The sequence below is a fragment of the Acomys russatus genome, chromosome 10 (genome assembly GCF_903995435.1).
Source record: "Acomys russatus chromosome 10, mAcoRus1.1, whole genome shotgun sequence".
NCBI classification, from domain to species: Eukaryota; Metazoa; Chordata; class Mammalia; order Rodentia; family Muridae; genus Acomys; species Acomys russatus.
In genome coordinates, this window is record NC_067146.1 from 69743632 (window position 1) to 69887810 (window position 144179).

Here is a 144179-nt window from a genome sequence, read left to right on the forward strand (position 1 = left end):
TTGTTAACAAAATACAAGGTCAGACGCCCAAAAAGGGACTAGAGATGTCTGGCCTCATAGTCACATTGGTTCTCTAAGCTAACATTGACAAATGAAAGAACAAAAATCCACTATAAGCACTAGGTAAATTTTCTTTCTTTCTTTATTTCGTTCTTTCTTTATTATTTCTTTCTTTCTGTTTCAAGACAGGGTTTCTCTGTGTATGTAGCCTTGGCTGTCCTGGACTTGCTTTGTAGACCAGACTGGCCTCTGAACTCACAGCGACTCCACCTGCTCTACCTCCCGAGTTCTGGGATTAAAGGAGTGCATCACCATACCAGCTAAGTAGTCACATTAAAACAACACCACCACCAAAACAAACAACAAAAACCCAGACACTCCCTCTCCTAGCAGCCATCAAGGCCAACCGCTTCTTGGCTAAGGGCGCCCCTTCCTGCCTGTCTCCCGACTCCACGCTGGATTTTGTCTGGCTTGAAACTTGCAAAGACTTGTGCAGGCTGTCACAAATGCCAAGAGTCACATGTGCGACTGCCCTGCTGTGTCCTGAAAAACACTGTCTTTATCGTTATCTGCCATTTCTGGGCTTGCTGTTTGTTTGTTTGTTTCTTTGTTTGCTTTTCAAGACAGGGTTTCTCTGTGTAACAGCTCTGGCTGTCCTGGAACCGATCTGTAGACCAGGCAGCCTTGAACTCACAGAGATCCACCTGCCTCTGCCTCCCAAGTACTGGGATTAAAGGCATGCACCCACCACTTCTGGCTCTTAAATGTTTTCTGCCCTCCTCTTCTTTTCTTTTTTAATTCATTAAAATTAAAAAAAATTTTTTTTTTACATATACACTTCTATTATTACACATACCTACAATAAACTACCTATAGCAAGAAGAACCATGACACAATCAGGAATTACATAAATGTTACATTCTATGTTTTGGCTATTTGTATTTGGCAGCCTTGAAGAAAACAATCGCTTCTGTTTTGGTGTGTCTAAAATTCTGAATGTAAATCAACATCTATCATATCTCGTCATTATCAACTTAAAACATCTATTTAGACCTAAAAACATCTTAACCCCTAAACAACTAAGCTTAAGGGTAAAGCTAAACTATCTGATCTTCAGCCCCATCAGAGACTTGAGAAGGAATAAAATTGATTATCTGAGTATACCAGGAGTGCAGGTTAGTAGCTTTCCAAATGAGAAGATGACAGAAGTAGTTTGCTACCTGAATAGTCACTCTAGAACATTGGAGTATCATCTTCAGCCTTCTGGCTCAATGTACTTATAGACATACTTGTGAGGCAGGAACTACTGAGGACTTGCTTACCCTGTCTTGGTAGAGTTTGGCCATCAACTCTGCCTGCATCCAAGCTTGTCATTTTTTAGGTGGAATTCTGTCTGTGGTCGAAACAAAAACATTTTCCCCAGTGGCTTGTTTGCCACATTTGAAGCCATCTCCATATGAAGGTTGTTTAATGCTTTTCATCTTATTTGAGGTAGGCTGGGTGTTGCCAGGAGTTAACTTGTCTCACTGCCAGTGACTCTTTAAAATAATAAAAACATTTTAAAATGCCATATTCTGTAGGTCTCTGAGGTTTTTGAAGACCTTATCTGACTATTTTACCTTATCTTTTTATAGAATGATATCTATCTGTTGCAACTAAGATGTATATTCTTGTGATAAAAATAGACTAGTAATTGATATGACCATGATTTGATCAACTAACAATTAATTTGTATGACTTATTTATCTTAAATAGCCTGCAATAGGACTTTCAAAGTATTGAAGTAAACCTTGTATTATAATTGAGTTATATGGGTACAAATATGACATATTAGAGTAGAAATGTATCTAATGTGTGTGAAGAATAATCTGTTTTTTGTTTTTGTTTTTTCGAAACAGGGTTTCTCTGTGTAGCCTTGCTGTGAAGAATAATCTTACATTTGAATTCTATACCACTGTATCTAAAATTAAACTTATGCTGGGTGGTGGTGGTGCATACCTTTAATCCCAGCACTCTGGAAGCAGAGGGCAGGCAGATCTCTGTGAGTTCGAGGCTAGCTTGGTCTACAAACTAAGTCTAGGACAGCCAAGGCTATCGTAGAGCAACCCTGTCTCAAAAAAACAAAACAAAACAAAAAAAATGAAATTAAACTTATTTTGCATCTATACACAAAATTCTATACCAGTGGGCTCAGAGAACAATTTTCAGGAGTTTATTTTCTCCTCCAACTATGAGTTCCAGGGCTCAAACTCAAAACATCAGACTTTTTGTGGCAAGCACTTTTACCCACTGAGACATCTTGCTGGCTCCCTGTTTTGTTTGTTTTTTAGTTAGGGACTCTCTATGTAGCCCAGGCTAACTTTAGACTCTCAAGCATCCTGCCTCAGCTTTTTGAGTGCTGAGATTCAGGTGTGTGTCAAAGCATGGTGCCTAGTTATGAATTCCAGTACTAGTTACTAGCTATGTGATCTTGGACAAATTAATAACTCTCTATTCTCTAAGGGTCTCACCTTAAAACATAAAGAACTCAGATCTCTTCATACAGTGATTAAAAGATAATCCTAATTAATCCATATAAAGACTGCTCAAGAAATGATAGGTGTTGCTGGTGTTCGTCTTAGTCACTGTTCTATTGCTGTGAACAGACACCATGACCAAGACAACTCTTATAAAACTCTTATTGTTTAATTGGGGGGTTGCTTACACCTTTAGTGGGTCAGATCATGATCATCACGGCAGGTAGCGGACAACCAGGTGCTGGAGAGTAGGAGAGTAGTAGCTGAGAGCTTTACATCCTGATCCCCAGGCAGCAAGCAGAGAGAGAGAGAGAGAGAGAGAGAGAGAGAGAGAGAGAGAGAGAGAGAGGCAGACAGACAGACACAGACAGAGAGACAGAGAGAGAGAGACAGAGAGAGAGAGAGAGAGAGAGAGAGAAGAGAGACAGAGACAGAGACAGACAGAAAGAGAGAGAGACAGAGAGACAGAGACAGAGAGACAGAGAGAGAGAGAGAGGGAGAAGAGAGACAGAGACAGACAGAGAGAGAGAGACAGAGACAGAGTCAGAGACACACAGGGAGAAACTGGGCCTGGAACGGGCTTTTGAAACCTCAAAGCCCACCCTCAGTGACACATCTCCTAACCCAAGCATTCTGGGGGCCACTCTCATCCAAACCATCACAATGCTGTTACAAGACATTGATTGCTTTGCTTCTAGCAAGTGAGTCCTTAGGACATTGGGAAAACATAAATGCTACAGTGACATGCCTTTATACTTTGTAAATGAGATCAAATGCAATGGCCTCTAAGAGTTTTGTTACGCAACTAACAAAAGGAGCCATCTGAGGCCAGTCGTGGTGGCACACGCTTGTGATCCCAGCACTCGGGTGGGAGGCAGAGGCAGGCAGATCTCTGTTTGTTCAAGGACAGCCAGGTCTACAAGAGAAACCCTGTCTCAAAAATCAAAATCAAAAACAAAAGCAAAACAGTTATCTGAGAAGAGCTTCAGCCAATTAATGACTGTTTAAGAGGGAGAGTCAGTCTTCCCCAAGGACTAGCCTCCTAACTGATTATCCAGTTCAAACCGGTCATCCCTAAAGACATATGAGCACTACTAAATGAACCAGCAGGTTGTATGTATATACTTATATGTAACAATAATAAAGAAAAACCAATGAAGATAATATTTGAAAGTAGAAAAAGGGCCTGGAGGAAAAAGAACAGTGGGAAGGGGGCAGGATATAAAAATAGGGGGCTGAGGATGATCAGAGTGTACTATATACATATATGAAATATCAAAATGAAACCCATTATTTTGTATAATTAGTAAATGCTAATATAAAATGGAAGAAGAGAAATAACCTGAGGGGTAAATCCAAGGGCTCTAAATGTCAGTGTAAACAAGTTGAATTATCTTTTCAGGATCCTGACAATTTTTTTTTTTAAAGCTGCTGTTCGGCTGTATCAGGTCTGGGACTTGATGTTTTACGGCAGCCTCAAAAATATTGGAAAACCCACTGAAATGTTGTGAAGGTTCCAAATGACAAAGATTGGCAGGAAAAGATGCACCAAACCATGGCCACTATCAAGCCTAGAGGAAAAGATATTATCCACACAAAGAAGAAAAAGAAGAGAGAAGAAGAAGAAGAGAAGAAGAAGAAGAAGAAGAAGAAGAAGAAGAAGAAGAGAAGAAGAGAAGAAAGAAGGAAAAAAGAAAAAGGAAAAAAAAAAGAGAAAGAAATAGCATAGTCTCAGAATAAAGACAGTCCTTTCCCAGAAGTTTACTGATCTAGGGAAATAATTTCTTCAAAATGGATGAAATCTCCTTAAAGATAAGCAGCACTCTCTTGCCCAGCGTTTGGGATAAGAAAAGCCTGAGGTGGTACTCATCGTCTAGACAAGAGGAAACCCTGTCCTCTGACTGGGGCCTCACGTGTCCGGTGGCACCACTGTTTCCGATGTGAGAGGCAGCAGGGGCAACACAGGCACCTGCAGCTATCATGGTCACAAAAGGGAGAGCCTATCTGCTGGATTTCTGATCTGTTTCCCTGTCTTTTGACTTCATGCCATGAAGCAGGCATGTAATTCCAGTCCAGGTCTGTACAGGGAGAGACTGGGCTGACGTGAAAGTAAACCTGGCAGGTCAGTGAAATGGTTTCTGAGTATGGCTTTGCTTTCCACGTGGATTTATTATAGACCATAGAATGTGCTGATGATGCCCACACGTGGAAATCAAATATATTATGTAACCTCTATTTGGTGAGTTATTGAGGTTTCCTGTTCTTTTTAAAGTAACTTGGAGTTCATTAAAAAGAGATTTTTTTTCCATCTAAATTTAAACACACACATTGGTGGAGAAAAAGAGACCTTAGGAAAAGGGCAGTATCCAAGTGTGTGTGTGTGTGTGGGCTTCTGGGGAGACAGTGGCATTTGTCTCAGTAGTAGCTGTATAGACTTAAGAGTTGCTAGTGATGCCGCCCCCCCCCCCTTCTCTGTTTTCTTTCTCAGAGATAATCAGGTGGCTTTTGAGATGCACTGGACAGGAGTACAGGATGGCAAAATGAAACTCCTAGGTATTTAAATAGCCAATCTTCAAAGGAACAATGCCATATATACACTGTTCCATTTTCAAAGTCATGCATATTTACTAGTGATGCTTACAAGGGACACAAAGAATGACAATACAAATCAAGCCCACTTCCACCAGGTAGGCCAGCCTCCTAAAGTCTCTACAGTGTCTCACAATAACACCACCAGCTGGGCAACAGGTGTTCAAAATGTGCACCTGTTGGGGACATTTCATGTTCAAACATGAATGCATGGTGACAATATTAATTCAGTAACCTTGCAATTCATATTTACAAGGTTAGATAATTGTTAACCACACAGTCAAGGACTGGAAAATGAAACTAGATAACACATCGTTCCAGGTGTACTTGTTGCTAGGCTCCCTGCGATGACAGAGCAAGGAGAGATGTGTGTGTGCACTAACCTGTGTACATAAATAAACATAATAATATGAACTCAGATAAGCTCTCTACTTGGCCTTTAATTGAATTACCTTGTTAATGTTTTGTATTCCAAAATGTTTTTTAATATATTTTATTAATTTATTCATATTACATCTAAATTTTTATCCCATCCCCAAAATGTTTTTAAAATTGACTATGGGAAAGACTGGTGGTCATGCCTGTCCAGACTCACTTTTTTTTTTTTTTTGAGACAGAGTTTTTCTGTGTAGCCCAGGCTATCCAGGAACTCACTCTGTAGACCAGGCTGGCCTCAAACTCAGAGATCCACCTGCCTCTGCCTTCTGAGTGCTGGGATTAAAGGCATTCGCCACCAGTGCCCAGCATTTTAAAAAAAAATGATTATTTTTATTATGTGTATGAAAGGGTATATGCCCATGAAAGCAAGTGCTCACAGAGTTCAAAGGTGTCAGATTCCTCTGGAGCTGGGGTTAGAGGTTGTTGTAAGCCACCTGCTGTGGGTGCTGGGAATCAAACTCAAGTCCTCAGAAAGAGTAATATGTGCTCTCAACCACTGAGCCATCTCTCCAGGGCAATCCGCTCTTTTAGAAAAAAATTAAAAATGTGGAGAATGCTCTCCACTATATTTTTTATTATTTCTTTGGAGCTAAGTGTTGCTAAGTGACTGAGTTCTTGCAGGTGGGAAGAGAAAGAGTTTAAGATGCTATTGACAATGAGCACAAATCCGTGGGTACATCCTTACTCCTGCCATCTTTCTCTTTGTCTAGGGCAAGATGAAAAGCTGGAAACAGCACAGACAGCAAAATCAGATAGGACCAGAAACAAACTAGAGCTGATCTTGGAGTTTAATAACCTAAAACTGTCATACTGGAAATTGTCTACTGAAAAAAAAATTTTTTTTTGGTAGTGGTGTTAGTGAATGCGGGTCCTTGCACATGCTACCTACATACATGTATCATACATACTTGCACATGCTACCTACATACATGTATCATACATACTTGCACATGCTACCTACATACATGTATCATGCATACATATATACTTTACTACTGAGTTATACTTCCAGCCCAGGCTTCTTGTACGCATGGAGAAAAGCGAATTGCTGTCCTTCAGACCTTTGGATTCAACCAGCCAAACCTGATGTCAAGTTTATATATTTTTAAAAAGCGTCAGGTAACTGTAGGCATCCTTCCTTCTCCCTGGCTCCCAGCTCACTGCTGACACCTCCGCCCACAGCCTCACACTTATGAGGCAAGGGCCCCACCACTGAGCTAGCTGTACAACCATCTACTACAACGTCTTAGCCACACCAAACTAGTTTTGTGATACTTATTTGTCACCCAAGGGGTGTGTGTGTGTGTGGGACTTCTGGGGAGGTCACTTTCAAGTAAGTTCTGAAAGTTGGGAAGTAAAATTGTTGCAGAAAAAGGAAAAGAGGAAAGGAAGAAAAAAAAAAAAAGAGAGAGAGAGGGAGAGTTGGGGAACAGAGTGACGCGGGGCAAGGGGGCTGGTATTATTTACTGTGGAGCTATGTATGAGTATCACCTTAGGGATAGGAGAAAGGTTAGCTAGTTTGGTTTGTCAGACAAAGGCTTTCTCAGCTGGGCGGGATGGCGCACACCTTTAATCCCAGCAGAGGCAGGTGGATCTCTGTGAGTTCCGGGCCAGCTTGGTCTACAAAGCAAATCCAGGACAGCCAGGGTCACACAGAAAAACCCTGTCTCAAAAAACAAAACAAAACAAAACAAACAAACAAAAACAAAAGAAAGAAAAAAGAAAAGGCCTTTTTTCCCCCTTGTCAGATTCTGATGACAGGCACATTAAGTCATTTCTTATAGTTATACACGTTTCTAGCCTTTTCCCTCTCCCCATTCTCTGGCCTATTTCCTGTTTAGACTGGATGACTTTATGGTTCTATCCTCCAGCTCGCCAACTTCCTCCATTCTACTGTTATTTGTCTCTTACTGTTGCTCTTATTAACTGGGGTTTATAATTTCAATAACCACATTTCTAGTTCTAAAATTCCCATTTTTTCCCCTTGTGACTGTAGTCAGGGTTGGTTTGGCTCCAGCCCCCTGTGAAGCTTCCGCTGCACTTCCCCGGCCAGCAGGTGCTGGAATAGCTCTCTGTTGTGCCCCCTGAGCCTTCCTGATCCCTGGGCAGTGCTAAAAGGCCTGACTCTCTACTAGTCTCCCCTGACATGGTCCCAGCTCAGCAAGGTAGGGGAGACTCATTCCTCATTCCTCATTCAGCGGTCCTGAACCTGTGGGTCCTGACCCCTTTGGGGGCGTGCTATGATCCTTTCCCAGGGGTGTGTCACATGTCTGGTATCCTGCCTATCAGGTATTTACATTATGATTTATAACAGTAGCAAAATTACACTTACAAAGTAGCAACAAAAATAATTTGAGGGTTGGGGGTGGTCATCACAACATGAGGAACTTATTTAATGGGCCGCAGTGTTAGGAAGGTTGAGGACCACTGCTCTAAGGTAAGGGCAGAACTCTGGACTCCTTACCAAGGTCTTTGATGACATCAAGTGAGTGGGGAAACATGCTCATACTAAGGACTTTATTGTTGTCCATTGTTGACGATGGCAGACAGGCTCTGGGTATAGGGTTACTGTGGTATTAGAACATTTGGATGTTAGGTCTCACCATAGCATGGAGAGTGTGGTAGCCTAGGCTTCCCAATTGGGGTGTGTGTGTGTGTGTGTGTGTGTGTGTGTGTGTGTGTGTGTGTGTGTGTGTAATGTGTGATATGGTGTGTGTCTGTGTGTGGTAGGCATGTCTGTGTGTGATATGGTGTGTGTCTGTGTATGGTATGTGTGTCTCTATGTGATGTGTATGCATGTGGTGTGTAAGTGTATGTCTATGGTGTGTGTGTATGTGTGTATATTTAAAGTGTATGGACAGGCATGTTTGTGAGCATGTGTGTGTGTCTACAGCTGATGGTGAGTTATCTTCTACCTTAACATGCTTTCTGCCTTGCTAAGATGCCAATATCTCTTGCTTTTACAAAAAAAAAAAAAAAAAAAAAAAAAAAAAAAAAGGCTTTTTATTGAGCATTTTTTGTCTTGACTCTTGGTGTTTTCAGGGTTTTGGTTGTGGAGTCCTTGTTCAGTCTCAGGGGCATGGCCTACTATTGGCTTTGAGAGATTGAAGGAAAGACAAAGTCATAGGCACATGTATAGAAGCTGGGATCGGGTGGACTGGGCTCTTGGATGGATAAACCTCAGCACCCGAGAAGCTCAGTGTATTTGTTATATATAGTCAAGCAGAGAGGCAGGGCTATTGCATACAGCTCAACAAGGAGGCAGGGTGACTACACACAGCCCAACAAGGAGGCAGGGTGACTACACACAGCCCAACAAGGAGGCAGGGTGACTACACACAGCCCAACAAGGAGGCAGGGTGACTACACACAGCCCAACAAGGAGGCAGGGTGACTATATACAGCCCAACAAGGAGGCAGGGTGACTACACACAGCCCAACAAGGAGGCAGGGTGACTACACACAGCCCAACAAGGAGGCAGGGTGACTACATACAGCCCAACAAGGAGGCAGGGTGACTACACACAGCCCAACAAGGAGGCAGGGTGACTACACACAGCCCAACAAGGAGGCAGGGTGACTACACACAATAAATAAGGATGTAGGATTTATGGTATGCAGCTGGATCAAGGAGACAGATTTAGCTAATCTCTAATTTCATTAGGAGCAGACTCTGTGGGGTGCAGTCTTCAGGGCATAAATATCCAGGGGAGAAAGGTATAGTGGACATTTTTGGCACATACTATTAACATTCACAATTGGACCCCCAAGGAAGGGCTTGTCTTTTCCCTCTGGGTCTCACCCTGGGAAGGCTTTGCCACTCCCCTGGGGCTGAGGCCATGCGGGGCCCATGTAAGGAGAGAGGGGATGGGGAGGGAAGAGCAAGAAGCCAGGAGACCAAGAGGCAAAGAGGTAAAGGGACTGTGGAATCAAATGGCTGGCTTATGTAGTGAGGAACAGCTGGGGGATGGGCGGCCCAGCCCAGTCCTTGGGCTAGAGACTTTAAGGTAGAGGGCGGGGCATGCCAGCCAGGATGATTCTAAAGGACATTGGGAGATGCTGTGAGAACTTGACAGCCAGAGTCTGCTTTGGCATGTTCATAGGCACCTCACTACCTCACTTAGCCATTTGTCCCAGGTTAAGACCCAACAAGGGCTTCCTCTGCTTCTTTCTTTGTTGTTTGTCTGTCTGGTTTTTTTGTTTTTTGCTTTTGTTTTTGTTTTCCCCATACAGGGTTTCTCTGTGTAGTCTTGGCTGTCCTAGACTCGTTTTGTATACCCAGGCTAGCCTCTAACTCGGAGTGATCTGCCTGCCTCTGCCTCCCAAGTGCTGGGATTACAGGCGTGCACTACCACACCTGGCCCCTGCTTTTCGATTTTGGTTTCTCCAGCTCTCAGTCTGGTTCATAGTCATGGAATGGGCCACGTGTGGTGATGACCCTCTTTAATACCAACACCCAAGGGGCAGAGGCAGAGGCAGGTGGATCTCTATGAGTTCAAGGCCACCTTGGTTTACATAGCAAGCTTCCAATTCACCTGAGGGAAACCCTCTCTTAAATTCTTGGCCCCCTCTTTCCCTTTGAACTGTCTTTCAAATATAAGAATAGGGCATATTGTTAACAAAGTCACAATACTTATGAAAAGCCTCCTTTGGAAAAATCCTTTGTGAAACAATTCAGGGCTTCTGGGAGGAGACACTGGTCTACATGATATGGGAATAAGTTAAAATTGTGACTTATCCCTTTGTGCCATTGAAACAAAAAAAATCAAACTTTCAATGTTGTGAAAATTCTAAAGTCAGAGCAAAACCAACCCAATCATATAAGTAGAGCTCTGCTTGCTCTCCCACAGCCCCTTTCTCAGGAGGGATGGTGTTTATAAGAGTCAACCCTTTGCAAGAAATAACTCATTTTCAAGGAAAGAGCCCCATAAACAACCCAGAGAAACAAAAACAGTAGCCCACAATCAAAATGACAAAAGCAATCTGATTGGGTGTAAAATCTCAAGAGGACTGCGATATTAGCTCAGGGAGCCACAGAGATGAATTGATGTGTTGTCTTGTGTCGTAAACAGCTCTGCTGGAGGTGGGGCAGTGTAGCTGGAAAGCTGACTGCACTTCAGCAGTTAAACATAGAAACCTGCGGGGACACATTTATTGGATGTAGAAAATCCATTCCAGTTAAAACCTAAAGAAACCAGAATAGAGAGGCATGAAGTCTACCAGAAACCAATTAGTGCTCTTAGGGATGGAAACATCAAATCTCAGAGACTGCCCAAGAGCCAGATCTGAGCCTGGTGGTGGTATTGCATGCCTTTAATCCCAGCACTCCGGAGGCAGAGGCAGGTGGAGCTCTGTGAGTTCAAGGCAGCCTGCTCTACAAAGCGAGTCCAGGATAGCCAAGGCTACACAGAGAAACCCTGTCTTGAAAAACCAAACAACAACAACAACAAACAAACAAACAAAACAGATCTGTTTGTCTGTCTGTCTATCTATCTATCTATCACCTCCCCATCTATCAATGCTTTTTTGTTTATTTGTTTTAACTATCCCTTCACCTCTACCTTCTTTTCTGTTTTTAGGATGGGACAGAGGACTGTTTGGAAGGACAGCCAGCTAAGGGAATGGTTTTCCGGCTGGTTACTGATGGGCCTTGCACTCTGTATGGCTCCCTGGGAACAGTAACACCATGTCAGAGCCTGAAAGATATTCTCCCACCATCTTGAGTTTCTGTTTATCAATCAACTCCATAGGAAACTAGGAAGAGGTTTTTTTTGATTTTTCAAAGGTCAAACTCAAATGTCTTGGTTCTGCTGTTTAAGTTGGGTGAATGAAACACAAGGAAAATGAATTTAAGAAAAATGAACAGATTTGGACGGTGGGAGGTAGACGTCGTGGGATTCCTATTGTCGCCAAAGCCCACTCTTTCCACCTGGCCTGCTTTTCTTCGAAGGGTACAAGTCTTGTTTTGGTGTACTGAAGATGAAAATCCTTCCGTGGAAATAGGAAGCGGTTGCAATTATATGCAAGGAACAGAAATTCAAATATGTGTACCAAACATTCAAATAAGGACAAATCAGTAAAATATCTGCTTTTATAATACACATGTACTCTACCCTCTGAGTTTTAATGTACCATTAGATTTTAGTTTCAAAATGGAGGCAGGTTGTAGAATTTTTAAACACTAAAGACATATTTCTTGGAACTCAGTAAGTTCCTAGAAATTCTACTCTTCAGAGAGAACAATGTTATTAAATTCCTTTCCTACTATTTTTTTTTTCAAACATGATTGGAAAAACTGTCGAGTCATATATTACAAAGATATCAGTTATTACACACATGGTAGATTCTGTGATTGTTTCCACAGACACTGAAAATACATACATTAACTCTGGGAGATCCATGTATTTATTACTTAAGTTGAAAATGAGTCCCTATACTGGGAAACACGGAATTTCTGCTCTTTCTTTAAATACTACCTCAGCTGGGTGCTTGTCTGTGAGGAAGAAAACAGTTAACAGCCCTGTGAAGAGGCAGTTTTCAACTGTAGGTGCTCGGAGGAGGAGGTAAAGAGCAACAGCTACCGCCTCCTACACGCCCCTTGCGTTTGGGGTCATCAAAGGTTCTTCTACCCGGAGATTGCAACTCAGGCAGCAGGATACAAGGCAGGGCGTCTGTGGATCTGGGAGTCCTGATTGGCCCGATTCCTCCTCTCAGGCCACGCCTTGTAGACATCGTGCCCCGCCCCTCGATGGGCGGAGTCCACTCAGCGCAGCTAGGGCGCGTGCGCGAGCTGTGCTTGCTGTGGTGCGGGCCCGCCGGGCTGCGTACAGTCGCAGTCCCGCAGGCCGTGTGTGAGACGGCGAGAGGTCACGGCGCGGAAGGCGGGGCGCGGGCAGCATGGCAACCTCCTTGGGGTTCCGGGGAGCAGCCTCCGGCCTCTGGTACTGGAGCGGCCGGCTGCGGCCCGTGGCCAACCTTGCAGCGGGTAAGGACCTTCTGCGCGTCTTCCTCTGGTCATCCGAAGAGGGCTTTTCGCCCGAAGGGCTGCGGTTGGCTTGAAGGGGAAAAGCAACATCGTGATGGTCTCCAAGGCCTGCCCCCCCCCCCTCGCAACTGATCCCCGAGTGGTCAGCTTTCCCCTCCTGCCCTGTACCCTGCGTCAGATTGTTGAGCGTCCTCGGCGGGACCCTGGAACAGCTTGTGGTGAAGGGGGTGGGGGGAGTGTTTTGAGTGCCGGGCGTGCGCTTTGGGTTTGGGGCTCCTAGGATATTTGGAGGGCTCAGCTCCAGGGGTGACCGCCGCACCCACCTCGGGGACCCCTCGGACTGCAAGGCCTGCCCCGGTCGGTGACATGGCTGTATCCTAGCATTCCAGCAAAGTTTGTTACCCTTGATCGGCAAGTAGGGCTTTACCCTATTATGGGATGGAGCTGTGCCTTTTGTCAAATTATTAACCACAACTCTTTGAACGTCCTCAAAATTGTGACCTTAACCTATCCTATGCTCTGCTGTAAGTTATGGAAACTGACCAGGGACTTAGGAAGAGGCTGTGTTTAGAGTTAACATGCATGTCTGAGGAGCACTCATCCAGTAATTTGCACACGAGGAACTCCCGAGGCCTTAGAATTAAGTTATTTTGGGACATCTGCAACAAGGTCCAGGAAATAGCTCCTCGTTCTCTCTTATTCTATAGGGTTTTCCTAGGACACCGAGACGTCTCTTTAATTACAAGTTGCTTGATTTATGGGGTATACTGAAGGATTTTTTTTTAAAGTAAAAGTTTATTTTAACAGTGTGCTGTTTAGCACGATCCTATTCAGGATTTACAAACAAGCAACGCCAGGCCCTGGATTCAAGGTGCGAGTTTATTTGTTCTAATTTTTGTTGGCTGGGAATTGATTTCTGAGCAGCTCCCTCCCAGTCTTTCCCCTCAGGAAAACTATGGATTTTCTTTCTGCTTTGGAAGAGTATGTGTGTGATAAAGGGTAGCAGATGACAGATAAGGAGTTGTGGTAGCAAGATACAAACACATATGATTTTAGATGTGCTTTTATTTTTTTTAAATGACTTCTTCCATATGTCATGTACAACTCTTTCAGGTCTGATTGGCCAAGGGTGATGTATCTGCTGTTTAGGTTTTTACAAGGTGTTGTAAGGATAGTTTCATGAACCCTTGATGTGCCTTTTAAGGGTTAGGAAAGTTCTTACAGTCCCTGATAGGAGAGTCTGCGGCTGTAACTCCTTACTGACAGTAGAAGAGCTTATCTTCCACTGCAGAGTGCTGCCTTCACAAACCATCCTGGGCTTGGGCTGTTTTGTCCCAAAGGTATGCGTGTATGAACAATTTTAAGTAGTAGTTTTTTAGTGAAGTCTTTAAAACACTTGGAGTTGTTTTAAATGCCAGTGTTAATATAAAGTCATATTAGCCACAAATAGTAAACTATCTACAAAAGTGCTAACTTTTTTCGAGATTTATTATTAAAAATTGGGGGGAGGGAAACCCCATCTCCATGCAAATTTAAAGTCTGAGAAATGAAGAAAGGAATAATGTTCAATTACTAATATTTAGTGATTTGAATTCTGTGGAGGTATTTGCCTCCATCATATGTCTACCCTGTTTATAGTACATAGTTGATAATGTTATAAAGATCCATATACTTAAAAAAAAAATGAGACCTACAAGTTGTCAGTTTATGGTAACTTTAATACATTTTAATGCATCCCAGAAGAAGTAGATAATTATTTTCCTGCTCATAACTTACTTAAAAACAAAATTTTGTATTTTATTTTAAAAGATAATTTTATTTAGCTTTAGATTTATTTTTGTAAAGCAGGTATATATGTATACACACGTAGATATGTATTCACATACACATACATGTACACATACACTTCAACTCACTTTGTGGGACTCTTCAATATGTACATGGAATAATTGTATCAAGACATTTTTAAACACCCCCTGACCAAAGGAAAATTAAATAGTATTGTATATAAAATTGTAATACTAAGTTTAAAAAATTGCTAATGTCTTTTGCATATATGGATTATACTTTTTTGTATGTTTATATTTAATCTTTTCTTCACAGTTTCATACATAGATACAGCAAATTGTGATATATTCACCTCCTTTGCCTTCTATTATACCCTCTTTCTTTCCCTCTGAACCCCTTCTTTCCAGCCTGTTCCCCAGCGTCTATACCATTCACCAAGTGATAGCCTTTCCATGAACAACCATTAGCAGTCAGAAGTTCTTCGGGAAGGATGGGACCTCACGGAAATCTTCTCTCTTTACAATGGAATGTTGAAGGGTCCAGTCTGTGACAGGTGTCTTTTACTGCTGTCCTCCATGATTGTGACAGCTGTTACTGCTGTCCTCTATGAATGTGACAGCTGTGTAGTGTCTGGACGGTCATTTTGTGTGGCATTCCTCACCATCCTTTTCTGTTTGTTTGTTTGTTTTTGTTTTTGTTTTTCCAGACTGGATTTCTCTGTGTAGCCTTGGCTGTCCTGAACTCACTTTGTAGCCCAGGCTGGCCTCGAACTCACAGCAGTCTGCCTGCCTCTGCCTCCTGAGTGCTGGGATTAAAGGCATGCGCCACTACGCCCGGCCTATCCTTTTGTTCTTAACATCCTGTGTCATGTTCTATGATGTTCCCCAAGTCTTGTGGGAGGAGGAGTGATAATGGTTTTGTGGAAGGCACTTTCAAAGCTGTGTAACTGCTTTGTAAATCAAGCGTATAATGGTATTGTTTTCCATTTACATTAGCTCCACTTATATTGGCACATGCAGGTCTGAAAAATTACTTGTGGTTATGAGACTAAAGTTGACCTTAAACTTGTGAGATTACATACAAAGAATATTTATTACTGAAATAACATAAGGCCTTCCTAGTGTAAGTCATCATCCTTAGTTGAGAAACTTTTACTATTAAGGCAAACAGTGTTCATTCCATGTAACATAGGACACCATGTTGTGGATATAGTGGGTCCTTTCTTAGCCAGTTTTTCTTTCTTCACTTCCATCAGTTACCCACTGTTAAACAGAGTCTGAAAACACTACATGGAAAGATATTTTGGGACCGACCCACATTTGCATAACTTCAAAAAGTGTATTGTTAGAGTTGTTCTATATTGTGGTTATTATTTGTCTCTTACTGCGCCTAACTGATGCATTAAGCTTTACCATGGGGCATCTACATGCAGGAAGATATGTGCAGAGTTTAATATGGTCTGTAATTTCCGACATCCGAGTTGGAACTGTATCTCTTTTAGGTAAGAGATGAACAACAATGCAATCTCACAACACAAGGAGAAATCCACGCAGGCGCCTTAAGGGATTGTTCTTGTGTAATGAAGTAAACTTTTCCCTATGACTTTATGCTTATCATTATTATTATTTTTCAAGACAGGCTTCTTTGTGTAGCCTTGGCTGTCCTGGACACTCCGTGTAGACCAGGCTGGCCTTGAACTCATAAAGATCAGCATGCCTCTGCCTCCCGAGTGTTGGGATTAAAGGCGCGTGCTAGCATGCCCAGCTGACTTTATGCTTTGTTTATATCCTATATTTTACAATAAATGTGTTTCTTTGACTAGGTAGATTTTAGAAATGTAAAATATTCTTTTTACAGATTGTAGACTGGTTTCTGGGTAGCAGGTCAAGTTACGCGCACACACATGCACACACACTCACACACACACGCCCTTGCTCATATTACATTTGAGAGATCATAATCTGTAGATTTAAAAATGTTGCCAAATTTTCCAATCAGTTTCTTCACCAATCAGCCAGTATTACCTTTATGCTGACTGACTTTTTTCCCCCTCCAGCTTGATTTTATCTGTCATCAGACTTTGCTGTCTCCACATATTACTGTCAAGACTTGCTTAAAGGAAGATGCATTTCTGTTGTAGGTTTGAAGACTTTTTTTTTTTTTTTGAAGAGTCCCACTAAACTCCTTGGGATCCCTGTAGGTTTGGGAGCTAATTCAGTATGCCAAGTACTCCTTCAGAAGTCCTGTCTTCCTGGGAAGCTGTCCTTCCTTAAATGATCCCCGCTGTCTTTGATCTGCCTGTTCCTTCCCTACTAACCTACTAGGTTAAAAAAGCCATTTGGTGTAGGACTTGTTCCATGTGATGCCTCTTGACCCTTTTAATAAATATACTTACGGTTTACTTACTGTCCTGTCTTACATATCTTATTTCAAGTAATCTTTCCAGTATTCTGGTGCTGTAGGCTCTTCTGCTCATAAAAACATCTAGAGGAGTTAAGTAGCTCTGCCCTTCAAGGGCGTACAGCCATAGGTGGCTCCACGAGGGTCTCCTGAACGCAGAATTTAAGTTTGACCATAATTGATGAGTAGTTTCTCTTTGGACGATGCTTACTATACCTACTTCATACCATCCCTTTTCTTGTTTTGCCTCAATGATACACACATAGTTGGCCCGGATAGCACGGGCCTCCTTGTTCTTGGCTCCCAGCTCCTTAGCTTCTGCAGCAAAGGTCAGCACTGCCCTCCAGCTCTTAGATCCTGCCACTTGGAATGTCACAATAACTAGGCTTTTGGTAGATAGCATGCCCTCCGTGACTCTCGTTCTGCTTCTAGTTGCCTTGTTTACCTGTTTTATATCTGACCCTTTTGTTCACCCCACTAGGTAGATTTTTTTTTTTTTTTTTTTTTTGTTACTTCATTTCAGTAAGTACCTCCCTAGCTTTGATTGTAGCTACTCTGAAATTTATAAGCAGAAATTTGACTGATGCCTTTGTTGGTATTTTAATTTTTTTTTTTAATCTTTTGCTCAAATTCTGAATATTATCTATGGTCTATCCCTTCCCCTGGCTGCCACTTAGATAGTAGTATTGAGAGTTGTAGGAGTTCACTGTTACTTACAGTGCTTTCATTATTGCTGTGCTCATGCCTTACTGTATTTTCCACAGCTCTCCCAGGCTACTGACAGGCTTGGCAGCCCCTGGGCCAGACATTACATGAGTCTGGGATGAGAATGTTGGAGAGTTAACCAGTGTGTGTGTGCGGCGGCAGCAGCACAGCCCACGTTTGTGGAGTCCACTGTATCAGCACTTTTACTCTGTAGTTGCTTCAGAACTGCCTTATAGCCCCGTGTGCCCATTTAGTGAAACCACTCTAGTTAGAATTCATTCACATAGCATTTAACATCCACTGTTCCAATTCATTTATTTCTTTTTCTTACAAAAGTAGTTATAAAACTTAAATGCATATGGTAAAACCGAAAGGTTTTGAATAAAAAAAATCTTTAAAAAAAATTAGACCCATGACTCTTGGCACTTGAGCTGTGACTGCTGTTTTTCTTTTTTTCATATAGCCATACAAAATCCAGAAAAATAAGTCCCTCTGTTCTTTTTCTGTCTGCATTTTCTTGTATTAATGTTATGTCTTCCTGGTTTTCTTTGGGTTTTAGCCTGGAGGCTTTTCCTGTACCTTAGACAGGTATACCACAGTAGGATAGCGACACATATTCATGCTTTAATGCTCTGCATCTTGCTGTTTTTCACCTGGTAATTTATCCTGGAGGCTTTTCCTCTGCCTTAGACAGGTATGTAATGACAGGACAGGATAGACAGACCGACAATTAAGGAAATGTGAGAGGGGGAAGAATCTCCTTACTCTGGAGTCTGGTTCAAACTTCTTGACAGCTGAGTCAAGCTGGGGGAAATCTTGCAAGGCCTCACTCCTGCATGAAGAGCTACAGAAAACCATGGCTGCTAAGAGAGGGACCTAGCCTTCTCCAGGGTGAGCCCTCTGGTAGAGTATCTCTGGTAGGTTATCCAGTCCCAAGTGGTCAACTCTAACAGATGGGTGCACGTGTACATGTGGGCACGTGTGTGTGTGCATGCGTGCGTGAGTGTGTGTGTGTTTGTGTGTGTGTGTAATAATAGTTAAAGGAGGTCATGAGCTTGACTGAGTGGAGGGGGAACATGAGGAGCTGGAGATGGGGAGAGGAAGGGTAGACACAGTGTCAGTACAGTCCTCATGTATACAATTCTCAAAAAGTGAAAATGCAGCTGGGCACTGATGGTGCACACCTTTAACCTCAGCACTCAGAAGACAGAGGCAGGTGGATCGATGTGAGTTCAAGGCCACCCTGCTCTACAAAAGTAAGTCTAGGTCAGCCAAGGCTACACAGAGAAACTCTGTCTTGAAAAAAAAAAAAAAAGAAATCGAGCATAGGGGCTGGAGAGATGGCTTGGAGGCTAAGAGCGCTGGCTGCTCTTCCAAAGATCTTGAGTTCAATTCCCGGGAACCACATGGTGGCTCACAACCATCTATGAGTTCTTTTTTTGTTTCTTGTTTTTTGTTTTTTGTTTTTGAGAGACCGGGCTGGTCTCGAACTCACAGTGATCTGCCTGCCTCTGCCTCCCAAGTGCTGGGATTAAAGGCATGCACGACCATGCCCGCCACCTATGAGTTCTTATACCCTCTTCTGGCATACATGCAGGCACAACAATGTATACATAATAAATAAATAAATAAATCTGGAAAAAAAAAGAAATCAAGCATAATTAACCTTTTCAGTGATGTTACTTATAAGAGATAATATTCCTTTTATATTAAAATATTTCAAATAAGACTTAAAATGGCAGTCATGCTTAATGCCTAAACATACTAATAACCGTCATGTGTGGTGTTTCACCTTTTCCCAGTTTTCAAGGATTCATGAGAATTTGTGCTGACACTGTGCAGCTTTGTGACACAGGTTTTTCCCTTATCAGAGTTCAGTCCTGTTCAAGACACCTCCGGATCCACTCTATAACCTCGGTTATGGAAAAGAGGGAAAGGAGGAGGGATGCTAGCAACCCTTGAGATAGATGAAGGAGAGCCACCCAGGTCACACACGTGACAGCTGTGGCTGGGCATGTTTTATCTTTCTCCTAGTGCCTCTCCAATATCCCCTGTGCTGCGTGAATCTAAGTTACCATCTCTTAACAAGTCAAGAATCCTAGTCAGGCTTCACCCATTTGAGGGTTCTGAAAGGGACCAGGCCGCTGCAGGTGGGAGTGTGGAGCTGTGTCTCTTGCCCCACCCAACTCTCCACATTCCTTTCAACATAGTAATATTTCATTGTACTGGGTTAGTGCAAACTCTTGTGAGTTAAGTCCTCTACTAATATTTTATTAGTTATTTACATTTTCCCTCTGCAATCCACAGTGCTATAATAAACTATTTGTTTCTGTAGTTCAGAGTTTAGTATATAGCAGGACCCAGCACATGACGGTCCATATTTATTATCTGTTTTTAGAAATAAAACTGTAGTTGAGGGCTCAAGACATGGCTCAGTAGATAAGGCACTTGCCATGTAAGGCTGAGGACCCAAGTTTGGATTCCAAGCGCACACACAAAAGCTGCATGGGTAGCAAGCTCCGAGACTCCTCTCCATGCCCACGCTGTGTAGCTAGGCCAGCCTAATCAATAAGCTGAGAACTCAAGAGCTGCCTCTAGGCGGGGCAGTGGTGGCGCACGCCTTTAATCCCAGCACTCGGAAGGCAGAGGCAGGCAGATATCTGTGAGTTCAAGGCCAGCCTGGTCTACAAAGCGAGCCCAGGACGGCCAAGGCTACACAGAGAAACCCTGTCTTGGGGTTGGAGGGTGGGGAAAGAGCTGCCTCTAAATAAAGTGGAGAGGGCTCTAGGAAGACATCAGATGCCAACCTCTGCATCCATACATTTGTGAGTTCTGCACCAGCATTACTTTTCACATTTATCCATACCTGTCTTGTATTAATGTTTTATTGTGTTTATGTCCTCTTGGATTTTAAGGTTATTGCAAGGCAAGGGTTGTATCTCATTTGTGTGTGCAATGGCTAGGTCTAGTGGTGCATACCTATAATGCCAGCGCTTGGGAGACTGACCTCAGTCAGTCTCTCTCAGTACATAGAAGTAGCTACTATTGTGGGGCATGTGACTGAGCCCTTGCTCTCCCCTGTCATACTTGCTACCTGTTAGAGTAGTTGCGGCTAAACTAACTGCTTTAAAAACACAGTGTCCCTGTTTGTAATGGCCTTGGATTATTCAGTTGTACTTTCCCAACTTGAGCACAGCGGTCTGCTGTGACTAACAGTGTTCTATTTTCTCGTTTTGTTAATTTGCTTATGGGCATTAGAGCGCTTTTATAAAATGTACTTCTCATTCTTTGTAATTTTAAAATAAAATTTCAATTAGGTGTCACTCCTGTCATTGAACTTTTGTGGGCTATAGAGACAGAGGGCTCCTGTGTGAAGCTGCTGTAAGGAAAACTCTGCGGTGTGATGCAGCTCTAGGAGGGGCACGCGTGGTGGCGTCGTGCAGTCAGCTGTGAAGAGGAGCTAAGGAAGCTTCTAGCCTAGTATGAGCTTTACTTCTCAGGCACGGAGCTTCAGATAGTTTGCCCTTAGAACCACCTCACACTCACGTATGTTCATGGTGAGTGGAGCAATCATTTGAGAGGATTTGAAACTTTAAAAAAGGCTGCGATTGGTCATCCTACACAGTTCAAAAAGAACAAGGGAGAATAAAGCCTGTAAATGCAGAGGAAAGTAGAGTTGTTTCTTTCTCCTTTCAGTAGATAATAAACTTTCCAAGTGCAAGCACTGTGTCATGTGTCTTTCTAAACTCTACCATTATTTCATGCAGTGCACATTTAATGAATGATACCTGTCAAGTGTCATTGTGAATCTAATATTTCCAAGGTTAGGCATAGCTCTCTTATTCTCTGAGCCATTCGTTTATGGGGCTAAAACAAATGTGTATGAGTATTTTGCCTACATATGTTTACCACACAACTGCCTGGTACCCATGGAGTTCAGAAGAGGGTATCAGAACCCCTGGGACTGGAGTTAGAGATGATTGTGAGCTACCATGTGGGTGCTGGAACTGAACCTGGGTCCTTGGCAAGAAAAAAATACTCCTAATTGCTAAGCCATCTCTTGAACCCCTGTATTTTTTTGTTTTGTTTTGTTTTTTGTTTTTTGAAATAGGGTTTCTCTGTGTAGCCTTGGCTGTCCTGGACTCACTTTGTAGACCAGGCTGGCCCCGAACTCACAGAGATCTGCTTGCCTCTGCCTCCCGAGTGCTGGGACTAAAGGTGTGTGCCACCATGCCCAGCTGAGCCCTGTATTTTTTAAATTAATTAAATTGTGTGTGTGCGCACGCGCAAGCATGCAACCTCTTAAATGTGGCGATCAGAGGGCAGTCTCTTCTACATCATGGGTTCTGTGTATATAATTCACTGTATGTAGTAATTGTCAGAGCCTTTACTTGCTGACCTTTTCACTGACCCTGTTTGTTTTTGAACCAGTGTTCTGTGTAACTTTGCCTCCATTTCTAGAGCGCTGATAGTACAGGCGTGCTCTTCTGTGCCCAACTAAGCCATTGCTTTCAATTGTAGGCCCCTCATGGGATTTTAAAAGCATTACAAATTTATTTTTATATTTACAAATGTATTGAAATCAGTGTGTTCTAGGTCAATGGCTTCTAAGACTCCAGTTGGATTCATTGGACTGGGAAACATGGGAAATCCAATGGCGAAAAATCTCATGAAGCATGGCTATCCACTCATTCTCTATGATGTGTTCCCTGATGTGTGCAAAGAATTTAAAGAGGCTGGCGAGCAGGTAAGGCTGGTGTTGGCACTGGCTTAGACTTCGGTCCTTATGTTTTATTTTTCAAAGAAGCAAGTACTTCTCTTAGAAGCGCACCTAACAGAGCTATAAAACCTAATTGTTGCTAAGTGTGTTTCCTTTTGACTTTAACATCAATTCAACATTTAGATGCACATCAAAAGAGCATTTAGTGTAGCTGCTGGGAGGGGTCCATTTTCTGTTAGGTGACCTGGGCATTTCCTGTTTGGTCATTTCCTGAGATAATATCTTCACTGATTATGCTGTGAAGCAACTGTTTGGAAGTAGCCTCCTTGTGAGAGAAAGTCAGGGATGATTGTCTCAGGGCAGGAATCTACTCTGGGACTTAAAGCTTAGCCCAGATCAAGCACTTACATTTCTTCTTAATGGGGCAAGTTGTCCCCTCAGCTGGTTTCCACATCTGTAAAACGTGAGTGATGACTAACTACTTGTGTCATTAGATTATGAAGCTCAGATGAGGAAATATATATGAGTGTACTTTACAAATGTTGCATGACAGCACTTTGTGAGTCCATCATTAGTTACTGGCCATAAACCAGGAGACAACCTAAAGACACTGTGGGCTGTAACACAGAGCTGAGTTATGGCCAAACCGCAACCCATGCTTTTAGGCTACCGTTTATATTTTAAGAACTATGGTTCTAGAGTTGATCGTGTTTATGATAGCATCTGTTCTGTTTGGATTTGTCAAACCTTGTTAGTAACTCAGATGACAAGAGACCACTTTTCAGTCTCTGAATTTAATAGATTTGCCTTTTCTGTAGTATGAGGGAAATTTTGCACACGTGTAGAACGATAACTAAGGGCACGATATGATCCTGGAACGGGAAGAATACTAAAAGCTTCCCAAGAAACAGAAAACCGTGAGAACAAAATAAAGCAGAATAGCCGGGCGTGGTGGCGTATGCCTTTAGTCCCAGCACTTGGGAGGCAGAGGCAGAGGCAGATGGATTGCTGTGAGTTCGAGGCCAGCCTAGTCTACAAAGTGAGTCTAGGACAGCCAAGGCTACACAGAGAAACCCTATCTCAAAAAACCAAAATACATTAAAAAAAAAAAAAAAAGGCAGAACAATCAATATCCAAATTATTATTGAAAACAAACACTGAGAAATGCAACCCTGAGGTAGAAACTAGGTTTAGTGGCCTAGAAGCCATTTATAGAGCTGAGCACCCCATGTCTCTCCTGGCTGTGCTTTTGGTGCTGTCTGGCACTTTGGCACTGCACGGGAAGGCGATTGTGATCTTGGGGCTCCTCAGTGTCACACTGACGCTGCTCATGCCCACGTGGTCTATGGAGACTGACACTGCGCTCCTTGGTGACTTTGTTGGAAAGATTCCACGACTTACCTCACTAGAGAATGTGAAGACGTGACCTTTGTTATCTGCGGTACGGTAAGCATTCCAAGTTGGTTTGCTGTTTGCAGTTAATTAGTAGCTAATTGATTTAATTTGTCACTATACGGTGACATGTTTTTGCCAGTTCTACTTGATCTCTAAAATGAGGAAGTAACGTCTTAAGTTAAATACAGAATTTAGCCAGAAAGCAAGATAGAGGTTGAATGGAGAACCTACAGCTAGTGGCTTGGAAGTGAGGACTGGCGGGCAGACACTCAGGGCCTTTCAAGGCCCACACTGTCACTCCTCCTTCCATGCCTGCAGAACTTACAGCACTCTGTTTCTTTTCACTTTCCCCTGACTTCCAGAGCTTTCTTATGTTTTGCCTAAATTATTGTATTTTTCTGAAGTTACTTACCCCTCTATTCCCCAATAACATTCTATTCTTTACTAATTTTAGGTAGGCCTGAGGGAAGAATACCTTAATAATAAAGGAGGCATTTGGGTCTTAAGAGGAAGAAAAAGGGACCTAATATTAGTGAGAAACTACTGTGGCTCAGGTCTTTTGTTAGTATTTTGTGTATTTCATTTTGGTTTTGGGGGGCAGGGTTCATTGTATAGCCCATTCTGGCCCCCAAATCGCAGTCTTCCTGCCTCAGCCTCCAAAGCGTTTAGAATACTGGTTAGTAACACAACCAAGAGAGCAGCTCAGCCACTCGCATTGTGGCTTTATTTCTTTATGTTTCATTCACTGGTAAGTGTGTGTGAGAGAAAGAGAGAGAGTGCAGCGCCCTTAGAGACCAGGAGTGGGGTTGGAACTGATGCATGGAAAAGTTAGCTCCAGTCCTCAGGGTTACGCAGTGAGTCAGTAGCAAGCGTGAGGGCCTCAGCAAGGGCCTAGTCTTGATGGCAGGGCTTTGACTCTGCATTACAAGATGCACAGGTACTAACTAGTAAAAGTTAATGTAGGAGGCATTTGGGAGTGTGTAGTGTGTTTTTGGATCTTGAAATGTAGCTACTTCTTATCTGTTTATAAACTAGATTATTGGTATAAAGTACCTGACTTTTTAAAAGAGTCAGTAATGCCAAGTCTTAAATTGTATGTGCTTTGTCCTTCTCTTTAGCATGTACTCCTTTTACCTTGAAGAGTGTTGGAATAATGTATAGTTACTCATCACAGTAAGTTTCAGTGGGGAACAGTGTTGAAGAGCGGCCCCCCAAAAGATGTGGCTTAGCAATTAGAGCAGTTTTCTTGCAGATGACTCAAGTTTAATTCCTAGTACCCACATGATGGCTCACAACCGTCTGAAACTCCAGTTCCCTGGGACATGATGCTCTCTTCTGACCTCATTGGGCACCAGGTGCACATGGTGCACAGACATACATGCAAGCAAAACACTTACATACATAATAAAGTAAAATAATATAAATAGATAAAAGGAAACACAATAGTGAATCTTTATGACCTAGAATTGGCAAAGGATTCTTAGCTATGACAGCACGAGTTTGTGTAACAAAATTAATAAGTTGGAATTCACTAGCATTAAAACTTGATTTTTCTAAAGAACACCATCAATATTATAAAATGATAATTCACTGTGAATGAGCTAAAATATTTACATATTTGATGAGGGACTCGTGTCTAGAACACATTCAGGAGTCTTACAGCTTAAGTGGGAAAAGGATCTGAACTTAAATGCAGTTATAAAGAAGGCCAGTGAAGACATGAAAAGGCTACATCTGTCATCAAGAAGAGAACTGTGCACACCAGGAAAGTTAGAATAGAGACTTAAGCAAAAAAGCCTTTTTATTATGGTGATACTGAGAAATTGGAAAGCTCAAGCTGGTGGCAGAATGTAAAATGTTTCTGCCACTTTGGAAAACAAGTCTTGGGAACGTCTCAGATAATTAAGTATAGAGCTATGATATGACTGAACAATTCTTATTGTATATATGTTCATATGTGCATGTGGAGGCCATGGGTCGATGTTGCATGTCTTCCTCGGTCACTGCCCCACCTTGTTTTTGAGATGAGGTCTCTACACTAAATTTGGAGGTCACTGATTTATCTGCCGTTCTCTGCCTCTCTAGAGCTGGGGTTTTAGATGCTTGCTGCAATACCTGGGCACTAGAAATCCAAGCTCAGGGTCTCACATGGAAGAACTTTATTCACTGAGCCATCTGTCTCTCCAGTTCCTGACCTAGCAGTAAAAGAAAACCTGGATCCAAGCCAGGCATAACGTTGTGTGCCTTTAATCCCAGCACTGGAGAGGCAGAGGCAGGTGGATCTCTTTGAGTTCAAGGCCAGCCTGACCTTGAGTTCCAGGACAGCCAGGGCTACATAATGAGACCTTGTCTCAAACAAAACAAAACAAAACACCCTCCCCCAACAACAACAACATAGAACAAACCTGGGTTTATACCCACACAGAACATTCTATATAATAACATTGTTAGTAACAGCTAAGAAGTGGAAGCAACGTTCAAGTCTCCCATCTGTAATGGAATGTTACTTAGGAACTCAGGGAAAGAAGTGCTGATAATTGCTATGTCACAGATGAACTAGGAAAGCATACTAAACTAAAGAAGCCAGTCACACAAAAACCATGCACTATTATCTCCTAGTAACTGAACAATTTAGAAAAAGGAAATCTATAGAGATAAGAAAGTGCATTAGTTGCTCAGTGCTAAAGAGGAGATAAGCAGCTTTGAGCATAAGGAGTGACAGCTCATGGCTATACGGTTTCTTTCTGAAGAGACTAAACTTGACTATGGTAATGGTTGCTCTAATCTGAGAATATAATAAATGCCACACAATTATCCACTTTAAATGGGAGCATTGTATGGTGTGCATATCAGCGAAGCCATTTAAAAAGGAGAGCAGGAGGTGTGGCTAGTGGCAGCTGACCACCAGGACTGACAGTCACAGCAAGGAAGAAGGCAAACAGGAGAGTGCAGTGAAGAGAGAGACAGACATTACAGTCGAGTCGCGCTACTGCCAGCCACAGGGTGCCAGGAGCCACCAAAGCTGGAAGAAGCCAAGGGCCTCCCCTAGAGCCTTTGGAGGGAAAGCGGCCCTGCTGCCACCTTGTCTTCAGACTCAGACTTCTGCCTTCCTGCTCTGTTCTAAGCTAGTGTTCATTTGACACACCATTGCAGAGTCTATGGGAAATAGCACAGAGAGTATCGGCAGTCTGCAAACTGCACTGGCTTGTAATCTGCCTCTGCCGTTTAGTTGTCTGGGCAGTCTTTGGCAAGCTGTTTTAGTTCTTCTCTTTGCTCACTCTCATACAGCTGTTATGAGTGTGAACTGAGTGAGAGCAAATAAAGAGCTTCAGAGCTTCTAGCACACAAACACTGTCTCAGTGCCAGCCGTGTTCCCCTTTCTGCTGTACATGTCTGTCAGTCCTGTGCCATGCTCTCCATTCAAGGGATAGTGTTCGTTCCCTCCTTTACTGTCTGCTGTTATTGGACTGACTGCTATGGGTTAAGCTTCCTTATCAAGGAGAGGGCAGGACCTTCGACAAGTCACTGATTGAACAGCTCTCTCTTGAGTATGCTCTGAGTGCCAGGCACTGAAGCTCCATCCAGAATGAGTCACAATCCTTGCTACCTTGGGGACCAGTAGTAGGCATTAGATTATCAGAGCACACACACAATGTGATCTAAATTGTGAGAAGTTGACCACAAAAGCAAAAGGGATATTAGTTTGTTTTACATTTGTGCGTTGGCACATCAGGCTCTCTGTGGAGCCAGAGAAGAGTATGGAGGATTTATTCAGTTTAAGAATGAGGTCAAAGGAACCATTTCTTTAAAAGGCAGATCCTCAGTGTCCATTTGTTAGGCGTTTTTGTTTTGTTTTGTTTAGTTTTTTTTTTTTTTTTTTTTCCAACAGATAAAGCTTGAGTATTTGTCTCATGTGGCTTTCTGGTAAAATTAGAATTTCACTATAATAAAATACCAAGACAGTTTTTAAAGATAGAAAGACAGATAATTTCTTTTTTAAAAAAAGATTTATCGGCCGGGCGTGGTGGTGCACGCCTTTAATCCCAGCACTCGGGAGGCAGAGGCAGGCGGATCACTGTGAGTTCGAGGACAGCCTGGTCTACAAAGTGAGTCCAGGACAGCCAGGGTTACACAGAGAAACCCTGTCTTGAAAAACCAAAAACCAAACAAACAAACAAACAAAAAAGATTTATTTATTATTATATATACAGTGCTCTGGCTGCATGTACACCTGCAGGCCAGAAGAGGGAATTGATCGCATTACAGATGGTTGTAAGGCACCATGTGGTTGCGGGGAATTGAACTCAGGGCCTCTGGAAGAGAAGTCAGTGCTCTTAACCTTGACAGGTAAATCTTAACAGTTCATTTCTGATAGAGAACTACCGAAAGAAATATTGGTATAGACTTTGCTTGCCTTCTAACAGAAGTGACGCCATCTGAAATGCACATTGTGAGGACAAGGGCTCTGAGGTCTTAGAGCGCCAGGACATAGACTCAGTGACCTGGTCTTCTCCTTTTCCACTTCCTTGTGATGTATAAGTGGAGAGAAAGAAAACAATGTCAGTCTCATTTTACAGTGACCAGCCTTCCTGGAATTGAAGGTTCCTGGATATTAACAAATTCTACGTTGGAGGTAGAAGCTAAATTAGGGTGTTTTGTTTGGTAAGAGGGAACTTATGGTTCTCTGCGGAGGCAGACAGCAGAAGAGCACATAGGGTTTATTCAGGTTAAGACTGAGGACAAATGACCCATTTCTTTTAAGAGCAGAGCCGCAGTCTCCACTGGTTAGGAGTCTCCCTCTGTGTCCCAGGCTGGTTTCAAGTTTGCAATTCTCTTGTTAACACAAGTCCTCTTGAGTCCCAGAATTACAGGATTAGTGCACTGTTCTTCATTGTAGATTGGGAAACTGAAGCTAGTGAGGTTAAATGATTTGCATAAAATCATACTGACTACTTGGCTGAGCTGCAGCTAAACCTGCGCCTCTGTCTTCCCTAAATAAGCGTTCCTTTGTTTCATCCATTCTGTCTTTGCTTATCCACTCAATTAGCAGATGTAATTGAGGGATTCTAATTAGTTGGCTGCTAAAGGTTTTTGTAGCTAGTTCAGATTGGAAATGAGCTTGGTTTCTTCCCCTAAGCTTTTGAGTTGTGGCCAAATTTTGTCAGTTGTTATTCAGAGTTTTTTTTTTTTTTAAAGTCATCCCCTCAATGGTAAAATTATTTGAATGCCCATGTCTAAGAAACATGACTTTGTTGTACAAATCAGACACTGTTGTTACAACATGCCAAATATATGTAGTCATTAGATACAGAGCAGTTGTGCCATAGAGTGGTGACATTCCAGCTGTCACTATCAGTGTGTGTGTGTGTGTTTTCCAGACCTGTGAGCTTTGACACTGCTTGGTATAACTGAGGGGTTAGCAGTGCTCTGGCAAACCAAGCATCCCGAGGAGCATGTGCTAGGGATGCGGGGGGCTGATGAACCACCCCAGGCACTTGGCATTTGGCCGCTTTGGCACTGCCAGTTCATGGGCATGAAAAGCTTGGAGATATTTAGTGCCCTAAGATCTTTGAGCTAATTTTTGGCACCCTGTAGGGGACTTTTGAAGGAGTTATCTAGATGGAACTAAATTTCTTTTCATGGAAGAGAACTTTCCGTTTCTAAGGCGACGCCTGGAGTTTTCTGACATAGACTTCCAGGCTTATATTTTGGCATGGTCTAGAGACGGAGTGTTACTAGGAAGAAGGCATGCCACTGTTTTGCTTTGTATTTACTCCAGTGATGTGGGCATTTACGGGGGCTTTCTGTGAAACCCATGTCATCCAAGTAGTTCAGCTGAGGGTGAAGACTCTTGACGACCTCCATTTGTTACTTCATTTCACGGAGCTTTGTTACTTGTCATGATCTTGAACTTTTTCCAGAAAGTAGTTGCAGGGCCTGTTTGAGGTCTGGGCACTGTTTACATATGAGTTAAACAATTCTCCTTTGCAATTTCTTTAAAGGTAGCGTCCTCCCCAGCAGATGTAGCTGAAAAGGCCGACAGGATCATCACCATGCTGCCCAGCAGTATGCATTCGGTAGAAGTTTATTCTGGAGCAAATGGGATCTTGAAGTATGTATTTTTCAAGCGCACATATTTCTTGCTCAGTTCCTGGCTTCACATTTGTTAGAACTACTCGGACATTGCAGCGCTGGTGGTTAAATCCTCCTGTGTATTTTCTTGTTTCATAAAGTGAACAGTAAAGGATTAATTTTTACACTAGGGTCAAGTATGTGACTTTTGGGAATAAAAGCTCCCCCACCTTGCTTAACCTTTCTTACATTAAACTTACTCTTTCATTGGTAACATTGTTAAGAGACTTTTAAAGCTTGCATTTTAAATTGTACCTACTGCTAAAAGCATGATCTTCTTCTGGTGTACAGAAATCCAGAAAAGAGGTTCTATGAAAAATAAAACCAAACATGGGAAAGAACACTATAATTTAATATTTTATTATATAATGAAAAGTTGTTGTATGTCCTCTGGTTAGTACATTTGTGGCTGGAGCGTTGGAAGCTGAGAGTCAACATTAGCAGGAGCTCTTTGAGTAAAGCGTAATTTAGGTCAGTGTTTCCGACCAGTGTCTGTCTTCCCTGGTGCCATAAACCTGCCAGTGAATTGCCGCTTACTGCCAAACCCTTGTGGTTATGCCAGAATGACAGCGGTTGGATTCCATTTTCTGGGCTCTCTGGTTCCTATTCCTAATGTACTTTGCTATTGAATTCAACAGAGAGCTGGTGCAAAGTTGAATGCCATGTGGGCACTTGAGCCACCTACACACTGGGTTCTAGTAATGCTTGCTAAAAGAAAATAAGATTGACTTTCAGAAAACTGTAATACATGAAATTTGCGCGTTGGGAAAATTGAATTGCTTTGCAAAACTAACAAACTTGTTAGGAAAAGACATTTGGATATTAGACAGAAAACTGATAAGATAAATGTTTAGATTTCAGGGATGGTTGAGTGGCACTCATTTTGGATGGAGCCGGCAGGCCTGCAGTGTGTGTGGTCCTGAGCCGTCCTGGCTGACTCATTACCTAGCCTGCCTCAGTTATGGCCCTGCTTTATTTCTCGGGGAAAAGTTACTAAAGCGTGTATGATGACACAACATTTATTAATATCCTTTACTTTGGAGCATGGGGCCAGCTACCAGACCAGTTTTGTCCAGGGAGTGCTTAGGAAGAGTTTGGTTTCATATTAAACTGTAATTGCCTTCTCAGCAAGGCTCTCCTTCCTGACCCTCCCCGCACCCCCTGCCAGGGTCAGGATCCTTTTTCCACACCCAGTGCATAAAGAGTTTTTGACATGATTTTCTACTTTTTTTTTTTTTTTTTTTTTTTTTTTAAGATTGTTAAAGGTGATAAAGCCATAGAAGACTGGTAGGTTTTACTTACATTTTTTTCTGTTACATAAAATAAGGCCTTTGTACAGAGGTGATTTCTAGTAGCACTTGGTGTGTCTTTTCTGTGGGGTCCACCCAGATACTCTGTTGGGTCTGTCTAAAACTTTTTTTTTTTTTTTAAGCATTCTATGCACTGTCTTTTAAAAATAGAAATGTATTATTTTCTTCAGTAGTTTCTTTTTTTAAAACAGTGATTTCCCCACTTTCTTTTTAAATATTTCTACATGCAGAGTTCTAATTTTCCAGTCTTCATTGTGTATCCCCTGGGTGAGTAGACCTGCAGGGAGAACTTGAAGAAATTTATGGCTGGTGAGGTGGTTCTAGGTAGAGCCCTTGCTGTGTAAATTGTCTCCACAGTGTCCTTTGACCTCCGTGTGCACAGCCACAACACATCATCCACACACATTCATGATACTAATTAAGAACTCTGGGAAACTTACATATAATTGTGAGCTATTATTGATTTAGATGTTTATTCTTTATTTACTTTTGAGACAGGATCTCACTGAATTGCTTAGGTTGGTGTTGGACCCATCTTATAACCCAGGCAGATAATGCACTTGTGATCCTCCTGCCACAGTCTGTTGAGTGGTTAAGATTGTAGGCCTGGGCCGCTAAGACCAGGCAGTTAGATTATAATGTAGATCAGAGTTTCCTAGCCACGAGGCTAAGCACGGCCTTGTAGATATAAGGGAACTATTTCAGGTACATGTTCTGAACTCACAGTATAAACAGAAGTTGTTTACTGTAAGAATGATAAAGGTTTATATAAAATACTTAATGCTCCTGTTTCCATTTTTGCCAATGTATGAACTTTACTTTGTCACAAAACCAAAAACCAAACCAAAACATAACACCTTGTCAAAGTTCTAGATTCAACTCTTCATCTTCTTTTTTACCTGTTTAATATTTTGTTTTTAAAAAATTTTCACTAGGAGAGGAATTAGGGTTGTAGGGAGGTGGGAGTGGGTCAGGGAGGAGTTGGAAGAGGGTGTGAATATGATCAAAATACACTATTTGAAAGTCTCAAATAATTAATAAAAATATTTAAAATGTTTCCATTATTAAAATAATATACCCCTTTGAAGCAAATAGCTGTATTTCAGTTGCTTATACATATTCTTAGTGAAAATGATATGGATATGGGAAGATTGCAGTATAGCTTTCTAAAGACAAGCTTTTTTTTTTTTTTTTTAAAGATTTATTATCATGTATACAGTGCTCTGGCTGCATGTACACCTGCAGGCCAGAAGAGGACATCAGATCACACCATGTGGTTGCTGGGAATTGAACTTAGGACCTCTGGAGGAGTAGTCAATACTCTTTAACCTCTGAGCCATCTCTCCAGCCCAAGACTTAAACTTTTTAAGACTCAGTGACTTTACAAACAAAAATTTATATCCTATCAGATGCTCTTTTAAAGTTAATAGGTTTTAAAAATTGCTTACACTTTAGCTTCGCTTGTGTTAACAGACTAGTGTATTTCACCTGATACTAGACTTTACCCATTAGTTTATTAGGTTTTAATTTCGTTATTGTTTATCTGAATGAGTATGGGTTTACTTTGAACTGTGCTTGATCTGGAACATGAACAAATATGAGATTTTTCAACTATTTCAGTGCCAGGCCAGAGGCTTCCTTGATGGTCTGGCTGTTTTCAGTGGATTCTGATTGTCTAGTTAGTTGCATGAGTACTCATTCAGAGTTGTAAACTTGAATATTTTTATTTATACTTAGAAAAGTGAAGAAAGGCTCATTATTAATAGATTCCAGTACTATTGATCCTTCAGTTTCAAAAGAATTGGCAAAAGAAGTTGAGAAGATGGGAGCTGTTTTCATGGATGCCCCTGTTTCTGGTGGTAAGTGCCGTCTGAAGTACATGTGCACCTAGTCCTGCTTGTGCAAAGTGGCAGGCCTGGTTTTGTGCCACTCTAGGTATTTACAGTTGTTTTTAGATCTGTAAAGATTCATAATCTCTCATTAAAATAAGAACAAAACAGAACTGACATGATCCTTAGTGCTCTCACGATACAGCTTTGGTAAGTTACCTGTAACTTGGTGTGAGAGGGTGTCAGAACTTGGGTGCATCACACATCCTTTGGGTTGACTTATTGTGTGACGACGATAGATCACTGCCTAGATGCTTAAGAACTGCTTCAGGAAATAATTAGTGTGGGGCTGGGGCTGTAGTTCAGTTGATTGAGTGCTTGCCTAGCATGCATGAAGCTCTGGCCTTGATCCCCAGCACTATGGGACTACATGTGCTGGTACATGCTTGTAATCCCAGCACTTGGTCGGCAGACGCGGGAGAATCGGGAGTTCAAGGCCATCCTTCGTTACGTAAGGCAGTTTGAGGTCAACCTGGAATACCTGATGTCCTGCATCAAAAAAATTTAAAAAAAAATTGACTGACTCTACTGTCCAAGAAAGAAGTGACTTAAAAAGGAACAAAATAGCTGGGTGGTGGTGGTGGTGCACACCTTTAATCCCAGCACTTGGGAAGCATAGGCAGGAGGATCTCTGTGAGTTCAAGGCCAGCTTGGTCTACAAAGAGAGTTCCAGGACTGCTAGAGTTGTTACACAGAGAAACCCTGTCTCAAAAAACAAAACAAAACAAAACAAAACAAAACAAAACAAACAACAACAAAAAAAAACCCCAAAAACCAAACCAAACCAAAAAACAAACAAACAAACAAACAAGGAACAAAGTAAAACCATCTGACCTCTTAAGGTAAACACAAGGCCCAGGTGGATTTACAGGTGACTATTACTAAAACAAAAGGCAGAGATCATCAGAATTTCATGTGAATGTTTCCAGATAGTAGGAAATAAGGAAATTCTTCCCAATCACTCTACAAGAAAGACCTGGGAACTCTCTTATGTAAAGCAAATAGTGCCAGCAGGGAGAATGACAGGTGAATTTCAGTCAGGAGTATAGAAGTTCAACCTTTAAAACATAATTAGCAGATCAAAACCAGCCATGAGTAAGAGAAATAAAACATTACAAGTTTTCTGTTACCTGTACGTAGAGATGGCTTAATATTAGAAAATCTGTAGATGTAATTCACCATGTAACATGATAAAAGTTACACAATAATCTTTTTGAGAAGTGAAGGACTCACTAATGAAATTTTTAAATTTTAATTTTGTATCAAATAGTAGGACTGGGTGTGGGGGCATGGCGGGTGTGTGGGGATAGCAGGACTGGGTGTGTGGGCATGGCGGGTGTGTGGGGATAGCAGGACTGGGTGTGTGGGCATGGCGGGTGTGTGGGGATAGCAGAACTGGGTGTGGGGGCATGGCGGGTGTGTGGGAATAGCAGGACTGGGTGTGTGGGCATGGCGGGTGTGTGGGGATAGCAGGACTGGGTGTGGGGGCATGGCGGGTGTGTGGGGATAGCAGGACTGGGTGTGGGGACATGGCGGGTGTGTGGGGATAGCAGGACTGGGTGTGTGGGGATAGCAGGACTGGGGGTGAGGGCATGGCGGGTGTGTGGGAATAGCAGGACTGGGTGTGTGGGCATGGCGGGTGTGTGGGGATAGCAGGACTGGGTGTGGGGGCATGGCGGGTGTGTGGGGATAGCAGGACTGGGTGTGTGGGGATAGCAGGACTGGGGGTGAGGGTATGGCGGGTGTGTGGGAATAGCAGGACTGGGTGTGTGGGCATGGCGGGTGTGTGGGGATAGCAGGACTGGGTGTGGGGGCATGGCGGGTGTGTGGGGATAGCAGGACTGGGTGTGTGGGGATAGCAGGACTGGGGGTGAGGGCATGGCGGGTGTGGGGATAGCAGGACTGGGTGTGGGGACATGGCGGGTGTGTGGGGATAGCAGGACTGGGTGTGGGGACATGGCGGGTGCGTGGGGATAGCAGGACTGGGTGTGGGGACATGGCGGGTGTGTGGGGATAGCAGGACTGGGTGTGGGGACATGGCGGGTGTGTGGGGATAGCAGGACTGGGTGTGGGGACATGGCGGGTGCGTGGGGATAGCAAGGGTATATGGTAGGATTGTGGGTATGATTTTCTGTCATCTCTAAAATTGCTATGTAATGAGAAGTGTTCTTTGTGTATATTTGTGCTTGTACATATATAAAAATAAGTATGCATTTGTAGCAGTAATCAACAATCGTTATTTTATTCCAATTATCTTAAAATTTGGACTTTAAAATTAAAAAGTAAAATATAATTTAAGCCAGTTTTTTTTAATAAACTAATGGTTTTGCTGTAAAAAACATTATATCCATAACATATTACTCTTTTGTTGTTGTTGTTGTTGTTTGTTTGTTTTTTTCATAGAGTCTATGTAATAAGATGGAGTGGCCTTGATTCCCCTGTCTCTACCTCCCAAGCTTTCATTAAAGACAACCTTTACCATGTTCAGCTTCAAATCATTTTTGAGTGTAGATGAAGGAGTAAATAATTGTTAGCTCTTGTTGTTGCACTGAATTAGTTACATAAGATTAAGGTATAAAGATTTGTAGTAGTATTTAGGCACTTAAAAGAAGTTTACTATTAGTGTGTGTGTGTGTGTGTGTGTGTGTGTGTGTCTTTGTGGAATTGGTTCTCCCCTACCATCGTAAGGTGAGTTCCAGGGGTCAAACCCATGTTGTCAGGCTGTATGACAAACACTTTACTCACTGAGCTATCTTTTTAAAACTTGTGTGTCAGTATATATGGTGTGTGTACAAGTTAGTGTGTGAGTACATGAGTGTGTGCACATGAGGAAGCCTGGGCCTGTGTTTGGAGTCTTCTTCAATGGATTCACCACCTTATTCACTGACGTAAGTCCCTCCACTGAGCCCATACTCACTGATACAGTTGGTCTAGCTAGCCAGGATGCCCTCTTTCTGTCTTCTGCATGCTAGGATTACAGGTGAGCAACCTACCATGCTCACCTGGTGTCTACATGGGTGCTGGGATCTGAGCTCTGGGTGCACAGCAAGTGCTTTATGCACTAAGCTGGCTCCCCAGCCTGACTCAGGCACTTTGGTTGTAGAATACTAAATATTGGGGCTGTGGATGAAATTCATAAACTGAACCACTCTTTCTTTGACTGGGAGATACACAAGTTGTTGCTGGGGATTCTCTCTCTCCTTCTCATGCTGCCTCAGTCACACTGGGACTAGAGATGCTAGCTACCTTGTACGGCTTTACCTGGATCAGTCAACCGCAGGATCACACGCTGAGGCGAACAGTCAGCAGGGTTAACCTACAGGGTGGGAGAAAAGAGCTGCACGTTATCTGGCTCAATACTGAAAAAGCAACCTGATTCAAAAGTGAGCAATGGCCCTGTGTCAACATTTCTCATAAAAAGAGCCAATGGTCAGCAATGCATAAGCTGTGGAAAGAGTTAGGGAAGCTAGGTGGGAAAAGCACTCACAGCTCAGGCATGAGCACCTTGAGTTCATGTTCTCAGAACCCAGCATGTGTGTAGTGATGGTGGTGGGGAGGGTTCGTATGTTCGTGCGTGTGCATGTACGTGCGTGTGCATGCTCATGTTTGCATGTGCAAGTGGAGACTGGAGGTTGGTATTTGTACTTTCTTCTCTTACTCTTGACCTTACTTAAAGAAGTTTCTGGTATTTCTGCATTTACTTATTTAGAGAGGATATACATATGGAAGTTAAAGGACAACTTGGTAGAGTTCATTTTCTCCTTCCCTGTGGTCTCTGGGGATTGGATTCAGGTCACTAGGCTTGGTGGCAAGCGCTCTATCCACTGAGACATCTTGTAGGCCCTCTGTTTAATAGTATTTACACTGTTACTTATTTGTGTGTGTGTGTGCACTTTGATGATATCACATGTAACGAGGGCAGAGGACAACTTGTGGGAGTCAGTTCTCTTCCACCGTATGGATCCTGGGAATTGAACTCAAGTGGTCAGGTTTGGCAGCAGGCACCTCTACTGACTAAACCATCTTGCCAGCCCATCCAGCCTTAATTTTTTGAGCTAGTGTCTCGCTGAACCTGGGGCTCACTGATGCTTCTGGAATCTGCTGTCTCTGCCTCACTGGTGTTGGGACTTTCCTATGGGCCGGGGATGCGCGTCAGATGCTCATGCTTGCTTTGCTGAGTGAGCTGGCTGCTCAGTCTGAAGTAGTCAGAAGCATTGGAAACCATTCTTCTCTTCTCATGAAGCAGTGTTTTAAGTCCTGATACAACTGTGACACATCTGACTCTGCTGTTACTGACAAAAAGCTTTACAGGGGGTAGTTCATGATAACTAATTGGTTTGACACTTGATCGTTATGAGATAATTATTATATAATAGCAGTTTGTTTACACGGTCCTTTCATAGTTATTTTTAGGTACTTAATATGATGGATTATTCTCATAATTTTTATTTTATATATGAATATGGTTTGTTGGACATGAGTCTAAACTGAGCACACATGTAATCTCAGCAGCAGTAGCAGGAGGATTGCCATGAGCCCCAGGTCAGAATGTCTCAAAAGCAACAACCAAACGATCGTATTCTCTCAATTTAATAAAGGATTACCTGTGTGTCAAATAGACAGCTTTAAAAATCATTATATTTTAACCAAGTAAAATGAAGGAAGAGGGATGTGGGGAAAATACAGCTTAGGAACCAGGTGTTGACCCAGTTTTATGGAGCTTTGTATTCATCAGTTTTGAAATATGGAATATTTTGAATCATTTGAATGAAACCTTACATTTCTTCTTGTATCTTTTTCTTTATATATTTGAATCAGAGGCTGGAGGGTGACTTTGGGTAGTTTCCTCTATTGCTTTTTATTAATTTTATTTATTTGTTTAATACATGTGTGCGCATGTGCGTGTGCACACTCTTGTGCCTTGGCATGCATTTGAAGGTCAGAAGATAACTTTGGGGCTTTGTTCTCTTTCCACCATGTGAAAACTCAGGTCGTCAGGCTTGGTGGCAGGTGCCTTTACTTACTGAGCAGTCTAGCTGGCCACTCATACTTTTTGAGTTAGGGTCTTTCACCTGCAGCTCTCCATTTTAACCGCTTCTTTCTGTTTCCCCATTGGTGAGTTACAGATACCTGCTGCTGAGTCTGAGTTTTACATGGGGGCTGGAGTTTAGAACTTGGGTCCTCATGCTTATACAGCAAGCCCTTTACCCACTGAGTCATATTGCCACCCCAATACTTTAAATAAAAATGTATTTAAATATAAAGACATAAATATAGTAGTGTACAAATGCAAGTGGGACTATATCACAATTGCTATTAGCATTTTAAACAAAAGAGAAATTTTCAGCTCAGATGATTGAAATGGTGCAGTGTTTTGAGATGCAGGTGATCTCCCTCGTTCAGGACTTCTGCTTCTTCCTAAATAGTATTCTGGGGTGTAGCAAACATTATTCCTCTCATTTTCCCAGGCCATGAAGTACCAGGTTGAGGTTTTTCTAGGTTGGGTTCGATGTTCATTAAAACTACCAGAAATGGGTTTTTGTTGTTGTTTTGTTTGGTTTTTTTTTGCTTATTTTCAAGACAGGGTTTCTCTGTGTAGCTAGCCTTGGCTGTCCTGTGCTCGCTTTGTAGACCAGCCTGGCCTCGAACTACAGTGATCCCCTGCCTCTGCCTCCCGAGTGCTAGGATTAAAGGTGTGTGCCACTATGCCCGGCCCATATTCTTTATTAGAAATAAAGTGATAGCATCATGTGACTCACAATGTGAACAGCCATTTTTATTTTGAGTCTGGATATTATTTTCAAGAGTTCTTCAGCATGATTTCACCTCTTTGATGTCTCTTTTTTAAAAGCTTCCAAACTGTACATGTGTTTTTCAGATCTCATTGTTCTGTTGTGTTTCTAGGCATTAATTCTCTTTTCCTTCATTTCAGGTGTTTTTTGTTTTTTGTTCTTGAGAATGTGGGGTCTTTTAAAAAAACAAATTCTTTGATTAAATACTGCGTATGTCTTCACCTTTGCCCGTTCCCCTCACCGGGGAGGTCAGAAGTTGGAGTAGATATTGAGTGGATGAGTACTGCCGGGTTTAAGAGGTGGAACTTTGCTACTTATTGCCCTCAAGAACTCTGTCTCCTACTGCTGGAATTGCTAGTGCTCGTGTGTGCTGCACACCACACTCAGTTCCAATGGTGCATTTTTTCAAAGAAAAAGTCGCTTTTCTTTGGACAGATGTCACTCTAAAACAGAGTTTATGGTCTACCAAACAATGTGGATTGAATGCCAGTCTCCACTCACCCCTTTGGCTAAATGACCACATGAAATACATGACTGTTTTGGCATTACATAGTTAATTGCATGTAGTTTATTAATTTTAACTGCTATGTGATAGTCTACTTAAATAAGCACACTTCGGCCTTTCTACTATGATGAACTTTTTTGTTTTGTTTTGTTTTGTTTTGTTTCTTTTTTTTGAGACAGGGTTTCTCTGTGTAGTCTTGGCCGTCCTAGACTCATTTTATAGACCAGGCTGGCCTCCAACTCACAGCGATCCGCCTGCCTCTGCCTCCCAAGTGCTGAGATTAAAGGTGCACGCCACCACTGCCTGGCCGTATGGTGAACTTTTGCATTGCTTCCAGAGCTTTAAAAATTACACAAATTTGTATACATCACCAGAGCCTGCCCTTTCAGTCTGTCTTGTATAATACTGAAACACTGTTAATCTTCAATGAATGTTAAAAAATTTTGGTTCACCTCAACTGGAAAAACAACATGAAAATTAGACAGGATAGGTGTGATATTTCCCCCCTCCCCCTTACCAAGGTGAAAACAACACACAGAGATGTTGAGTAACTTAGCTCAAGCACATACCTGGTAGGTGGTAAAGCTGAATACAAGTGTAGTATTGCTTCATATTTTGCTGTGTTAAGAAACTCTGTTTCTCAGTGTTCTTAATTTATTCCAAGTAGAGATAAAAGTTGGTAAATGGAAGAATGCTCTTTAGAGTGTAAACTCTTTATCGTTTGGCTAAAATAGCTAATAGCTGATGTGGTACGCTGTTGTAGTAATGACTTTGGATGGCTGGTTTCCTAAGTACCTGTCCTTTGTTTCTACTCCTTGAATGGATTGGGCTTGGCTATCTGACTTGCTCTGGACAGTGATGCCTTAGCTGTATCAGACAAGGAGATTTAGAAACACCATGAACACCAAAATGTGACATCTGTTATTACTATGTAGAATTCTGCCATCATCAGAGCAGCCTGAGCCAGCTTGTAGAAGTGGGCACAGAACTGCCTAGTGTGTGGGTCTGACCATCTTGACCACGCTGCCCCAGTCAGTGTGCCAGATGACTGCAGCCTAATTGGTTACCGGGCCTGACCAGCAAATGCACCGTCTGATTACTAGGCTCAACCTAAATTGCTTACCTAAGGATTGTGAAAAAGTAAAAGTTATGGAGTTTGGGCTGGGCATTGTGCACTGATAGATAAATGATGGGCCCAGTTCAGCCAGATAACCAAGATTCTTGTCCAAGATTTGTTAGGAAGCTGAGAAAGTGATTCTTTATGGATGTCTGTTTGATTGTAATAAACAGTTCTTTTACCTTAAATATCTATATTTCTGATTCCCTGGTGAGTTTGTTAACCAAGTGACTTAGCAAGTTAGTATGAGGTGTCCACATTTGCTTAGATCTGGGAAAATAGTTGGTAAATTTCAATAAAGGTTACTATGTTTTTTTCATGCAGTGTTGATTAAGTAGTATGTCCAGCTTTCAAGTGTCTCTTGTACTAGAATGGAAATGTATTAATAGAAGGGACCTTATGAATACTTTAGTCTGACTCTGTTATTTCATAGATGGAAAAATTGAAGTTCAAAAATGCTAAATGACTTGCCTGGGCTTCTCCAGGCTCTCAGCAAACCTGGGAGCAGGATTCTAGTTTCCAGCTCTCATCATGGCTCTTCCTGCCATCTGCCAGAACTTCCTCCCTTTAGTGGTGTCTGTAGTATCTTCTCTTTGTCCAGCGCCTTGTCTTTGTCATGGCATTCTCCTTGTGACAGCTCCATTTGTAACAAAGCCATCTTCCCCACAGCTAATTCTGTCTGCTACTTTACTCCCTGAAAGCTATGGGCACACCTTGAAAACCTAAGGGGAGCTGCCTTATCTTCTAACCCTTAGAGGCCAGTTTCCAGTCTGAGTGCAACTTACCATTTCTTTTTGAGTCTTTTGAGAAAACATTGTTGTATGATTTGGAGAACTCTGAGAGATCTGACCAGTCCTATTCATTAGTTGGAGAGTGTCCTCTGTTCATAGACAGAACAAATAGTTAAGAACCAGTTTTGGGGGTCCTTCCTGTTTGGGATTACCTAGTTGCTGTGTTTAAGCAAACTGGCCTGCAGAGGAACAATAAGTGCTTGAGTGTGACAGGGACATGATCTGTTCCCAGACTTATGTAAGCCCTTGGGAGCTGGGTGGGACTCTGCCCGACAGCAGAAGAACAGAAGAGATTGTTTATGTCCAGCAGTGACACTATATCTGTACCTTTCTTCTGCGCCATAGCCTAGCATCCATGCCGTTACTAGGGCTACTGTGTTATGTTTATGTGCTTGATTCTTCTGCTAGACTTGGAAGTGGGTGGACCTAATTAAAAAAGCAAAACAAAAAACCAACTATATCCTCAATACATATCCTTCGTGGGCATTTAATAAAAATTGAATCCAGTCAATCAGTTCTTCCTTTCTTTTCCTCTTGCTTTACCAAGCTACCTGTTGAGTCATATGTGTGATGCTGGGAATCAAGCATGTGACCCTCTCTACCACTGAGCTACATCTCCAGCCTGTTTTAAGATGGTGGTTGGGCACTTGCCTAGCATGCATAAGACCTGGAGTTCAGTCCCCAGGGCTACAATAAATAAGTAAATAAATAAGTGAGTTTCAAGATTAATGTCACCGTATTTTTTGGACCATAAAATGCACTTTCCCCCCAAAGGAGGGGGGGAAATTAGGGTACGCCTTATGGTCCGATTGCTGTCCATCAGGCATCAACAAAGAGCAATGTGCCAGCCGAGGAATGCGTGCAGGGTTCAGTGTGTCCACGGGAACAGGAAGAGGCGTGGGCAGTATCACCAAAATCCATTCTCACACAGAACTTGGTCTCTGCCTCGCCGCCCATGGCCCTGGTCTGAGCGGAATGCCACCAGTCTTAGCCTGCTGGGTAAGCAGGTATGTGTCTGCTTGCTGCAGGGAGCAGAGTGCAGTAAAATGTGTAGCAATAAGGAAGCTCTAGCTACCATTTGTCCCTCCTTGACTCCAGTGGGGCCACATTTTGGGGTTTCCAGAAAACCAGAAAAGTGCTGGAGTCTCTAAATCTTTCCTCCTGTTGAGTTAACACTGTTTAATATTACCGTATTTTGTTATGTTTTAATAAATATTTTATTATACTAGCACTAATTTGGTTCAGATTTTTTTTTCTTCTTGTTTTACTGCTCTAAAAACTGGGTGCATCTTATGGTTAGGTGCATCTCATGGTCTGAAAAATACAGTAAATATTTTGAGTCTTCCTACAGTCTTTCTTCACTCTTAAACTGTGTAGTGTTCAGAACAATGTAAAGACGAAGGCTTTCCATGAAAGTATAGAATGTAGAAAAAACATTAGCAATTTGTAAGCAGTTGCGAAGTGCAAACTAATGCAGAATAGCAGCATTCCCAGGGCCTGAGCTGAACAAGCCCTCCTCAGCAGTGGTTTCTGTCAGTGGCCAGTTCCCTCCAGAGGCACATCACCCTGAGCTGGCTGCTAGTTCTTGTTCTGCCTTTTCTTTCTTATGCTGATAGGGATATTTGATTTAACTTGTGCAGCTGATTCTACAGCAACTGAAAGAGTTTTGGGTTTAGAAATGGAAAATATATATTAAAGATCAATTCTGGAAACCTCAGGTGATCCCTGTGATATCCCATGGGAACCACTGGACTTTAAGTTTAGATTTGACAGTTGTTTGGGAAATATTTTTTAAACAAAGGAAGGAAGTTGGCTAGTTCACATCATTTTCTAACCACCATTAGTTTTGTTAGTGAAGAATTTAGTACTCGTGGGTGTTAGAAGGCCTGGAACTTATAGTAGAAAAGAGTAAACCTAAGCATCAGGAGCTGGGAAGCTGGTTCAGTGGGTAAATCTCTTGCCATAGAGGCTGGAGTTTGAATTTCCAGAACCCGCATGGAGCTTAGGTGCAGTAGCACATGTCTGTGACCCCAGCACACCTTCAGCAAGATGGGAGCTAGAGACTGGAGAATCCCAGGAAACTCATGGTCCAGCCGGCTTGGGACGCTGCCTTAACACTGTGAAGGTAGAAGATTGACACATGATGTTGTCCTCTTGGCTTCCACATGCAACACAGACACACACACACACACACACACCATACACAAAATTAAAAATGAAAATAATAAGGTGGAGAGTGATCAAAGAAGACCTCCAATGTCAACTCTGGCCTGCACATGCCCGCACGCGCGCGCAAACACACACACACACACACACACACACGAAATCTACACCTCTCATATACATACACACCAAAAAAGAAGGTAAGTATATATTTCCTTCAGCAAAATAGTTTGCAATGTTTTTATATGCATATAACTTTCATATGATTATACATTGCTTTCTTCTTACATACACTTACTCTTTATTATGCTGATAATACTTTGACCACAAGGGACACAATCCATTTTCATTTCATGCAGTGAGTGTTTATTAAGTACTGGTTATATTTTGGCATACTTGGATACTAGGGCTTAAGCTTTTCTTCCTGGAGCTAATGCTTATGGGAATAGAAGGAGTAAGCAAATAAAGGGAATTTCAGTAATTAGTGCTTTTAAATAAAAGTACTGACTAGGGAGGTAAAGACTAATGGTGGGAGGCTCTTTTCTGTTGAGTGATGGATGGTCTTTCTAGGGAAGTGACATTTAATCAGTGATGTGAGTGTAGAGACCCAGTGCCAGTGGAGGGAACTGCTCTGTACAGGCTCCTAGGTGTGGACAAGCTGGTGTGTGTAGAACACTAGGCTGTTACTAGTACTTGCTTGATGGGTTTATAATAACCTTTACATGGTTACCACTTCTTACATTAGCCTTTATTTAACACTTTGTTCTATTAATTAATCATGGCACCTGTCTCAAGCATGCTACCCTAATCTCTTTATCCTTGTGAGACTTGGAGTCACCATGTAACGTCAGTGTTGTTGTGTCACATCACTTTGGGTCCATGCCTGTCTTTGTGTAGGAGGAATGGATTTGCTGCCACTGTGTGGTTCCAATTTGATCAATTCATTTCTGGTATGGATGCCAGATATGAAGCAAATTTAAAATCAGTTTTTGTGACGAATGACCAGGTTCACAAAGGTGCTCTACCAGCCTCGTTACAGGACTTAACAGTGCTTGAGTAATTAAAGATAATCTCACCTGTCGCCTAACAACAGTGTCTGTAGGTGACACAGATGATCTGAGTCGAAGCAGCACTTGCAGTTAGCGCCAGGCTTCCTGTGCTGCCAAGACTGATTGACACACTCAGCTGTATTGTTTCAGTTAGGAATTAATGTCAAAATTAAATAGCTGGACTTGTGTGTTTGTGTAACAGTTCCCTACCAGGAAACCTGATTTTATATTCTACTTGCCCGGGTCTGTTGTAGTAATTGAGGGGTTCTTAGACTATGAAGTAGTAAGCACAGAAGCCTATTAAGGAGTCGCCCTTAAAGTGCCAGACTTACAGGCTACATCTCAATGAAAGTTTCATATAGTCTCCGTTCTTATTGAAAAATCAAGTATGCAGTCTTGGCTTTTGCTCTTACTGAACTGTACACCTACTGTTTTTCCACTAGATCTGTATCTAATTTATAGTAAAAGGACCACAAAACCAAAAATCATTTCTGTTTTGGCACCTAGTGCTGTTATAGCTAAGGGTCTGTTGGCATTTGGACTGCAGCGTTTCCATAGAAAAGTTTACAACTTGGCAGTCTTCCTTGGCTTTAGGCTGAAACGTTGCTATTTCTGTTTCAAAGCAGATTCTTTTATCAAGTTTCAATAGACCTGAATGTACCTGATGTTTTGAGGGAGTAGGACAATCATAGTAGTTCTTTTCCCCTGAGGCCCTCATGCAGGGTCTGATTACATGTAATGTTGCATGTGATGTTGAATTTCTTCTTTAGAAAATGTTGTTACATTTATTTACTCATTTTGCATAAGTGCATGTTTGGGTATGTCCCGAGTGCTACAACCTGCATGCAGAAGTCAGAGCAACTTGGGAGAGTTGTTTCTCTCCTTCCACCTGTGCGTCCTGGCCAGGAGACTCCGACCTCTGACCTAGCTCACCTACCCAGTGTTCAGCTCACCCTAATGTTTTGTTTTTACCTCAGTGAGAGTTTCTGTTATGTGAGATAAATGAGTTCTAGCAATCTGCTGTGACACCTCAGTGCGTGTAGTTAACACGCCTGTGTGCTGTATGTAAGGGTTTGTTAATGTGGGGCCAGAGAGACGGCTTCGCTGTGAAGAAGGCTTGCTGTGAGAGCACGAGGGCTGCACTGCGCGCTAGGGCTGACCCACAAACTGGCACAGCCCTGCACACACCTGCAGGCTGAGGGGGAGACATGGTCATTGGGGTTTCCTGGCTGCAAAAAGAAAAGGATCCTGGTTTAGTAAGAGACCCTGTCACACCGAGTGCTATGGCACACGCCTGTAATCTCAGCAGAGGCAGACAGATGTCTGTGAGTTCGATGCCAGCCTGATCTACAAAGTGAGTCCAGGACAGCCAAGGCTATACAGAGAAACCTTATCTATAAAACAAAACAAAACAAATAAAAACCAGAGAGAGACAAAGAAACAGAAAGACAGAGACAGAGACAGACAGACTGACTGAGACTGTCCGCTTGTCTCTCAGCCCTGTGCCTTTTCCTACACGTGCATACATTGCATGTGCACACATACAGAAATAAATAAATGAAAAAAGAGTTCGTTAAAGAGCAAGACATAGTGGCATAGGCCTATAATTCTTACATTCTGGAGGCAGAGATAGCAGACTCATGACTTCAAGTCAACCTGAGCTACTTATGAGGCCCCAGCTCTAAAAAGCAAAAGAAACCAGCGATAGTGGCGCACACCTTTAATCCCGGCACTTGGGAGGCAGAGGCAGGTGGATTCCTGAGTTTGAGGCCACCTGGTCTACAGAGGTAGTTTCCAGATAGCCAAGGCTACACAGAGAAACCCTGTCTTGAAAAACAAACAAAACAAAAAACAAACAAAAAGATTGAAAGACAGGTCTTCTGTTCAGAGTTGGTACTGCAAAACAGCAACAGTCAGACATAAGGATTAGGAGACTTTGATCAAGCTGATCACGTTTTATATGGCAACTATTTATGAGTTTTAGTATGTCAGTTTTCATTCAATAAATAAGCTTACTATACATTTTATTTAGAAATAAATTGGTTAACATTTCATGGGTCTCTTTTTTTTTTTACTCTCCTTTGAGACTGTGCTTTGCTCTATAATCCAGGCTGGCCTTGAGTTTGCTGCACCCTGCTTTAGCCCGAGTACCAGAATTAGAGGTGCGAGGCTCCACACCTTGTTAGACTTCTCTCCTCCAAGAGTTATATTACTGTTGCAAGTTTTTTTTCCTTTCTTTCTTTTTTTTTTAAATTATTTTTATTTTTTCGAGACAGGGTTTCTCTGTGTAGCCTTGGCTGTCCTGGACTTGGTTTGTAGACCAGGCTGGCCTCGAACTCACAGCAATCCACCTGCCTCTGCCTCCTGAGTGCTGGGATTAAAGGCATGCACCACCACACCTAACTCTTACAATGTTTTTTAAAGTTACTCTCTAGTTGGAAACTCTCATCATTTACTAACTAAACGTAAAAGTATATTGTAGCATTTGGGTTTTGAATGAGAAACTTGAGTTACTCTCTTCAAAAATACTAAATAAAGTCATAATACTCTCTTTGGTCAGGCTTTGATACTTCATGTTTTAGTAGCTCACACAGTAACATATACTTAAGTTTTAAAAATTATTAATTAATTAAATTTTCATTCACTTCACATCTCCGTGGCAGCCCCATTCCTCCTTAGCTCCCAGGCCCACCCCCCCTCCCTCTCCCCCCCTCCTCTGAAGAGGGGAGCTCCCCATCACCCAGCTCATTAAGTCTCAGCAGGACTGAGCATGCCCTCCTCTGCTGTGCCTGGCAAGGCAGCCCTGTCAGCAGGAGAGTCATGCTAGAGAGAGCCCCTGCTCCCTCAGATAGAGGACCCTGTGAAGCCTGGGCTACCCATCGGCCACATCCCTGTAGGGGGCCTAAGTCCAGTCCATGCATGGGCCTTGGTTCGTGCCTCAGTCCCAGCAGGCCCCAATGGGGCCTGTTGATCTTCTTGTGAAGCTCCTGTTACTTCCACGTCTTCTTCTCTTTCCTCCCACTTTTCCACTCGACTCCCTGTTTCGCCCACTGTTTAGCTGTGTGTCTCAGCATCTGTTTCAAGGCACTGCTGGATGGAGCCTCTCAGAGGACAAATCTGCTAGTCTCCTCTCTGCAAGCATAGCAGAGTATCATTAATAGTGTTGGGTTGTTGTTTTTCATGGGTTATGTCTTGGGTTGGGCCAGGTATTGGTTGGCTATTACCTCAGTCTCTGCTATATCTACTCTTTTTTCCCCCTTGTGTTTGTTTGTTTGTTTTTTTGAGACAGTGTTTCTCTGTGTAGCCTTGGCTGTCCTGGACTCACTTTGTAGACCAGGCTGGCCTTGAACTCACAGTGATCCGCCTGCCCCTGCCTTCGAAGTGCTGGGATTAAAGGCGTGCACCACCACCTCCCAGCTGTATCTGCTCTATCTTTATCCTGGCACATCTGTTAGGCAGGGTGAATTTTGAGTTGAAGTTTTTTTGGGTGAGTTGGTGTTCCCCTCCCTCTACTAGTAGACTTGTTTAGTTATAGGGTGTCCTCTTCAGTCTCTATGACCCCTGCTACTAGGAGTCTAAGCCCCCCTCATCTCCTCCTGGGAGCTGACCCTGACTTAGGTCTCCAGCTTGTCACAGAGATGTTCCCACCCATAGTTTCTCCTTTTTTTTTCTGGCCTTTTGTCCTCCAGCCCTCCTACCCCCTTCCCAGGTCTGATCTCCGCCATCATATCTTTCTGTGTTTTCTCTCCTACCTTGTTCCCTTCAACCACTACCTCTGTCTATTCTGTTTCCCCTTCTGAGTAAGATTTAAGCATCCTCCCTTGGATCCTCTGTGTTATTTATCTTCTTTGGGTCTGTGCATTGTAGCATGTAGCACCTGTACTGTGTGGCTAAAACCCACTTATAAGTGAGGACATACCATGTGTGTCTTTCTGAGTCTGGGTTGCCTCACTCAGGATGATCTTTTCTAGTTTTATCCATTTGCCTGCAAATTTCATTGTTTTTAATAGCTGAGTAGTATTGCACTGTGTAAATATACTACAGTTTCTTTATATATTCTTCAATTGAGGGACATCTAGGTTGTTTCAGATTCTTGCTATTATGAATAAAGCTGCTATGAACATAGTTGAGCACCTGTGTACTTAAGCTGTGTGTGGTAACCAGCTCCATTTCCTTAGAAACGACTTACGATTCATTAAAAGAGTATACAAAATTGAGTTAATTATAATAGTCATTTTATTCCCTGAAAATTTTATTATCACCCTGCATCCATTAAGTATCCTTTTTGCGTCTAGAGGATCTTTGCCTTCGGGTTTTCTACAATTTGCCCAGGTAGTTCAGAAATGTTTGTAAATACATTTCAAGGTTGTTTTGTTTTTTAAATAAGTTCTGATGTGGTACCCATAAAAATCTCTATATTCTTTGGCATGCCACAACTCCATTGTAAAAGCTGTTGTAGTCAAGAGCCCCCTGTAAGTTTTAAGTTCTTAGTGCAGTGAAGGACTTCCTCAAAAGACTTACTGCAAAGAGGACTACTGACTCAGTACGTAAGATAGTGTAGTGCCACAGCTCTGATAGCGTACATTCCAAGAAAAGAGTAAGAGAAAGAGACATCACCCGGGAGTTTCATTATTGCCGGCACTATCCGTTGTTATAATAGTCTCTGTTACTTTCTCATTTTGGGATTCCTTTGTCTCCAAATCTGAAGACTACTGTTTAATTGCATTGTAACTTTCAGTTAAATACCCATTCACTACAAAGGTTGCTCCTGGCAGGCGCTTGCCTGTGGTGGAGGGATGCTGTGTTCTCTTTGCATTGCTATGCCGGGAAGCACTTCAGAAAGGTAGGGGTCCTGCCTGGAGTAATCCTAGGGTATTTTTAATGTCTTTTAATTGCCATTCAGGATGTAAGTCAGACCAGACGCAGTTGGGTCTGGTCACATAGTTAGGAGTGCCTACCTCTGTTTATGTAAAACTGAAGTAGATCTAGCCAATACATCTGAAGCTGTTGCTGTGTGTAATTTATTATTCCTCAACACTATTGATTTCTAAACAGCATGAAATCAGTTCTTTTATGCTTTAATATCTTTATTCTGTTAAATGTGAATGTGGCACCTGAGATGAGAGGAAACATTTTTGATAAGGGCCTTGTTACTATGAAAATAGTTTTCTCCAGATGTCTGAAAACTTGATAATGTTGGCAGATAAAAACTATACATAGTTAAGTTTAAACTAGGCTCCGTATTTGCCATGTAGTTGTTTTTTGTTTTTAGTTTTAGTTTTTTTGTTTGTTTATTTTTTCATTTCCTTGGGTGTTCTGTTTGGGAACCTATTAAATTTGCCTGTAGATTTCATGACAGTTCCTTCCTTGTGCTGGGACAGGGGCAGTGGACATGCCTGTTCTTTCCTGCCTCACAGGGGGTTAATCTGACTCGATGGTGGACCGTTGTTTCATGTTTAGCTCAACTAACCATCAAGGATATGAAAAGGAGGGTTTTTGTTCTGTTCTGTTCTGTTTGTTTTCATGTGCTCATTGGGAAATTTAACTGTGGAAGGTGACATCATTTTGCTGCATTGTAAGCTGTTGTCTTCACAATTGGTTTTCCCTTGCTGCCTCTGAGAGGACATTATTCTTAGATTTTAAAAAATAAAACAATATAAGGCCTGGCATACGAGTTTTTTTTTTAAGCATTAATTAATTTTATTGCTTCTAATTCTTTTAGTATTTGAGACTAGTACTTGTTTTCAAGCAGCCAACAGTTTTAATATGCTATGTCCATATATTAAGAGTAGAAAAACAGTCTTGGCAGACACTGAAATAGGTAATTGGCTTTTCTAGCCAGGATTGGTTTGTAAAACTTCCTGAAAATTAAGAAATGGGAGGAAAACATTTTTTCTTTTTCACTAATGACACATTAACCCTTTCTTGTAGGCTCCTCAGGGTTTTTCATGTAGCATTCTTCTGTTAGATAAGCATCTGAAGAAAGAACAGTTTATTATTTGCAAACATTCAGATCGTTGAAAGAACTATTTTGATTTAAAATCTTGGATAGAAATGAGATTTTTCTAAAACATAGAAATAATTTTAGAAAGACATACATAAGAGCAACCTGTAACTGACTTTTGGTCCTGGAATCTGTAATAGCAAACTTTAAATCAGCACTTAAAAATAGTTGATGGTATCTCATTGTCTTTAATTGGGCTCAACTTGGATATTCTTATTTATATTCTACTAATACTCAAATAAAAACAAGTTTTCATGATCCAACATTTACTTCTTAGACCTTGCACTCTGCTCCATTAAGAAACACTGTCTGCTCCGGAACAGTCTGGCTAACAGGAAGGAGCCCACATCTGATGCAGAGAAGTGGGCTTGTTGGATGGCTGAGTAGGGTGGCAAGAGCGGGCGCAGAGGTAGAGGAAGGCTTTGCCCTTCTCCATTTCAGCTGCTGGGTTTGAACTGAAAACTGTAAAGGTAAACTTTTTGGAATTGTTACTATCCCAAGTGGGAATATAAACTATATTGAACAAAATTTATTTAGCTTGTTAAAAAGTCAACATAAAACTGTGGTTAATTAGTTTATATTATTACATCACTTCTAGTAGAGGCTCAAACTAGTACCTAGTAAGAGGAGCTGCCTCAGGTGAGCTGCCTGCCGCCGTATGGGGCTTTGAGATAATGATGAGTTTTAAATTCCCTCTTAGAGCTAAGTGAGAATAAAACTGGAGGCAATAAATATTCTTGGCCAGGGCCATTAAATGAAAAAGCTGGGAATTCTCCAGCTCTCGACTTAAATTGTTTGTTTATCAGCTGGCGCCTAGTCTGGAGTCAAGAGCTGGAGATTTCTATCTGTGACAGAACTTTGAAACCCTCGCAGGACACTTTCATTTCAGCTGAAGGTAACTTGAGTTTATAGCTTTGGCTTTAAAGATTACTAATGATTTACTCATTTCCTTACCATTTAACCAGAGTGGACTTTTTCCCAGGAAGGGATCTGTGTTTATTTAGGGCTTTTGTCTGCGGAGGGATTAAAAGGCAGCCCACCAGCATTGTGAACTTGATGGTAATAAAAGGTCACCAAAACACACCATAAAAACATTCTACCATGGAATTAATTATACAGTGTAATTTTACAAAGCAACTTGGTTGCTCCAGCCTTCTCCCCGCCTCACCTATTCTGTTATTTGAAATGAAAACTTAAGTACAAAATTGCTTTGTAAAAAATATTTTGCTGCTTTTATGATTTTAAAACACTCAGGAAATTGTCATGTGCATGCAAGCAGTCAATTGCTTAAAGGTCCTAAAATTTCTAAATCAAATTATATTTCAGCTGTAGGATAAAATTCATTTGGGAGGGTGGTAGAATGCCTGAAAGATGTGGTTGATTTATCAAGGAACGCTCAACTTCCGGACACGTAAATCCTGTCAAGAGTTCATCTGTGCCACCAGGGGGCATTGCATCCAAACCTGCTTGTTATAAAGAGAAGATTTTAAGATGTATTATTTCTTGTTTGAGAGGATGTAAGACATTTCCTAGATTTTTACTTTTGAAGTTGGCTTAAAAAATACATCTGATACTAAGGTTAATTAAGTGTCCTCAGAGAGTTGAAAAGACTCCTGAGTTTTACAGATAATTTATTTTTAGGTTGATTCAGAAAGTAAATCAAAAGTAATATTTATAGAGACTACTTAAAAAAAAATAAAATGAATATAGTGTTTGTTGTTGCTAAACTGGTCTAAAAAAAGAAAATATCCTGCTTGTAAAAATCCTCGCAAATTCTTCAAAACTCCCTCAAGATGCAAAGTAACCCCCACCCTCATGCACACTTGTGCTTTGTGTTCACATGCGTGCACACACACGGTAAAAACGTTAGTCAGCAGGCTTCACTGATGAAAATTTGTAAGAAGACGGAGAGACCTTTGGCAGGTGCAGGTTGGCCCTTTCATAAGCCTGACCATAAGACTTACTAGGCAATTCATACTTGCACATGTCTTAAAGGCTGTTTTGAGGAAAATAGTTCTTAAGTTTCCAGTACTAGTTTTCAACGAATCTTTATAGCGTTTGAATCAGATCATTTAAAAAAAGTGATGATGTAAAACAAAAAGAGCACCTCATTATAAATTTTATAAAAGTGAAATATTTTCATTATAATGAATATCATGCATCTTATGAACCATTAGATATAAATTAATAAGTGGCACCCAAAACAATTTAATTATTTAATACAAATGTCAGTTGGAAAAATACATTATGTTGATTTTTATTCTTAAAAATCTTTAAGAAAAAAAGAACAAAAATCTTACTTACAGTGCAGAGAGATGGCTAATGCTTAGCTTTGATCATTTATTAGTGTGCTTTATGAAATTTGCTTACTGTATACACTGGCCCCTTCTCAGAGGCTTCTTAATGTGCAAAACCTATTTAAGAAATGTATATGTTTTCAAAGTAAATGCCTGACCGCCCACCTTGATGGTCCCATTTAGCAACAAAATAAAAGTCTTCCATCACACACATTAAATTATTAAAGCTCTCCCTCTGCTGTTGTCCCTTTTCTCATATAGTGAATTATTTGGTTAGCATGTGTGTTGTCTGAAAGTATATTCTATATTATTAAAGGCTGTCTTCGTGTTAAATTATAACTCTACATTTAACGTGGTCTAGACAATGATGGCCGTGACATTTGACCTGCTGATTTTACTTCTAAACTTGATACAACAGTCTGCTTCGTAGCTTTGCTCTATGCTAATATGTCTATTTTTTAACATCAAAAAGCTGCTGTGGTTTCTCTGTAGCTTACGCTTGTGTTCTGGAGTTGTTTCTGCTGTCCATGAATTGTTTCTTGGCTTGTTGTCAGAATTTCTCACCTAGATTTTTGTGAACTTTGTAGCCAACAATTTCAAAAAATCAGATTTGATACACTAAATTGGGTTAACAAAAAATATACTTACAATGCATAATTATAATTGAAGCAAGCTTCTTGGCTCAGCACATCAGCTTTATGTATTAAGAGCAAGTGAATGCAAATCTCATAATAAAAAAATAATTGTCCACAATGACTATATTTTTCTAGTTATTTCTATTGCATTAACTGTTTTGCAGAAATTCTAGAAATTAATTTTTTTGTTAAGAATAGTGATGGGGACAAACCTTTCTCATTTGCACATGTGCTATTTTGTAATGAAGCATTTAGATTTTTGTCTGCTCTCATTTCACTTGGAAATAGCGTTGGCCTGAATGAATGTTGCCATGGGAACATCTATATAGATATAAAAGACAAGACTGTCCAAAGTTGGAGGAGGGGCAGTGTTCTAATGCTACTGACCTAGATGATCTGTATATTGGCTGTGGGTTGCAGGTGGCTGGCTCAGATGAGAGGGGAAGGGAGTAGTATACAGAGCAACTACTGAGCGTTAAAGCCATTTAGGCAAATGCTCGGAATCTCATGGATCTGAAATATATTTAATTATTTTTTTATTTGCATATGTTGGGGGGGGGCTGCATACTTTATTTTTAAAATTACATCCATGAGAAGTATATTCATTTAAGGTAAAAATTTATTTATTTATTTATTTTTGTTTTTTGAGACAGGGTTTCTCTGTGTAGCCTTGGCTGTCCTGGACTTGCTTTGTAGACTAGGCTGGCCTTGAACTCACAGCGATCTACCTGTCTCTGCCTCCCAAGTGCTGGGATTAAAGCTGTGCACCACCACATCCGGCGGTAAAACATTTTTAACTCAGTTAAATCTGTTATTTTAAAAAGTTAGCATTTTGAGCCGGGCAGTAGTGGCGCACACCTTTAATCCCAGCACTCAGGAGGCAGAGGCAGGCGGATCGCTGTGAGTTCGAGGCCAGCCTAGTCTACAAAGTGAGTTCAGGACAGCCAAGGCTACACAGAGAAACCCTGTCTCAAAAAAGTTAGCAATTTAGTCTTTGAAACAGCTTTAATTATTGAAGTTGCTAATCATTGTGTTTCTGATAATCTGAAATAATGAACTGACTGGTTAGGAAACCGTTATTGTGGCTTTGGAAGAAAACTGGCCTTGAGGTTTATAGAATTTTTAATATTTGATTTTTAAAATTAGACATTTTTATTAATTTTTAAGTATTAGGCAAGAAAATAATGGCATACTGCCTCTGTATGTTTAATGACAGTAAAAGCAAAATTAAAACAAGAAATGATGACAGTAAAATCAAGCAGTAGATAGACTTTAGGGTCTGAGGAAGTATGTAGGATGATTAGGTGTAGGTGCTAGGAAAGAGGGTTAGAGATCAGCCAACTCCACTGTATGCAAGGCGTGCTTTAGTTAGTCTATCTAAGTTACAACAAGCGGGAAAGCTGTGCTGGTGCAGGGAAGTAAAAATAATCATTATCACTCGACTTGTCACCCTGTAGATTCTGGCCATCAAATGTATTAGTGGGGGGCAGGGAGATGACAGAAGTTGTTTAAGCTTACCTTTTAATCGACGCAGAGGAAAAGTAAAGCTGCCAAGATAGTAGACAGCCAGAGGTTTTAAAATTAAACTGAGTAGTTTAAAAGATGTTAGAGGGTGCACTTGCTTGGTAGAAGGAGGGTCAAAACTACCTGGCTGGATGTGGCTGTGTCTGATGTCAGTTAACCAGCAAGGAGAAGTGTATTGTTTTCAAGATCACATAAACAGTGCTGGGTTGTTTGTGGTGTGGGGTGTTGGCATGGATCTTTGAGGAGTGAGTGGGGATCAAGAAGCCCAGCCAGTGGACTTTTTTTGGCATGTAAAATATTAGGAATAAGAAAAAGGAATGATAATGTTTGCAGATAAAATTGGCTAAATGGTGTAAGAAACTTCAGCCTTTACAATTTCTGTAACTAAGATACCTCACTTTTACACACACACACACACTTTTTATTTTTTTATTTTTAACAGCGTCTCAGAAGAGATCAGCCTGCCTTTGTCTCCTGAGTGCTGAGATCCAAGGTGTACACAGTGTCCAGCCAAATATACCCACTTTTAAACATACTTTTGGTGTGCATATCCACTTAATTCTAGTTTGTTTGTTTGTTGAGGTGAGGGCACGGCTACGTGTTCTCTGGTATGCATGTGGAGGTCGGAGGGCAGCTTCTCTCCTTCCACCACGTGGGTTCCTAGCACCTTTGGCTTGGTGGTAAGCTTATTTAGTCACTGAGCCATCTTGTCAGCCCTACACTTGGCTTCTTTTTGACAAATTAATTGATTAAAAAAAATGAAACATCAAATCTTTAAAAAAAAATTAAAATAGGTAAGACGAAAGTAAGAACATCTCTGAAATTTTGAAATATGCAAATTGGAGTTGGGCAGGGTTCTGGTATTTTTCAACTATGTGCTAGCAATCCTCACTTTGGCACACTTGATCTGCAAAATTCAGGAACAATGGCAAAGCAGAAGGTTTCACATGTCAGAGTCTCTTAAAACCTTCCAAAAAATCAGTCTACCACTACAGTGTGTTGCTTACAGGTGGGCGGGCTGCTTGGTTTTAACTACAGTGAGTATAGAAAGAATCTCCTCTTCGGGATGAATCGTTTAAAGCATCACACATAAGGTCCTCACCTAAGACACTACCAAGCCTTGCCTTTTTCTAGTAACCACACACATTCTAAAATGAGCGTGGTGGTTTGCATCTGTAATTCTAGAACACAGGAGCCTGGGACAAGAAGAGTGTCAAGAGGTTGAGGCCAGCTTGGGCTACGACGTCATGAGTTCCAGGACAGCCTAGACTCAAGTAAATAAATGTGCTAGCCCTACCTTGATAGTTGAAGATCCTTTGCCTAAATGTGTCTCCCTGGAATCAAGCTAGCTCACAGTAACTGCGCATTGTATCTGTCAGCTTGTATGAAGTAAGCCTCAGCCTCCTCACTCAAACGTGAGAATCTGGATTTCATGTGTTGGTTCACAGCTGCAGTCTTAGCAGTCAGGAGGCTGAGGCAGGAGGCTTGCCAAGAGTTCATGGACAGCCTAGACTCCAGACAGACTAAAATTTAAAAGTACACAAACCACTCCACATGACAACCCCACTGGGTTGCCTTGTCTGTCTTGATATGGTGGTATGTGCCTGGCCTTATTGCAGCTTGTATGCCTTGTTTAGTTGACATCCCAGGGTGTTCTGCTCTTTACTTTGGTCAGGGGGTTAGAGAGTGGGAAGTCTGGGGGAGAGGGGAGTCTGGGAGAGGACTGGGGAGAGGCTGGGTGTGGGGAGGGCAGGGGTGCGGGGGAGGACAGGGGGAGGAACTGCTGTTGAGATGTACTATGTGAGAGGAGAAGAATAAAATACGTTACTCTTTCAGTAGCAAGGAGACTTGAAATCCAGTCAGGACTGCTTTGTGTGATTTTGCTCTTTCTTGTTGCATGGTGGATCTTTTAGTGGCTCTGTGATTATGGAAACAAAAAAAACAAAGTTTGCATCAATGATATTATCTTTTCTTGCTAGAATGCCGAACGATAACAGATTTCTTCATGGGATGGGGACGGGGCAGTTCTTGATCTTTCACACTCCATACCAGGTGATTCAGAACTCTCTAGCCTCCTCAGACACCTACACACATGAGTTCCATAACTCCTGTGGCATATGCATAAATAAAAATAATAAATACTTTTTTTTATAAATACATCTTTTTAAATGTTTTTTTTTTTTTTTAAAGATAGTGGGTTCAACTTTTAGATGACTTGTGCTTCTCCATAAGATGTGTTCATGTGAACCTGAGACTGTTTCTAGGAAGGGAAGATGGTGTGGGAGAATAATTATAAAGATGGAAACAGTGAAGAGCGCAGTAGAATTCTCATTTTATTGACTAAAGGAGAAAGTTAGGCAATCTGTGGAGTAATGAAATAAGAATTTAAGAAAAATTGGAAGAAAAAGAAACGCGTTAGTAGCATTTCCCCCTCAGATAGTGCCCCTCATATAGACCATTCTCACCTCATTACACGGTGCCTCACACTGTAAACCAAACTGACCCCATTACACAGTGCCTCCCCCAAAAGACCACACTGACCCATTACACAGTGCCTCCCCCAAAAGACCACACTGACCCATTACACAGTGCCTACCCATATAGACCACACTAACCCATTACACAGTGCCACCCCATATAGACCACACTAACCCATTACACAGTGCCTCCCATATAGACCACACTAACCCATTACACAGTGCCTCCCCATATAGACCATACTAACCCATTACACAGTGCCTCCCCAAAAAGACCACACTGACCCATTACACAGTGTCTCCCCAAAAAGACCACACAGGCCCATTACACAGTGCCTCTCCATATAGGCCACACTAACCCATTACACAGTGCCTCCCATATAGACCAGACTAACCCATTACACAGTGCCTCCCCATATAGACCACACTGACCCATTACACAGTGCCTCCCCCAAAAGACCACACTGACCCATTACACAGTGTCTCCCCAAAAAGACCACACAGGCCCATTACACAGTGCCTCTCCATATAGACCACACTAACCCATTACACAGTGCCTCCCATATAGACCACACTAACCCATTACACAGTGCCTCTCCATATAGACCACACTAACCCATTACACAGTGCCTCCCCATATAGACCACACTAACCCATTACACAGTGCCTCCCCATATAGACCACACTGACCCATTACACAGTGCCTCCCATATAGTCCACCCTACCCCTTAACACAATGCCCCCCAAAAAGACCACACTGACCCATTACACAGTGCCTCCCCAAAAAGACCACACTGACCCATTACACAGTGCCACCCCATATAGACCACACTAACCCATTACACAGTGCCTCCCATATAGACCACACTGACCCATTACACAGTGCCTCCCCAAAAAGACCACACTGACCCATTACACAGTGCCCCCCATATAGACCACACTAACCCATTACACAGTGCCTCTCCATATAGACCATAGTGACCCATTCCACAGTGCCTCCCCAAAAAGACCACACTGACCCATTACACAGTGCCCCCCATATAGACCACACTAACCCATTACACAGTGCCCCCCATATAGACCACACTAACCCATTACACAGTGCCTCCATTTATACCACACTGACCCATTACACAGTGCCTCCCATGTAGACCACCCTACCCCTTAACACAGTGCCCCCCAAAAAGACCACACTGACCCATTCCACAGTGCCTCCCCAAAAAGACCACACTGACCCATTACACAGTGCCTCCCCATGTAGACCCCACTAACCCATTACACAGTGCCTCCCATATAGACCACACTAACCCATTACACAGTGCCTCCCATATAGACCACACTAACCCATTACACAGTGCCTCCCATTTATACCACACTGACCCATTACACAGTGCCTCCCATATAGACCACCCTACCCCTTAACACAGTGCCCCCCAAAAAACCACGCTGACCCATTCCACAGTGCCTCCCCAAAAAGACCACACTGACCCATTACACAGTGCCTCCCCATATAGACCACACTAACCCATTACACAGTGCCCCCCATATAGACCACACTGACCCATTACACAGTGCCTCCCCATATAGACCACCCTAACCCATTACACAGTGCCCCCCATATAGACCACACTGACCCATTACACAGTGCCTCCCCATATAGACCACCCTAACCCATTACACAGTGCCCCCCATATAGACCACACTGACCCATTACACAGTGCCTCCCCATATAGACCACACCAACCCATTACACAGTGCCTCCCTATATAGGCCACACTAACCCATTACACAGTGCCTCCCATATAGACCACACTAACCCATTACACAGTGCCTCCCATATAGACCACACTAACCCATTACACAGTGCCTCCCCATATAGACCACACTGACCCATTAACACAGTGCCTTCCGCCAAAAGACCACACTGACCCATTACACAGTGCCTCCCTATATAGGCCACACTAACCCATTACAACAGTGCCTCCCATATAGACCACACTAACCCATTACACAGTGCCTCCCATATAGACCACACTAACCATTACACAGTGCCTCCCCATAGAGACCACACTGACCCATTACACAGTGGCCTCCCCAAAAAGACCACACTGACCCATTACACAGTGCCTCCCCATATAGACCACACTAACCCATTACACAGTGCCTCCCCATATAGACCACACTAACCCATTACACAGTGCCCCCCATATAGACCACACTAACCCATTACACAGTGCCCCCCATATAGACCACACTAACCCATTACACAGTGCCTCCCATATAGACCATGCTAACCCATTACACAGTGCCTCCCCATATAGACCACACTGACCCATTACACAGTGCCTCCCCAAAAAGACCACACTGACCCATTACACAGTGCCTCCCCATATAGACCACACTAACCCATTACACAGTGCCCCCCATATAGACCACACTAACCCATTACACAGTGCCCCCCATATAGACCACACTAACCCATTACACAGTGCCCCCCATATAGACCACAACAACCATTACACAGTGCCCCCCATATAGACCACACTAACCCATTACAAGTGCCTCCCCATATAGACCACACTAACCCATTACACAGTGCCCCCCATATAGACCACACTACCCATTACACAGTGCCCCCATATAGACCACACTAAACCCATTACACAGTGCCCCCCATATAGACCACACTAACCCATTACACAGTGCCCCCCATATAGACCACACTAACCCATTACACAGTGCCCCCCATATAGACCACACTAACCCATTACACAGTGCCTCCCCATATAGACCACCCTAACCCATTACACAGTGCCCCCCATATAGACCACACAAACCCATTACACAGTGCCCCTCATATAGGCCACACTAACCCATTACACAGTGCCTTCCATATAGACCACACTAACCCATTACACAGTGCCTCCCCATATAGACCATGCTAATCCATTACACAGTGCCTCCCCATATAGACCACACTGACCCATTACACAGTGCCCCCCATATAGACCACACTAACCCATTACACAGTGCCTCCCCATATAGACCACACTAACCCATTACACAGTGCCCCCCATATAGACCACACTGACCCATTACACAGTGCCTCCCCAAAAAACCGCACTGACCCATTACACAGTGCCCCCATATAGACCACACTAACCCATTACACAGTGCCCCCCATATAGACCACATGACCCATTACACAGTGCCCCCCATATAGACCACACTAACCCATTACACAGTGCCTCCCATATATACCACACTGACCCATTACACAGTGCCTCCCATATAGACCACCCTACCCCTTAACACAGTGCCCCCCAAAAAGACCACACTGACCCATTCCACAGTGCCTCCCCAAAAAGACCACACTGACCCATTACACAGTGCCTCCCCATATAGACCACACTAACCCATTACACAGTGCCTCCCATATAGACCACACTAACCCATTACACAGTGCCTCCCCATATAGACCACACTAACCCATTACACAGTGCCTCCCCAAAAAGACCACACTGACCCATTACACAGTGCCTCCCCATGTAGACCCCACTAACCCATTACACAGTGCCTCCCCATATAGACCACACTAACCCATTACACAGTGCCTCCCATATAGATCACACTAACCCATTACACAGTGCCTCCCATATAGACCACACTGACCCATTACACAGTGCCTCCCCATATAGACCACACTAACCCATTACACAGTGCCTCCCATATAGACCACACTGACCCATTACACAGTGCCTCCCCATATAGACCACACTAACCCATTACACAGTGCCTCCCCATATAGACCACACTAACCCATTACACAGTGCCCCCCATATAGACCACACTAACCCATTACACAGTGCCCCCCATATAGACCACACTAACCCATTACACAGTGCCTCCCCATATAGACCATGCTAATCCATTACACAGTGCCTCCCCATATAGACCACACTGACCCATTACACAGTGCCTCCCCAAAAAGACCACACTGACCCATTACACAGTGCCTCCCCATATAGACCACACTAACCCATTACACAGTGCCTCCCCATATAGACCACACTAACCCATTACACAGTGCCCCCCATATAGACCACACTAACCCATTACACAGTGCCCCCCATATAGACCACAACAACCCATTACACAGTGCCCCCCATATAGACCACACTAACCCATTACACAGTGCCTCCCCATATAGACCACACTAACCCATTACACAGTGCCCCCCATATAGACCACACTAACCCATTACACAGTGCCCCCCATATAGACCACACTAACCCATTACACAGTGCCTCCCCATATAGACCATGCTAATCCATTACACAGTGCCTCCCCATATAGACCACACTGACCCATTACACAGTGCCTCCCCAAAAAGACCACACTGACCCATTACACAGTGCCTCCCATATAGACCACACTAACCCATTACACAGTGCCTCCCCATATAGACCACACTAACCCATTACACAGTGCCCCCATATAGACCACACTAACCCATTACACAGTGCCCCCCATATAGACCACACTAACCCATTACACAGTTGCCCCCCATATAGACCACAACAACCCATTACACAGTGCCCCCATATAGACCACACCAACCCATTACACAGTGCCTCCCCATATAGACCACACTAACCCATTACACAGTGCCCCCCATATAGACCACACTAACCCATTACACAGTGCCCCCCATATAGACCACACTAACCCATTACACAGTGCCTCCCATATAGACCACACTAACCCATTACACAGTGCCTCCCATATAGACCACACTAACCCATTACACAGTGCCCCCCATATAGACCCACACTAACCCATTACACAGTGCCTCCCCATATAGACCACCCTAACCCATTACACAGTGCCCCCCATATAGACCACACAAACCCATTACACAGTGCCCCTCATATAGACCACACCAACCCATTACACAGTGCCTCCCTATATAGGCCACACTAACCCATTACACAGTGCCTCCCATATAGACCACACTAACCCATTACACAGTGCCTCCCCATATAGACCATGCTAATCCATTACACAGTGCCTCCCCATATAGACCACACTGACCCATTACACAGTGCCTCCCCAAAAAGACCACACTGACCCATTACACAGTGCCCCCCATATAGACCACACTAACCCATTACACAGTGCCTCCCCATATAGACCACACTAACCCATTACACAGTGCCCCCCATATAGACCACACTGACCCATTACACAGTGCCTCCCCAAAAAACCGCACTGACCCATTACACAGTGCCCCCATATAGACCACACTAACCCATTACACAGTGCCCCCCATATAGACCACATGACCCATTACACAGTGCCCCCCATATAGACCACACTAACCCATTACACAGTGCCTCCCATATATACCACACTGACCCATTACACAGTGCCTCCCATGTAGACCACCCTACCCCTTAACACAGTGCCCCCCAAAAAGACCACACTGACCCATTCCACAGTGCCTCCCCAAAAAGACCACACTGACCCATTACACAGTGCCTCCCCATGTAGACCCCACTAACCCATTACACAGTGCCTCCCATATAGACCACACTAACCCATTACACAGTGCCTCCCATATAGACCACACTAACCCATTACACAGTGCCTCCCATATAGACCACACTGACCCATTACACAGTGCCTCCCCATATAGACCACACTGACCCATTACACAGTGCCTCCCCATATAGACCACACTAACCCATTACACAGTGCCTCCCCATATAGACCACACTAACCCATTACACAGTGCCTCCCATATAGATCACACTAACCCATTACACAGTGCCTCCCATATAGACCACACTGACCTATTACACAGTGCCTCCCATATAGACCACACTAACCCATTACACAGTGCCTCCCATATAGATCACACTAACCCATTACACAGTGCCTCCCCATATAGACCACACTAACCCATTACACAGTGCCCCCCATATAGACCACACTAACCCATTACACAGTGCCCCCCATATAGACCACACTAACCCATTACACAGTGCCCTCCATATAGACCACACTTGCCTCATTACATAGTGTAGACTGTCCTTGGAATTGTTTTCCTGCTTCAGCTTCCTGAGCATGGGATGCAGGTGTGCACCACCACTCCTGACTGTCTAATGATGTTGTATTATTTTTTGTGATGGTATTAATAGAGATTTGATTAGAATTCATTGTGTAGTATAGGCTGGTCTCAACTTGAGATTTTCTGCGTCTGGCTCCTGAGTTCTGGGTTTATAGGTATCACACTTGCTCCTCTGAATGGTAATTTTGGCCCTATACCAAAATCAACCGTTGGCACTAATTTTAATTAGAGGTTGGGAAGGGTACTGTCTAGCTTCACAGCCTGACATCTCGCTGTTCTCCACTGTTGTGACTGTACCTCTTGACTTAGCTCTTCTCTCACTCCACAAAACACTTTATTGTCTAAGAAATAAATTAGTTTTGTTGTTATTTCTTCCTCATTCCATAATAACTCTGAATTTAAGTTTCATTAGCAATTAAGCCGTGAATGGAATACCTTTCTTTTATTTATATCTGCGTTTTATATGAATTTTTATATGATGCCGTTATAATATGCACTATTACATACAGAACTACCAAACATTTACTTACAGTCTTCCATGCAAATTCTTTTTAAAAAATTTTATTTTATGTGCATTAGTGTGCCGGTGTTAGATCCCTTGGAACTGGAGTTACAGACAGTCGTGAGCTGCCATGTGGGTGCTGGGAGTTGAACCTGGATCCTTTGGAAGAGCAGACAGTGCTCTTGACCACTGAGCCATCTCTCCAGCCCCCCATGAAAATTGTTTTAGGTAGAAGAATCTTTACTTAAAAAAGAACTAATCTTTTGAGTCAATACCATTTAACTTTACTTGTTTGTTTATATTATTTTAATTTCTCCTGATGAAGTTTTAAAACTAATAAAGAACTTACGAACAAAGGATTCAAAATAATGGTTAAAGTGGGAAATGTATCTAGTTGCTTATGGTTTTTTTCTTTCTATAGAATAGTTTATGTAAATAGTTTTTCCTTTTAACCCTTCTTTAAATTACATTAGATTATGTATGAAGAAGGCATTTAAGACGCTTTTTTGTTTGGACTCCAGGACCACAACCCTGACTGGCCTGGAGTTGGTATATGAACACATCTTTGGTGATATGGTACTTGCTTTCTGAAGGACTATTCAATTATTCCCTTTCCGAAATGACCCAGAGGGATGGATAGGACCAAGTAAACATCCCATAAGGTGTTCTGCACTGCACCTTTATCTGGCAGAGATGTGATGTTACTCTGGCTTGTCTTGGCTGTGCTGCCGCAGACTCTCTGCTTTGCTTTTCAGTGGTCAGTGGCTGCGTCATTTCTGAAGTGAAATGGTGGTGAAGCTGTGAGAACAAAGTCCTGGCTTCCTGTCTTTGTTGGTATTTGTGGGTTCCTAATCTCCTAAGCGTCTTGGGATGCAGATCTGTACATGGCCACCAGGAGCGGGTAGTTTTTATGACGAGGAAGAAGGGAAAAGATAGTATTGAAGCAATTCCTGTCCGGGTCTGCAAAGAGCAGATTGCATTTGGCTGTCAGTGGTGTTAAGTTTATAGCCCCTTTTTGGGAAAGTGCTATTAGGGGTTGGAGACCTTTATCTTCCTCTGTTCTGTTGTCGCAGATGGAGCTGTTCTCTGGCGAGTTTGCTGGGTATGATAAATGCTGTACTAAAACTCCTTGAGTGGAAGTTTGATCTGAAAGGATTACTGTTTCTTTCTGTTTCCTGAGAATGGAATCACAGCATTCAGATGACCAAACCAGCCCTTCATCAGATCAGCAAGGGCGTACACTTCTAATTTCCTTTAAAGCAGTTTAGGGATGCAAACCACAAATGGCAGTCAGTTTTGTCCGAATCAGTATCAGTGGTAGAGATAGCCAAACCTTTTCCACCAGTGCTTCCAGGGAGACATGTCTAGATAATGAAGGGCCGCCCGTGTCCTATCAAAGAAGGAAAAGCATTACAGAAAGATCGGCCCAGGGATAAAACTTTGAGCTCTTTGATTCACATAGCAAAGGTATTCCTAGTTATATTCGCCCTAAAAGATTTCTTTGTGAATATATCTTGTATTTGGGGTATGTTTCTTCTCTGTGTCTATTGCCTTGTTCTACTTAGTCTGACTGGTGGTGTTTTAAATTAACTGTAAACTTTAGTAGCTTTTATGGAGTCCTAATTTACCGGCATTGGTTGTAGATGTTAGCTCCCACCCAGCTATTGGGTTGAAATATGTTTCTGATTGAATTCTTCTAACAAGTAAACTTGTTAATAAAAACAGGTAAGAGGTTTGATCAAATTACCTGGTATTGGAAGACATTATTTTCTTCTTTCTGGGTAGTTGTCAAAATACAGGCTAGGGCAAATAATATAGACTGAGTTGAGTATGTGGGGTGATCTGCAAATTATTATTCTCACATTTCATTTATGTGTGTTAGTATTTCCTTTCCTTAGTGGAGGCAGTCCAAAATTGATATTCCTGGCTCTGGAAGTCCCTCGTAGAGCTTCTTTATATTTTATGTTCCAGCTTTTATGCATCCCTGCTGCTGATGGATACAGCATGAGAAAGATAATAGCCATGTTCATAGTCACTTGTGGTGGTGGTGGTGGTGGTGGTGGTGGTGGTGGTGGTGGTAGCTGGGGTTTTGTTTGGCTTGTTTTATGTTTTTTTTTTTTTCAGTGCTAAATGTTATAGCCCAGGGCTCTTGCAGTTGCTGGGCAATCTCATAGAACTGAGCTACATCTTGGCCTTCTCAAATTGGGTATCATAATATATCCAAGCTGCCCTCGACCTTGGAACTTTCTTTTTAAAACCTGTATTGAGGGAAAATGATAATATGTGCTCAAAATAACAGATGAGGGATCTGGAAGAGAACTCATTGATAGAGATTCTTGCTATGCCCAAAGGCTTGGATTCAGTCAGCCTGAAGCTAGAGAAGAGAGGAGCAGGGGAGATGGGGGAGCGAGAGTGTGGTGTCTGCTGTCTGGTGTCTGAGTCCACTAACTTTGACGTGGGCTTCTAGCACTAGAGATAGAGCACACAGAGGCAGCCAGCTGGTGGATTCTGGCAGTTTCTTTCATAGCACTGCAGCCCCTCAATCTGTTGGAAGATTAGTGACTTCCAGCACCATGCTAGCTTTTTATAGGGGTGTCAGGAGGCCTGCGGTATTTTTAGGACTCAGTAACAATTTTTCCATTCTTCCCTTTTCTGTATGAATTCCATTTGACTTATATATTTTGCTTAAACAAAAAACCCTACTTTTCACTCTCTGCCAGGTGTTAATACGATACTGGTGAATATGAGAAATGTGTTTTCTCTTTAGTACTGTAATGCACATGTTTATGTAATCTTTGAAAATAACCTAAAATCCTATTTGGAAGTTAAGGTATACATTATAAACATGGCTTTATAGCCATTGTGTTTCCTTATCTTTTAAATTTTCCCTTTTGCTTATGCTTTTCTTTCTTTTTTTTTTTTTTCCTTTCTTTCTTTTTTTTTTTTTTTTTTTTTTTTTTTTTTTTTTTTTTTTTTTTTTTTTGTTTTGTTTTGTTAAATGAATTTCTACCTCTGGATCAGTCAGTGCAGTACTTGCTCAGTGTGTAAGGAGTATTGGGTTCAAGCTCGGCATGGTGTAGACCTGGCGTTCTTAGGGACTGGAGACGAAGACCAGAAGTTCAGAGTCACCCTCCATTAACACCAAGTTGGAGGCCAGTCTGGGTCACCAAGAAAAACAAATTATTCCTGGGTGTTGTAGTCGAAGATTGCCTTATATACACTTTTTTAAAAAAAATTGGTTTTTTTTTTTTTTTACAACTCACCTTTCTGTTTAACATGCCTTGTAGAATGTAGCAGGTTTGCTTTATTATTTTCAGTAGTATAGAGTATTTTATTATATGGACAGGCCTACTGTTGCAAAAAATACTCGAAAGCATAGATCTTTTCGTGCGTTTTTCTTTAAAAATGGAATTGCCAGGTCAAGGAATATATCTATTTTATTTAAATTAATTAATTTTTTGGTGTTTGTTGAGATAGGGTCTTCCTCTGTAGTGCAGGCTGGCCTAAACTGGCTGTGTAGATCAGACTGGCCCTGAACTTTGAGTCCTCTTGGCTGTCCTCTTTAGTTCTGGGACCATGTCATGCATTGCCACAGCCAGCAGAGGATCTGTGTTCTGGATTTGGTGGCAATTGCAGGTGTTTCAGCAGTTTACACACTAGTGGTGTGGGGAGCGGTCAGATCTGAGCGGGGTCCTCAGGTCGCATGCTCTGGGGAATTCATTCCCAGTGCAGCAGTAGGGAGAAGGTGGACCTAGGGGGTGTTCTGGTTGTGAGGGCACTGCCCTTGGAAGCTCTGACCCAGGGAGTTTGCCCTGCTGGTCTCTTTCTGCCTTTCCACTTCCTGTCTAGTTGAGGACTTGTATTCTTTCCCTCTGGAAGATGCAGAGATCCATCCAGTGCTAGCCACAGACTTGCTGGGGCTTTCATCTTGACTTTTCTGTCTTCCAGAAATCCCAGAAGGTTCCTGACTGTATAACTGTTTTTATCTCAAATCATTTGTTGCAGCAACACAAAGTAATAGAGAGTGTGTATTCAGACTTGGAAAACTATCTTCACAATTCCAGCCTGAGAGGTTAAAAAAATTACATAATTTGGTGTTTTCAGAATGTTTATACTCATTCATTCATTCAGCAATACAGAGTATATGCCATGTACTTAGTATTATTCTAGGTCTAGAAACCTAAGAATATAGTAGTGAACACACACACACACACACACACACACACACACACACACACACACACACACTTTCTCTGCAGAGGTTCTGTTGTAGTTGGAATGAATATGTGAGGGAAAATAAAAATGTCAGAATTATTCTCTGCCAGACTGTCCTTTATTTATGGTTCTTTTCAAAACACAGAAAATTGAATCACTTATATAGTGGGCTTTTTGCTTTGTCTTACCTGTGATGGATTCTGAGTTTTACAGTATTTTAAAATGCATACATACTTTATATTAGTTATGATGCTGTGTTTTACACTTTAGCTCTTTGATCTGTATGTGGCTTGTTTTGATGGAGGGGATGTTAGTAGAGACCTAGATTACTTGCTCTTTTGAAAATCTACTTCATAAGGGCTGGAGAGGTGGCTTAGCCGTCAAGAGCACTGGATGATCTCCCAGAAACCATGGTTTCGATTCCCAGCATGAGTGCGGTGGCTCACAGCTGCCTGTAACTCCAGTTCCAGAGGATCCAACTTCCTCTCCTGGCTTCTTTGGGAAACCAGGCATGTGTGTGGTACACAGATATACATGCAGGCAAAATACTTAGTACACATAAAATAAAAATAAATCTCTTTTAAAAATCCATTAATGAAATAAAAATCTTTTCTTCATTGCTTTCAAATACACTGTTAACCTCATGCTCACAGTTCCCACATGTGTTTAGGGTTGTTCTTCAGCTCCCTATATGGTTCTGTTGACAGATCATGGCTGATTCTTTTCCTAGAGGATGGTTTTATTTTCTATTGCTTTGTTTTATTATCTGGAAAGGATAGTCTCTCCCTCACCCCCGCCCCCTGCAATTCTCAAATGTATCCAAAAAAGTTTCACTTCGTTATTGTTCCAAAGAAATGTAGGAGTAATTTTATTATGTACTTCTAAAAACATTCTGTTAACAATTTTGTTGGAATTGTATGGACTTTGTAGAAAATTGGCATGTTTACAAAACTAAGCCTACCATAGAGTGAGAAGGAGGGGAGAGGCCTGTCAGGCACGTGTCTCATTCTGTTCCTCATGGCCAGAACAGCAGGACGCTGCAAACTTGTAAGCAGGAAGGCACTGACCAGATTAGACTCTTTAAACGATTATAGCAGCTATAGTGTGGGAAACACCTCAGACAGAGGGTAAGATTAAATCTGGGGTGCCCGGGGACACCCTTGTAACAGCCCATGTATACTAGTTTGCACTAGTCATGGGGAAAGGAACAGGGATAACGTGAATTTCATGTGTTTGTCTTCCTGGAAGTACCTTAGGTATTGAAAAAAGAATGTAGCCTATAAAATGCCCCGTGGACATTAAGTAGAGCCAGTGCAGGTACTTCAGGTTAGTGCTGGTTGTCATCAGTTGCTCTTATGTTGACTTACAATTCTCTTCTTTTTGTTTCTTGAATTTTGAAGCATCAGATTCCTGTTTCTCATTGGATTTCTGTTCTTTTTTCATGTTTTGAAGATTTATTTTCACTCTATGCCACATTGGGTTGGGGGCTAAGGGTGAAGGCCAGAGGCGTTAGACTCCCTGAGTCAGCGTTATAGGCACTGACAGCTGTTACAGCTGCCCAGCTTGGGTGATAGGAATTGAAGAGTGACATGGTTCTGGAGCCTCAAGGTTGTAGGCCGCAGCTGATGATGCCCTTCTTGCTGGGAAGAGCCCATGCTAGTGGGCCACTACACAGCGAGAGTCAGGAAGCATACACATATGCCTCTCTCTTCTTTCTCGCTCCCAGAAAACTTTCATTCCAATGACACATGATGCCTTACCTACTTTTGATAGAGGAAGCTTTATCTTCCTCTTTCTCCCTCCTTCTCCCTTCTCCTTTCTCCTTCATCTTTTGTGCTTTGCTGGGTGCTGGGCAAAGAGATTAATGGATTTTTAAGGTGTCAGTTTAGCAACTAAATTTCTGAAAAACAGATTCAGTTGTATTTTTAAAAGAAAACACAGCCCTCTGTTTTACATATATGTAAATAGTTGCAGATGGTAAAAATAAAGAATGAAGCTTCCTTTGTTAGGTGGAAGTGATCAGTACTTGTGGTGGGTTTGGCGCTTCTCTAAGTGAGCTCCAGTGGGCCTTTACCAAACTACATTTCTAGTGAGAAACGTGAGGTTGTGGAGAGTGTGTGTGCTCACCCCTGTGCTTGCCGAGGCCAGGGGTAAATGGGTAGATGTCCTCTCTGTGTTTTCCTCTGTCACTTCACCTTATTGTGAGAGTTTTGTTTTGGTTCTTGAAACAGGGTCTCTCTACATAGCCCTGGATCCTGGAACTTACTATGTAGCCCAGGCTGGCCTGAAACTCAGAGAGAGCCTCCTGCCTCTGCCTCCCAAGTGCTCAGATTAAGGGCCTGTGCCACCACACCTGGCTGTGTGAGTTTCTTTCTTCCTTTCTTCCATTGTTTGTTTGTTTTTAATGGTGATCTGTATTGTGTTGTAACTTATTTTATATGCCACCTCCATTTAAGAAAAGCTTAATAGTAAGCCCAGAAACTTAAATGAGACTGTATAATGTCATAATTTGAAGGTATATATTTATAAAAGGAAATTTTAAGGTGGATCTTTCGCAGCATTGGTGGGTTTTCCCCCCTATGTTTTCTTCCCATCACTTGTTCTTTGGGAGTCACATTAAAGGGTTGGAACTCAAGCATATCTCATTGAAAACATGAAGTAAAATTTTACTTAACCACACATTATGATATTTTTGTCTTTCTTTTTTCTTTCTTTCTTCCCCCACCCCCAAGACAGGGTTTCTCTGTATAGCCTTGGCTGTCCTGGACTTTCCTTGTAGACCAGACTGGCCTTGAACTCACAGCAATCCGCCTGCCTCTGCCTCCCAAGTGCTGGGATTAAAGGCGTGCGCCACCACCAACCGCCTGGTCTTTGTTTTTCATTTTTAAAAAGTTGCCTATTAACTTTTTTTTTTTTTTTTTTTTTTTGCGTATATGTGTGTATACATGCATGAGCGTGGGAGGTCAAAAGAAGGTGCTGGGTTCCTGGAGGCTGGACTAACAGGCAGCTGTAAGCCACCCAAGATGGGTGCTTGGAATCAGTCCAAGGCTTCCATAGGAGTGGAAGCTCTCCTAACCACTCGTCTCCCTAACCCCAGTGACTGCGCTACTGAATTGCTACTATTATGGCTAGACTTGAAGAACATAGCATTTCCAGTTTATAGAGTGAAGTGAGGCCAATGTCTGGGACTGTGAGGGAATTAGCGACGTCTTCAGAATGATGTACACCGAGACACAGTGTCAGGTCTCTGAAGAGGTAAAGTGGGTGGTGGTTAACAAATGCTTTAAAGTCTAAAAAGTTGGGCTTTGTTGTGTATAGTGCTTGCTTTTTGCTGGCTTGGTTCTGTGTGGGAAACCTTTGTATTTGACTGCTTCTGAGAAAATTTGGAAGAGACGGTTTGGAAGTTAGGAGACCTCTAGTTTTGCTCTTTCAAAGTAACAGACTTACATAAGCAGTAAATTCTAATTACAGAAGGGACAGCAAAGTATTTAGTTCCAGTGAGGAGGTGAAGTGGGCATAGTGAGTGGTTACTTACGCTGACACTGTGCAGCTGGGTGGGGACTTGTGCCTGTAAGCCTAGCATCCGGCTAAAGCAGCAGGGACACTAGCTAGTTCAAGGCCAGCCTGCGCTACAGCAGTGAGACCCCAAAAGAGAGAGTTTGAGACTACCTCTGTGTTTTAAGTGTTGGGAAGAAATGTTGCAATATATCCTAAATTATTTCTAATGGAAGTATAAGCATTTTGTGATATTTAAAAACAATAATAGAAATATAGTTTACCACAATGGAAATATACTTTGCCCTTTTTGTGAACATGAATATGTAAGTAGAAACATCACATGCGGGTATAACCAGTTCATTAGATAAAAATGCATCTTTTCAGTGTACTTACGTTACTTAATATATTCAAACTCCCACATTTAAAAATGTCACCTCTGTAAGGTAGATATTTATTCGTACAATGCAAATCATAACAAATACATCTATGCCTTTAAATACATTTGAAAATTTTGCTCTCAGCTTCAACTTATATATCCTTTCTAAACTTCAGTCTCAGAAGAGTTAAAAGATGCTGACTTTTAAAGTTACTTAAAATGATTGGTGGTGGTGGTGCATGTCTTTAATTCAAACACTCAGGAGGCATAGACAGGTGGATCTCTGAGTTTGTGGCCAGCCTGATCTACAGTCTTGAATTCCAGGATGGCCAGGGCTACATAAAGAAACCATGTCTCAAAAAAAATTTGAAAAAAACTTAAAATTACATAAAGGTGATCACTTGGAAAGTAGTTATTGAGTAGCTTGTTTGGGTTTAAGATCAAGCATAGAGGCACTATTCATTTTCTCATTTGATCACAAACAGGGTTAAACAAAGAGTATAACCTCCAGATGTAATTTGAAGAAATTTTAGTAATTTCTAGAAACAATTAGAGAGTTGTGAATTAGTGAAACTGTCTTAGCAGATAATAAAGTGGTCTCATGCTATATTTTAAGATGCTGTATTCTGCTTTGTCATAATTCTGTGCCTCATGTTTTTTCTTACTGATTTTCTAAGTTCACGAAGAAAGTGAAGGAAACAAAAAACACACAGCAACATTGATCTTTTAGTCCTTGCGTCTTTTTGTCTTGTTTCATTTTTTGTTTTTTGGTTTTTCAAGACAGGGTTTCTCTGTGTAGCCTTGGCTGTCCTGGACTCCCTTTGTAGACCAGGCTGGTCTTGGACTCACAGTGACCCACCTGCCTCTGCCTCCTGAGTGCTGGGATTAAAGGCGCGTGCCGCCACGCCCAGCTAGTCCCTGCTGAAGTTTACGTGTGCAAATCTGGCTTGTGTCTGCAATCAGCAGTGAGTTGTGACTAACATAGTAAGTTCCTGAACATTCCTACTCTAGTTGCGTTCTCTGAGTACTGAGGTCCATAGCGTTAGTTATACATTGTTTGCATCGTTATGTGACTGACAATTTTATATCGGCCCTCTCACTCCTCACTGCTATGCGTGGATTGTGGAAACTTTGAGTTAGAAAGTCCAGCTACTGATACGCTCATTTTTTTTTCCCCATCTCAGTTTATAACAGCTTTACCATTTGTGGAATCCCTCCTCAATTGTCCTTTGACCGTAGTGGAAATAGTTAAATGACTTTCAAAACGTACCTATCAAATAGTCTTCACGTCAGTGACTAGTTAGAATGAGTTATTGAAAAAGAAAGAAAGAACGAAACCTCATTTTAAGGGTGAAGTGTGGATCATATAGAGGGTTCATGTCGAAGGAGAGGGCACAAGGGAGAAAGGAATTTAGCAAGGGCAAGGAGCTATCGACATGAACTCCTGTAATAAAGTCTATCCTCTTTTTATAATACAGAGCTACGTATCAGTATGAAGCACCAGTACATCTTCATTCTAAGGATTCCACTTTTGTCCAAGACATTAAAGTTTAAGCCTCATATTTCTAGTAGTAAAATCACCTCTGTCAAAGGTAGTAACTGCAGCTTGAACACCTCTCATGTCTGATTAGAAGGTTTTGTTTTGTAATTAATTTTCCTCTGAGCTTTGTGTGGAGAACAGGAACCCACTGTAGAGAGGTTAGAATACCATGGAGCTTAGCTGTTCTGCTTTAATGATACAAGAGCCTAGCAAAGCAGGAATAAATGAGGTACTTTTTGGTGAGGAAAAAAATGTGAAGTGACTGTCAGTGTGAGATGGGTTCTAGGAGCACTTAGCCAGCAGTTACAGGGCACACTTGAGTAATTGGATTTGCATAACAAGGCTTGCCGAAGAGATCTGACAGCATAGAGATTTGTCTAGCTCGAGAGCTCCAGATGGGCGTGATCACGCGGCAGCTGGGTGGCACGTTGCTCAGCATGGACAGCACCGCCCAGACCGGCAGCTGGGCCCTGGCGACTGCAGGGCTGTGGCAGGCCAGCTGGTGGCTTCTGACAGCCAATGGCCCTGTCAGAGAGCCTTTTCATAATGGCCTGTCAGGGTACTGGACCTGCAGGGACTGGCAGGACAATGTCACCAGTCACCAATGAGGGCTGTAAAGCTCAAGTCCCAGGGAAGCAGAGGTGGTCACTGTTGCAGCCACAAGGCTAGCACAAGGCTGGAGTGATAGCCCTCCTTTCCAGGGAGGGCAGTTGCTTTATTCAGGAGTCACTTTCAGCTTCTGTAGTGGCCAGTGTCTTAGGGCACCTGCAAGGATCAGTGGGACAGAAATGGACACGTCTTGTGATGTTTCTCTTTTGTCTTTATTTGAAACAAAGGTATAATGTTCATGAGAGAAAACATGTTTAAAGAATAAACTACTATACACGAAGTAAGTGAGCTGGGACCATCAGTTCATTCAGGTGACTTTGCCCACCCTTGTGTTGAGGTGGATTGTATTTGTGGGGAGGAGTTAAACCACCCATCTTCTCACATTAGAATCAGCTTGGAGGGAGGCTGGCCTTGAGTCTGCCATTAATTAATCTTACATGTGTGCTTCAGCTGAGAATTTTGCCATCTTACATCATTGTTTTCTCTAAAATATCATGGGACAGATACTACAACTTATTTTTAGGGAGGAAAACTATTTAGATTTTTCTTTAAAGTAAAAAATTTGCTAATCTAAGCCCCCAAGATTTTTTTTGTGGGGGCGAGGATGGTTCGAGACAGGGTCTCTCTGTGTAGCTGTCTGGACTCGCTTTGTAGGCCAGGCTGGCCTTGAACTCACAGAGATCCGCCTGCCCCTGCCTCCTGAGTGCTGGGATTAAAGGCGTGCACCACCACACCTGGCACAAGACTTTGATGTAATAGAATTCTAGTGAAATTGGGGCCTACAATCAGGATGTAAGGTGAATAAATTAAAAGTAAAACTTAATTTTAAAAATTCTAGTGAAACAAAAAAGTTCATTTACTTCCTTAGAGTGTTATCAATATTCCATCTGCCTCTCTGGATTACCTAAGTGTGTTCTCTCTCTCTCTCTCTCTCTCTCTCTCTCTCTCTCTCTCTCTCATATATATATATATATATTGTGAGATTTCCAGTCTTTTTCTTGTGTTTTATTTAACCCTTGTGTTAGCCCAGTGAACTGGATAGGGTGGCAGGTAACAATCCCTATTTGAATAGGGTAAAATGGGGACATGAAGAAGGCAGATATGAAGAGCTGCCTGGCTAGTTGTGGGACAGCCTGCATTTGATGACAGGAATGGTGGTCCAGACAGAAAACAGTGTGAGTCAGGTGTGGTGGTGCACACCTTTAATCCCAGCACTCGGGAAGCAGAGACAGGCGGATAACTGAGTTCAAGGCCAGCCTTGTCTAAAAAAGAAAGAAAGAAAGAAAGAAAGAAAGAGAAAGAAAGAAAGAAAACGATATGTATCAGATGCTTAAAAAAATTATACAAACACATAATTTACCTAGTAACTCTGTTCCTAAGAAATTATCACTACATTGGAGATGTAAATATTTACTGATAAGGATGTATTTTTAGCATTAAGACCCCAGGCCTCACACATGCTAGGCAAGCTCTTGACTGCTGAACTTTACTAGCCCCAACTCTGAGAACACTGGTTCATGATGTGCTACCCATAGCTCTTCCTCCAGATGGACCAAAGTCAAAACCAGTCTCCTAATCAGGCGGTAATTCTCACGAAAGGTACCACTGCCTCTAAGCATGAATCCGGATGGCTATTTTGTAGGTTTTGAGATTGTTTGAGACGGGGTCATTTGTAGCCCAGGATTGCTTCTGATCCTTCCACATCTGTCTCCCAAGTTCTGGGATTACAGGTGTGTACCATCCTGTCCATCTTATGTGGTGTTAGGGACCAAACCCACGAGCTCGTGCATGCTAGACAGGCACTCTATGAGCTGAGCTGCATTCCTGACGCCACGCTGGGTTCCTGGTGACCATTTATATACAGTTTCACTGAAGAATATTCTCAACAAAGAAACAATAATTATTTCATCCAGTTTTGACTTTGAATATGTTCTGTGTTCTCTCTGATGAAATGACACACACGCAGCAAGATCTGCTGCTACACTTGATGCCGTGATGTAATTGTAAGCTAAGCTGTCCAGAGGAGTTTTTGTAGAACATCATTTTACTTGTAAAAATGACTAATGAGATCTTAGAAAAAGACCTAGTGGGACGTTTAATTCCAAAGGGGAAAATGTTGATATATTTGTTGTCGGTTGTAAAAACCAGTTTGTTCAAATAAAAAATTATGTTTTTGGAACTCTAGTATCTGGCTGTGACTTGAGAGGGTCCTCAGATGTTTCTGACTTGTGTGGATGTCCTGGTAAAGAACACAAGTCCTTCCCTCGTACTGTGTGATGGCAATGTCTGAAGCTTTGTGTGACCCACCAACTTAATAGATTCCAAATGACCATTAGTGGGTGTTGTAAAATAGACTGGCTGGTTTTAATGTACCAGTACGGAAATTCCCTAGTAGCACTTTCAGATCCCAAGTTGTAGCTAGCCCTGCAGAGAGCATTCAACAGATTGTGGTTTGCTGTCACAGAAGAATAGCCAATGCCTGGAACAGCTAAGTACTGCTTCCTGTTCTAGTGTTAGCTATGTCCTTATCTCCTCACCCGGAGCATCCACATTTAACCTGCTTTAAGAATCCAGCTGCCTTAGATTATGCCTGAGCTAAAGACACCTTGGCTCTCCATAAATATTTCTTCTGTTGTTGTGTAACATTTTAAAAATAAAATCATGTTAAGATATCTTAAGTAAATAGAAAATTTTAAGTTTCTTTTAGTTTTAATGTCTAAATTGTAAATTTTGACTGGATATATGTAGCCCGCATGAGCAAAAGCTTGCTGATAAGAAGTAAAGCGAAGGGTCCCAAGGCTAAGACGGTCGGGGGCCACTGGTGTGACTTAGTGATGACTTCAAAATAGCTCAAATGTCCAATAAGAAGGAATTAATTAATCTACACTATGACTCAAAATAATATAAATAAATACTTGACATGAAAAAAAATGTTTTTGTGAGACAGGTCTTATTGTGGTTCAGGCTGGTGGTAGCCATGTCTGACATTTACCTAAGCTTTTTAAAAAAAAAACTTATTATTTGTTAGCTTGTAAAAATAGATTATGAGAATTTGCTAATTCAGTTTTTAAAAAGTACTGTAAATATATAATAGGCTTATAGTAATGTTAAGTGTTTTAGATATAATTGATATGCAAAATTATTGTGTATAATATTAAATAGTTTTCTCTGGAGAAGAAGGTGGGAGACATTTTGTAAAAGGCATTGTAAGCCAGGAGGCTTAGTGGCACATACCTATAATTCCAGCACTTGAGAAATGGAAGCAGAAGGATTGATACAAGTTCATGCCCAGCCTGGCGTGGTAGCAAAGTTCCAGGCCAGGCGTGAGCACTTAGGAAGATCTATCTCAAAAGAAAAGGTTTGAAAATAAATTTTTAAGGAGGTAAAGAGCGAGCGTGTGTCTAGGTCTTGCCTGGGTTGCACAGAACCTTGATCCGCAGCACTGCAAGAGGAAAATGAATGAATGTGCATTAGGTTGCATCTGAGGTGCTGTCTTTTCCCAGCTTTTGTCAAAGACAATATTCTGTATTAATTCTGTGGTACTGGCTAGGTGCTCAGCTGGATCCTCTGTCTACTGTTTTATAAACCAGGACAATGATAACTACCCTTCAGACTCATTGGATGGATCAAATGAAGCCTCTAATGCCATTTAGCACATGGAACTGTCTCTTAGTTGTAACGTTCTGTGTGACAGTGATGAACCTGTAGCACTCAGTGGCTCAAAAGCTTCCCTTACAGCCAAAGTGAGAAGCATTGAAAACAAGAGGATCATAGCGTTCGAACTCCATTTTATCACAGGGATAAAAGAGCTTTGTAGAATAATAGCTGTAATACAGAAAGGAAATGTCTCTGTATACTTTTTTATATAAATAAAAGTAACAAACTAATATTTGATAAGCTGTAGTTACACAATAAGTTTTAGACTTAGTACCTAGCTAAGGAGCTTTAGCAACCAATAGAGAGAAAGGAGGGCCGATTTTCTTTATGGGTGCAGCCCCTGGTAGGAACTTTCCCAGTGGAAAGCCACAAATCCAAATGTGTAGGGCAGTGCAAATTGTACTTGACTTTTTTTGTTTTTGTTTTTGTTTTTGTTTTTCGAGACAGGGTTTCTCTGTGTAGCCTTGACTGTCCTGGACTTGCTTTGTAGACCAGGCTGGTCTTGAACTCACAGAGATCCATCTGCCTCTGCCTCCCGAGTGCTGGGAATAAATGCGTGCGCCACCACGCCCGGCTTTTTTTTTTTTTTTTCCCCCTAAGAGGACAGAAAGTTGGGTGAGTAGAGAAAGGGGATAGACCTTGGAGAAGTTGAGAGAAAGAGGTAAATATCATCAAAATACACTGTATTAAATTCAAAAGAACTCATGCAAAATTTTTGAAAAAATGTTTAGTGTTTTACAGACTATATCCATGTAGTCCTCATAACTGCTTTTGAGTTAAATACCATTCATGTCAGTGAGATGACATGGTCCTGGGAGAGGCTGAGGGGTTGTCCTAGTCATTGTGGACGCGCAGCTAGTTAGATTTGCCATCCTGCCCACAGAGCACACTGCCTGAGGGAGGAGGGCCTGAAGAACAGCCAGCCCCACAGCACACTACTTGAGCAGCAAGGAGGGCCTGAAGAACAGCTAGCCCAGCTACCAACTCTAGGAAACCTAGTGGGGTCTGAGGGAGAAACGGCCTAGATTAAAATTGACATGCTTCCAGATATCTAGGCTGGAAAGATTCATTCACAATATTCAATTAACTTGAGATGATGTGGACAAAACTGAGCATCTGGTATGTCATAAACAGTCAGTAATCGGAAGCACATTATTCAAAAAATTCTGACACTAAGTCAGAAGTTTAAATTCCTGTTTATATAATAGGAAAAGAAAAAATAGCCTTTCTAGGATATTATTCCCTTACTTAACTCTGTGGAGTCACGTGAGGTGTTTTTAAATTTTAGGCAGCATTATATTTAGTCTGTGTTACACATTAATTCCAACAGAGTCCAAGGCAGCCCTCTGTAATCAACACACTGCTTCTGCACTGAAATATAATACAGGAATATTAGTCCTAAGCAGTTTGGTTACCAAATAAGTAAAGAAACAATTTTATTTTGTATTGTGGTCTTTGAAGTGCCAAAAGATACATGAATACAAAGTTTTCTTGATCTATGATAGACACTGGGAACATAATGGTTAGTCACTCCAGAACAAAAGTAATCAAGAAAAATGATATGTGTTTGATATGAAAGGTACATGTTCATCACAATAACAAATGTATACTGTAAATATAATAATTAAGCTATGATAAAGTTAAGGAGAAAGGCAGCCTACCTTCCATAAAGGAAAATGCATATTTTTAAATTTTTACATTTATTATAATGTATTCAGATTACATCCAGATTGTGATCCCCTCGCTTGTATCTTCCCATTCCCACCCTCCCTCCCTCTTCTGCCTTATTCCCCTTCCTTAGACCTCTGACAGAAGGGGACCCTCCTTCCCCACCATATGACCACAGCCTAGCAGGTCTCATCCGGATAGCCTGCTTCCCCTTCCTCTGTGTGCCCGCAGAGCCTCCCCACCAAGGGGAAGTGAGAAAACGAAGGCTTTTAAATGTTTGGACAGTACAGGGAAGCTAACCTCCTGGCTAAAGTGGAAGCATCAGAGTGTGGTCCTCTCCTGCTGTACTTAAACGTCCCACTCTATGGGCTTATATAGCTTCAGCTCCACATTCTTTGCCTCCTGAATGAACCCTGTCTTAGTCAAATCAAGCTGTTGATTGCCCTTGGGGGGCTGAATGCCTTGGCATGAATGGCTGGCCATTTTGGTTTCGCTTTTAAACTCATGATCCCTGGTTTCAAGTGGGACCAGAGGGCTGCTGGACAGATTCTCCCTCTTTCTTTTGTCTGCACTGTCATACTTTGTTCTGTTTCTGGTGTCAGTAGATGGCCTTCCTCCTTTCACCAGGGAATACACAGAATCGTGAAAGACACTCCACACATCCCACCACCAAGTTTACTAATTCCATGTCTTTACTTGCATGTCCTGTGCCACCGGCAATGGCAACACTGATATCTAAAGTCAGTCTCTACTTCTGACTGTCACCTTTCCTGCTGTCTCCGTAGTTAAATCAGAATCTCTAGGAGTTGTTCTTAATGCACTGTTGGGACTGAGGCCTGCGTTGCTAGAATGTAAGCTCCAGTAAATCCAGAGTTTGTTTCTGTTTGTGCTGGTTGCTGTATTGTCTATTCCTATAACAATATCCATAGGCACCTGGCTTGTGTGGAATGGACAGATGAGTAAGTAAAGAGGTGAATCTTTCTAGAAAGAAAAGACATAAATTACAGTATCTGCCATGAAGAGCATGAAGCATACCTAATAAATTGTCTTTCCCTGTATTTCATACTCAAGTTGGAAACTAAAATATTATTTCTCTGTTGGCTGAAGAGCTCTCTCCCTGGTTACTATAGAGATCAGAAACATTTGGGCATCAGCTCTAGTTGTTGGGACAGATTTTGGCTCCTGGGAACTGACTTTTCTGAATTTTAAGTAGCAAGCTCTTTTCATGGATTGTGTTGATAGTGTGGAGCTGCCCAAACCCACGCTTCTGTGCTTTCTACATACTGTGGCCTTAGAAGACCTGGGTTAACTGTCTGCTCCCTCACTGTTTCTCATCTGTGAAAGAGACAAGGCATGACGATTTTTGTACTGAGAGATGTCTATTACGGTCTTAGTATAAGGGATTGCATTTCCTTAATTAAAAACACAGGAAGCCAGGAGTAGTACCACACACATGCAGTCCTAGCACTTGGAGGTAGAAGCAGAAAGATTTTGAATTCAGGGCTAGTTTGGGCAATATAGCAAGACCCAGCCCCCTACTCTCCACACCCCAAAAAAGAAAGTCACAGGAAGCATGTTTGTTTGATTGACAGTTCTGTCTCATGAAAGGCAATTGTAAAAAATAGCTGTGTGTATTTAAATGTAGACGTTCTCTCTCCCCCAAGTTCCAGCTTGTAGAAATATAGTTATAATCTGGTTCCTTTACTACTTGAGGCTGTGCACTTGCTTGTGATGTGGTGCAGTTTTCATACAGGAGGAAGCCCTGGGTCTTCCCGAGTATTAACGCTGCAGCACAGCAGAGTGCTGTAGGTTTTGTCTCAGAACCCAGCTTCTTACGTGCCAGTTGACGCTTATTTGCTAAAGTACCTTAACCTGGACCTTAGAGAGGGTGTTCTCTGTGCAGGCTCTGGTGGGTACTCCAGAACAACTCTGCAAGGCAGGATGCTAATGGATGAGGAAGCCTGTTTTTACAAGTCGACTCACAGTAGGCTGAAGCTGTAGCTCAGCTCAGTGATTAACATTTGCCTGGCATGCAGGAGTTCCTGGGTCCAGTTCCTAGCATTGCAAAAAACAAAGCTAAGCCAAACTTATAAAAAACAGCAAACTTTGCTGTGAGAAACTTTGTATTTGCAAGACACAGTGGCACACACCAGAAATTCCAGCACCTAGAGGCTGTGGCAGCAGGATCAAGAGTTCAAGACTACCCTGAGGTACATCAAAAATAAAAAAAGAAATTTGACTCCAGTGTTTCACAAAAGTAATGTGTACATCAAGAGATACTTAATTTACTTCTGTTGACCTTTGGGTCAGGTTTTTTTCCTTCATGTCTTGCTTTTCTAGAAGTCACAGGAAAATTGGAATTTAGGAAATACTTCCAGATGAGCATCAGAGTTCCATTTATACAAAGAGTTCATGAATTATGAGTTGATAATATATTATTATGGAATAGTTATTATAGAGCCTCTGCTATCTAGTTATTTGTTCTGTAGTTGTTGTTTTGTTTTTTAGTTTATCTGCACTCCATACTTGACTTATACACACACACACATACACACACACATGGGGGGGGGGAGTGGGGGGAGAGACTTTGTGCTTTTTGGCCAAGCCATTTACTTTTAAATACCTTCAGCCTATGTTTTCTGAAAAGTGGTTCTGTATAACTTCAGGAAATTTGCTGATTATTCGGTGTCATTAGGTAGACGTAAGACTCACATATCACACTTGTTTCCACAAGTAACTGGGCTTTTGTGTTTGTTTTAATCCAGTTAGTGCATTGCATTTGGTTTTCTGTTTCTTATTTGTCTTTGATCTAGAACAGTTCTAATGTCCCCATCTATTAATTGTTTATGATAAAATCTTTGGAGTCTTATAGGTTGCTCTTCAGTCCGGATTTGTCCCCTCCCTTATTAACTTCAGGCTAAATCTTTCAGGTAACCATGTAGAACCTGCTTTATATTTAAAAACAAAACAAATAGAACTTTGGCCTTCAGTTGTAGAACATTTTGACTTACTCTTTATGGTCCCAGGTGTTTTTCCTAAGAGTCCTACTCTCTTCATTCACGTATAGGGAAGCTGAAGTTGAGTTAGGTTTTTGCAGGTAAAGGAACCTAGCTATTGTGGGATGAAGCTTTGATTGTTTGCTTTGGTGAAAGTCAGCTGTCCAGTTTTATGATGCGCTTGCCTTTCTGAAGCCCAGTGGTGGCACTTGTGCTTTTCTGTCCCCAGCAGGATCTGGAAATGGTGGTGTTAAATGATTCCCTCTGAAGTGCCACTTTCAGATTTACATCCTCTCAGAAGTGGCCCCTTGTGTAAAACAAAAGCAGGCTGAACTGCAAGTGAACGTTCTCCAATTGTGTATGAAAATGAAACATCTCACAGTAGCTTCTCTTGTATCTATAAGAGGAAGTAGGAAATAGATCTGATCTAGCCTGGTTATTTTGAAACATGAATAATAAAAGTTTAATAATCAAATGACACCTTCCTATAATACTAACATACATGCTACAAAAATAGGTATTTTAAATAATATGCTGAACTTAGAAAACATGGAATATTAGTGGTAACAAAATTTCCCACTTAACTAATGTCAGTTCTTTTCTAACCCTGTAACTCTGTTAGTTAAGTAGCTTCTTAGCTCTGAGGTGTTGTCTCTGTGTAACTGTTTTGCTGCCAAACGGTCATACTCAGGAGCAGCAGCTGTCTAGGATAGCATTCTGCTGTGGGGAGCAAGGTAGGTTTGGTTTTTTTTAAGGTCATCAGTATTTAGATTAATCAGGCTGACATTTCTTGCTGGTAGGTCATGAACTGTTAATAATAGCATTAAGTGGTGATTCTGTTGCTACATTAAATCATCAGGGAACACCACGGGCACCCACACCCATGTGTCCTGCAGCAGTGCTGCTTAAGGGAAATACGTGTGTTTCTTTTGTTTGCATCTGAGAATTATTAGAGGCTGAGCCACATGTTTCAGCCTTGCCATTATTTCAGAGAACCAGAATCAATAGCTTGACTGATATGAGGGAATGAGAGTGTGTAATGTTTTTTGTAGCACAGCCCAAATCTTCCTGTCGGTAGCCTTTCTGAAACCTTGTCTTAATGAGTGAATGTACTTAGGTCGCAGGCAATAAAAGCAAGTACATTCACCGATTTGTACATTGTACTTTAACTTCCAACTATTGATGTGAGCCTGTAAAGCTGTGTGTTCACTTTAAGATGGAAGGAGTGGAGGGGGCAGAGATGGATGCTCACATGTGGTAGACAGGGTTTTTAAACAAGAGCCTTCTATCAAAACCCCTCTAAGTAAAAGTTAAGACATTAGCTGGATGTTTTTTAAATGCTGGGGATTTAACTCTTAAATGTGTGTGTGTGCATTTGTTCTACTGCTGAGATGTGGTCTCGGTCTGCTAGATTTGTTTCATAGTTGGTGATCAGTTGCCTTGTGAGGTAAATAGTTCAGAATTTGAATCAGAAATTTCTGAGGTTTTTTAATTTTCAATTTAAAATTTGAATTTTAAGGTGCGTTTTTAGCGTGTTTTTGTGCGTGTACTGTTGTTTATATTCATGTTGCTTTAGTTTTTGGTTAGGTAGTAAAGAATTGGGGGAGTCGGTTGTTATGCCTTAGTCACTATCTTAAACAGCCAGCCAGGGCCTCAGCAGGCACTCACTTAAAGTCACTAAATCATGGTGTCACTTGGGAAGGAGCTGTAGGTTTTTGGAGGCCTTTATATTGTCATATAGAATGTATTTTAAGCAGAAAAGAGGAGTACTTCCCCTTACAGGAGAATAAAATTGCCTTATTTAGGGTAAATAGGTTCTTTGCATCTGGCTCTTCTGAGCAGTCATACAGCATCAGAAAGTTACGTGCCACTAGAGGTCACTGTTTAGTAATCAACTGCTAATGAACCAGAACAGTCAGAGGAGCCAGTGAATTACAGTGTGGGTTTTTCTAATTATGAATTCATATTTAATCATTCAATGACAAGGTAACTGGAAATCGTTCTGTGTACTTTGCATATGTGGTTATGCTAATACACTGTTACATTTCTCAGATGTTGGTCCTCCATCATTAGGGTAACATATCACCAAAGGCTTTGCTTTCTAATCTTAATTACCAATTGTAAAACATAATTAACTTTGTTAACACTTCCACACCTTCCATGGGCCAGACGTTCCCAGACGTTCTTTTAAAAATAAAGCTGAAGTGTAAATACACACTACATTTGTGTGGCTAGTGTAATGGCTGATGGCTCCTTCTCCTATGTCTTTGAGCTTAACTCTTGTTTTCTTTTGCCCTGCTCTGTTCTCTCTTTTTTCTTACCTGCTTTCTTTTCTTCCTCTTTTGGGTTCCTTTTCCAGTTGAAAGTGCATCTGTTAGTTGGTGACTATTGTCTAAAGCTTTCAGCCTTGATTGACTGCCTCGGAGAATGACTTTCACCGTGTATGTTAAAGGAATCTCAGGGTAGGCAATTGAGCCAGCTAACAGAAAGATGGGTGTGCTTGTCAGCAAGTATGGGGCTGCTCTTGATGCTGAGAGCAGATGGTTCTCTTCAGCCTGTCCAGCCAGGAATCCATCCAGGAAAAGGCAGGTTTTTCCCACTCATGGTTTTAAAAAGGATAGACAGGTTGTCTAAGAGGAGACCTCCCAATCAGCTGTGTGCATTCTTGCACAGACTGGCTCGCCTTGCTGCTTCCGCCTTCACCGGCCCTGCACTTCCGCTACTCTTACCTCACCTTCTAAAGGGTTGCTTCATGTGCCTAAGGTCACCCATGATGCACTGTTCAGAAACCTCTGCTTCTTTGATGGCTATACAGTCCAGGCCAGTCTTCCCAGCCCCCACTCCAGGCCTTCAGTCTGGATATAACTCCTTTTCTTTTGGCATTTCCACAGGTCATAAGTTCTAGCCAAAATGGGCCAGTCACAGTTTCTTTTCTTCTTCTTTTTTTTTTTTTTTTTTTTTTTTTTTTGGTTTTTCGAGACAGGATTTCTCTGTGTAGCCTTGGCTGTCCTGGGCTCACTTTGTAGGCCAGGCTGGCCTTGAACTCAGAGATCCATCTGCCTCTGCCTCTCGAGTGCTGGGATTACAGGCGTGCGCCACCATGCCAGGCACCAGTCACGGTTTCTTAAAGTGGACCTTATTTATTTAAGAACATGATTCTTCTTTATGCATTTTTATTTTTTTTTATTTTTTTTTATTTTTTTTTTCTTTATGCATTTTTAAATTAGCGCTTTAATTTTCCTTATTTGTTATCTATCAGACTTACAAGCCCAGCAGTGTGTCCACTTGCCTTGAGGCAGAGGCGACTGTCCCAGTTAGCTCCTTCTATTGTCCCCTTGCATCCTCATGCCTGTGCTCTTCCCTCACTTACATTGTGAACCTGTCAAGTCTAGAGATTCTTGGAAAATAAAAGTACTGAAATGTTTTATGCAAGACTTGTTTGATAGTACCTGGCTTTGTTCTAGAACATTTAAGTAATTTTGTAGTTTGTGATGTTAGTGAAAGTTGTAGAGTGTGTTCATTTCCAAAAAGACAGCCTTTTGCCCAATAGTTTGAATTTTGTTAGACCACACGAGAGTAATGGTTAATCTATGGCTTTGCACTCCTTAATTATTTGCTATCTATTTACTGGAAATGCAAGCATTTGTACAGTTTATTTTGAGGAAATTGAGAGTTTATTTACAAATAACCATTGGCTTATAATTCTCAAAATATCTTACAATTTGGTAAAAATTGAAATATGGAAGATTTGTGGATTTTTAGCTCAAGTTTGTATTTTTCAGTTTTTTTCAGTGTTGTTTCCTGTGAGTAAGGAGGCTGTATAGACCCTGTATTGTTAGGAAAAGAGACCAGCACAACAGCCATTCGTTTCCTTGGAGAACAGTTTATGTGCCTGAACTTACATACGTATATACTTTGTCACCATAGAAACTGACCCTTAAGCTGTTTCTGTTTGTTTATAACTCAAACAGGTGGATGTTTGGGATATCTTTTCCTTGTAAACATTTTTTTAATATATTTTTGTTTCTGCATAAAGTGATTTCTGAAATCCACTGATGGAAGTGGGCCAGGAAGAAATCTCTTATGTTTTTTATGCCTTCATATTTTAGGTCTTGGTCTCAGTGTATCCTGCTACACCCCAGCCCTCTGCCTCTGCCTCCTAGTGCTAGGGCCAAAGACGAGTACTGTGTGCTTGACTTGTGTGCTAGTGCTGGCTATTCAAACTCAGACCCTGTACTTGCCCAAAAAGCAGTTCTTGATGTTATTTTGGGCCTTCATTTCATCTATAACAGGTTGTTTTGCTTTAAAATATTATTCTTTGACAATTTCATGCATGTATACAGTGTATCTTGATCATATTTAAACCCACTTCTCCATCTTACCTACTTTTACATAGGCCCCTTCCACTTGTCTTTTTTTTTTTTTTTTTTTTTTTTTCCTTTTCTAACCTACCGAGTCCAATTAGTGCTGCCTTCTTCAGGTTGACTGTTCTTGTTGACTTGAGTTTGGTCATGCGACCATAGCTGCAAGTCAGTGTGTTTGTGAGTGAAACAGCCTTATCGTGTGCAAAAGACAGCCTTTCTCATTGCTCCTCCTCCTCTGGCTGTTATTGCGTTCTCTCTACCCCCTGCTTCCATGCTGCTTTGTTTCTTGAGACAAGATCTCATGTAGCTGACGCTTAAGTCATTTTGTAGCAGACAGTGACCTTGAACTTCTGATCCTGTTTCTGCCTCCTTGCTTCTACCTCCCATGTGCTTCATGAGCCACCACATCCAGTTTTTAGTGCATTGCTAGAGGTTGAGCAAAAAGCAACCACAATTTATTTGGCCTGGAATTTCCGTCTCTGCCCAAGTCAGACCCTGACAGCACAATGTGGTGCAACATCATTTTTGATGGTCACATTAATCTGATACTTTTAGTCAAGCTTTTAGTTTTATAACCCAGTGTGACATTTCACTTATTTGAATTTTGAACATCTTAATTTTTTAATAGCAGTTAGTTTTCTTTGCATTCAGGCTTATTTTATAGTGTGATAACTCTTGTCTAGATTACAAACTCAACTTGAACTAAAATTGGGACCTAATTACTTTTGTGTAATCTAAAAACTGAAGTGTGCTGTGTGTATACAGAAGATATCTGGTAAATACTTGACTTTCAGAAGTAAATATTTTTACATGAGATTTCAAAAACAGACACAAAAAGAGCATGAACTTGAAGTGATCTTGAAATTCCAAGTATCTATTTTTTTTCTTTTTTGATTAACTTGGTTGACTGTTGTGTCTAGTTGCGTGAAATTTCTTGATTTCATTTAAAGTAGTGGCCATAAAAGAAACATTCATTCATGGAGTTTTAGATTGATGGTTGTAGTGGTAAAGATGAAACTTGTTTTATTATCAAAAAAGAAAAATGTCCTAATATAAAAGTAGGGGAGAGTCAGTCTTTCTTTAGATACCAAAGAACCCATCTTGATTCTTCACATAGCAGTGTGGTAGTATGGTAGACTGAGCCAAAAATTTTAGTGTTTAGCAACAACAAACAATAAAAAGACTGGGCATGGTAGTACACACCCTTGGGAGTCAGAGGCAGGAGGATTTCCAAGTTGGAGGCCAGGTCAGTTTACATAGAGTTCTAGGCCAGCCAAGGTTACACAGTGAGACCCTGTCTCAAAATAAAACAGGCAAAAGAATGTTGCATATTTATTTATTGTTGTATATGCATGATGCATATAGTGGACTCATGGCATGGCATGCATGTGAAGGTCAGCGAACAGCTCTATTCTCCTTCTGCTTCTGTCTGGGTTATCAGACTCATTGATTCCCAAATAAATATTATTTTAGAAACTTAAGTAGGATATATTTGCTGTACCTAATAGTTGTAATGAATGACCTTTAAATAATTCTATTGCATTACTTATCTTGTGTGTGTATGTACATGAGTGCATGTGCCACAGCATGTGTGTGGAGGTCAGGGAAACAACCTGAAGGAGTTACTTCCACCCGCCATGTGGGTCCACCTCCGGTCATCAGGCTTGCACAGCTGAGATATCTTGCTTATTACCCAATTAGGATATTTGTGTGTATGTAATGTGTTTTGATCATGTTCACTCTGTTACCCCATCTGGTTCCTTCTACCATTCTGTGGAGTTCATTTTCCTAACTAGTTCATCCTTTTGCTTTTTTGTGTATTCATGCATTCAAATTTGCATGCATGTGCACATTCAAATGTATTGATGGCATGATGAATTTAATTAGGATTGCTTACAAGAACATGGGTGAGTGGCTATATACAGGAATGTAAAGTAAGCTTACCTAGATATTTTAAAATATTCTGTTGCCATAAAGTACCAATGCACGGAGTAAATCACCATAAATTTTGGTGGATGAAGGACAGTACAGGCAAACCCAGAGCCTCACACATGCCAGGCATGGGTTCTACCACTGATCTGTCCTCAGTCCTACAGATTGTTTGGGGAGTTTTGAAACAGGAACTCATGTAACTGGAGCTGGACTTGACCTCCTCCTAATCTTCTTGCCTTCACCTCCTACTAAGTACTGGGTTTTAGGTGTGCTGCCACACTATACTTCCTCAACATGCTTTTAAGTGCACTTCACACTCCTCAAAAGATAAGGGAAATATTCAGAGATCAAGTAATTGAATAGTAATGTGAAATCAAAATGACAGATAAACACAGGGAGTTTAACTGCCCTGTAAGCAGTTGCTAGTTCAAGGAGCTAGGGACTTTGCGAATTAATACTCCTGGACAAAGATCACAGGGTAATAGGAACCTAAACCTTGTGCTTATACAAACTGAGAAAGCTAACCAGCGTGCTCTTTTTAAACAAAAAATTTTAGAGGCCAAAACAGCCCCAAACAGGCTGTACCCTCAAAGTGAATGGGTCATCTGGAGTTAATTTGCTTGCTGCTCAAGGATGCCAACTAGGAAATCTGTCTGTCTACACCAGCCAAAGTTTATGATAGCTCTGAATTCACAGATATAGAGTTTAAATTTAAATTAGTCACCCTATTGGAAAATTACCAATCAATTTATGGCTTCTAAGTAGACTTAGTATGAACTATCACCATAAAAAGAGTGAACATCCTCTCTGTGGAAAGTCACTGTGAATCTGGGACTGTTAGAATTTATAGTAAATGTAAGTCCTGGGTTGCATGTAAATCACCCGAGGCTGGACTCTGACTCTAGAACATGAGCCTAAGTAAATCCTTTCGCGTTTCAGTTGCCTTGGTCAATAGGAAAGTAACCAAGACAACACGTACAGCAGTAAGAAGAGGAGACACCTACACGGACAGCAGGCTGGTGGCTAGAGCCTGTCTGCCTCACCCCATGCATCTACCCCATATGTGCATCAGCTGACTGGTATGTAATGAAATTCAGTCATTCTAAATGTAGAGACTGATGTGAACAGTTGCGTATGTTTATGTAACTTCAGTCATGGTTAACATACAAGCTGTTCCTGCTCCCCAACAAGTTTGCTTTTATTTCTTTCCTTAGCCACTTATCAGTCCTAGGTAAGCACTAATTTATTAATTTTGCATTTCCCAGAATATATTTTATGGATATGTATGCGTGCAAGCCGGGTTTGTGTAATACGTGATCTTTTGTGTCTGTAATAAACTTGATAAGAATAATTGAAGGGGCAGAAGACAGTAGAACACTGTTGTCAAAATACTGAGTGAACTGTCAGCTTAGAATACAGTCCAACAAAAGTTTCCTTCACGATGATGTTGAGGTTCCTGTTGTGGCACAGTGGAGTAAGCATACGCATCCTTTTTTCTCCTGTTGAACATGACTAAAAATCTTGGACAGAATGCGTGCAGCCACCGTCTGAGGACTCTGAAAAGTACATGGCAGCGGGTAGACTGAGAGGAGAAACAGGACTTAAACACCCTGGCAGCAGGCTTCCCAGTGTCCCGCAGCCCTGCAGCACGGACCCTGGTTGCCCATGGGACACAGATAGAAAGGAAGGCTCCCAAGAAGAAAAAGGTTAGCCAAGGGAAGGCCATTCCTATGAAAGGGAAAGTGGGGAAGTGAGTTTTGTTTCCCCTATCTTTGTCTCTCTCTCCCATTAGGGTCTTACTCCTGAAGTTTCAGTTTGGTAGTGGCCTTGGCAGCCAAGCAGATCATGAAAACCTGAGAGTGGAGTTCTCTTTTTGCTTCAGAAGAACTCTGCTCCAGATTGAGGGGATATGCTATGGTTTCCTTTTTTTCTTCTTTTCTTTTCCTTCTGCTTGGCCCCAGGGCCAGCCTTAGTTACCAAAGCACAAGACTTTCTAGTCAAGGGTTAGGAGGACTGGGGTTAGATATTGGAGTATTAGAGGTGCAAAGAAAACATTAAAAAAAAAAAAAACCAACAAAATAAAAACCAGTGTTGTCTATGGATCTCTGGGTCCACTCCTGGGTCATCTAGCAGGACTCTGACCCCCAACAACACACCAAAGGCTTGTCTTCTGAGTGTCAGACTGTCTTCTCTGAGATCTGCATGTGAGGCAGGTATAGCTGATACCTTGGAGGGTTGTGGACTCAAGTAGGAAGTGCAGACTGCGTCTGACCTCTCTGGGGGGCTGGTGAAACATATACCCCACACATCCAAGATGCACTATTTCACACAGAATCTGAGTAAGATTGAGGATTTCATAACATGTTATGTTCCAAATGTCCATCTTGCCTTAAAAAGTTACTTCACACAAAAAGACCAGGAAAGGCTGATAAATTCCCCAGGGAAAAGACAAGACGCTGACCACAGGATTGCACAGATGTTCCATGTCAGGCAGAGGCTTTAAAACAGCTGCTGTAACTATGCTTCGAAAAGTGAGAAGGTACAAAGTGTCAGCACTGAGAAGTAGGGACTTTAAAAATGAAAGTTTTATTTTAAATATTATTTGATTGCTATCTTGGCTTTTTTTTTTTTTTTTTTTTTTTTTGGGCAGATTTCTTCTGTGTAGCTCAGGCTAGCCTTGCACTTCATCGCCTGTCTCCTCCTAGGTCCTGGGATTACAGGCTTGGGCCACCATGCCTGGTCGCTCCCCCTCCTGATACCCATCATCTGTTCTCTTCCCATTTCCTTTCTTTTTGTCTGGAGCTTGAGTTACAGGCTGGGAAGCAAACTCAGGCTCTGTGGAACAGCAGCGTGCTGTTTAGTGTCTTGTCAACTTGACAACAACTTGGGGTCATCTGGGAAGAGAACACCTCAGCTGGGAAGGCTACTCCACTAGGTTGGCATGTAGGTGCGTCTGTCATGCATTTTCTCGATTAATGATTGATATGGGAGGACCCCACCCACAGTGGGTAGTGCCCCCCCCCCCACCCCCGGGGAGGTGGGCCTGGGTGGTATAAGATAGCAAGCTGGAAGAGCAGAAGAGTAAATAGCACTCTTCCATGGTCTCTGCTTCAGTTCCTGACTCTAGGACCCTGCCTTGAGCTCCTGCCCTGACTTCCCTCAGTGATGGACTGTGATTGAGATAAATAAATCAAACCTCTTCTTCGTCAAGTTGCTTTTAGTCATGGAGTTGATTACAGCAATAAATAACAAACCAGGATGAAGAACTAGTGCTCTTAACTGATCACTGAGCCATCTCCGGCCTTTCTAATTAGATATTTAAAAGGAGTTCCAACTGTATGTGGTTTAAAGCAGTCCATTTTAAAAACCATACAGAGAGATTACAACTAATGGGAAGGAACAGTGCTTCTTAAATACTAATCAAAAGACAGTGAAGGGGCTGAGGTCCTAGCGCAGTGGCAGAGCACCTGCTGCCTGTGCTCACAGTGCTCAAGTTCCAGCACACTAATTTTTTTTTTTTTTTTTAACAAAAAGGCCTTAATTTGGTTAGACATGGTTTTTCTGAGGCAAAGGCATCCTGTGTAACTCAGGTTGCCTTCAAAACCTGTAATACTCTCACAATCATTTCCCTAGTGCTAGAATTGCAGGCATGTGCCAAGCCACCCAGGTAAGAAATTTAGGGCTTGCAAATTTTATGTAATCCTCAAATAACAGAGTTATTATATGTAGGTACTATGGTTTGTGTGTGTCTCCTCCAGAATTCAGGAGCAGAGATTTAGTGACTAACATATTGGTAGTAAGAAATCATACCATCGAGAGCTGTGTGGACAGCTGGGCAGAGAAGCTTTTGTTTAGCTTGGGCAAGGCCGTGGGTGCAAGCCCTTGTGTCACAGAGGAAAGAAGTACCTGGGTCATGAGGGCTCTTCCCACTTTGTGCATGGGGTTTGGTGACCTCGTAAAAGACTTTGGTGGAGACAGTTGTTCCTCTTGCCCTTCTGTTGTCATGTGAATATATGCTGTTCTGTAGGTAAAGGGGTTTTTTATGTCATCAAGATGTATTCTTTTTAATCCAAGGATTAACCTTTGCCCCCCTTTGATCGTTTAAAGCATTGTAATAGCTTTCTTCCTGACATTACAGTGACCAGAATGTATGAGCGTCTTATAGAGCATGCATATTTCTGAGACTCTTTTCAGCATGTTCTTTAAAAATAACAAATCAAAAAAAAAGTACTTAAAAAAAAACTAAAATTCAATTCATCATTTCTCGTAAGTTATTTTCAACATTATTTCATGTTTTCTGTCATTCCTTAGACTTGATTTATTTAGTGGGTATTATATAAAGAGCTCATGATCCAGAAAAAGTAAACAGGTAAACAACAGAAGTAGAATAATGTGACTGGTGATGGGAGGATGAGTAATATGCATGAGAATGATGCATGCACAGGTAGGTCTAGCAAGTTCTTTATGGCCCAGGAGGATGGTTCTGCAAAGTGACACTAAGGCAGAACTTTAAAGAATCAGTACAGTTTTGCCAGGTGGGTGCCAGAGTAGGGAGTGCAACTGAGGTGGCATATCAGGACAAGAGGACAACTCTTGGGAAGACCATCTCATCATTTTTCCTCTCTGGGAAAAGAAAGAACGATCTAGTTTGGCTGGTATGTCAAGTCCAGTGAGATGACTATAGGAAGCTAAACTTCAGCTAGCCATGTATGCCCTGTAAGTAAGGCAGAGAGACAGGTGTTTTTAAGGAGAGAAAAGGCTGAGCAACCCTCATGGCACTGAGTGAGGACTGGGTTCAAGGGAAGGTGGAAGCAAAGAAAGACAACTAAGTAAGTACAATATGTTAAGTGAGAGATGAACAGATCCAAACCAGGTTAATAACTGAGAATTAGAGAAAAGTAAAATATAGTTTTGTTGAAACTCTGCTTTGTTCTAAGAATGTAAGAGAAATGGGATATAATAATGGAATGAGAAAACCATTAGCAATGTGCTTCAAAATGAAGTCTCTATGAGCCAAAAATGGAGTGTAAATACAGTAGAGTAAGTGGTACTGATGCCATCAGGCAGCTGAACTCTGGGTCCAGAATTGGGCAACAGTGGCTGGGAGTTCTGTTCCTAGATTTAGAGTGGGCAAAAGTACTCCTCCATGTCAATAATTGGATGTGTTGGTTAGTCATAATAGTAGTAGTAAATTTTAAGATAGATTTTTAGATTTTTAAATTTTTATGCTATTTTATGTGTGTTTTGCCTGTGTATATGTATGTGGATCACATGCAGGCCTGATGCCCGTGGAGATCAAAAGAATGCATTGGATCCCCTGGAGTTTCAGTTGGTTATGGGTCCCCATGTGGGTGCTGGGGAGTGCTCTTAACAGCTGAGCCATCTCTCTGCCCCAGTAGTAAAGACTTTCAAAAACACTTTTGAAACACTCAGGACATATATTTGCATATTAATATGAGCTCATGTTTTTAGGCATCTGTTTGTTTTATATAATATGTGTTTGACCACAAAACCTTTAGGGGACTTTTTGTGTTGACAGGCTGGTGGGGGTGGGGGTTGTGTTAGGGAGTTACTGGGGTTGCTATCAAGTTGAAAGAAAACAGGGTTTCAGTCCTGGTAACATTTCTGCCTCTTTTTTATTTGCTGCAGAGTTCTTTTGGTTTAGTTGCCATATGGATGGAGTACTCTGTCCATGTTTTTTGGATTTGTTATCAGAAGGAGGAGGATGGGAAACTATACTGGTCAAAAACAAAACACAACTGTAAATTTCTCTCTGTAACTCTCCATCCGTGTCCTATAGAACTAGTGGTCTGAGGTGCCAATCTTGGGAAAGGCCTCTCTACAGCTCCTCGTATGTGTAGGCAGAGGGGATGTCTAGTGTGAGTGGACATCCCCGAAGAAGAACAAGCATGGGTGTGACGGAAGGAGAAGATGGAGGGCCATGTTAGGACATGCTGAGTTGTGCCTGTGAGGGCCAGCAATAAGAAACATGTTGTATGTAGCTCTTGGCTGTGCATGTAGTCAAGAGGTAGGTTGTATTAAAAGGTGATGAGCTGAAAGGCTGTTTTCACTTTCCATGGCAGGTTGTTACATATGGCTTCACTTTAAAGAAAGCAAGACAGGAGTATAACTTGGCTGCAGAAGAACTCTCAGAAAACCAGGCGGAGAGTTCTCTTCACTTAACTTATCAGCACTCAAGTAAAAGTTGCCTTAAACCTTATACACGGTCCCACTGCATACTATAAATGTATTTACTCTAAGGTTTTAGTACTTGAAGTTGACTACAAATGCAGTCTTTTCCCCCCTTTATTGTTTTCCATAGAAATGTTTTTCTAGTCAGTAAAGATATTCCAAGTGGGTGAAAACTAAATATTAATGTGTCCTTTACCCCCATGCAAATATGGTTGGCTGTCCTTCCTTGAGGTCGCCATGTACCATTAGAAATGACTGAAGAGTGAGACCCGGGGGCTGAGAAGCTAGTAGGAATAAGGGAAGAGGACCCCCAGCATCTCGCCGTATGTGTAAGCAGCTTCTTCTTCAGCTTGGCCTTCCACCTCCAGATCTGGAGTTCAGATTCTCAGAAGGGTTACAAGAGGGGCTCAGAAATGAGCTCCCGGTAGCCAGGGCTGACTGTGCTCGCTCTTAGTTTCTTGTGATCCCTTTACTCCCATTGCTGTTAGGTCATTGCTGTTGGCTTGCTCCTTCTCATCCTCACTTTCTTTAAAGTTACAGCGCCTTCTTCATAAAGTAGAGAGAAAGTAGTTATCACGTTTTCTTTTGTCGCACGATGGGGTGGGTGGGGTCCAGACAGATGTGGAATATAGCAGTGATTGGATTACCCAGAATTTTATTATTAGCATTTAAAATTTTGATTTTTAATGATGAATGAGAAGAAAGCATATGAAACTGTTTAGGAAAATAGTTAATTCCTGTCATAGAAGGATAAACTCCTCAAAAAACTTTTTTAACGGGGTAAAATAAAAGTACATTAAAGTTATAAGCTACTTAATAAAACATTTCTTTTGTTTTTACATTATTTTTAAAGCTGACAGATAAGACAGTTATAGGATGAGTTTTTGTTTTTGCAGTGTTAGAATGTGCTCTACCATGCTCTGCCCCCAAGACAGAGGTTTAAAACTCAGTGTCTTCCAAAGGCACCACCCAGGAGATCTGCAGGCTCACAATGCGCATGACTTTCAGGGGCCTGGAGTTTCCCTGAATTAAGCACTGAGCTCCATCTCAGTCTGGGCAGATGTCAGGGAATTGTTCTTTTAAGTGATTTTCCAAATGCAGGTAAACCATTTTATGTTGTGATTGCCAGTGGTGAAGCCCCACTCTGCATTTCTGCCTAGCATTCTGTACCACACCGGCGCTTCTCAAGCCAGGCTAGCTCCACACAGAATATTCTGTTGCTCTTTCAGCATAAGCAGGGCTATTGTGATATTTATCTGAATTCAAACAAGGCTAATTAAAAGAGCTGCTGACAGTTGTTGTGATCTGACTTTGACTGCAGCTTGATGGTCATTATGGGTAAATAATGAACCAGGTCTGCAAATGTAGCAGCTGCCAACTTGGGATAGAAGAGCGGCTATTGCTTCCAATTTAAGGATCTATCGACCGCCTCTCTTCTCCCTGCAGATCTTCTGCAGAAAACAAATGTTTTCTGCTGCCGTGTATTGTGGTTTCAGCTGTTTCAGATACAGCCTATAATTTCCTTCTTTAATATTTAACTTAGGACATTATTAGCTTTCAGAGTTAACAACTTTTCTGTTTCAAAGAAGTTCGGCTTTGTCCTGTGAATGCTGTAACTAGCTAACCAGCTGTAGCTCTTTATATGTGTTAAATGTATGCAATATGCAAGAAATAGTTCAGAACAGCAAGGTATGACTTGTTTCAAAATCCTTCAAGATAGCTTTTTCTGTTAAGAGATTAGCACATGTCCATTGTTTTTGTTTTCATAAAAATGGACACCTCTTGCCAGGCCTCAGTTTTAGGTTTTGTTCACTTCAGCGGATTTGAAATATCTTGGTACATGTTGTATTTATCAGTTCGGAATAGCCGTAGTGGCTTTCATTAAAATGCAATGGTGAATTTACTGCCGCTTCATCATGAGCCTCTCCTTGTCCTATTAGTAAGTAGAAACAGGTGCATTAAATGTAGGCGTGAGGACAGATTGCATCCATAGATTAATGCACTTCCCTGCAGCTTTCCTACACTTAGGAATGCAGCTTCTGGACCTAATAGTTACAGTCTAAAATTTAGTGCAGGCCGCACTGGACACACTCCTACCACTTGCTCAGGTGCTGTGGAGAAGCCCAGCTGCATTGTGTAAGGTCTGAGGCTACAGCAGTGCTGTGTGCATAATGTGCCAGAGCTTTGAGATCTTGCTGGGAGGAAATGATCCCAAACATGCCCCGAAAGAGAAATCTTACTTTGAAAATTAACGATGAAAAATGACTTATTTTGCCATGTATTTGTCTTTGTTTAGGAAAGGCTAACCAAACTTTGTTTATCAGACTCCAGAATAGTGCTGTGAGTGTTTCTCCTTTCTTGTTTCCAGCTCGGATTATGCCAGAAGTAATGTTAACAAGGGGTTATGTTATGCTGGCTTATGTTAAACCAGATCACCCCTAACATGTGCAGAGCCATTCATCTGTGTCACCAAAACCCAGGAGAACATCTGACATGGGCTCTGAAACAGAAACAGTGATCACTTACAAATCAAACATGGCACGCTCTAAACTGATTGTGCACGGCAATCTTTTCTAGAAAGGACAACTAATTGAACATGATAAAGTGTAAAGTTAATTAACACCCTTAAATTTGTTGATTACTTTCACGGGATTATATTGTTCGTTGAGTAGCAGCTTTCTGTCCCAGCTGTCGCCTTTTTTCGGTGAATGACGCTGGTAAACAATAGAGACACCATAACAAGCCGTAAATGGCCCCTGTGACAGCAGCCCCTGTGAGGCTGCATCTGTAGAAAATGATTAGAACAATTGCGTTTTAAAGACAGCTCACATTGCAGCCCAAGTCCCATTGGCCCTCTTCTTGATCTTTTTTGATGGCAGACTGGTTAAAACATTTAAGTTCTTTTGAGTAAATTAGGTGATTTACTGCGTTTTCCCTGAAAGTGCTTTGGCAGCTCGGCTTTTACAGTGTTGAAGGCAGATATAGGTGAAATGTACATTTCAGCTTTCTGTCTCTCCCTCTCTGGGCTTGAAGCCCTCTTTCTGATAGGCATGGGTGATTCCTAGGAGGTTATTCTAGCTTACTCATACTTGGGTAAGTGTGGCCAATTCCCGAACTTCAGCTCTTTGGTGCTGTTAGGCCAGAGACTTTGACATGCTTAGGGCAGATAGATTTACTTACAACATTTAAGGTTTATGACTATTGTGGTTTACTATATAAGATACCTTTCCTTTCTATCCTGTGGTGCTTCCGTAGAAGTAATGGCACCTTTTAGAATCTAAAATTTAGATGGAGGAACCAAGATTTAATGGTACTAGGGTTTGTCCAAGTGTTGTGACTTCAGTGGTGTGACTTGGGTTGTGATTTCACATGGGCCACTTAATTTGAATCATGTGTTTATCACTTTTAACTCTTTATAATAATGTACACACACACACACACACACACAAATTTGCTTACATGGCATTAAGTGAAAATGCTAGGGACACACACAGAGAATCACACTACTCCAAAATTGAAGTTTTCTGTCTGTATATAATTGATAAGTAAAAATGGTATTTGTCATCTATAACATGTTGGTTTGGTAGTGTGTATATGTTGTAGAGAGACAGCTAGATGGAGCTTTACCTTACCCATATTAAAAAGAGCTTATGTCCTTGGAAGAAAAAAACCCGTGGCTTTGAGTGCTCTTTACCAGCTCGGAATGCCATAAAGAGACTGAGGCTCTCATCGTGAGTACAGTCTTGGAGGTGAGCAACAGGAAGGCACTATCATGTAAAGGAGCAGTCTAGATGCACAGAAACCAATAGTTCTCAGTGTACATGGTGAGGTAGTCTCTGTTGTAGGGTAGAAATACTTAGCATTCATTGACAAAGAAAGATGAAGATTTGAAAATTAGAAGTAATATAAGGAAAGAGAAGAAAAAAAAAATCCACTGCTTCCTGCAACTTGAAGACCAAAGGAAAGCAACAGTAAGAGTTCTGCTGTCTTTTGCTGAGTCAAGCATACTCGTTCTTCAGAAAACTTTGACTCAGTGGAGGACATAGCAGACTCTCTAAGGCCTGTTTAGTAATAATGAAGGATATATACAGCTGAGTGTGCTCATGGGAAGGCACTGACCGAGACACCAGCCTGGGCTGGTTCTTCAACAGAACCACCCGAGATTGGGAGACAGCTAGCACAAGTTTTTACTGTTTTACAGGTGTAAGGCCAAGTCAGTCAGAAGGGAAGAACTGAGTATTAGTTCACTTTGAGCAAACAGTCCTTGAGCATAGTAATATGAAGAACATTATTCATTATTTCATTTTCTGTGTTATATATAAAGTATCAAATGAGCACTGAACAGTGTGTGAACTTCAAACACATAACTGAGTTCAAGGACAAACTCATTTTTTGGGGTTGCTTTATTCTTCTCTAATGAACTTTGCTCTTTAAAGACGACTTTAATTTTATTTTACTGTGAGCTCTTAGGATTCCTTTTCTATTTGTTAGTTATGACTTGCTCTTTTCTTTTTTTCTAAGCCTGTGTGTGTGTGTGTGTGTGTGTGTGTGTGTGTGTGTGTGTGCGCGCGCGCGCGCGCGCTCACATTAATATTTGAATGTTTATGTCTACAGATGTCCATGCAGAGTACCAACATTAGCATCGTTTCCTCACGCCCCTCCACCTTGTTTATTGAGGAAGGGCCTCCACTGAACACAGGGAGAGTTCTCTAAATTGGCTAGTTTAGGCAGCTTGCTCCCAAGACCCCTGTCTCTCTTTCTGGGGTGCTAGGATTATAGGCAGCCATCACAGCTGCCTAGCTTTTACATGGGTGCTGGGGATTTGAACATTGATTCCCATGCTTGTAGAGCAACAGCTTTATCCACGGAGCAGTATCCCTAACCTTTTAGTTGATCTTTAAATGAATGACAAAAATAGTATACTACATATCAATATGCAGTAATTTTTAAGATATATATGCTTTCTAGAATGGCTAAGCCAAACTGTCTAGCATGCAATACTGTGCATACTTGATTTTAGTTATGAGAGCACTTAAAATCTACTCTGAGTAATCGGCAGAAATACAATTCACTTCGCCCTCCATATTCCTGGCTTCCTGCTTAAACGATTGCTCTGATAAGCAGATGTAAAGCTCTGTAGAGAGGTGGGAGTTTTTGTGCAGTTAGAGAACAGTGTAGTCCATGAGCACTTAGGAGCATCCCACACTGCCTGCTCAGTTCATGACTGCTTCACTGCTTGAAGGAGATTTGCAGGTGTGTATGGAATATGGGACACTGTGTTCCCAGATTCCATGTGCCTGCATTGAGAAGATTTCTTGTTAACCTTTTTTTGCCGTTTCAACAACAGAAGTCAAAAAATGGAAAGAAAGAAGGAACCAGGATTTGGTGGTAATTGCCATCTGTCATCTGACCCTGGTATCATATGAGGATGTTTTTAGCACTCTGCTAGTATACATCTCTTCTTTAAATTTTTCTTTTGAGATTATAATTGTATCATTTTCCTTTTTTTCCTCCAAATCCTCCCAAACCCAGCCTAGCTCTCTTTCAAATTCATGGCCTTTTTTTTTTTTCATTAAATGCTGTTACATAAATTCTACACACATAACCCTAATACATAAATACAATGCTCAATGTGTATGTTACTTATATGTGTGTTTTCAGTGTGGACCATTTGGTATTGGATAACCAATTGGTGTACCCTTCCCTGGGGAAGATAATCTCAGCCGCTTTCAGCATTCCTAAGCTAGCTGTTGTTCTCTGTGAAGGGTTAGCCCCTGAGCCTTTCCTCATCCGTGTTCGCATGTCTGGTGATGTCATCCTGTTCATCTCATGTTTAAGCATTCATATTGGTGAGGCCTTTTGGGTGTAGCTTCTGATAACTCCTAGTAGACACAATCTCACAGCAAACTCCCTGCTCCTCTGCCTCCTAGAATCCTTCTGCTCCTTTTCCACAAAGGTCCCTGTGCCTTAGGTGTGGGAGTTGTGTCTAGGTGTGTTCTTGGGAACTGGGGGGTAAAAATAGAATTCTGTGCCTCCCATGACCTTACATTTTTGACTTCTTAGAATATTCATATTTCAAATGTTCTCCTAATAAGCCAGGAAAGATCTTGATTTTTTTTTTTTTTTTTTTTTTTTTTTTGACTTGGGAAACATATTTCCTCATTGAATTTTTATACCTAGCACAGTTAAAGCACTGGATAGCTAATTTGCTGCTGGTAATTTTCTTCTTTGAATCTGTGAACATTTATTCCTCTAGTTTGCATATAACTTTGTTATTGTTGTTGTTGTATTATGTGGATTTTCTTGACCCTTTTTCTCCCATTACCAACAATGGGTCTCATACTCCTTGGGCGATAAGAGCTGCTTCTTAGTACCAGGTTGAAAATGCAGTTGCAGGATTTGTGTGTGCGTCAAGCCTAAGTCTGTTTTTAAAATAGGAAGACTGGCTAGCTTAGACTTGAATGTTTCTCTTTACACGGCCAGCACGTATGATAGATGTCTGTGGCTTTTAAAAGCAGAGTACTCATGTCTATTGAGTGATTTGGACGTTTGCATTTTCATTTGTTTGTACAAATGAGTTCATAGTTTTTATTCTAGGGTTATGGAAGAGATTCTCTAAAGACATTATCATAAGAAATGGCTAGAAAAGCCCTAAAGACAGCCACAGGGTCTGAGCTTGTTAGATTTAGTTAATATAGGTATGTAAGAAAAAAATAATCTCCTTTTTTACACTTGTTCTCAGCTAAAAGGCCACAAAGCAATAAAGGGGAATATATAAAGTGGATCTGACTTAATCAAATAGAGGGTATTTATTTTGCTTATTTACTTTTGAGACAGGGTCCCTCTATGTAGTCCTGGCTGCCCTGGAACTCACTATGTAGACCAGGCTGGCCTTGAATTCAGAGATCCTTCTGCCTCTGACTTCTAAGTGCTGGGATTAAAGGCATTCACAGTATTACATGTTAGATGGTTTGACTTAGCCATTCTGCAAAGTATACATATCTTAAAATATTATATCACACATAATAAGTAGTATACTATTTTTGTCATTTATATTTGACCATGATCAGCCTTCCTTTTTTTTCTAATATGAAACTATTGTAGAGTCAGAGGTACCTCAGTTTTGTGTGTTAGCATTGTACATGTTTGAATGTGGATTTGAGAACCCCCAATGATCATAGGACGTCAAAGTTTATATTGTCTGACTACCTTCATAGATTGAAAATGAATAGAGCAGGCAGCATTTAACAGCTTACTAGAATGACAGCAAAGCTTGGTAACCCTCAGCATCATTGAGTATTTCTGTGAGAACAGGTTTCATCCAGTACTGTATCTCAGTGTTCTTTCCTTTGACCTTGTCTCTTAGTCCCCTTGTGATCCATTAGCAATACTTGAGATACTGGGAGCTGTGGATGTAGTTCAGTTGGTAGAGTGCTTGCCTAATATGTTCAAGGCCCTGGAGTTGATGCCTAGTAACCACCACCACCAGCACTGCCATCACAAGCCAAAGGGGGGAAAGAAGAGATTAGTTAATTTTAAGGAACAGAAACTTATTTGTTATGGTTCTGAAAGTTGGGAACTCCAAATTAAAGTGATGACATTTGTCAAGGGTCATCATGGCTTAGAACAGAAGGATGGAGGCAGGGTCAATATGAAAGTGGCCACATTTGAAGATCTTTCATAAGAAACCCATGCCCTTGAAGGTGCATGAGTCTGTGCATGATGGAGCCTTGATGTTCTAATTACCCCTCATTGGGCCTCACTGTTTAACACTATTGTCTTGGGGATGACTTACTTTTTTAGAGTATATGTTTAACAAGTGATAAGAGCCTGGCTTCTCTGAAGAGGTGCGTTTTAAGCAAAGCTACTCATAAATAATATGGAGAAGAACATGCCAAAGTGAAAAGAATTAGAAGTGCAAGGCTTTGAGACGAGATGAGGGCATGCTTGATGTGTGTGAAATAAGACAGGAGAGGAAGCCATGGGCTTTATTAAGAGGGCTCTATAGGACTTTGGATTTAACGCTGAGCATGATGGGAAGTTTGGGAATGGCTAAGAGTAGGGAAAACCGTGAGCTAGATTTATGTTTTCAGAGGGTTCCTCTGGCTGTTGTGATGAGAATAGATGTTGGAGACAGTGCAGAAGGGAGATCAAGTAGGAGGGAAGAAAGCTGTTGCCGTAGTTCATGCTTAGATGGGGGTTGTAGAAAACAGTGGGCAGGTCACAGGCGCACAACTTCTTAGGATCCATGGGATTCAGCCTCACCCTACAGTTGACTACAGAGCTGGATACTTACTAGGTACCCAGTAGATTGTGTTGAATGGACAAGCAAATGCAGATTTCCCATCTCTTTCCAGAAGATACACTCAGTGGTCACAGAGTTTTCCAAGAGTTCTTCATGGTGGTTGTTTTTTCCTCTCCCCACTTTCTTTTTTGAGACAGGCTCTCATTATGCTGCTTAAATGGGTCAGAATTCATGGATTTTGCTACATTGGCCTTCCAAGTTCTGGGATGACAGGCATGTGCCACCACACACCAGTTTACAAGGATATATCTTTTTGTTTTGTTTTGTTTTGTTTTTCTAGACAGAGTGTCTCTGTATAACCTTCGCTGTCCTGGACTCACTTTGTAGACCAGGCTGGCCTCAAACTCAGAGATTTGCCTGCTTCTGCCTCCCCGAGTGCTAGAATTACAGGTGTGTGCCACCATGCTGGGCTCAGTGATGTACCCTCAACATCAACCAGGCACAGACTTGTACAGACCATCTTAACCTGGGCCAGTCTGCTTCTCCTGTTTATGGGGTCAGCCCACAGCCTCTGATACTTAGCAACCAAGGCTAAAACTATCCCAGAAGAGACAGCGGCTTAGATAACAAGATAGGAAAATGCCTACTTCACAAACTCAAATTATAAAACCCTTCTATTTATGTGGTATGCACAACCACTCTGTAAAGAAGTATTAATGCCTTTCCCATTTTATTCATGGGCTTGGAGTTATTTCTTTATAATCACACAGCCAGCAAGTATCACTCTCAAAGCTAGTTATTACATCTCTAGAGCCTTTATTCTTTCAACCGTGCTTATTGATTTATTTTCCAAACAGTCATCTATTGAATATATCATGCAGTGTGCAACATAATAGGAATACTGACATAAGCAAGACCCTATGCTGACCTTGTAGGGAAAATCAGATAAAGAAAATCAAAGATGTTAATAATATATGGTAAATACTATAATAGAACTAAGACAGTATGTTTGGTTTTATGTATACTATTATTAAAATATAAACTAAAATACAGGCTCAAGATCTGAAATGGTAGCGGGGGGACAGTGTTTCAGACTTAGAACTTTTTTAGATGTTGGACTATTTGAATATATATAAGGAAATATCTTGGGGTTGAAACCCAAATTTAAATCCAGGATTCATTTCTGTTTTATGTGTACCTTGCACTGATAGGCTGAATGTAATTTTACGTAAACTTTTAGTGTGACTGCATCCTATTACCTAAGGATAGATGCTCAATTTTTTGCTGTGGCTTCATGTTGGTGCTCAAAAAGGGTTGGGTTTAAAAGAGACATAACAGGTTTTAGATTGTTGAATTAAGAATGGTCAGTCAACTACCGAGCAGTGGGGGTGTATGCCTTTAAGCACTCAGGAGCCAGAAGTAGATGAATCTCTGAGTTCAAGACCATCCTGGTCTACAGAGTCCTGCAAATACTTCTAGTACTAGCTACCTGAGTATATATTAGTTCTGTGTTGTTCATTTTAGAAAATGGGCTTGAATTAAAATGGCATGGCAAGACAAAACACTTACTGCTTGTTATAGGTACACATAAGAGCCTATGCAGTGTCTTCTGAAGTCGAAAGAGTTCTTTCGAAGCTTTTGGGTTCTAGCCTTCCAGGTCCTTTTCATCTATTCACAGTGGTCATGTTTCTTTTAGGATAGTGTTTCAGGATAGTTTCTTTTAGGATGGTGTAGACACTAGCTTGGCCCAACATTGGGAGTAGCTTGCTTGATGGTGTTAAAGGAATGTGTAGGATGATAGAAGTTGGTCCCAAGAATTGCCAAAGCTTTCAAATGTACTCAGTTTAATCAGACTTTATGCTGGGATGTAGGTTGTGATAAGGTCAGAAATAAACACACCATCACATTGAGAGAAAGTGGTACTGCCACGGACTCCTGAATCAAGAATAAATTATTCTTTCTTGTGAGCTTTTCTTGCTTAAGTAACTTATTTCTTCTTTTTGAAATATGTGTTTGAACAAGTGAGAAAGTGCACCTGTCAAAAGATTAACCAGCTGAGAACCATTGTCAGCATTAATTTTCCTTCAATAAATGACTCTCTGCAGTTATTTAGCAGTCTGTAATCTAGACACAGCGCTGCTGCACCTGTGACGGGCAGTGCTGGATTTGTTTGTAAGCTTTGACTTAAATCGTCTACTTGTCCAGGTTAGATCAACAGGATTGGGAGGCAGCATGGATAACAAAATTGACTAAAATAACTGTAAAACATTAATGCTTCTCCATCTTGGTGAAGTAGAAACTAGCTAAATGACTGTCATTATCAAAATGTTAAAATAATTAAATTTTTCTACATAGTCTAAAAATGTTTCTAATGCTATTATGATATGATGTAATTAAATTTCCTGTAGGTGTTGTAGGCTTCCATGTATAGGGAATGCACTCCCTAGATTGTATGGCTTATATCACACTGGCTTTTGCTTTTAGTGAATGACTAAAAATAACACGAACTAGGAAAGAGAGAGCTACACTTGATTTGGCAATAGCAAAATACTGACAATTTAATTTAATTTTAATGTTTAAAAGCTGTATTTCATTGAAAAGCCGGCGATCACTCATATCGGTCTGTTCTAATGGCCAGGTCTAGTCTAGTTATGGCTCAACTACGGTTTCCTATTTCTAGTTGCAAGTAAGCTGCAAAGTAATTACAAAAACAGAAGTTGCACTAGTAAAGCTTATCCACATATTCACTGTTTTTGAACAAGAAAATCTAACTTGAAAATTATGAACTTCCCAATATTAAACATTGACTTTTTATTTCATAGTTAATTAAAAAGTTATAGGAAAGTGACCCCTCTCCTTCTATGCAGAAAGACAAGCCTAAATTAGAAGTTGCTTCACTGATTCTTTCAACCAGAGACAATTTGTCAAGCATGTTAAAAGCCAATTTTTTTGTTTGTTTGTTTGTTTGTTGAGGCAAGGTTTCTCTTGTAGTCCTGGGAACTCACAGAGATCCACCTGCCTCTGCCTTCCAAGTGCTGGGATTTAAGGCGTGCACGATCGTGCTCTGCTTCAGGGTTTATTTCTTACCGCTGGGGATGAGTTGCCTCAAAGATGAGATGGGAGGGAAGAGAAGCAAGAGAGACTCAGGTGATACTGGAAAGTGCAGATGAGAGCTCTCTAGATAAGCAACCACTTCTGCTTCAGAAAGAACCTAGCTACCGGAATACCTACCTGTTGTGGCCTAAGAGTCAGTCTCTAGATCTCCTCAGCAGGTGAGGGTTGGAGGAGGAGCTCTGAGCCACACACTCACATGCTGTCTTTACAGCAGGTTCCTCTGCGTGCTGGGCTGCTCGTCAGGGCTCCAGTAAACTAAGTGTGTATGGATGGCTATGCATGCCTGTGGGTTTATATTAACCTGTGTGATGCTTGGTTGCTGGAACATCCCTATGGAGATTTGGAGAAATGTACACATGCCTGGCAGAAATACATTTTTGAGGCAAGGGATTTAAATTTGGCTTTTAGGTTTGTCTCTCATTTTTGGCATTTTACTTGAGCGGTTTTACTTCAATCTCTTTTCCCCAAAATGACTCAGGTGTAGGAGCTGCTCGGTCTGGAAACCTTACATTCATGGTGGGAGGAGTTGAAGAAGAATTTGCTGCTGCCCAAGAGTTGCTGGGATGCATGGGCTCCAATGTGGTGTACTGTGGAGCTGTTGGGACTGGGCAGGTAATGTTACCACGCGAATGACGTGACTCCGTGTGAATGTCCTTTCTTCTGACCACATTCTTGCCCCTCTTTACTTGGTTCATGTGAGGATTCCCTGCGTGCATTTTAAGTTACATTGGGATGAGTTGGTTTTTCATCGTTGTTTAAAGTCTTGCTCAGAGGGCCAGTAGATCCCTATTTTTGACTGTGTCTGATTTTAACTTCCTTCCCCACTTGACTGTCTCAACTATCAAATTTGTCCACGTCCTCACATAGGAGTTTTATAATAGAAGACACATGTATGTTCTTACAATCCTAGGTTCATCCCGTACTTCTCTGCAGTTAGCCTTCTTATATATTTACCATTGACCCTTGTGCCCATCTTTTCTCTTGCCTGTTTACATTCTGTCCTGACTTCCGGCTGCACGTCCTCCCAGCCCGTTTTTAGTGATGCAGTGACAAGAACTGAATCGGCTGTCCCTGCCCCACATGCTCACACTGAGTCCGCTCTTCCTCACCCTGCTGTGCCCTCCACTGTGCACTTGAGCGTTTATTGCTCTCGCTGGCTCCTCTGTTCCCTTCCATGTAGCATATCATCCCCACTTCTAAGTGAGAGTGTGAACCCACCCCTTAGAGAGCAGTGGTGGCGCGGGGACTGTTGAGGCCACAGCAGCCGTGGCATTTATCACCAGCGCAAGAGACTCCAGGTTCTGCTGAGCACAGTGTTAGGTTCAGAGGGAAGTGCACCCACTGGGGAGAATCCACAACTGAGTGTGTGTGTGTGTTTGTTTCAAGAGAGAACCCTGTGGAACCAGGTAAAGAAAAGCTTTCTAGAAGTTATAACTTGAAAATAAAGATACTATAACATGCCCTCTATTTTCAGTCCGCAAAGATCTGCAACAACATGCTGTTGGCTATAAGTATGATTGGAACCGCCGAAGCTATGAATCTTGGAATCAGGTTTGTTGATGAGAACATTTTCATATACTAACAATTTTCTTCTCTTCCTTATTTGATTTTTTATGTCAAAAGAATGATGTTCATGGAAGTAAATGAGTTGGCTCAGGAGCATGTTGAAAGGGGTTCATTATTGAATTTTAATAGACTTTGCTTATTAGGCAGCAATAGGGCCCTAGGGACCATCAACACTCTTCGCCACAGCCATAGGATGTGTTGCACTGTGCACTGAAGTTGTGTTGTGCTTTTCTAGGGAAGCCCTGTACCTTCTATTACACTGAAATGCAAACACTAAAATTCAGACATATTTTGGCCATGTTAGGACAAATTTGAGTGAAACCTGCTTCTAATGTGGAGTGAATTCAGGTGTTATGCCACCCTGAAACTTATTGTATATCCCTGTTTTAAATCTATTTCTCATAATCTGCGCTAGCAGGGTTCTTGGTAATCTGTTGTTAGGGTAACCAGGCATCCATTCCTAAAGGTGCAAATCATGTACATAACTTTTGTTTTAGCTTGCTTGGTTATTCTATGTTAGCATGTATCTTTTTAAAATATAGTGTTCACTAACTGTTTACTTAAAGTGAGTAAAAATTTCTTTCCAGTAATCATTCCGTAGAATGGTTAAGGTTAATGCCTTAATTTTAGCCTTTAATCTTTTGGACTGGGAATGGTACATATGATTAATCACCTAATTAATATTTTTAATGTTTTTCATTCCATGAATATAATAAATACACATTTTTTATTTTATAGAACTGCTTAATGTGTGTAGGTCGCTTTATTTGTAGCTTTTCTTCATCTCTCTGGGCTGCTTATCAGATACATCCCATAATAGAGAAGTGGCTGGGACCGCAGCTTTTGATAAAAGCAATAAAAAGAGCCAAAGTGCTTCAGATATTTTTTAAAACATGGTAATGGATTCACATTTCCTCTTAATTACCATATCAAGATGCTGTTGTTTTATTGAATTGCCCGTCTCAGATGTTAAACTATCTTGACCTATTAAGTTGTCATGTTGTAATTGAGATAAAAGAGGAATTTGCTTTGCATCAGCGCTAATTGGTTTATCAATATCCCATACCATTTACATTTTAGAACCAAATGTCTATAAGACGGTGAGGCATGTCTGTACAAAGCCTTAGTAAAACTGCCGTGTGTGGGAGCCCGTTGGAACGTCACCTGTGCCGTGGCCAGTTTCAGACTGTGGGTACTTGTCATTCTGAAAACCTTGTCACACCCGTTCTCTAGGCCAGTTTCATCGAAGAGGAAACCAAAACTTTCTGGAACTCAAATTACATATAAAGCTAATTGTTGCCAAAAACAGAATTATTATCCCTATATGTATGATTTTATTCTTTTTTCTGGAAATAAGGAACTAGATCATAAAAGTAAAAGCCTGGGTGAAGCCCTCCCCCCCACCCCCCACCCCCCCCCACACACACATAACACACTAGTTTGTTCTTTACTTCTCACTTAGTGCATCCCAGGTGCAGGGTGCTCCTCAGGCACAGTGATGTGTCTTCTAGCATTTCTTGACTTGTTTTTCTGTCAACACTCTGAATGAAGCTTTGGGCTGGATATGGTGGTGCACACCTTTGATACCAGACACTTGTGAGGCAGAGGTTGGCAGATCCCTCTGTGTGTCTGAGGCCAGCCTGGTCTATATAGTGATTGCCAATCCAGGCAAAGTTGCATGACAAAACCCTGTCTCTAAACAAACAGATAAAATAAAGTGACGCTCTGAGGACAGGAAGATGGCTGAGCATGTAAAAGTAAAAGTGAGGGCTGCCAGGCCTGATCCCTGGGACCCACCTGAGCGAGACAAGCACTGACTCCACAGATTGTCCTCTGACTGCACATACCACGGCATGTGAATGCACACATACAAATCAATGTAATTTTAAAAATTAAAACTTACTATCCAGGGTAAGTGCTTGTGCAAACTCACCAGATGCCAGCTAATAAAGAATCATTGGAACATCCACTGAACAGAATGTATAGTGAGGTGAAAGCTGTGGGCTACTTGCTTTAGGTTTGCTCTCAAGGAGAGGAGAAAAAAACGGCATAAATCCACAGAGGGACATTAATAGCAGAAAAATAGTTTATCTTACTTTGGCTATTACCCAGTATGGTAAAATAATATGTGAGAGCAGAAAGCTTTTCTGTGGTTCCATGGTATAGTAGAACCCAGCTCTCTAGACTCTGAAAAATACAAAACTTTTAAATATTTAGTTTTTCTAAGACTCTATGTATGGATATAGTGCACAAACACACTATATGTAATGACCTATAAATATAAATAAAATGTGCATAAAAGTCCAAAAACAAGGCAGAAACTTACTCATCTTATTTGACTATTAAGGTTTTTACCTTTCTAACATTCCACATTGTACTAAGTTGCTTTCCTACCTTGAGGGTTTCCCACGCTACCTTACAAGACTCTTAGTGGTCTGAAAGATGAGCGCTTCCGCTGCTTTCTTCTGTCAGGGTTTACAGACATGGTTTAAGATGACAGAACCGGTCTCTAATAGAGTATAGAGAGAGTGGCCACAATTTATTGAGCTTTGCAAGGTGAAAGAGAAAATTGGCGTCAGCAAGCATAAATTCCCAAGCAGTAAATTCCCACAGAGTAGCACAGCATCAAAGCAGTTTAGCTGCATTCATATTGTGCTCGCTCACAAGTGGAATTTTCTAGAGTATTTATGTCAACATTTACAAATTGAGTCGCCTGTTCCAGTGAAGTGATCATTTCTGATTAATTTCACTCTCATAAGCAATGGATTTTTTTTTTTCTGAAATAACGGTTTCTCTTTAATAGAAGAATAAAATCATACAGTTTAAAAATTGTATTGACCCTTGCTCTTTTACAGTGAGCCTTTATGGATGTTAGTGAAATTTTAAAATGTTGTAAAAAACTAAATAAAGTGCAAAAAATATTGGTACATAATATACTTTGAGATTCCTTTTTATTAGATCTTTTTCCTTTAATTGGATTCCTAGTTAGGGCTCTGAAATCGTTTTATAGCCTTAAAAGCACCCTGCTTGCATGAGAGAGGTTATGTTTGTGTGATCTCACCACACAGGCAACACGTGTGTGTGTGTGTGTGTGTGTGTGTGTGTGTGTGTGTGTGTGTGTTTAATTTTGATTCATTGGGAATTGCTTCTTAAGAAACACTGACGATGTCACAAGTAATTTACATGGTCAGTCATGCTCAGGGCCCTCTTGTAGCCACCATGTTGTCTTACACTGCTTCTTCTTTTTAATTTTTCACTTTTCCCCCCTTTCTCACTATCTGCCTATTTTCTCTTCTATAATGTAAGCTCCACAAAGGGTGTATGTGTGTGTGGCCAGTTCTTAAGAACGTAGCAGACACTCAAGAGTGAAGACTTGATGAAATGAAAAGGCGGGGAGAGAGGGGTAGAAGAGTGCTCGCGTGGCCTCTGGGGTGGCTGCCCCCTCACCTGCCCCTGGCCAGCGGCACAGGCAGTGCTCCGCTTCTTTGTTGTCTCATTGGTTCCTGCCTGCAGCTGACATGGGGCAAGTCCATGTAACTATGAGCGAGTCAGTGTGTGGTTGACTAAAATGGGTATGGCTATAGATGTGTTCTTTCCAGGTCTGTTGTACCAACACCCAGTTGTTCCTACCAAACACCAGCGTAGAAACTCAAAACATAGAAATCGAACAAGATTTTGGTGACTAAAATTTTGGTTATGGTGAAAGCAAATGGTTTTTATACTTTTCAGTTTTAAAAACAGTTTATGATGCATCATTTTTTTACTTCTCCCAAAAGTTCATTTAATGTTCTAATGTTTTAGAGGTGAGTGGGTTTGACATAGTGACGTTTATTTGAGTTGCATTAAATATGCAGTCAGAGCAATGAATTCATTCTGTTTATATCAGAGAACATCCCAGCAATTGTAAAGCCACAAGCATGCGTGCATACACTCTTGAACCACCTCCAGTGGCAAGTTATTATGGGGACTGACAGACTGTCATCCTTTTGATGGCTTGAGCTGTATATCTCCTGAGCAGCGATGGGCTCTTATGCAGAAGTATCATATGTTCCCAGCCAATTTACAGGGAAGCAGCAATAACATTTTATCATGGTTGAGAGCCCAGTAGCTGCTTCCTATTAAACTTGCCCTTTCAGATACCTGTCTTGGATTAATTTGTTGATTTCAAATGGAAACTCAGTCTTCTCCAGTGAAGCATGACGTTCTAGGGTAGACTCTCTGAATGACAATTACTGTGTATTCTAGCTGGTTTCAGACCATTACAAGCCTTGGGCACAGAGGAAGACAGAGGACTTCAGTAACTGATTTTAATATCCTGTCTAATTCTAGCTGTCAGTCCTGTATGTGCCAGCTGAAGAAGCCTCAGAAAGAGGAAATGCAAAGCACTCCTCACTTGCTCTTTTTAATGATACACTTTGCTGCAGAGTGGGGCCAGGGAGGGAGCAGCAGGCTCCTGAAGGGAATCTGCACGGCAGGAGCATCAGATTTGGAAAGTGAGCAGAGAAACAGCTACCACCCGATTTTATATGTGTGCATGTGCCCTTTAGATGCCTCTAGATATTGACATGGTCACCAAAGCAGGCTCCCATAAGTCAGTGCTAGCGCTTCCCTGGGCTGTCCTCTTGGGGAAAGCAGAGGGTGTTGTAAAGTTAGGGAAATGGCGAGTTAGACCATTTGGACAAATGTTACAGCATGAAGCTCCTTTGCAGCAAAGACTCTGGTGAAGTACTAGCCAGTATAACCTGGAAGGTTCTTAAGAGGGGAGTAATCCCACTGCTTTAAATGTGACGACATCTTGTATCTAAGATGAAAGGGCGCTTCTAAAATGTTTGATGTCTTTGAAAAAAGTGCTGTCTTTATGGATGCGTGTGCTTCTTAGAGAATACACTTGTAGTTACAACAGTTAGCTAATGGCGAATCGGTGATTTTCTCTTCACAATCATTCCTTAACAACATTGTCTTTATCTCTTCCCAAGTCATATGTCATACTTATAGCTTGATTTTATTTATACCAAAAGCCAAAGTGTCTGTTGTAACTAAACACAACAAACTTGGATCTTTTTAAAACACTGTCTGACTAATGTAGCTGAGGTTGGCCTGAACTTGCTATGTAGCCCAGACTGGCCAGGAACCCCTGATCTTCCCACCTCTGCCCCCCACTTACTAAGACTGGGCATATACCACCATGCTGTGCCAAACTCTGTATTTCTAAAAGACTCAGGCTATTGGGCTTCTGTCTGTTATTGGACAGAAAGTATGAGAGTTGATACAGTTGGCATCTTTGTGCTTGACATAATCCCATCATCATTACATGACCACCCCCCCACACACACACACACACACTCAGCTGTGTGGCACGCAGTGTGCTGTTTATCACCACCACCTCAGAAGCCTGATCACGCCCCATGTGTAACACTGCTTCCATGCCTGCCTTGGCTGTCAGCACTCTTCCCTGATGTAGCATCAGAAAAATCGCCTAGCTGTTTGGGTATTCAGATTTTGCAGTGAGCAGACTATACAGTGATCAATTTAAGCACGCTGAAGTGCCGTTTGTTTAACATTTATCTAAGTGTCTCTTTTCAATCTTTTTTTTTTTCCTAGAAGAGATTGATTTTTAAGACAAAATAGAAAGCTTTTATGACAGTTGTTTTATAATAGTCCTTTTGCATGAACGAAACCAATAAATTGCTGAGTATGAGAGTTTACTTGAACCTTGATTCACTGATACTTAACAAAACTGAAACTGGGCTTCCTAAACCAGGCTAAAATCCATAGTCTCAAGCTGATGAGCATTTTGCTGCTGTTTCTAGGGCTGCATTGAGCAGCCACTTATGCCATCAGCCCAGTGGAAGAACAAATGATGTTTCCGCCCGGGCAAGCTTTGTTTTATCAGGATCAGTAACCTTATCAGCAGGTGACCCAGAACTGTAATGCATGTCTCTGAATAGATAGCATATGTCACCGCTCTGGGCAGACTTGCTTCATAAGCAAGATTATCTAATGAAGGCTTAATAAATAAGGAAGGGTGTGCAGCAGAAAGCGCTGCCTTTGGTAACGACAGCTTCTCCTAAGCATGCTTTACAGCTTGTTGCTCATCTCTTGCATTTACTCCCATAAAGACCAAAGGGATAAATGTGCATATAAGTGCTGCCACCCAGGCTCCGGTGACTTTTCAGAGTCGTCAGTATTTCTTTCTGAAATAGATCGTTTGTATGTGAATGTAGAATTTAGATTATCAGTTGATTTAAAGTTCATAAGTAACAAGGCAGTAATATCTGAACATAACCGAGCCCGTGCGTGTGAGAAGCCATGCTCAGTGTGCTGGTATGTGTTTTCTCCTCTATAGTAGATAGTGCAGGTCTTTTCAGGAATATGACCTAAGAAAATTAGCAGCTCTTAATGCTACATCATTGAGAACTAAGGTTTTCACTTGGCGTTGATTTTACGGATGGGGTTTTTTTGTCTGTTTTGATGTGTTTATTTATTGTTATTGTTGCTTTTGTTGTTATTGTTGTTGTTATTTTGGTGGGGGCGTTGAAACAGGGTTTCTCCCTGCAACCCTGGCCATCCTGGTGCTCACTGTGTAGACCATGCTGGCCTTGAACTCAGAGATCTGCCTCCCTCCAGAATGCTGGGATTAAAGGGAGGTGCAACCATTCCCAGCCTTTATTTTGGATTTTTGAGGAAAGCTCCTACTCTGTAGCTCAGGTTGGTTTGATACTCCATGTATCCCAAGCTGGCCTCAAGCTGTCAGTGTCTCTTCTGCCTCCCATCTTTCTGTGGGCTTTAGATTTACAGTGGTGGAACAAAAAGATGGGATGCCTTCACATGTTAATAAGTCTCATATAATCGTACATTCTGACATTTAATTTTTTTTTTTTTTTTTTTTTTTTTTGACCTTTGACAGGTCAGGCCTTGACCCAAAACTGTTAGCTAAGATCCTGAATATGAGCTCAGGACGATGCTGGTCCAGTGACACTTACAATCCTGTACCCGGGGTTATGGATGGAGTCCCCTCATCTAATAACTACCAAGGTGGATTTGGAACAACACTTATGGCTAAGGTATGGTAAATGTAGAGATGAGCTGTGATGGAGAGAAAAGTAATGATCTAACCCTCACTGTCTCACACACACATGCATGCATGTGCACACACACTCTCAGACACAGACTCACACACCACCACCTTTCAACAAAGCATGTACTTGTCCCAGAAGGCAAAATTGTTACAATAGTGCATCAGTTTTCCACTGAAAGTTATCCCTGCAGCTTGTCTGACAAGGCCTGGATAACTTGGCCTTTGCTTCCCTTTTCTGTTTCTCTCTCTGCTTTAGCCAGTGAACCAATCGTTTTTTCTCCCTTACGCCCAAACCTTTCCACTCACTGTTCCTTCCCTCAGGATTGTTCTTCCTGGCCACTATTCCCTCAACCGCCCGTGCTTTTACTTAACTAACACCTCATCTTTTTTCTCTGTGCTCAGCTATCTTTTTGACTAGAAGGCTTTACCCAGCACTCCCATACTGGTAGTGTTGCTCCCAAATTACACTAGTCCCTTGTGAGTGTCTTTCTTCAAAAGACTGAGCCTGTGTAGGCTGCAGCTGACATGTTTATGACCGTATACAGGGGATAGAGTACTGTTTGAGACTGTTCCTATGAATTTCCCTTCATGTTAGAACCTACTTTTTATAACAGTTGTACAGATTTCCACAGATTTGAAAACAACTCTGTTTTTGTTTTGGTTGTTTTGTTTTCGACACAGTGTTTCTCTGTGTAGCTCTGGCTGTCCTGGAACTTGTTCTCTAGACCAGGCTGGCCTTGAAATCAGAGATCGGCCTGCCTCTGTCTCCTGAGTGCTGGGATCAAAGGCGTGTGCCACCACGCCTGGCTTGAAAAACATCTTTATGTAATCCTGCCTGCACAGTAATTCTATCTAAAAGCAAAATAAACGTGTCTCTTGGGGGACAAGAATGTGGAAATTCAGAAATCAAGAACTCTGTTTCTAGCACTCTTCCCGGTCTGTGAAAGTGAAAGCACTTAAGGAAACACGTGGTCTGGGGTGTGACTCCATGGGCGTGTGCTTGCCTACCATTCTACCAAGGGCCTGGCTACATCCTCGCCATCACAAGAGGGAACACACACATACACACACACACATGCTTAGTGCGTGTAAAAATCTTATTTTTTTTCCAGATTCTACCCTCCCTTCTCCCCTTAGCCTAGCCCAGTTCCAGAATGAGTTTCCCACAAGTCTCAGTGTGCTTCTTTCTGCCATTGTTTGCTTTAGGATCTGGGATTGGCTCAAGACTCCGCCACAAGCACCAAAAGCCCCATCCTCCTAGGAAGCGTCGCCCATCAGCTGTACAGGACAATGTGCGCAAAGGGCTACGCGAACAAAGACTTCTCCTCCGTGTTCCAGTATCTGCGGGAGGAGGAGGCCTTCTGACTGCGCCCTCTGCACATGGGCACTGTCAGGATCCACACGCTGTCCTGAGCGTCCCTGCGGCTCGCTCTGTTAGTGATGGGTTTAATCAGAGGTCGTCTGTCTGCTTTCGATTGTCTACATTACCTTAATCCCGGGAGCTTTCACCATTTTAAAGTGCTGCTGCTTTCATCTGTTGAGCAAGCACGCCCGGTGGTTCCCACTAGCTAGCTCCGTTGACCTTTTTAAAGGTTTGATCCTTGAGCACCTTCAGTGAAATCGAGCACTCTGATCAGGATGCTTTATTTACTCCACGTTGCAAGTAAAACCAAATGTTTTGTCAGCGAGATGGAGCCCATGGTAAAAAGGAAAGAAATCAGTTATGAAGACAAATTAGAGGGAAATTTGTCCTATGACCAAGTGCAGTTATTCCTTCATTTCAGGTTACTGACTTACTGTCCAGGGGTTGATAACAAGACAGCTTGTTGACACATGTTTTCCTGTTTGGATTGTTACAGCATCTTAGTGTGCCCCTCCTGTTACAGCTTCCACACTCAGCTGGCTTGCTTCTGGATTTTTGCTTCCTGTATGTTTTACTACATATTTTTGACTCAGAAGAATGACTCCTTTAGACTGTTTCAGAGCCAATGATGATATTTCCTTTAGATAATTATTACATTATTCTAACTATAGTCATATTATTTTGGATTTAAATAAATTTCTATCCTGATAACATTTTTGGAGCTTTTTGCTTTGTCTCTAACTTTTTTTTACAAGCTAATGGAGGAAAGGTGGAAAGAACAAAGGCAGGAAGGTCAAAGGGTAGGGAGCTTGGACTTGCCCATTGTCAGGCCAGCGGCTAGCTGCCCTTCTGAAGACTTGACGGCTGTGTGCTTAAAGGTTTTGTAGGTGGTAAGTGCTGTAGAATCACCATCAAATATAACTTGCCTCAGTGAAGCATTTTCCTCACCTTCCTACCTTAGCCTCAAGACAGGACAGGTGATAGTAGGTCTAGACACCAGCTTGGTGGGCGTACTGCTTCTATCATTTTCCTGATGGTAAGAATCCAGACACTACTAATAGTGCTAAAGATACAGTAATAAATAAGAGCAGGTGTGATAAAGAGTAGGTAGTCTGTGTGTCAGATCATGAGAACAAGAAAGAAAAGTGGAAGAGGGAGCACCAGAGGCACTTGTTAGGATAGAGTTCTCTCAGATGATACAATTTCAGGGATCAAGCCCCGTGAGTGCTTGAAGAAAGATAGTCTAAGCATAGGCAACAAAGTACAGTGGCCCTGAGGTGGGACAATGAAGACTACAAAAAGGCTATAAGAAGGCTGTAAGTGAAATGTAGGAAGTGAGGCTAGGCAGCTATGGCAGGACTGGCTTTTTCTTCTGAGTAAAATGATAATATATCCAGTTTGTTTTCACTGGGTGACAAAGCACCCCAGTATCTAGTGGCTTAAAAATGTTACTATTTTTGAAGATTGTCTAGAGTGACTTTTTTTCTGCCACATGCGGCTAACTCAAACAGAGCTGAAGGGTCACTTGTCTAGAACAGTTGAAATTATGGTGGCTTCCCTCAAAGAAGACACCCTTCAGGAAGCTGGCCTGAGCCTTTTCACTTGATAGCAGAAGTGTTCCCTGAAGCAACAGAGAACCAGCCCCATGAACAAGCAGTTTTAGTCTTCTGGCATGTTGGCAGAGGAACTCATACAGCCAAGGCCAGAGTCAGCTTGGGGAGGGACCACGTGAGCATGCCGATGCAATGAAAGGGTGTTATGGTAGCCATTTTGCAAGTTGCCTTTTACAAAAGTGAGTCTGTGAAGGATTTCACTCCTAGGAGTGACCTGACCTGACCTGTCTTTTAAAAGGGCTCCTAGTGGATGCTGCATGGAGAGTGGGTTGCCGGGGCATGGATACGGGGGCGGGCAGGGGGCCGGTTAGGAGCTTGGTGGGATAATGCAGGTGAGAGATGGTGGGAGTTGGGCTGGCATGTTACAGAAAGCAGTGGTTGGATCCTGACTATAAAGATGGAGCTATTGGTGTTGGAAGAGTCAATTCATAGCTTGGGAAAGTGGAAGAAAGGAATTTCTGTTGAGTGAGGAAAGGGATCTGGCAAAGGTTGGGTGTTTAGGAGCTGTTTGGTGATGATGAAAGGTCTCAGGCCCATGGGGGCAGGAAGGTGAGATTGGGAAGCACCATAAAGGAGGCAGAAAGGTAGGAGCAGATCCTAGAAAAGGAAAGGTGATTTTAAGGGAGTAATGGTTGTCTGTCAAAAGCTGCTCATAACTTGAGTGATCAAGGACTAGAAATGAACCATTTGGATTTGGCGAGACATCACGGGAGGCTTTGAAAAGTCTTAGAAGTGAGGGTGAGGATGACAGAGGGAGAGGAGAGGAATTGGAGGGGAAGAGAGAGAACACCTACGTGGTTTGCTGAAGAAAAGACAGGATGGACCATGGCAGGGAATGCGGAGTAGAAAGCTTATTCAGTATCCAGATGGGAAACGCTAGACATATTGCTAAAATTGCAAATATGGATGGGAGTCGGGGAAAGATGACAGGAGAGAAGACACTTGCTAAGTGACTCACAGTTGGGAGGAGAGTCTGCCAGTGGCCTCCATAGAACATAGAGTGTAACTTCAATAGCATGCTTTTTAACATGAATGGTAAATGTTAGCAGAGGCTGGACTTACTGACCTCTAGTGTGACCTGACGCAACTCTGTGAAGCTGTCACACCTGGTGTAGCCAAATACTAAATTGCAAATAAAAGAATGTGAGTTAAGGACAATGGCGAGAGTGAAGGTGAGCTTGTGGCGATGTAACTCATAGCCTGCTGCTGGGAGTGTCAGGAAGCAGCACTGTAAGAAATAGTTCTTGGAAGTTCCTCTGAAGTTACGCTCAGAGTCAACACCTGAGCACTGTTCTGGTCCTCGTGCTCCCAAAATGGGAATGTGTGTGAACATAAAAGCCTCTCAGTGGTGCTCCTGGCAACGGCATTCACGGTAGCAAAAAGGTAGAAAACTGTATGAAAATTGTTTTGAGGCAACAGTTTAAAAAACGGATGATAGTGCAGTGATAGAGGGGCTGGAAATTAATCATTTGGATTTGGTCATTAGAGGTCATTAGTGACGTTTTGAAGGAAGACATCTTGGAAGCGATCTTAATAAGCACATTGTGATCTAAGCAACATGAGAGATTATTTGGTCACTAAAAAGGAACAAAAGCTGAAAAACTTGGCACAGCATGAGATGAGCATTGAGAATGGGCCAACTGAAAGAGGGTAGATGCAAAGAAAGGGCCATGGTTAGTGTGATTCCATGTATACTAAAGGTCAGAAAAGCAAATCAGCCAACCTTGATGGTCTTCTTGTAGGGTTCCTGAACCCTTTGGGTCCTTCTGTCTCCCTATTCTCCCATACTGTTCTCACCTGGAGTCCCAATAGCGAGTCCTAGCCAGCATCTTTCCCAATTCCCAGCATCTACCCCAATCCCCCGCTGAGTGAAGACTCTCAGAGGACATCCATGTTGGGCTAGTATCCAATTATAAGTGAGTATATGTGATGTGTGTCTTTCTGGGTCTGGGTTAACTCAGGATGATCATTTGTGGTTCCATCCATTTGCCTGCAAATTTCAAGATTTCCTTGTTTTTCATAGCTGAGTAGTATTCCACTGTGTAGATGTACCACATTGTTTTAATCAGCTTTCCTTTGCTACTTCAGGCTGTCATTTCCTCATCAATGTTTCTTGTTAACGTCTATGTGAGGGGAGCTACCTGGTACATTGTATTTGCTGCCTTGGTTGTCTTTCATTCTGGGACGGAAGCTCTTTGAAGGAGCAGACGGTCCTCTCAGCTCTGAGGACTCGTGAGCATCAGTGAAGAGCTTGGGCGAGTACTGGAATATATGAATGAGTAGAAATTATGGGTGCTGTGTCTATGCTAAGTGAGCCACAAACTGCACAAACAGCTTCTCTTAAAGACATTTGCTTAGTGCCAAGTTTATTAAAGATTACAGTTCATTGTGCACAACTTGCAAAAAAAAAAAAAAAAAAAAAAAAAAAACTTAGAGAATTCAGATCTTTCATAAAGTTATTTTCTTTCATCAAAAGTTTGTAAACTTGACTTTTGCAAAAACTGAATAAAGTTTTCACGGCGGAAGGTATGTTTCTGCTAGCCTGGCCCTATATACACTTGAATCATTGATTTGCATGTGCAGTAAGGTAGGCAACCTCATGACAGCCCAGATGCACTCACTAAGGGACTCTAAAGAGTTGTGTTTGAGGGACTCTGTCTACTGATAGGACACCTTACAGTCAGACATAGAGAGGCACACTGCAGACAGGCCGCGTCCTTGGCTGCTCTTACTGCACATGCTATTATCTTGACCTGCTTTCTAAGCAGTTGAAAGTGTGTAGGATCTGTCTACACTGTGCAAGCAGAAGAGAATACAGCAACTTTATCGGTGTTCATAAATTTGACTCAGGCTTCTGTCAGAAGGCGCCTGTGCTCAGGAAAACAGCCACAGTTACTGCCAGCCTCAGCTGCAGAAACTGCACCCTGGAGCATTCTCCAGTGGCTAGCCGGTGGGGAGTCATCAGCCTGAGTGGGGTTTTTAGCCATCTTTCAGTTCAATTGAGCTTAAGCACAACATAGGGATTTGTAACATTCCATGCAAGGTGTCAAACCCATAAACTAGCTTGTCTGTCTGTCATACTAGACGCACACGGAATTGTCTCTCGCTGGCAGCAGACAGATTGAAGATGACCTTTCACTATGTAATTATATTCATCATTTAGTAATTCAAGAATACCTAAAAGGGAAAAAGACTTCTTCAAACTGGAACCAGATTCCTTCAAAACATTCATAGGAGACTATAACAAAACAGAAGCACTTTGCAGCCAGTCGGCAGGGACCGCTTTTGAGGGCCTTGGATACAAGAGCCATCCCTGGACTAGAGGACCAGAGACCTGAGGTCTGGTCCTGGGCACTCCTGCATTGTGCAGTATTGGGATCTGCTTCTCTCTTTACAGGGAAATACTACAGTGCTTGCTGATGTTTGTTTTAGCTCTAAAATTCTGGTTCTTCTTACTTAAGAATATAAGAAAACATGAGGTATGTTTTCTTGACAGTTTTTGGGCTCTGTCCTGTTAGACGTTATTTATGGCTCATATAGCCATCTCATTTATTAGAAGTTTTTTCATAGCCAGGAATAGATTCAGAGATCAATACATTTTTATTAATGACACTCTGTCATGCCTGGTACAGAGATGGCAAGAGAGCTCATCTAGAATGAGCCACTTGAGTAGGCCTGACACGCGAGCTTAGCTCCGACCTGCACTCTGTAGTGATGACATTGGCAGAGGGGAGGCTGTGGAAACCGTCCTCACAGCCAGACTCATAAAACCAAAGGGCAGCTTTGGGGCCTGTTTTTTTTCTTTTCTTTTCTTTTCTTTTTTTTTTTTTTTTTTCCCCAGCCTTGGCTGCATATGCAAATCCTGTGACTTTTTGAGTATTGCATTTTATCTTCAAAAGGACAAAATTTGGCATTTGCCATGGTTATTAAAAATGATAAATGCCTAAAATACTTTAGCATTTGGGTTGTTGGAGGTTAGAGCAAATATTGTTTCAGCAGGAAACAGTATTTCAGAGCAGAGAACTTCGAATTAAAATGGTCAAATCAGAAATTTTAAAATCTTTCACTAGTTTCCCTTTCTTTAATCAGATGAAATTGGACATAATTGTTGCACATTCGCCTTGTAAAAGACCAATAGTCTGGGCTTGGGGAACTGAAAGACTTCTAACTTTGCTAGTGATAGCCTTATGCTCTGAAAGAGTTAATGCCCATTCCATGGAGCCTGCAGCCCCAACCCCTGCCCCAGCAGAGAGCAGAGGATACAAGTCCACTGCTGTCTAACACTTGTCTTGTGCCTTTTAAAGTTCTCTGCATCCCATTGATGGATAGAATTTGAAGCATTCTTGGGTAATTTTAGACTATTTGACTATCCAGGAATTTCCCTTAGAGTTCTGATCTCAGAGATGCTAAGAGCAAATGCACCTTTCATCTTGGTCTCCCTCTCTGTCTCACCATAATGACCCTAACCCCGACCCGAGGCCTGCTTTCTATAAGTGCCAAATGTGATTCATTCTCCTTGCTTGGTTTAGTTTAGTTTCTTTAATGAGCCAAGATGACCAGGGAAACCCAATGGCTTATTTGTGCTAATGAAAGCACGTTCTGCTAAGTTAACTCCTGACGCATTTACTCTGGCTTTTGTTTTTATGTAGCATTGACCTGTCTCAGAGATGAAAAGTCTGTATTTTAGACAAAAACATAAAAAACAGTTCAGGCAAACAGAAGAGGGGCGACTAAGGTGGAATAAAGGGCAGAGTCAGCTACTGGGAAGGCGACACTGGCAATCACAGGGGCTGCAGAGGAATAGTGACTGTTCCACTGAGCTGCAGTGGCCTAAACACTATCCCAACCATTTTCCTCTAGTCCAGCTTTATAGTGGCTGCTTGTGACGTGGGGTCTGAATGTCTTCTACTTCAGGAGCATGGTTTCAAATCCTGTCTGTAGGAGATAGAAAAGTTTTGTTTTAACTTGGGTTTAATTTAAACTCAGTCTTATCCTCCCACCCCCCCACTCCCCCACTTCTCCACTCCAAGTCACAATGACAGAACTGGGCCATCAAGGACACTTAGAAGGCGATAAGCCAAGAAGATTTACGGTGGGTTTGGGTTTGCTCTCCCTGCTCTCGGTGTGCCACTTTCAGCTCAATTCGTTTTGGATTGGTACGAGTCTGTCCATGGGGTCTGACAAATGTGCCTTTATCCTCATGAATTTATGCTTGCTTCCTTGTCAAAAGAAAAGAAAAGAAACCATTAAAAACGGATAGTTTCTGAGCGGTGGTGTGATCTCTGATTATGGCCGTCCCCGGCTGTCCCATTTCCATCTATCGACATTAACAGCTGCGCCTTTGGAGGCTGGGTCCCCTGCGTTGCATCTGCTCATGGCGGTCTGCTCTGGCTCCTCTTCTAGGTCAGTGACACCCTGGAGCTTGTATACCTGTGTCACCACAAATCTTAAAAGATGCAATTTTCTTGGCAGCTTCATCCTCCTAAGATGAATTGGAGGGTGTGTGTGAAGGACATAGTTCTCATCTCAATGTTGGGGCCGTGAGAGGTGGAGGCCTGTGTCCTTATATGAGAAAGCTGTGGCTGGAGGGCCATGAAAGTAGGATTTGTGGAGCGCCAGGAATCAGAAGAAAGAATTTTGCCTTTTCTGGCCCTCTGACTAGTCCCTGCCTGAAAATCCTTGGTTCTGCTTCTTGACCTGTCCCTTTGACGTCCCTCATCTATAGGACAGTTTTACGTTCTGACGCTCAGGGACAGACAAAGTCACAACTCCAAAGAAACTTCTTCCCAAGGCAAGCAAAAGCACGAGCAAACTCTAGCCCTTCAGTTTGAGGCCCTTGTCTTGTGTCAGCTCTGTTAGGCCAGATGGTTTCCTTCATTTAAAAAAAAAAAAAAAAAAAAACCTGAGCGAATTCTGCATGGTCAGGTATTGCTATCTTTGCAGAGAATTTTCTTTGCCTAATGTCCTATCTGATAGGCCATTCTGTGTGGTATATGCTACATAATCTCCACAAATGCATACTGTGGTCCATAAAACTGCCATACTGTTTTCAGAAACTAGTAATTCACAAAGTAAACCTGAGACAGTGCTGTTAATAAACACAAATTGCAAACAAGACGGTAGTGAGTGGAACAATGCACTCATTTAGGAGCAATAAAGGCTTTGATCTTACTTTGAAGGAAAGAGTCTATGTTTAAACTGCCCATTCAGGGACAGCCAGATGCCCATAAAGAGTCCTGCTTTGCTTTGATAGAAAATCACTGAGGCCTGTCTAGCAGGTCTGGTTTGTAAATAGATTAGTTACGGGCTCATCAGGGCTGATTTGCATAGGATTCAGTGAAGCCCCAGTCCCTTTTTCAACCTTAATGACCAACGCCACTTTTAGATGGCGTTTATTTATTTATTTACTTATTTATTTATTTATTTTTTCAGCTAGAAATCTTAGATAATTACCTTGTGAGTAGGGAAAGAATATGTATATGAGATAAAGGCTTGTCCCCACCTAGTGGGAAAATGATGATGGAAGACCCAGCTGGTTCTCTGTAACTATGAGGGAAAGGGAGTATGACTAGGGTTACCTGGTTACAAACAAGGATTTTCTTCAATTACGATTGTTTGAGAAGGAAAGGGGAATTAATCTGAATTGTAATGGAAAAGCCAAGTGGATTATAGACTCAGTCCACAAATATTTATACACAAATGCTTGTTCTTGGAGTCATGCTGTGTTCAGGAGGCCAGAGATCCTGTGGTGCTTGCTAAATGCAGACAAACCTCTGCCCTCTCAAGTATGCCTTCCAGGCCTGCACAGTGAAAAGTGGGTTGGTTGAAGGAATCTGACCCATTTAAACACTGGTCTCTATCAAGTGGCAGTGATTTGCTTGAGGCAGCAAGGTCTGAGTTTCCATAACATCATGCTGTGAATCTTGCTACCCTTTCATTTTTGTTTATTTTTGAGGCAGGATCTTCTATGTAACTCAATTTGTTAATCCCAAAAATACGAGGAGAAAGAAAGACCAAATTAATTAAAGCAAGATTTTTATTTTATTCATATACACATGTAGGCTCGTTTTCTTTTTTTTAAAGCTATTTTATTGGATTCTCTACCTCCCTTCCAACCCTTATTCCACCCTAAATTCCTTCCAACACAAACACTACGTAGGAGAGAAAGAAGGTTAGAGGGGAAAGGGGGCATAGACCTCTATAGGCTACCTCCTGCTGATTAGGGTTCCTTGAAGCAAGTCCATTCTTCATTGTCAGAATCTCCAGCAGCTCAGCAAACCAGCAATCCAGCAATAGTAAACACAACAACAGTAACAGCAACATCAGCAGCAGCGGCAACAACAACAGCATCAGGATGAACCAGCAGCATCCGCCTCAAGCCCTCTTGGGGCTCTCCCATTTATACCCTCTCTAGAGTCTTCAGAATTAAACTATCTGCAGCTAGCAAAAATCACACCCCTGGCAGTGCATGAGGTAAATTATATTCATTGGCTGTGAAGCAGCCTCTTAGCCCACACCTGGGATTAAAGCAAAAACATACTCACATAACATAACTGGGTTGTTTTTTTTTTTTTTTTTTTGAAAGAAACCAGAACTTTCACCGTATACATGCACTGTCCCTCCCTAAATGCAGGGCTCAAGAGATCAGCATTAGACATGAGAAAGACAAGGTTTTTATAGCTGAGGGTAGGTGGTTTCCAAATTGGGGGGGGGGGTGTTGGTGGGCAAAATAGGTGAGTTACAGGAGCAGAACATAAGCATTAGAAGTTAGTCAGAATGTCCTTCTGAGGCAAAGGCGTGGCTGCCAGGTGGTCATGACAAGTTAGTCAGAATGACCTTCTGAAACAAAGGCATGGCTGCCAGGTGGTCATAACAAGGTAGACATAACAAACTTTTGAAACAAAGGTAGGTTTGCAAGATGAAACAGAGGCATGGTTGCTGTTTCTTGGAGCAGGCAGTGCAGAACCATTTGTAGTTAAGGTCACAAATGGGGCATCGTCTAATCCTTGAGAAAGAAGTTTAACCACCAACAGGACTGAGCCTATTTTGTCTTTACTATAAGATGGCTTCAAGTCTAAGATTGAGGCAGGCTGGTTCATCACAGGCTAGTCTTGAACTGAAAAAAAAAAATCTTCCTGCCTCTACCTTTCAAGTGCTGGGATTATAAGTGTGTGCCGCCATTCACACCTGCTTTTATTCTTGAGTTTTAGAATAATTGGTAATCTTCCCATCAGTAATTAAGAAAAAATTTCCCTTGAGTTTTGAAATTAAAAAAAAAAAAAATCAAAAGAAAACCTTCACTTATTCTGGCCACTGGACAGATGACAAATACAGGAGCTCAACAGAGACAGAAGCTGACTATAGCCTTGCCCATCTCTAAGTAAGTGATGACCCATAGTGCAGTGTAGTGCAGTCCTGCCTGCTAGCTTTGGCCTGGAGTATATTGTACTGCCAATGTGAGATGTTTCTAAGTATCCTAAACACTGGCATTACTAACCTGTTCAGTTAGAATAACTTTTGGCTTTTATGTCCTGCTGTGTCTAGGCAAGATCTTAGCCATCCCTTACTTCCTGGAAGAGAGGTCCAGTCAGCTCACTATGTAACTGTCACCCTGGATATATACCACACGGGAGAAAACAGCACAGGTTTGGCAAGTGTTAGAAGATAGGCTATGAACAGTTCCATAGCAACAGGAGCAAGACCCCATACCCTGTCCAGGTAATTCAGATGAATAGGATGTAAAGGGAGGCTGTGCCTTCTGCTTTTCCAGATGGGCTTGGCTAGGCCATGGAGAAAGAGGAGGACTCACTGGTTGCCTGTCTGTGAAGCCTGTTAGAGACAGTGTTCTATTAATAGTCACATTCACTTGAGATCCTGCCCACACCCCTAGGTAAAATGGGTCATGAGAATCCTCTAACTCTCAAAGGACCATGGATGAGGCCCTGGGCTGGGGAGTAGATTTGCAGCTCCTCTGCTGATGCCTTTTCTGACGCCACCTTTTCTTAACGGAGAGGTTTTTCCATAGCTCACCTTTCCCATATTCTTTCTGCTTGTTGTAGGCCCCTTCCTGCTTTTTTTTAAAGATGACCAATCCCCTCACCTTTCCTCTAGGCGAGTACTTCCAGGAAAGCTGCAACAGCTGCAACACATGATAGCACCTGCATCCTCACCACAGGCTGTCATGAGACAGAGCAGCGTGCCAACTACCTGAGCAGTTAGGAGCGCCAATAGGGCAGGGGCAATGGTCTTGTCACTGACGTCTCACAAGTACCTCCTATAGTACCTGATACATATAGCATCTCCAATCTTTATTAGTAATTTTTTGGCATTTCCCTCCCCCCTCTTTTCTTTTCTTTTCTTTCTTTCTTTCTTTTTTTTTTTTTTTTTTTTTGTCTCACCAGGAAAAAGAGTCAGAACCACGTGGCTAGGGATTAGTGGCTCTTGAGAAGAAGTGATTAGATGGAAAGGGGACTGTTTATGATGAAGCAGCTTGATCCTGGAAGTGTGACGTTTACCGACTCTAAGGAAGCCTCACCCAGTGGTTGGAAGTGACCCTTGAGTCAGTAGTAAGGCTGCTGCCATTAAAGGCCCGAGGCATCAGGGAGTCCCTCCAACTACCCACTCACTGGGGCTAGGCTGTTAGCGTGCTCTCTGAGCTATCACAAGTATTTGGTAAGTGTTCTTGTCAGTGTGGCTGCGTCTGAATGCTGGCAGGTGGACTCTGCCTAGTGTGCTGTTGTGCTGGCCCAGCTCAAGAACAGACTCCCACAGTGACAGAACAAAGAGGCTTTGTTTCATCTTTTCTTCTGAAGTTAATATGTATGAGTGGTTATGAGAGACTAGGTCGGAGGTTCTCAACCTGTGGTTTGTGGCTCCTTTGGGGGATCAAATCACCCTTTCATAGGGCTCACCTAAGACCATCGGAAAACACAGATAATTAGATTATTGTTATTAACAGTATCAAAGGTTCAGTTATGAAATAGCAATGAAAATAATTTTGTGGTTGGGGGTCACCACAACATGAGGAACTGTATTAAAGGGTCACAGCGTTAGGAAGGAATAGGTGTCAGAGACATTCCCGGGTAGGCAGACAGATATGAAGAAAGACCTTGGCTAGGTAATAAAAGTGTCCAATTTCCAAGATGACCAGCTTCTTCCTCTTCAACTTCCTGCCTTAGACAAAAGCCTGGCAGCTTTTGTCTCCCACCAGCAGGCCAACAAGTTCGAGGTTGGATCAGGACATGTCACACAACAGTGTGGGGCCAATCAACCACAATATCTGTCCTCAAACTTACCAACCCTAAATTGGGGGACTGTTCACCAGCCTTGAGAAGAGACTGGATTTTTTTTTTTTTTTTTTTTTTTTTTTGGCTTTCCAGAGGGTCTTTTTCTCCCTGTATCTGCTGATTGTGTGTTTCCTTACCCCTAATAAACACCTGGTGATCCTATCTGAGATTTCTCTGTTGCTGCCTGTGCCACTTCAGATTTCTCCTGCCTTTTAATTAGTTCATTGGCAAAGAAAACGAACCAAATCAAGACCCCCTAGGCTGTAGACCCATAGACTTGATACCAGTTCTAGACCATATCAGCTATATAAATGGACTCAAGGGCAGGACTCTCATAGGCACCTCCATAGACGTGGCAAAAGCTTTTGACAAAACCCAACATCCCTTCATGATAAAAAGTCTTGAAGAAACTTTGAATAGAAGGAACGTATCTCAACATAATAAAAGGCTATATGTAATAGATCTTTACATTCTACTAAGTGTAAAGAAACAAAGCAGAGGGAACATAGGCATGATTGCATGCCACAGTGTCTGCCAAATAATGAAAGCACTAGGAGAAAAGGGATCTCTTATGAGTTGCTGTCAGCCAGGCGGTAGGGAAGCTTGCTGTCCACGCCCACCCCCACCCCAGTGTTATATGCAGATGAGCACCAGGGTGAAGTGAGAGTAAAAAAAAAAAAAAAAAGAAAGAAAAAAAAATGGCCCTCTAAGCTTGGGTCTTCCAATTCACTTTCTTCTGTCCCAAGTAGTTGGTAAAGTAATTTACAACTGGGAAAGCTGTGACCAGCCTACTTAAGGCAGTAAAGAGCATGGAGAGGGGGGTACTCCTAATTTATCACAGGCAGTAAATACTGGCAAGTTATACTACACTGAGAAAGCCATCACCCAAGAGCTTAACCTAGAAGATACCACTGACACAAAGCATGTGTTATTATTTCTCCCTTAGGATGACCACGGACAGGTTTGGCTTTAGATCTTTCCTTGTTATATGATTCTTTGGATTTCTTCAGGTCAGACCCAGGGTTGGTCCTACTGTTAGCAGCAGTGTGCCCTTTGTCTTTTATTTCCCACCTCACTGTCACCTTCACCCAACAGGGTCTCTCGCAAAGGTATACAGCTCTACTTATGGTTAGAATGGGGAAAAATAATGATGCTAACACTTGCACTCCAGAGGTCACTAATCATGAGTCAGCCTCTTCATTTTAATACCAGTGATACTCCGGGGGCTTCAAGGAGACGTTACAGGCACCATGGGAAGCAGCTTGTTGGATATCAGAAACCCCTTTGCTGAGTTCAGAATGGTTCCCAAGTCCCATCGTTCCATTCATCAGCTAGTGAACTCTAATGCTTGCTTCTTAGAGCCATGGAAAGTAGCCAAAACCAAACTGTTGGAGGTGGGGCACATTTTCTTAATGCCTTCGTTGATACTGATACCTGAGAATATAGTTATTTAAACACCTAAGAGTTCTGCTCTAGGAAAAGAAAAGACTGCCTTAAGATACCACAGGCTCCTTAAGCTCAGAAGTCTGATGAGGTCACTTTGAGCATCTGCCTCTATTCTCTGTCTAAACACCATAGAAGGGGAATACACTTGGCGGCATCACTTGTTTTACCTCTTTGTTGCCTTTTTTTTTTTTTTTTTTTTTTTTTTTTACAGATTATTAACTTTGCTCTCCTTGCATTGGGTTTGGGTGAGGAGGCATTATTTGTTTGATTGTTGTTGTTTTCCCTTTCCAGCTGAACATCAGGGTTGCTTATCTGTCACCAAACATCTTGCTCTTGAGCCTGGAGACAGGTGAGGTGCTATCACCTGGGAGCGTGGTGGTTCAGAGTCTTCAATATAACCCAATCCCAGATAACCCCTTCATGGTGGCTTCTAAGGCCAGCGGCCTTCTGACCACATCCAGCTGGTGCTGTGTGGAGAGACCAGCCTTTACGGACTTGGCAGGTTTCTGTTTGGAGGGAGGTACTGTAGTGGTAGAGGGAATCAAACAGGAATCAGAGATTTAAAAGATGCAGAGATTTGCTGACAGGCTCCACAAGGACCTGAGCAGGATTCAGAAAGCAAGACCTTAGATAGCTCCAGGGACTGGCTATCTTCTGTCCCCAGCTTTTCTCCCTGGGTCTGTCCACTCTCCCCCCATCTCAGCTACTCTTTTATTGCTGTGATAAAACACCATGACCAAAAGCAACTTGAGGAAGTTAGGGTTTACTTGCTTTACAGGTTACAGCCTATCACCAGGAGAAGCCAAAACAGGAACTCAAGGCAGGAACTTGGAGGCAGGAACTGAAGCGGGGACTCCACATGGCTCGCCCCGCTCGTCCCTCTCCTAGACAACTCAATACCACCTTACCAGGGTTGGCACTGCCCACAGTGTGCTGGATCTTCATACATTAATCCTAAATCGAGAAAAATGCACCCATAGACTTGCCTATGGTCCAGTCTGATGGAGGCGTTTTCTCAGACGATGGTTCCTCTTCCCAGATGACCCTAGCTTGTGTCAAGTTGGCAAAAACAAACACATAAGCAACTATCACATGCTCGTCTGACTGTATCCCAGGCCTTCTGCTGCCTTGGAGCTGTGTATGGCTGTGGCTTCCAGACACCCCATCATGCCCTTCCCATCAGTTTCTCCGTTACCATCTCCTTTTGGCTTCAGCTCACGTCAGTGCCTCATTTCCTCTCTGTTTCTCAAACCAAATTCTCAAGAGCTGGGATCTGGGTCACACAATCCACATCCTCCCGTCCTACCACAGACCAGCTCATAAGACTCAGGTGTGTTGAGTGCATGCAAATGAGCTTCACAGTGATCATTACTCATCAAGAAGGAGATGGAGTGCCCCAAGGAGGAGGGCAAGCATGCATGAATCTAAGCGCAGACTATGGGAATCACCAATGGAACCCCCGAGGAATTGAGAGATTTGTAAATATGTTTACTGCCAGGTCTAGGGCAGGAAAAGGAGAACGGTGAATGGAACACTGTTGTTGTTACTACTACTACTACTATTGTTATTTTGAAATAATGTCTTGTTCCATAGCCTAGCATAGACTTGAACTCACATTCCTCCTGCCTGCCTCAGCTTCCCCAGGGCCTGGATTACAAGCATGTGTCAGCACCCAGCCTCTAATAGCCAGTTAGCTAGGAATTTATAAGACACAAACATACCTATGTGGGTGCCTGCGCAGAGAAAGTCTAGCTGGTGGAACTTGACTATGTTACTTTCTAGAAGACACTGGACCTCTATAATGGACACTGGGCAGCAAAGCCAACTTTATGAAGCCTGGAAGCCTGGAAGAAGTCCTTTAAAAGTTCTTCCTGAGGGCCAGCTCGGTGGCTCAGTGTGCAAAGGTGCTTGAGGCCAAGTCTGTGCTTGACATGTACACACACAGAGGGGCGGGGGGAGGGAGGAAGGGAGAGAGAGAGAGACTTAAATGTTTAAAAATTACTGAAAGATTTGAAATTCTTAAGAATTCAAGGATTTGAACATTTCTAGAAGATTATGAACTCCAGGATGGATACATCAGTCATCCGGGACATAATAACATCATGGAAACCAGAGCCTGGCTTGCCAGCTCCTTCCTATAACTTGCTGCACAGCTGAAAGGGAGCTGAAGACAGTTTTCAGTGTTGCCTCCCACCTTTTCCCTCGTGACCCGCCCCCTCTGGCCTATCCTCTCCGACAGGCTGCTCCTGGCTGGCCGTGCTCCACCCCCTTGCTTGTCTTTCTGCATAGCTTCCTTTCCGCCTTCTTTTCCTGTCTGCTCAGGCATTCTGTCCCACCCAGGATCTCTTCCAGTCTTCATCTACCGAAACCCCGCCCAATCCAGGCCCATCTCTGGTTTCCTGGAAGTGGCTTGGACCTGGTACTGATCCTTAGTGCCTGCGGCACTCCTACCATTTCCCTCTTTTCCCCTCCGGGATGCCATGCATCCATCAGTAGGTTGGAGTCACTTGAGAACGAAAAATGGACTCAGAGTTCTGTTCGAGTTCACATGCCCACTAGGCCAGACTCACAGGTCTTTCTCAGCCTCTCTCAGTTCCTAGATCTAGACAGTGAGAGAGGGATCCTGTAGACCTCAGGGGCCTGGAGGAGGTTCCACGAGGTCCACAGACCCTGAAGTGCTCCGTGACCCGGTGGCTGTTCTGGTGATTGCTGCCAGTGGTCGCTGGGAGGCCACTGGACAGGACAGGACTGAAGTCTTCCGTGTTAATGTCGTCATCCATCAAGGCTTTCATAAGAGCTGCTGATCAAGAGGATGACTGGGTATCACTTCTGCGTCCTGCCTGTCCCAAGCCACTTCCTGAAGGAAGTGCTAATGAGTAGTGAAATGGCCAAAGGGTGGTCAGAGGGGAGGTAGAAGGAGCTTGGCTAGCTCTAACTAGGCAGTCGCCTCTGGAAGAGGAGGCCTAGTGGGCGGGGCTTCTGTGTCCAGTACCAGCCCCACTAGGTAGCAGAAGGAAGGGAAAACCTTTGCAGGGAGGGGCTGCAGCCTTGCTTCTGGCTCTAGGGAGGCTAAGGAAAGGGGGTTCCCCGCACACAACCTGCTCCACACCTGTTTCTTCTAGCTGCTCTTGCTCTTGAGAAGGTTCTGTTTTTACTGATCCCCTCCTTCTTGACAGAAACCCTAAGCCTCAGAATGTTCCTGGCAAATGACCACCTTGGAGTGCCATCAGCCAGGGACAGACTCCAAGCCTTCCGTTCTAAGCCAATGGTCTGACCTGGCTGGTCCAGAAGGGGCAGGCCCTCATGCCGATTTCTTTTCAGAACCCTAGGAGGCTGGAGACATCGTCCCGCTTTTGAGAAGGAATGGAGGCAGACCCCTTCCAAACCTTCCTTCAGCAGTACTGTGCTGCCTGGTGAGCCCCAGGGAACACTTGCTGTCATTTGCCAGCAACCCTTTCCAGGAGCAGAGAGATCCGTGGCTCTCGAGCCTGGACGTACTTGAGAAGCACCTGCTGCCGTCCTTAAAAGGCTGTTATATTTAAAGGAGTTCGTTTCTCAGTACTTAGAGCTACACAGTGTGCAAATAACAGTGTATCAAATTAATATAGGCCTAATAAAAATCCAGTGTCAGCTGAAGTGACGGTCTGAAATCCTGGCTGCATCTGTCTTTACTTTGCTGCGGTTCCACTAAGGTAAGAGTCGAGAATTGTCTTTGGGAGGAGAGGATGCTTGCTGAAGGGGGCATCGAAGGTGCAGAAAGCACATGAAACACCTTGGAGGGGCCATGAACTGAGCTTGATGCCAATAGAGCCTCAGCTGAATCCAGCTGTTGTGTCACCTGAAGTGGAGAGCTGGTGGCCACACACTGAAGACACGGGAGAAGAAGGTTTGTAAATATCAAAAGAAAAAAAATCTTCTAAGAGGTAGCATTATATCAATTTTAAGTCAGGAAATTTATAATCCAACATTTAAAGAAAAATTAAAATCTTAATGTTTTACCCAACGATCAGGTAGGAAAATGTAGTCATGAACTTTCAGATGGGAGGAAAAAAAATGTGTGCCTAGAAATCTGTACACATGTGCAGCCTCAGATCTGCTGTTGTCTCCCTGAGGCCCTTGATTCTGAAATGTGTGTAGCCTTGATTGTCCTGGACTCCTTTTGTAGACCAGGCCGGCCTCGAACTCACAGCGATCCGCCTGCCTCTGCCTCCCGGGTGCTGGGATTAAAGGCGTGCGCCACCACGCCTGGCTGAAGTATGTTTCTTGATGTTGTGCTTGAAAGAGTGAGTCACCCAAAAGGCATTATCTCCTGGAGACCCTGGAGAACGATCATGAATTCAGGATGAGCCAGAACTTAACTTTTAGGGCTGAGAAGCCAGAGCAAGATGCTCTGATGCCTTTTTTTTTTTTTTTTTAATTTTTTTCTTTTCTTTTTTTTCTGATGCCTTTTAAATAGTAGTATTCCATTGTGTAGGGGTGCCACAGTTTCTTTATCCATTCTTTGGATGATGGGCATCTAGATTGTTTCCAGATTCTGGCTATTACAAATAAAGCTGCTATGAACTTAGTTCAGCAAATGTCCTTGTTGTATATAGCTGGGTCTTGAGGGAGAACTATTCCCAATTTTCTGAGAAACCCCCAGATTGGAGGAGTGTTCCCCTTTCTCCACACTCTCAGCAGTGTGTGCTGTCACTTGAGTTTTGGATCCCAGCCATTCTGATGGGTGTAAGATGGGATCTTAGAGTCATTTTGATTGACATCATGAAATTTGCAGGCAAATGGATGGAACCAGAAAAGATCATCCTGGGTGAGGTAACCCAGACCCAGAAAGACACACATAGTATGTCCTCACTTATAAGTGGGTATCAGCCATATAGTACAGGATAACCATGCTATAATAATGCCAAGTAACAAGGAGAGCCCAAGGGAGGGTGCTTGAATATCACCCAGAAGGGGAAATAAATAGACATCTGAAATAGATGGAGGGAGGGCACTGAATGGGAGAGGCATAGGGAGGGGAGCAAGGGTGGGAATTGGGAATGGAAAGGTCAGGGGGGGGGAGGAGGAAGGCTGGGAGAGAGAACAGAAATCTGTGGGGGAGCATCGCTGGGATTGGCTAGGCTTCTGGGAGTCTATGCGGGTGACCTAAGCTGAGACTTCTACCAGAGGCAGATATGGAGCCTGAGGAGGCCACCTCCTGTAGCCAGACAGGACTTCCAGTGGAGGGAGGGGGACACCAACCCACCCACAAAACCTTTGACCTAAAATTTACCCTGCCTACAAGATGTACATGGATAAAGATGGAGCTGAGATTGAGGAAATGGCCACCCAATGCCTGGCCCAACTTGAGACCCACTCCATGGAAGAGAACCAACCCCTGACACTATTAATGATACTCCAGTATGCTTGCAGACAGGAGGCTAGCATAACTGTCTTCTGAGAGGCTTTATCCAGCAGCTGATGGAAACAGAATTAGGGATCCACAGCCAAGCAATAGGCGGATCTCAGGGAGTCGTGTGGAAGAGTGGGGGAAAGGATCGAAGGAACCTGAAGGAACCCGAGGAGTCAAGGACACCACAAGAAGACCTAGAGTAAACTAACCTAGGACCATGGGAGCTCACAGAAACTGAACCACCAACCAAAGAGCAACATGGGCTGGACCTAGCCCTCCCCCCTCCACATACGTTGCAGATGTGCAGCCTGCTCTTCATGTGAGCTCCCTAACAATTACAGAGCATGGGGGGAGGGGCTCTCTCTGACTCTGTTGCCTGGCTTTGGATCTCTTCCCCCTAGCTGGGTTGCCTTGTCTGGCCTCAGTGGAAGAGGATGTGCCTAGTCCTGCTGAGACTTGATGTACCAGGGTGGGTTAGTACCCATGGCAGGGGGTGGGGTTGGTCTCCCCTTCTCTGAAGATATAGAGATGACAGAATGGGGAAGGGGTGTGAGATTGAGACTGAGAGGAGAGAAGGGAGGGAGGCTGCGATCGGGCTGTAAAGTGAATAAAAAAAGAAACAAAAAAGAAACAAAACAAAAGGAAAAATGCTCCAACGTAATGGTGCTGCGCTATACTGAGCAGCAGTCACCAGCTGCAGGGCCAGGAGACAGCTGCTGGACCGCTCGTGAGCATTTCCACTCAGGAGTTCTGAGAGAGAACCTGTTGCCGACTCTTCCTGTGAAGCAAATGCTGCAAGTCTGGCTCCCGCAGGACATACAGACTTTGGCAGCTACAGAGGGCTAACGCTTCACAGATAGGAAACAACACGACACCCTGGTGAGTTCTGTGGGTGGTTTGAGCCTGCGCGAGCCCTGTGCATGCTGCCACTGTCTCTGAGTTCGTATGTGAATTAAATCTGATGACTCTGGAGGACACTGTTTCCTTGGAGTCATCCACCAGTTCTGGCTCTTCCAGTCTTTCTGCCTCCTCTTCCACACAGACCCCTGAGCCCCGAGGAGAGGACTTTGATGAGGACATCACATTTAGGACTGAGTGCTCCAGGGTCTCTCATTCTCTGCACACTGTCCAGCTGTGGGTCTCTGTGTTAGTTCCCATCGACTGCAAGAAGAAGCTTCTCTGCTCATGGCAGCTTAGCTGTCAGACTTAGAACCCCCCTGGTTACCTTGAAAGCTTTTAGGCACCCAGGAGTCAAAGCAGGCGCCCAAATGTCACTAACTCACATGGACTTCCTGGTACCCAAAATCCAATGCATCTGATACTCCGCTTAAAAGCAAGAGGCTGCAATGCCCCATCCTCCCAGAACCAGGACACAGAGGCAGTGGCAGCTGCCTTCACCTCCCGCCAGGACCCCCTCTGTTCATCAGAGCCCCTTGGAGGGAAACACGGATCGAGAATGCCATCCCAGCCTCTCTCCTTCAAAGGCTGTTCTTAGAACTGGCTCAAATAGGAAAATAATAGCTGTGATAGGCCTGACCTTTGAAAAAGAAACATTAGGTCCTCTTTCTAGCTGAGAAATTCAGTTCAAGCAACAAGATTATGTGAGCCCCTGACAGAAGGCCTCGTACAGGTCTTGCTGGCAAGAGAGGAGAGCAAAGGCAGATTAAAATATTAATCTCAATTATTCATGTTAAATATTTAGAGCTATATTTGGAGATAGTGAATCGATGCTGCTATTAATTATTAATACCGATAGCTTTGCTTTCCAGAGCTTCCTGGGGTCTGGTGTGTGGAATTGCAGGTCATATTTCCCTTCTCCCTGGCATTGGAATTAAGCCAGGCGTGACCCACTGTGGGCTTTCATTCCTTGAGGAGGAGGTGTGCCTGCACCCTGAGTGACTTCAGGAATCATCTTGACCCCCATTTGCCAGGAAATATCATAGGTTGATTTCTGACCAGCAATGTGGACTAAAACATGGGAGAAACAATTTAACAACAAGATTGTCCTGGGCAGCCCCACTTTCCTTCAGGTGTGCCTGGCGATTCTATTGGGAGTCAAAAAAAAGAACAACCAGCTCGGGCTGGAGAGATGGCTCAGAGGTTAAGAGCACTGACTGCCCTTCCAGAGATTCTGAGTTCAATTCCCAGCAACCACATGGTGGCTCACACCCATCTATAATGTGATCTAATGTCCTCTTCTGGCCTGCAGGTGTACATGCAGACAAAGTACTGTATTCATAGTAATAAATAAATAAAAATATTAAAAAAAAAAAAAAAAAAAAAAAAAAAAAGAACAACCAGCTCAGTGGTAATGATGAAAAACAGTAGCAAACTACTGGAGCATAAGGTATGTCCCTGTGCTTGCTTGACTCCTGTGCTTGAACGCTTGGCCTATAGGGAGGGAGTGTCACTATTAGGAGGCGTGGCCTTGTTAGAGTAGGTGTGGCCTTGTTGGAGGAAGTGCGTCACTGTGGGGACGGGCTTCGAGGTCTCCTATGCTCAAGATCCTCCCAGTGTGTCACACAGTCTCCTTTTGCTGCCTGCATATCCGGATAGAACTCTTGGCTCCTCCAGCACCATGTCTGCCTGCATGCCACCACGCTTCCTGCCATGATGATAACAGACTAATCCTCTGAAACTGTAAGTCAGCCCCAATTAAATGTTCGCCCTTATAAGTGTTGTTGTGGTCATGGTGTCTCTTCACAGCAATAGAAACCCTAACTAAGACAACTGTTCAAAAATCTTAACACTTGATTAAAAAAAAAAATACCCTTCAATGAAGGGGATATAAACCTGCTTTAGGAGCTGGAGAGATGGTGCAGAGGTTAAGAGCACTGGCTGTTCTTCCAGAGGACCCGGGTTCAATACCCAGCACCCACATGGCAGCTCACAACTGTCTGTAACTCTAGCTAAAATAAAAATAAATAAATTAAAAAGAAAAAAAAAAAAAACAAAACCCTACTTTAGCCCCAAATGGTGAGTTTATCACCAGTAGACTTTCACTAAAGAAAACACTAAAGCATGTTCTTTACACAGAAGGAGAAATGGTTAAAGCCCAAATGGGAGATGAAAAAGGAACAGAGAGCAGTGGACAGAATGTAGGCATGCAAACACACACCGAGTGAGACTTGACTTGTGGCATTTATAACATCTCTACAGTTAAAACGCACAGTAACAATATCACCTAAGGAAAAGGGCAGATTAAACAAATTCAGTACGTGGTAGGAGAGGGTTAAAATAGGATACATGATCGAGCAGACTTTTATCAAGAATGTAAATATATCACATGGGGGGAATGGGTTGATTTTGACCGTCAGCCTTGAGGAAACCCAGAATCACCTGGGAGGAGACTGAAGGGGGAGTTGTCCAGGTCATGTTGTCCTGTGGGCATATGTCTGTGGGAGGCTGTCCAGCTCTTGAAGACCTTCCCTGAACGTAGGTGGTGGGTGTGGTGATACATGCCTTTAGTCTCAGTACAAGGGAGGCAGAGGCAGTTCCTGCTCCCTGTGAGATTGAGCCCAGCCTTGTCTACACAGCAAATTCCAGGAAATAAGTGAATGAAGTTAGTTGCTAAGAAAAGAGACAAGACAGCTAGCTAAGCAGAAGCAGCAAGAACCAAAGTGCATTGCTCCTCTCCTGTGCTCGTAACTGTGGCTGTGATTGGAATAGCCGCCTGAGTTCTCGCCTTGACTTTACCCTAATGAATGGCTTGGAATTTTAAGCCAATCAAACCCATCCCTCTCCTATGTTGCTTTGCGTCAGAGTGTTTGTTGCAGCAACAGAGATGCCATGAGTAGCAAGTTCACTGTGTTTACAGGTCGACCGAAGCATCTGGACGGTCACTCTTTCCTTCGTGTGTCTGTCTTAGGGTTCTCACTGCTGTGATGAAACACCATGACCAAAAGCAGGTTGGGGGAGGAGAGAGTTTATTTGGCTTATACTTCTGAATCATAGCCCATCACTGAAGGAAGTCAGGACAGGAACTCGAGCAGACCTGGAAACTAAAGGCAGGAGCCCATGCAGAGGCCCCGGAGGGGTGGTGCTTACTGACTTGCTCAACCTGCTTTCTTGTAGAACCCAGGACCACAAGCCCAGAGATGGCACCCCCCACAGTGGGCTGGGCCACCCCCCATAAATCATTAACTAAGACAATGCCTTGCAGCTGGATCTAATGAAGACGTTTCCTTAATTGAGGTTCCCGTCTCTCAGATGACTTTAGCTTGTGTCAAGTTGACATAAAACTACCCAGCACATTAGCTATCTTTAATTTTCCCCTCATCTAACATGTGGGAAAGAGGCCACTGCCATCAAAAGAACTCTGCCTTCTAATTTTATGACTCATCTGTTTCCATTTTTAGCTCTTATAAGCTGTAGATAGATGATTAAAAGTAAAATTTGCCATTAATGTGAAGGGGTTTTTTTTTTTCTTTCACTTAATGTAACCTGAATATCTTTCCTGTCATCAAATATAATTTTATAATATTTTAATGATTATAGAGAAGCCTGTTGTAAAACAGCTTTATAATTTGTTTAGCCATTTTCTTATTGTTTGGCATTTGGATTACTTCCCACTCTTAGAAGAAATTAAAACTTCAAGTGAACATTCCTGCTTGTTTTTTTTTTTTTTTCTGGGTACCTCTAGAGGTGTGGTGAGGGAGGGCCAAAGGGCCCACAAAATATGACGTCTTACGATTCCTGTTACCAAATTGCCATCCACTAAGGTTTTTGAACTAGCTGCCTTTATATGGGCAGGTTAGGGGTATCTGGGATACCTCATGGTTGTTTTAACAGTGTGCAGCCCGTGCCAATGACAGTTCAAAGCTTGTCATCTGTGCGGGAGTAGCCACACTTGTAGAATTAGTCCCAGCAGCACGTATCATGCCACTGTGGGGAAAAATTCATAGCAAAGGAGCAGTCTGATGGCCTGGCCTCTGCTGGAGAGGCTTCGTCGAGAGGTGACACTCAAAGACCGAAGTGAACCCTGGAGCAAGACAAAGCCTTGAAAAAAGGGACATGTCTGTTTCCTCAGTGGATATCCCCGCACTCACTTGAATATATCCCAGAAATGGTAAGAAACTAGGAATTTCCTAATTTTTATAGTATTTTTTAAAAATTGCCGATTTGCTAGATCGTCCTAGAAAGATAATAAAAATGAAATTTTCCTCCTCTCTCAGCAGAACAGAATTAGACCTACCTTGTTACAGCAAGCGCTGCTACCAATTAGAGAGAGAGAGAGAGAAGAAACTCTGGAAACCTCCACCACCTTCCCGCTGCTCCCCACTAATCCAGGTAGTGTAAGTCCCCATGGGCTCTAAACTAAATCAACCACCAGATATTGAGAATAAAAACAAACTGTTAATTAGAGGAACTGTAAAGATCACCTTTCTTTTGTGTGAGGAAGGAGGGGAGCAGAGAGGATGCTGGGCAGGAACCCCATCAAACAGAAAGAAGACATTAGAGGTGCCTTCCTTTCTCTCCAGGGATTTCAAAGCAAAGATTTGTAAAGATTCCAGGAATAGTGGGACAGCGCTGGTGTCTTGTTAAATCAGGTAGGGGCCTCATTACTGATGGATGAAAGTAGGTGGTCTCCCTACTGGGAGATGCTGAACAGAGCTGCGTTCAAGGACAGCCCCACAGAGGACCCACTCAGGGAGGAGCTGCTGACCTGAGCCAGCATGTGTACGTGTGTATTGGGTGTGGCCATCAGAGAGTCCCCACATCCAGAAGTGCATCACAGCCCTCTGTAGACATTGTCAGGCTGCCCAGGAAGAGCTGCCTCTCACTGAAAACCACTCCACCACATCTCTACTCCACAGGCAAAACAGGCGAAAGATGGTGGCCAGAGGACAGCGCTAGGCTGTGGTGGTCTTCCCACCTGAGCCAAACACTGGTGGTAGATTTCAACCCCATTTCTTTCTCTCAGCAGTGCATAGACTGTGAGAATATGTCACTGTACTTAAAGCGCGTACGTGCGCGCGCGCGCGCGCGCGCACACACACACACACACACACCAAAAACAGTAGTTTGGATGTCAAGAAGCAGACTTTGCCTTTTTAGCTTTGAGTTTGTTATTGTCCAAACCCATTAAAGAAGGTATGGATCTGCTTTGTTCTTTGTAGTGTAATTTTGCCATCCACTATTTGGGTTGCTCCTTATCTTTTGGAATTATAAATCAACTTCAGGGGATGTATTTGTGCATATCTTATCTCTGTTAAAATCACAGCATTATAAAACACGAAGCTGTAAAACTCTTCAAGGCTATGAAGAGAAAAACCTCGGTGCCCTTGGGTATGGCAATGACTTCTAGGTACAACATTAAATGCGGGGGACCATGGAGGAAAGAATTTTAATGGATTTCAGTAAAATTAGAAGTTTCTGCTCTGCAAAAGAAAGAAACACAAGCTATGGTTGAGAAGGAATCTGTAAAATACCTATCTGATAAGACGCTGTCACATCCCATCCCCCCCCCCATCCACAACGTGCAGTGACCACTTAAAGGACAACAGTGAGATTGAAGAGTGGACCCAAGACTTTCAAAGATACTCAACTATATATGAGCGGCACAAGACATAAGTATATGAAAAGATGGTCCACACTCTATCACCAGGGAAAGGTACATTAAAACAAGAAGACACTGCTTAGTCTGCTCAGGAGCTAGAACACTGACAACAGCACATGATGGCAAGGATGCAGAGCAACAGGAACGTCCATTCACTGCTCATGGGGATCCAAGAAGGCATAGATGGCCACTGTGGAAGACAGTTTGGCAGTTACTTATGAAGCTAAACATTCTCTCACCATATGGCCCAGCAATTGTGCTCCTTGGTATTCAGCCAGACGAATTGAAAACTTTTAGGCCCACACAAAACTTTACACACACTTGTGTATAGCAGCTTTGTTCATAATTGCCAACGCTTGAAAGCAGCCAAGATGGTCTCCAGTGGGTCAGCTGAGAAATAAGCCACGCTATATCTAGACCAGGCAACGGTTGTTACTCATACTGAAAGAGAATGAGCTACTGAGTTAAGAAAAGGAATAGATGGGCAGCTAGATGGCCGAGCAGGTAAAAAGCACTTGCCACTCAAGCCTGATGACCTGATGACCCATCGATGCTGGGAATCTAAGGTAGAAAGGGAGAGCAGAGTCCTAAAAGTTGTCCTTTGACCTCTGCATATGTGTGATAGCAAGTGCTTCTACACACACACACACACACACACACACACACACACACACACACACACACGCACACATTAACATTTCAAACATTTTTTAATTGTTATTTTTTTATGTGTTAGAATGAGGGGTTGGTTTTATGCCAGAACTCTCTGTGTAGACCAGGCTGGCCCCAAACTCATAGAGATACACCTCGCTGTACTTCCCAACTACTGGAATTGAAAGTGTACACCACCACGGTGGCGCATGCCTTTAATCCTAGCACTCGGGAGGCAGAGGCAGGTGTATTGATGTGAGTTCGAGGCCAGCCTGGTGTACAAAGCAAGTCCAAGACTGCCAAGGCCTGTCTCAAAAAACAAAAACAAACAAAACAAAACAAAAAAGAAAGGAAGGAAACATGATGCATATTAGTGAGGGAAAGAAGCCAATTTGAAAAGGCCATGTGCTATATGATTCTAACTATGTGACGTTCTTGACAAAACAAGACTTTAGCTACAGAGGGGGAGAAAAAGACCTGTAATTATCAGGGATTGGTGTTGGGTGACAGAGGATAAGAAGGTGACATACGATTTTTCAGGCAGTGAAATGATTTTTTGTAATATGATAATGGCGGAACATGTCATAATTTATTTGCCACATCTACAAAATGTGCAGCGCCCAGAATGAGCCTTGGTTTCAACTGTGTACTGTGAGTGATAATGACACGTCCAAACAGTCCATCAATGATAACAAATGTGTCACTCTGGTGGAGGTCCTGGTAATGGAGAATGATGTGGGGCAGGAAGTATAAGGGGACTCTGTGTTTCCTGCACACAGTCCCACTGTGAATCTGAAACAACTCCAAGAGACCAAGTCAACTTGAAACAAAATTCTAGGATTAGAATTGTTGAACCAATTGGCATACGTGCTGCAATTTTTGGCTCCTAGTGTTTTTGTCCATCTGAGAGTAACGGTTACATTACGATTGGGAGTCATAATATTTAAGTAGCAATGAAACCTCCCGTTTTAATGAAGGCTCCCAGAGCTTCCATACGTAAAGTTCCCCGTGGGAGCATCTGATATGCCAGCCCAGTGACGGTCCCCCACTGCACACCACAGTCCTTCCAGTCCCAGAATATACCCACAAGGTAGAACCTCTACCTCCTGGCATCTGAATGAGGGAAGTCAATGTCCAGAGATGTTGGTAACTCATGTAAGGTCACACCCCGAGTGGCTGACCTCAGGCTGTGAATCCAGAGCCCACATCTCAGCCTCGTGCTGCCACGCCTACACAGCCGGCGATGACAAGGAACTGGGAATGTGTCCCCATTACGATTTCTATGGATTTCTACCACAGCTTTAGCAAACTCAAACATAAATAAACCTCAGCAACTCAGGACATGGTCGTTGGATGGAGCCTGCTGGTCCAGAGGCCTTTAAGTCTGGAGCTCTTTCATACAGGCTTTGGTGAAGCGTCACCCTCTACTTTCTCTTCCCATCTGTGTACTTGCAGAAGCTTGAAGGATTGTATCGTTGGCTTCTTGCTCTTTAGCTCTCATTTGATTTGGCCTGTGGAAGAGTGGATGCCAAGACCTAAGAAACATCAGCGCATGGATTCTTCTTTTTTCCTCCTTCCAGATTGTGCTTTGCCCATGTCCAAGTCTGGACACTTTTGGTTGCTTTGGAATACTTGGTCTCTCTACTATACCCCACCTGTTAAAGCCTCTGTCGTTCCAAACCGGCATGCCCATCTTCCCAGGAAGAGCTAGCCATTTTGCTGCACATCTGACAAGAGAAAGGCTGGTGTTTTTGGGAAGTCCCTGCCTCCTTAGAACAGATTACCCTCACCTCCACCTTCTCTTTGGTTGGTTGGTTGACAAACAACCCTTTTATGTAAAACTTTCCTGCTGCCTCAGGGAAGTTTCTCTGCCGGTCTCTCTCTCATCAGTCCAAGGTGGGCTGCATTTTCAAAGATTCGGTGAAATAACAGCCCCTACCCTGTATGCTCTTTTACAATGTCA

General features: G+C 42.4%; 1 protein-coding gene across 1 annotated transcript; it reads left to right on the forward strand.

The window, feature by feature from the left end:
* Positions 1-12317: 12317 nt before the first annotated feature.
* Positions 12318-116271, forward strand: Hibadh (3-hydroxyisobutyrate dehydrogenase). Its single transcript, XM_051152350.1, has 8 exons — positions 12318-12528; positions 22008-22168; positions 29539-29648; positions 32716-32837; positions 106741-106874; positions 107737-107813; positions 114736-114892; positions 116113-116271. The coding sequence occupies exons 1-8, from the start codon at positions 12441-12443 to the stop codon at positions 116269-116271; spliced, it is 1008 nt and encodes a 335-aa protein (XP_051008307.1). The 5' UTR covers positions 12318-12440.
* The last annotated feature ends 27908 nt before the right edge of the window (positions 116272-144179 follow it).

What these genes read in the sequence shown, in the direction of transcription:
- Hibadh (XM_051152350.1), top strand. Translation starts at nt 12,441, where the DNA reads ATGGCAACCTCCTTGGGGTTCCGGGGAGCAGCCTCCGGCCTCTGGTAC. An exon ending in TTAAAGAGGCTGGCGAGCAG is followed by an intron (nt 22,169 to 29,538) that starts GTAAGGCTGGTG and finishes ATTTCTTTAAAG; the next exon opens with GTAGCGTCCTCCCCAGCAGA. An exon ending in GGAGCAAATGGGATCTTGAA is followed by an intron (nt 29,649 to 32,715) that starts GTATGTATTTTT and finishes ATTTATACTTAG; the next exon opens with AAAAGTGAAGAAAGGCTCAT.